Source organism: Anabrus simplex, chromosome 4, assembly GCF_040414725.1.
Source record: "Anabrus simplex isolate iqAnaSimp1 chromosome 4, ASM4041472v1, whole genome shotgun sequence".
Taxonomy (NCBI): Eukaryota; Metazoa; Arthropoda; class Insecta; order Orthoptera; family Tettigoniidae; genus Anabrus; species Anabrus simplex.
In genome coordinates, this window is record NC_090268.1 from 258,704,285 (window position 1) to 258,848,463 (window position 144,179).

Here is a 144,179-nt window from a genome sequence, read left to right on the forward strand (position 1 = left end):
TCTACAGCCAACTCCCAGTCATTGTACATCCCACTCCACTTTCTTGCACTACCAGAAGGCCTACTCTCTGGCACATCTGCTGCAGACTTCTTGGATTTACCACTACTCAATTCCTCAGACCTCCCCCTACCTTTGCAAATGCATTGTGCGGTAGTTCCTGGTCTATTTAAACTGAAGATCTTTAGATTTTTGCAATGTCTAGGAGGTGAGCAAAAAAGCTTGAGAAACCAAGTTTGAGAGGAGACAATGTGCCCCCCTACAAGGCCCCTGTTCAGCACAGCAGGTGAGGCCGCTTGGGTGATGTACTGGTCCTCTTTCCCAGTTTAATCCTCCTGACCAAATGTCTCAAGCTCCATGACACTGCCCTTGAGGCGCTGAGTCCGTGGGTAAACCCAACCCTGGAGAGTAAACAGATTATGAAAGAAAGAAAGAAAGAAAGAAGATCTACAGGTATATCAGTGAGGACTACATTAAGATAAATTGCATAATTGAAGATATAATTAGAAATAAACATAAGTGTTTATATATTTATAAATATATTTCAGTGTGATGTGGTTGAATTTGATGACGTTCTTTCAAGAAAGAAACATGCCATTCTATTTTAAGTATGGTGTTTCTTTTTCAGCTATTTTCTGTCTCCATATGTTTTTTCTTTAGATAGTTTATAAATGTATTTTATCAAAATTAGTTTCAGCAGGGTGAAGGAACCTAACAGTTATAAATGAGCCTACATCACAAGATTTTCCGTCGTTTCACTTGCTGTTCCTCTCATTACTTACTGCCAGAAACATTCTCCTCTTTCAACCTTTTATATTTTACCCCCCACCATATCCGATATCTTCTCTAAGTTACGAAGTCCAATTTGCTGAAGACATGTCAGGGATCTTTGTTTTGATTGAGTGGAATTACCGCATGTAAATAACTAGGTGTTAATATAAAGAATGATCCCTTTATTCCGGCAGTCACATTAACGAGACTGTAAGTATAGATGTCAGATCTCTTCATATGGTTTTGACGGTATTTAGGGGTTGTAGTAAGACCGTGAAAGAGAGGGCGCATAGTCACTGATAAGACCTCAATTAGAATATGGTTCCTGTGTACTGGACCCTATCCAGGATTACTTGGTTCGAGAAATGGAAATGTTCTAAAACAAAGCAGCACGATTAGTCAGCATGATTTCCGAGAAAATAGTAGTTTTACGAAAATGATGCAAACCTTGGGCTGGGAAGACTTGGGATTAAGGAGGCGAGCTGCTGGGCTAAGCGGTCCTATTTATGCCCAGTTGTCACTTTATTATATCTAATTGTGATCCTCTATGCACATTGTGCACAATAAATGATTATCTATTTATGTTGAGAAAGTTTTTTATTGAATAATTGTATAATGTTAATAGTAAGTACTTTTTAATACACATTCAGGCAGTATTATTATGTGAATGCATTTTTATTTTTGCCTTTGGTTACGGCATACTGGCCTGTTGCGAAAATAGAACATTAAGCACTCACGAGTACATCATTACTTAGAACTACATGTTGTTAAGGTAATGTATAATTTATTATTAATACTGGTATGCTATTTATTACATTGAAATACGGTACTACACAAATACTGAATACGATACATTCCAATTCTGTATGGGATACACAAACACAATCAGAAGGAAAGTCCCATAACTAACGCATTCATTTGTATTCGGTTCATCTATTATGTGATTCATTTAGTGATATGAGAGGCATAGAAACACTTTTCATGAAGGACAACACCATGTTTTGAATATGTCTTCATTGTAGTGGACTTCTACATTGCGTTTCTTGTTCTATTATTCTATATGAAGAAATATAGTTGCGCACATTATGATAACAATGGCATTTATAATAGGATACAGGGGTTGGAGGCAGGAATGATGGCTGGAATTGGTAGGATTTCTGAGGATATACTAAAGATATAGTACAGGATATAGTATGGGATATAGTGTGATATCTGAAGTGCTTATTTGGTTATTGTTTGCATGAAGGAGCTATACCAGATGAATGGAGAGTTGCTGTGGTAGCCCCTGTGTATGAAGGAAAGGGTGATGGACATAAAGCTGAAAATTTCAGGCCAGTAAGTTTGACATGCATTGCATGTAAGCTTTGGAAAGACATTCTTTCTGATTATATTAGTCGTTTGCAGAATTAATAACTGGATTGAAAGAAGGCAGTTCGGGTTTGGGAAACGTTATTCCACTGAAGTTCAGCATGTAGGATTCCGGCAAGATGTGGCAGATATCTTGGATTCAGGAGGTAAAATGGCCTGTGTCGCGATTGACCTGTCTAGGGCATTTGATAGGGTGGATTATGGGAGACTGCCGGCAAGGGTGAGTGCAGTTGGACTGGACAGAAGAGTGTCTGAGTGGGTTGCTATATTTCTGGAAGGTAGATCTCAGAGAATTACAGTAGGTGAAGCTTTGTCTGATCGTGTAATGATTAAGAGGGGAATTCCTCAAGGCTGTGTTACTGGACCTTTATGTTTTCTGATATATATATAAAGGGTCGATGACCTCGATGTTAGGCCTCTTTAAAGAACAAATGATATGAATCGGAGATGGGGCTTTTTGCAGATGATGTTATTCTGTATTGAGTAATAAATAAGTTACAAGATTGTGAGCAGCTGCAAAATGACCTTGATAATAAGGTTTTAACATTTCATAATACCTTACAGTACATTAGAATTATTCAATGTGCTTTTACTAGTCAGTCCACAATCACAGCCTATCTATAGATTGTTTATTTATTTATTTTTATTGATAAATAGGGTTCCAGAGAGCAAGAGCTCTGTCAAGAGGAACAATACATAGATAATCACAACAATGGCGGATTAACGCATAAGGTCTAAAAGTGAAAGAGTAATAATAGTGGTTTTACATATACTTTAAGTATCACAATTTATCTAATGGATAGGATTATATTAAGTGGATTATCATCAGAGTAACAATACATGAGGAACAACTTTTTGACTTTTAAGATTTGGAAATGAAAATATCAGAGAAATAACTGTTACACATTTATAGTGCCTAACAGGTACTTCTTGAGCTTATTACGAAATGGCACAGTTTTAGAGATGATTGCTATGTTGTCAGGAATGCTGTTATATTCAGATATTAGTAAGTGTTGCACTCCCTTAGTGCCAAACCTTGTTGTATAATTTTGATGAACATGTAATTTATTTTTTTGCCTTGTCTTATATGAATGGATGTCAGTGACTTTAGGAAATTCAGAGTTGGTGAACATTTTGTTATGCAAGATTTTATGAATAAGAAGTGATGCGTTTAATGAGATTAATTTCTTAAGAGGTAATATATTTGTTTCAGAGTACATTTTATTTCGAGAATATAGTTGATGAAATCCATACATAAATCTAATAACCCTGTTTTGTAAGACCTCCAAAGTATTTAAGTTATTTTGGGTTGCTTTGCCCCAAATGAAACACAAGTAAGAAAGTCGAGATTGTATCATTGTGAAATAAATTAGACGAAGAGTGTCAATTGTTAGTAGGTACTTAATCTTGCCAATGATACCAACCAAGACAGAGATTTTATTTTTTACGTTTAATATATGAGGTGTCCAGGAGAGGGCACTATCAATTATTAGTCCAAGATATTTAACTTCTTTAACCCATTTCAACTTCGTAGTGCCAAATAATATATTTGTAGTTGCATTTAGGTCATTTTGTGATTTATCGAACATCATACAGACAGTTTTTGAGTAATTGGCTGTTAGAAGATTTTTTCTCAGCCATTCATCTAAGATATAACAGTCATGCTGGATATCTGCAACTATTTCATCTTCAGAATTTGATGAATAGAACAGTGAAGTATCATCTGCCAAAAGTGATATTTTACCCTTAAAAGAACACAGGGCTATGTCATTAATATATATAAGAAACAAAATTGGACCCAATATGGAACCTTGTGGTACACCAAAGCAGATCTTTTGTAGCTCACTTTTATTCATGCCAATCTGAACATATTGTTGTCGATTTGATAAGAAATCCTTAAACCAGAGCAGCGAGGGACCTCTCACACCTGCCTTTTCCAGTTTGTATATCATAAGTTCATGGCTAACAGTATCAAAAGCCTTTTTTAAATCAATAAACAGCCCAGCAGTCTTGTAACTTTTATCAATATAATTTTGAAGCTCAATTATAATGTCCATTAAGGCAGGATTCACCCCAGCCTTTTCTCTGAAGCCATATTGAAATCTGGAAAAATAATTGCATTTTTCGAGGTAACTAATAAGCCTAACTTTGACAAACAGTTTCTAAGATTTTAGATAATTCAGGTGGTATTGAGATGGGTCGGTAGTTTCCAGGGTCGGATCTATCATTCTGTTTGTGTATAGGAACCACTCTAGAGATCTTTAATGAATCAGGGACAATGCCTTTTGCCAAAGAGCAGTTGATAAATTCAGATATTGGACCAGAGAGTGCTCGATTACAGATTTTGAGAAGTTTACTGGAAATACCATCACTAGCAACTGAGCGAGCATGTTTGAGAGAATTGATTATTGTAGACACTTCTTCTGGAGAACATGGTTCTAGGAAAAGGGAATTAGGATGATTATTGATTGTAGCAGTATGTTCAGGATGTGGAACAATATTTGAAGATAGTGTTGCAGGGACTGAGATAAAATTATTATTCAGGGCATTACAAATGTCACTTTTGTCTTCAAAACATTCATTCCCTAGCTTGATACGTGTAATATTGATTGTTGACTTTGAAGGTTTACCAAGAACTTCGTTTATGAGTTGCCAGGTGTGTTTAGTGTTGTGTAGATTGTTTTTAAATTGATTATCATAGTACGACTTCTTGAGAGTCCTTTTCAGGGTTGTAACTCTATTGCAGTAACTTTTATATTCTTCTTTAATTATACTGTTGTGTGGGTGTTTTCTCAATTTACTGTAGAGAAGTGCTTTATGCCTGCAGAGTGATGCAAGTTCTGGTGTGCACCATGCATTCAGAATGGTGTTTGCATTTTGATGATGAAATTTTCTAACTGTCGATGCATAGTCAAGACCACTTTGAATGTATCTGGTTAAAGCAGCATATGAAGCATTTATGTCCCCACCATCTACCCACTGGAATTGGTGTTGCTCAAAATATGATCTAGCCCTTTCATAATCTATATGTTTATATGAGTGTCGTTTCGGCTCACTGGGAGTAGGCCTATAATTAGATGTTTTTGAAATATCTAAACTAAAGAGCAAGAGATTATGGTCACTCATATCATCAATTATGTTATCTACAGACCAGTTATTAAGTTGTATGCTGCATAAAAAGTGGTCGATTAGTGAATTGTTCGAACTCAGTCTGGTAGGGTATATTGTGTTACAGTTTTTAAGGCCATAGCTCTGCATGAACGATTTATATTCATTAGTTAATACTGCATTTGAGAGTAAATTTATGTTAAAGTCACCAACAACAATTATATTTCTATGTTTTATTTTGTTGAGTATTATTTCTATGTCATCACATACCTGTGTCCAGTTTGAAGTGAATGGATTGTAAACAGCTATAATAATATAACTACACCCTGACTTAGAAATCTCCAGAACCAGAATATTATGATGCTTTTGGACATTATAGATGATATTACATTGCCACAATTTGTTTTTAGCGTAAATTGATACTCCCCCACCCTTAAGTGATTTTTCAGAAGGAATTCTAAAGGAATGAAATGCTTCATAACGTGGGATATTGTAAAAGTTAGACTCATCACCGTTTACAGACAACCATGTTTCGACAACAACTATAAAATCGATATTCTGAATTAACTCTATGCGATCAGCAATCATCTCTAACTTACCATTTCGTATGCTACGTGAATTGAGATACATTATTCTCAAGGTTGGAGCAATTGTTCCAAGTGAGGTAACCAAATCGCTATATTGAAAGTATGAGTTCCATTGTCTTTCTGTCATTAGTGTAGTTTAAAAGAAGAGGAAGAGAAACAAATATACATAAATATAAAACATAAGAAGGAATCTGTGAAGACTGACAGCTCATTTAGGCCTAGATGCTGCGAGCCTAATCAATTTTTCAATATCGTCTTCACATTTTATTGTAAATACTTCGACGGAGGTGGCAGAGATTTTTGCCAGAATCCTCCCTTGTCTCACAAATGCACGTTCAATTCCCTTTGTCCTAGCATCACGAGCCTTCTTGAGGAGAGATTCATTGTAGGGCGTAAGGTGTTCGTTCAAGTATATATTCACTTTTGGACCACCAAAGCCTAGGAGAGAAGAGGTTAGGATCTTCTGGCGTCTTGCTGATTGCAAAAGAGCATCCTTTTTCCAGCGTTGGACAAATCTGACTATTACGGGCTTCACACTGGTTTTGTTGAAAGAAGAAACCCTGTGAACAGTGTCGATGCTGTCCGGATGTATTGGTACATCAAGGATTTCTCCAATTTTCTGGACAATTTCGGTTAAGTTTTCTTCTGAGTGGTACGGAATCCCGGATATTTTCATATTATTAGCTCTTGAATATTGTTTTAGTTCTTCAACGTCGAGTTTCAGCTGTGTCACTTCTCCGAAAAGGGTGCGGTTATTCGATTTTAAGTCTTGTACTGTGTTGTTCAGCACTATGAGTTCTGATTGCATTTTGCCCACCTCAACACTAAAATCGTCAAATTTGTCACTGACAAATTGAACAGAAGTCTTCAGTTCTTTATACACTGACTCTAGTTCACCAAGTTTTCTTAATATTACGTTGAATTTTGTGGAAATGGAATCTTGTAAATTTGAGTCAGGTGGAACGTCAAGCTCAGGTTCGAGTGACGCCGAGTTGCAGGTCAAACATATCCATAGCCTATCCTTTTTTGGAAGACTAAGGAGGCGATCTATTTCGTGTTTGGTTGACCTCATGCATTCTTCCTTCATGTGAAACCACTTAAGGCACTTTTTACACTTTACCTTCATATTATTTTCTTTAAATTTCTCGGAGCACTTCACACATCTATCCGCCATGTTGCTAAAAAATCTAAATCTAAAAAATCCAATTTTTAAATTTACCACAACTGTTTTTAATTCTATTATATAAATTTGTAAGTATTTTTTAAGATTTTAAATGAAGTGATAGTCTCATATACAGTAAGAACAATATCAGGATCCTGATCTAACTAAGAGGTGATATGCTGGCTCATGATTCCTCAAATACAGGCAAAACATGTCCAATTGGAAATAAATGTAACAAAGTTGAAATCCTAATCACAAGGATTTTATTGTATTGAATAGGTGGATATTATAATAAATAAATAAATAAATAAATAAATAAATAAATAAATAAATAAATAAATAAATAAATAAATAAATAAATAAATAAATAAATAATTTGTAATTTTAAGAAATACATTGAATTTCAATATGGAATCTAGGGCCCAGCAAAACTCTCCTTGCCACAGGTACCTTTACAGGACAACTTTTACTTCTTGGTAGGCTGAATCTCTGGAGCATTTTAAAAGCGAAATTCCAAAAGGTCTTATGTATCAGCTTTTATTGTTCTGGTTGATCTGTCGCAGTGCCAAGCATTCTGCAGTGCTGCATCGTCATCTTCACTGTCTTTGTCTGTATCAATCATTGCGGGTATCTGGAGGAGCTATATACACATTAATACCATCTGCAGACCTAAGTACATCTGATTCATTTTCATCTAGTTCCTGAAAGCAGGCAAAAATCTGTTTAGCATCCAACCTTTCGGAGCACCTAAAAAATGTTAAGTATAAATTATCTTATATGTTCTTAGTGTTGTATTAAAGCAACCTGAAAATTTGGAAGTTTGGGAACACAGTGTAGTGATCAGTAGACATATAAATCTCTACTATATTTTAAATCAAACTATTATCGCATATTATAACAAAATATTAACATATACGAGAAAAGCAAAATAAAATTATTACCATTAATTTGACATAGTTGTATGTAGGCTATAGAGACCATCCAAGCATTGTTCAAATTCACACCTCATCGTTTATCGGTTGACATACAAAAGTGAGTCAGTTATTATAGGCTATCAAATGTTTTCTTTATGTTTTTAGTACCAGTATGACCAACAATGGTAGAAAAGTTAGTTGCTTCATTCCATTGTTTCCATTGTTCGTAAAAGGTATTAAAAGCGGAATGTTGCGAAATCGCAATACTATGCATAAATTGCTTGAACGGGATTGTAAATAAAGTTTAAAGATATCTTCATATGGTTTTGAAGGTATTGCGGGGTTGTAGTAAGGATGCGAAGGAAAGGTCGTATAAGTAATTAGTAAGACCCTCCAATTAGAGTATGGTTCCAGTGTATTGGACCTCATCCAGGATTACTTGATTCGAGAACAGGGCGATTTAATAAATAAAATAAATAATAAAAAAATTGTAGTATTAAGAAAATGTTGCAAGCCTTGGGCTGGGAAGACTTGGAAGTGAGGAGACAGGCTGTTCGGAGCTGTCAACGGAGAGATAGCGTGGGATGAAATTAGTAGAAGAATAAACTTGAATTTACTTTAAAAAAAATAGGAAAGATTAAAAAACGAAGATAAAGTTGGAATTCAAGAGGACAAATTGGGGCAAATATTCGTTTATAGGAACTGGAATAATTTCGAAGGAAGATGTTCGATAAGTTTCCAAATTCTCTGAAATCATTTAAGAAAAGACTAGATAAGCAAATTATATGGATTTTGCCACCTTGGCGATAGCACTAAATGCAGACCAGTGGTGAATGATTGGACCTTCTGGTGGTTGTTTACTTCCAGTATAGTGACGTAGACTTTTCAGCTTCCTAACACAAACATATTACTAAAGCGGGAATCGAACTCGAAACGTCTTACTTCGCACGCTGGCTCCATATCCAATATACAACAAGAGCACCCTGACGACAGTAATGAGCCCCTTGCTTATATAGCACAAAGACATTCGGAAAAAAATGAGTAGTCGATCGGTGGCATAAATTGCAGCCATGCATTTACCTGCAATTCTGAATTTTTGGTGTGTAATGTCTGTTAGGTCATCAGCCCAGAGGCTGGATGGATCCTCAAATAGCATCACTAAAGGTTATGCGGTTATAAGGAAACCCCAAAAACCAATGGCAGCACCAAAATGAGGCGTACTAGGCAAGAAAAGGAGTGAGGTAGTTTGCCATTGCTTTCCTCACTGAGTCAGAAAGTACTATTGCAGCACGACTGACCCTATGAGCAGCACCGTTCATAACACTCAGATGCACTAATTGTGCTCTGAATGTCATTACTCAGCACTACCCATACCCCAGCAGCTTCGATATTGTCACAGCCATGGATGTTGACTGGGACTTCGGTGGAAGCTACACTTTACTCTGGCCTGTGCCAAGCGATGGAAGCAAACGTACTGTGTTAGCGTGTAATATATAAAAGAAAGTAAGTACAGCCTTCCGCACAAAGTTTAGGAGAACAAGTGTTCAAGGCTTTGTAGTTTTTCGAAATATGGATGTATGAAAGGAAGCCCATGTTGGGGAAGAAGTCCCATATTTTATTCAGCTAAAAGATATAAGTTGTTTTACGTCGCACCGACACAGATAGGTCTTATGGCGACGATGGGACGGGAAAGGGCTAGGAGTGGGAAAAAAGCGGCCGTGGCCTTAATTAAGGTACAGCCCCAGCATTTTCCTGGTGTGAAAATTAGAAACCACGGAAAACCATCTTCAGGGCTGCCGACAGCGGGGTTCGAACCCACTATCTCCCGAATACTGGATACTGGCCGCACGTAAGCGACAGCAGCTATCGAGTTCAGTCAACTTAAGGATACACATACATCTCCAATGCAATTAAACATTCACCATGACTCTCAACAAAACAGATAAACTACCAAAATTAGAATAAACATTAATTTTGCAAGGTGCTAAAACCGTGCTTAACCTCACCATTTTTTCTGTGTTGAAATTCTCTAATACGGAGTGACACCTCCTCTCGCTTTAATTACAGCTGCACATCTGCGTGGCACACTGCAAATGTTCCATCGGATGGCTGCCTATGGGATGTTTTCCTATTCCTCAACCAGTGTTTGAGTGAGGTCATATAATGATTGTGGAGCAGTTTTTTGCACCCATTTGAAAAAAATTCCATATGTGCTCCAGAGAGTTGAGATCTTGACTTTTCGCTGGCTACTCCAGACATTTGCAAAACTTAGAGGTATGTTCGATCCTGCCTCAGTCCGGTGGTATTTGAAGGTGCTCAAATACGTCAGCTTCGTGTCGGTAGATTTACTGGCAAGTAAATGAAATCCTGCGGGACTAAATTCTGGCATTCGGCGTCTCCAAAAACCGTTAAAAATTTAGTCAGTGGGACGGAAAGCAAATAACATTATTATATCAAAACTTGGAGGAGGTCTGTGTTCAATCAATCAGTCACTACTGATCTGCATTTAGGGCAATCGCCCAGGTGGCAGATTTCCTACCTGTTGTTTTCCTAGCCTTTTCTTAAATGATTGCAAAGAAGTTGGAAATGTATTGAACATCTAAATAATAATTCGTTTAAAAAATGCAAGGCTAAAATATTCGCTGTTGGAAACACAGCCCTCGTGCCCGCGAAATTAACAAATGATGGATAAAATTCCCGACCTTACCGGGAATCGAACCCGGGACCCCTGTGGCCAAAGGCCAGCACGCTAACCATTTAACCATGGAGCCGGACGCTGTTGGAGGTTGTTGTAGCCAACTCGTCAAACAAATCTTCATCCTTCTCATTTATCGTTTGCTAGTAGATGTCAGACAAGCTACTCCTCCTCACAGATCATGGAAAACGAAGGGGCGATGACAAACCATTAGCCAGAAGCGATATCTCGAGAAACAAAACTGACATACTGACAGGGGTCCAGAATCACGTGTATGTATGTCTACCTATTAGTCCCGTTTCCTGATACAGCGTCGGGGATGAAGCGAGATGAAATTATTCCGTAGGTTGCTCTTCCTGACGACAACCTCAGCTGAGGAGCAAATATATCAAGTAATGGTGAATGAAATTGCATAAAGAGGTGGTAGGAATCGGATGTGACCTAAGAACTGTCCCAGCATTTGCCTGGAAGTGAAAGTGACTAACCACAGAAGACCATTCTCAGGACAGGCTAGGGTGAGGTTCTAACCCGTTCGTCTCCCGTGCGCAGAACTTGGCTCCATAGCCGCAGCGCGTAACGCACGGCCACTCCGCTTTGTAGGTTGAAAATCACAGGGATTAAATTGATATTTCATAACTTTGCATCTTTGCATCTTTGAGCGGTGCCTGCTGCTTAAAAGAAAAGAAGATCGTTAGTATCTTTGGGCAGTTCCAGCGTAAATTACAAAAATTCTCATGCCAACAAAGTTGCACGCCCGAAGACATGTTTTATGTTTTTCATCCCGCAATTTTTCGTGCTGTCGACAATACTTACTGATGTCTAAACGACTTCCGTTATCAGACCCTATTGTATATTTTATGATTTTATTTCACAACTTCTATAATCATATGTCCATACAGTAAATATTCTTATAGAGTAAACTTCAGATACAGTAATTCAAGTATTCGTTTGTGAACGCAGAAATTAATCACGATAAGAGGAAAAGATCCACCATTAACTGATCATGTGTGTGTGTGTTAAAATATTCAATAAGTGCTCGCAATGGTTTTGGAGGATTGACATTTTATCCCAAAGGATAGAATACCCCTATGATAAGTTTAAGCATCACGGAAGCCTATATCAAATATGGAGTTTCGGGATGTGATGAGGTAAGAACATGTCAATGGGTTATTATCGTTAGGGGATTGGCTAAAATCTATTGATGCACGCGTGAGCTGATGGTCGTTAGTTAACCTTCAAAGAATCAAGGGTTAGCTGAAGGTATTGGATGAGGTGGTCCACAGGATTTGGCGTATTCTCAACTGCAGCACGCTCTTCTACACACGTTATTTCCATACCAGAACATTAGGATCTGGTTATGGCTTCTGATTGGTAGACTTTAAATTATCACTGTTCCGCGTTGTTAGGAAGGTATTACTCACAGTGTATTAATAAAATTATTATATATCCTCACCACCCCTTCCATTCTTGCAATTCCCGCTCGATTCAGTGACCGGTCGCCATAGACAGAATAGTAACGGGTTGCCTCCTGTACATCTTACATAAACCTCTACATTTCTGTTCACCTCCTTCACCCCTGAGGTGACACTTCATTACGGTATTCATCGTCTAATACACACAGGGATCCTCTCTTCCAACATTGATCGTCTAGAGTACACAGTTAAGAATACTATACGGTATTTGTTACCCCATAATTTCGTAATTTCTCATCACATTCAAGCCCACTTTGTACTCTATGTTTTTTTCTTTTCTTTTTTTTTTTTTGCTAGGGGCTTTACGTCGCACCGACACAGATAGGTCTTATGGCGACGATGGGATAGGAAAGGCCTAGGCGTTGGAAGGAAGCGGCCGTGGCCTTAATTAAGGTACAGCCCCAGCATTTGCCTGGTGTGAAAATGGGAAACCACGGAAAACCATTTTCAGGGCTGCCGATAGTGGGATTCGAACCTACTATCTCCCGGATGCAAGCTCACAGTCGCGCGCCTCTACGCGCACGGCCAACTCGCCCGGTACTCTATGTTTTAAAAGGAAAGTTGTTCTTTTGTCCGCCTCTGTGGTGCAGTGGTTAGCGTGATTAGCTGCCACCCCCGGAGGTCCGGGTTCGATTCCCGGCTCTGCCACGAAATTTGAAAAGTGGTACGAGGGCTGGAACGGGGTCTACTCAGTCTCGGGAGGTCAACTGAGTAGAGGTGGGTTCGATTCCCACCTCAGCCATCCTGGAAGTGGTTTTCCGTGGTTTCCCACTTCTCCAGGCAAATGCCGGGATGGTACCTAACTTAAGGCCACGGCCGCTTCCTTCCCTTCCTTGTCTATCCCTTCCAATCTTCCCCATCCCCCGCAAGGCCCCTGTTTAGCATAGCAGGTGAGGCCGCCTGGGCGAGGTACTGGTCATTCTCCCCAGTTGTATCCCCCGACCAAGAGTCTGAAGCTCCAGGACACTGCTCTTGAGGCGGTAGAGGTGGGATCCCTCGCTAAGTCCGAGGGGAAAAAACCGAACCTGGAGGGTAAACAGATGATGATGATGATGATGATGTTGTTCTTCTAACTTGCAATTTATTTCCAGATATCCGTGCTGAAGCCTGGCATATTTAATTTCACGTAATTCCCGGCTCTGCCACGAAATTCGAAAAGTGGTACGAGGGCTGTAACGGGCTCCACTCAGCCTCGTGAGGTCAACTGAGTAGAGGGGGGCTCGATTCCCTCCACAGCCATCCTCAAAGTGGTTTTCCACTTCTCCTCCAGGCAGATGCCGGGATGGTACCTAACTTGAGGCCACGGCCGCTTCCTTCCCTCTTCCTTGTCTATCCCTTCCAATATTCCCATCCCCCACAAGGCCCCTGTTCAGCAAAACAGGTGAGACCACCTGGGCGAGGTACTGGTCCTCCTCCCCAGTTTTGTCCCCGACCCAGAGTCTCACACTCCAGGACACTGCCCTTCAGGCGGTAGAGGTGGGATCCCTCGCTGAGTCCGAGAGAAAAGCCAAAGCTGGAGGGTAAACAGAAGAAGAAGAAGAAGAAGAAGAAGAAGAAGAAGAAGAAGAAGAAGAAGAAGAAGAAGAAGAAGAAGCCACGTGCTAGTTTTATTCGGAATAAATTAAACTGAAAATATTTCTCTGATAGGCCTACCTTGTCATTTCATTTTGCAGTTCCGTGTTTTCCATTATTGTTCAAAATGCTGCCGAGTTCTTTTCGGGCATTTGTGTTTCTGCTTTATTAGAGTCGAAATTTAAAATAATCATATTTTCGCTATGTATTTTTTTTTTTTTTTTTTTTTTTTTGGCTGTCTATGTCCCATCAATAGGTACCAGTGTGAGTAAAACACTATTTGTGGCTTACCCTACTCTTCAGTTGTGATATAATATCTATCCTCTCTTTTTGTCCTTATGTACTCCGGGATAAACTAAAATTAACAAATGCTTTAAAGAAGCCAATATTTCTAATATAAATAATTATTTCAATTTTAATGTACCACGGCCCGAGTTTTTAAAAGCAAATATAGCAGGCAGTTCACGAGCGCCGTACTTTCCACTTACAATTAACCCGCATGCACTAGTGATGCATGAATGCCTAATCACTTGTTTTTGAAAAATCGCTACACCGTACTGTATTTTGGATGTTGTGGAACAAATATTAGTCATTTTCAGGGGCGGCCGTACCTTATGTGCTGAAGTGCTGCAGCACATTGACTATTGGGAAAATAAATTAGTTTAAAAATATTATCTACAATCAAATACAGTGTACTGAAAAAGACGTCAGCCAAAGAATAGGAAATTATTCAACTCCCCTCACAACCAGGTAACTACTGGTGCGCTCCACGCCGGGTGCTGTGCGATCACAGCTCGGCGAGCTTTTAGCCAGAAACCAGGAACTCTGCCTTTTGCGCATGCGTGCCGAACTTTACCGACACAAAGAAAATATGTTCCGATAGGCTGTGGAAACAACAGCTAAGACATCACTTCACAGCGATTCTTCGTTCGACCACAGAGAGGCAGCACTAGCACTAGTCACACTTGCATTACGACCGATATGAGAAGGTGGTAGCTGGCACCCTCTTGGCTCAGCGGTAGTATTTGAGAGGGGATCGCTCAAAGCAAACGGGAAAACCAAATACTACAGAGCTGTTCGCGCCAGGTCTTTTAATACCAAAGAGGATAGAATACTACCAACTTGCCTATTCCATAGCCACATTTGTAAATCGATGAACTATAAAAATTGTACTTTTTATGTTGTCAAAATAAGGACATGATATTCTGATTTTCTTTAATTAAAAATGTCTAGTTCATAAATGGCACTATAAAAACATAACATATAATTTTGCATTACGACGTTGCTGGTTTTATTTCAATGATGTTTGTAACATTGGGAAGGTCTGTTTTTGCGCGCTCACACCAAGTGTTCGAGATCGTGAATATTTTGCCACTGCAGGTGTTATTGTGTGTTTAATTATATAGTTTTATAGTTCTTTATGAGGAATGTGTATATGTGTTGGGGTTGTTTGCGTGTTTGTTCAGTGTGGAAAACTCAGTGGAGAGCCTCTTGAAAACCATATACCGGTATGTTTCTAAATATTTTTATTTTTTGGAGTGGGGATGGGTTACAGCACACAACTGATTTTCTGCACCAGCCGCCACTGGTCATTTTACTGCATACATTCCATAACAGGGTGCATTTGTAAGTACGCCAAAGATGCAGAAAGGAAAATGTAATAACTTATTAATTTATACACGTGTAGACATTCCACTCTATAAAGGAGTTGTTTGTATGAAACAAAACCTAATACTGTTCGGCGAAATACGTGTGTAGACGGTAGACGTCTGTTTGGAGCTTCGACTGCATTCCGACCAGATTCTCCATTGTGTCTGTGTATTCGTCCTTGCTGAACACACTAACCATTGCCGATATGCAGACAGCAAATGTAGTGCTGCTATGCCATATACTAGCCTAGTACTATGCGGTCGAAAACGAGGTTTAGTGATGCAAGGGGTTGCATTAGACGGGTAGCGCTGAGGAACATGCTACGAGCGACCGTCCGGTTGCTATCTCTTCATATTCTGATATAATCTGTCTGTTGGCAGAGGTGACCGTGTGAAAATCAGTCAGTAGACATCCCATTCATAATTTGTGCATGCTGGGCATTTACACTGACTGACAGAGCAAATGCAACACCAAGAAGGAGTGGTTCGAAAGGGATGAAAGTTGGGGAAAAAACAGAGACGGCACGGACGAATAATTGATGTTTATTGCAAACCGATATGCAGGTTACACAATGCGCACGGCATCGACTCAGTAGGATGTAGGACCACCGCGAGCGGCGATGCACGCAGAAACACGTCAAGGTACAGAGTCAATAAGAGTGCGGATGGTGTCCTGAGGGATGGTTCTCCATTCTCTGTCAACCATTTGCCATAGTTGGTCGTCCGTACGAGGCTGGGGCAGAGTTTGCAAACGGCGTCCAATGAGATCCCACACGTGTTCGATTGGTGAGAGATCCGGAGAGTACGCTGGCCACGGAAGCCTCTGTACACTTCGTAGAGCCTGTTGGGAGATGCGAGCAGTGTGTGGGTGGGCATTATCCTGCTGAAACAGAGCATTGGGCAGCCCCTGAAGGTACGGGAGTGCCACCGGCCGCAGCACATGCTGCACGTAGCGGTGGGCATTTAACGTGCCTTGAATACGCACTAGAGGTGACGTGGAATCATACCCAATAGCGCCCCAAACCATGATGCCGCGTTGTCTAGCGGTAGGGCGCTCCACAGTTACTGCCGGATTTGACCTTTCTCCACGCCGACGCCACACTCGTCTGCGGTGACTATCACTGACAGAACAGAAGCGTGACTCATCGGAGAACACGACGTTCCGCCATTCCCTCATCCAAGTCGCTCTAGCCCGGCACCATGCCAGGCGTGCACGTCTATGCTGTGGAGTCAATGGTAGTCTTCTGAGCGGACGCCGGGAGTGCAGGCCTCCTTCAACCAATCGACGGGAAATTGTTCTGGTCGATGTTGGAACAGCCAGGGTGTCTTGCACATGCTGAAGAATGGCGGTTGACGTGGCGTGCGGGGCTGCCACCGCTTGGCGGCGGATGTGCCGATCCTCGCGTGCTGACGTCACTCGGGCTGCGCCTGGACCCCTCGCACGTGCCACATGTCGCTGCGCCAACCATCTTCGCCACAGGCGCTGCACCGTGGACACATCCCTATGGGTATCGGCTGCGATTTGACGAAGCGACCAACCTGCCCTTCTCAGCCCGATCACCATACCCCTCGTAAAGTCGTCTGTTTGCTGGAAATGCCTCCGTTGACGGCGGCCTGGCATTCTTAGCTATACACGTGTCCTGTGGCACACGACAACACGTTCTACAATGACTGTCGGCTGAGAAATCACGGTACGAAGTGGGCCATTCGCCAACGCCGTGTCCCATTTATCGTTCGCTACGTGCGCAGCACAGCGGCGCATTTCACATCATGAGCATACCTCAGTGACGTCAGTCTACCCTGCAATTGGCATAAAGTTCTGACCACTCCTTCTTGGTGTTGCATTTGCTCTGTCAGTCAGTGTATATGTAGAAAGTACGGTGCTTGCAAACCGCCTGGTATAGTGTACATAACACTAAACCCTCATGACAGTGGCATTTTGCTATCAAAATCCTAGTATTTTGATCTACTGTTAAACGTAGGTAAGTATGTAAAGAAGGCAGCACAGAGCATAAAAATTAAATAAGAGGATTTGAATCTGAACGTAGCGGATGCACTGGGAATTTTTACCTAGGGCTAGTCTTGAGGACTATTAGGAGAGAGAAACGAAAGCATTTTAAAAGAACTTCTACAGTATCATGTTCGTATATCCACGGTCGAGTAAATACGATAAAAATTAAATAATTAAGTAAATAACTTATACGATGATAATAATATAGATTACATGAGCTACAGATTTACATTACTTCCCAATGAATAACGCCAAGTCCAAGTGTACAGTAGTGCGCATGCCTGAGTATGTGATCACTTAGAAACAATCAGTAACCAGAACCAAATCGTGGATTTCTGGCCTGTTGATAAATGTATGGCCAAAGGCGAGCTAGTGATCGGGAACACGCCGAAGGCAACGGTCGGCCGACCCCAGAGGGTAAACCGGAGCCATTACCCCAGGTGTTTAAAAGTAGGTCCTTGACCGATGCTGTGCTGGTTGCCTGCCTCATCGGCGCTACCCCCATTTTCAATTCACCTCTTAACTTCTTTTACTCATATCGTATTTCTTCTGAACCATTTCCTTGACATCGTCGTGTTTCAGAATCCCTTAGTTCATATTTTCCCATCCGCAATATTTCAGATACATACTTTCAAGTTTCTGAAGCCATCCATGTCTCCGCCATGACACCTTCTACTCAGGTATTCCTACTGGCTGCTCTGCGCCTCTCACTTCCGTGGTACTCTATCACTGAAAGTTATACTCCTTTACTATTCAGTAAAATTTCTCCGCCGTAATGGAGTTCAAACGCCAGTGTTCAGCAATCATAATGCACTGTGTTACCCCGAGACTACACACCACCGTCGACCGTTGGTATTGAGATACTTGGTAATGAACTTCAAAAGAGAAGGGAGATAAAACATCCATTCGCACTGATAAGTGAAAGTATAAGGGCGGGCTAGTTGTTCAGTTGTTGAGAACCCTTCAAAGGCATCTGTCGTCCGATCCCAGCAGTCTTATACTGGGAAGACTCTTCGCCGGCTTTTCCAAAATACGTCTTTGAATCCTACTGTGAGGATTGTGTACCTCACAGGCGCATGTGTCACTTTCAGTACATCCGTTGAAAGCAGTCCTTTACTCATATCGTATTTCTTCCTAACCACTTCCAGGACTTCCCCTGTTCAGACTTGTTTCTTCGTGTTATCGTATCCGCCATATTTTAGATAGGTGTTCCATGTTTCTCCAGTTCTGCATATCGACGGTATGATATCACCTATTCAGCCCTTGCGTCTAGCTTCCTATTGGCTGCTCTGTTTCTCTCACTACCTTGACACTTTCTTACTAAAGACTATATCCATTTAACATTCGGTAAAAATTCTCCTCCTCACTGGTATTCGAACTCAAGCATTCACAATCCGCACTCCACCGCGTTACCCCGAGACTATACATTACTGCAGCCCACTGGCATTGAGATCTTGGGTAATGAAATACAAAAGAGAATGGACCTAGTAAGAACTATTCACACAAGTACAACGAATTTGGTTTAGTAGGCACAATACTGGACCACCTCTGTGGTGTAATGGTTAGTGTGATTAGCTGCCACCCCCGGAGGCCCGGGTTCGTTTCCCGCCTCTGCCACGAAATTTGAAAAGAGGTACGAGGGCTGGAACGGGGTCCACTCACCCTCGGGAGGTCAAATGAGTAGAGGTGGGTTCGATTCCCACCGCAGCCATCCTGGAAGTAATTTTCTGTGGTTTCCCACTTCTCCTCCCGGCAAATGCCGGGATGGTACCTAACTTAAGGCCACGGCCGCTTCCTTCCCTCTTCCTTGTCTATCCCTTCCAATCACCCATCCTCCCACAAGGCCCCTGTTCAGCATAGCAGGAGAGGTACTGGTCATTCTCCCCAGTTGTATCCCCGACCTAATGTCTCACGCTCCAGGACACTGCCCTTGGTGCGGTAGAGGTGGGATCCCTCGCTGAGTCCGAGGGAAAAACCAACCTTGGAGGGTAAACAGGTTAAGAAAGGAAGAAAGAAGGCACAATACTGTACGCTAATAATATGTTGAACTGAATAAGATCGAATTATTTCCAATATAGCAAAAACAATGTTTTTTGCAAGTTCTAATTCGCTAGCAGTATTTAATAAACTGTAAGTAGGCATACTGTTCCAAAAGTAAATAGCATAAGAGAAAATTACCGGCATAATATGCAGTGCATTAGATGCTAATTAAGAAACTTTGTGTCTACAAAATGTCTGCATCTGTGGTGTAGTGGTTAGTGTGATTAGGTGCCACCCCCGGAGGCCCGGGTTCGATTCCCGGCCTTGCCACGAAATTTGAAAAGTGGTACGAAGGCTGGAACCGGGTTGCAACGGGGTCCACTCGGCCTCGGGTGGTCAGCTGAGTAGAGGGGGTTCGATTCTCACCTCAGCCATCCTCGAAGTTGTTTTCTGTGGTTTCCCACTTCTCTTCCAGGCAAATGCCGGGATGATACCTAACTTAAAAGCCACGGCCGCTTCTTCCCCTCTCCCTTGTCTATCCCCTCCAATCTCCCCATCCCCCCCAAAAGGCCCCTGTTCAGCATGGTAGGTAAGGCCGCCAGGTCGAGGTACTGGTTCTCCTCCCAGTTGTATCCCCGACCTAATAACTCACGCTCCAGGACACTGCCCTTGAGGCGGTAAAGGTGGAATCCCTCAATGAGTCCGAAGGAAAAACCAAACCTAGAGGGTAAACGGATTAAGAAAGAAAGTGTCTACAAAATACACTGACTGACAGAGCAAATGCAACACCAAGAAGGAGTGGTCAGAACTTTATGCCAATTGCAGGGTAGACTGACGTCACTGAGGTATGCTCATGATGTGAAATGCGCCGCTGTGCTGCGCACGTAGCGAACGATAAATGGGACACGGCGTTGGCGAATGGCCCACTTCGTACCGTGATTTCTCAGCCGACAGTCATTGTAGAACGTGTTGTCGTGTGCCACAGGACACGTGTATAGCTAAGAATGCCAGGCCGCCGTCAACGGAGGCATTTCCAGCAGACAGACGACTTTACGAGGGGTATGGTGATCGGGCTGAGAAGGGCAGGTTGGTCGCTTCGTCAAATCGCAGCCGATACCCATAGGGATGTGTCCACGGCGCAGCGCCTGTGGCGAAGATGGTTGGCGCAGGGACATGTGGTACGTGCGAGGGGTCCAGGCGCAGCCCGAGTGACGTCAGCACGCGAGGATCGGCGCATCCGCCGCCAAGCGGTGGCAGCCCCGCACGCCACGTCAACCGCCATTCTTCAGCATGTGCAAGACACCCTGGCTGTTCCAATATCGACCAGAACAATTTCCCGTCGATTGGTTGAAGGAGGCCTGCACTCCCGGCGTCCGCTCAGAAGACTACCATTGACTCCACAGCATAGACGTGCACGCCTGGCATGGTGCCGGGCTAGAGCGACTTGGATGAGGGAATGGCGGAACGTCGTGTTCTCCGATGAGTCACGCTTCTGTTCTGTCAGTGATAGTCACCGCAGACGAGTGTGGCGTCGGCGTGGAGAAAGGTCAAATCCGGCAGTAACTGTGGAGCGCCCTACCGCTAGACAACGCGGCATCATGGTTTGGGGCGCTATTGCGTATGATTCCACGTCACCTCTAGTGCGTATTCAAGGCACGTTAAATGCCCACCGCTGCGTGCAGCATGTGCTGCGGCCGGTGGCACTCCCGTACCTTCAGGGGCTGCCCAATGCTCTGTTTCAGCAGGATAATGCCCGCCCACACACTGCTCGCATCTCCCAACAGGCTCTACGAGGTGTACAGATGCTTCCGTGGCCAGCGTACTCTCCGGATCTCTCACCAATCGAACACGTGTGGGATCTCATTGGACGCCGTTTGCAAACTCTGCCCCAGCCTCGTACGGACGACCAACTGTGGCAAATGGTTGACAGAGAATGGAGAACCATCCCTCAGGACACCATCCGCACTCTTATTGACTCTGTACCTCGACGTGTTTCTGCGTGCATCGCCGCTCGCGGTGGTCCTACATCCTACTAAGTCGATGCCGTGCGCATTGTGTAACCTGCATATCGGTTTGAAATAAACATCAATTACTCGTCCGTGCCGTCTCTGTTTTTTCCCCAACTTTCATCCCTTTCGAACCACTCCTTCTTGGTGTTGCATTTGCTCTGTCAGTCAGTGTAATATTGTAGTACGAGGATACTACTACTACCACCACCACCACTACTACTACTACTACCAATATAATAATAATAATAATAATAATAATAATAATAATAATAATAATAATAATAATAATAATAATAATAATAATAATGGTTTTGCGTCTCTCATGTACGGTTTTCGGAGACTCCGAAATGTCGGAATTTTATCCCGCAGTAGTTCATACACGTACCAGTAAGTCTACTGACATGAGGCTGATGTATTTGAGCGCCTTCAAATACCACCGGACTGAGCCAGGATCGAATCCTCCAACTTGAGCTTAGAAGCCCTGTGCTCTACCGTCTGAGTTACCCAGCTCTGCGATCCGGGATACAAAAAATAGGAAAACTTATTCCATGATGATTACCAAATTTCTATGAGGATTCGACACGAGAAGAAGAAAAGGAATAAGAAATTAATTAGTAATACTTATTTGGCGGTCGGCTTATCTCCTCACATGACATACTGTACATTCTATGGCTTGGCATTCTTAGCAAGCAAAGTATTTGATTTTGTTTGAAATGGGGTGTGATCATCCTTCGCTAGTTCCTGCACATAATGAACCAGGACTGGGTCGTACATTAACCATAATTATTATAAGGCTCACATTCATTCATCATGCATTCGTCCACAGTAATACGCAATTATTCCTTGTTCTATTACCAACGGAAACCGACATAATGGAATTACTAGGATGCAATGTACAGTACACGCTACACAGGGAGTGGGCTCTGACTGTCAGAAGCAATCAGAGTTCTTGTTCATTTTCTAGATTAACATTAATTTAGAGAACATTAACTAAACCGGAAGAGGAAATAGTGTGTGGAAGCAAATTCTGCTAAAACGTGCTTGACTTATTCATATCAAATTAAACTCGTGAAAGACTCCAAAGAAAAGTCACATGCTCACTCTACTGGCGCTTAATTTTGCGTGAATTCTAATGATTAAAGCTGGAATGTTGTTATAGAAATTGAGGGAGCCACGATGTTGTAGTGAGAACATGTTAGTAAAGACTTTAATTATAATACCTGCGAGTTGGAACTTCGCAGGGATGTACTGTACTACTTGCCTTAGTGTAAACTCACCTATGAAGCTCACCGGCAGAGACGTGCGTGTCTCCCAGGATTCTTCCTCCCCCGATTTTTCCTTGTGTAATGATTTTCAGAAGGCTGCATGTTTCCGGGTGCTTCCTGATATGACCAAAGCAGGAAAGCTTCTTGATGTCAACAGCTCCACACAGTTCTTTTCCTTTACACATTTCGGTCAATACGTCATCAGTTTGTATTCTTTTTGCCCAGCTGATACGAAGCATGCGACGGTAGACCCACATTTCAGATGCTTCTAATCTTCTCATGGTGGCTTTCGTCATAGTCCAGGACTCAACTTCGTATACCTTGATTCTAACCCGCAGCTGTAGTGGTTGTTCTCTGCTACGCACTTGGCGGGCGCTTGTACAGTAAATGCTGCCATGGCCTTCTCAACGCCCTAGGAAAGCCTACATGATCTTCTCAACCCTTTGTATAAATACTCCGTTAACACCTACAGACCGGGATCTACGACAAAGTTCTTGCTCACAATCATTTACATGCCGGGGATTTCTAGGATGTAGTATTTCTTTTTGTTCTTGGGCACTTTCCAATTGCCTTCATGGTAATTATATTAGAAGCTCTATTTATCTATATACTAGCTGATGTGCCTGTGCTTCATTACGGAATTCTATTTTGTATAGAGAATTCTAGGTGACGTAGTGTACTCGTTGTAATATTTTATTAAATTGCATAGCCCCAGGAACACTATGGGGAAGTCGCTATACGTCGTTTCTCATGTGAAGACCGGTTTAGGAATTTTCATTGTAACGGTAGGCCCTCTTACTTACTGCCAGTCACAGTCGAGTTGGGGAGTTTTCATTATGATGGCAGGCCCCCTTTTCCTACTACCAGTCACAATCGAGCTTTCTGTTAGTGGCTTACGTCGCACCGACACAGGGAAGGGCTAGGAGTTGAAAGGAAGCGGCCGTGGCCTGGTGTGAAAATAGGAAACCACGGAAAACCATCTTCAGGGCTGCCGACAGTGGGATTCGAACCCACTATCTCCCGGATGGAAGCTCACAGCAACGTGCCCCTAACTGCACGGCCAACTCGCCCGGTCACAGTCGAGTTGGGCAGTTTTAATCATAATGGCAGACACCTGCCCTTTTCTTTACATCCTTAAAGGCTCCGCCAGTAGACAGAAAAACCAACTTGACAGCAATATTAACGCAAACAAGCGGTTTTATAATACGCGTCTGCGTAATTACAAATTCAAAGGAAAAATATATTAATGTTTTATTATTGGAATACATTTTAGATATTATAGATATCGTGTGGGATTTGTGCTGGACGAAGCGGAGGCGGGACAGGTTTTTCTCCGGGTACTCCGGTTTTCCCTGTCATCTTTCATTCTAGCAACACTCTCCACTATCATTTATCTCTCAGCCATTAATCATTGCCCTAGAGGAGTGCGACAGGCTTCGGCAGCCGGCACAATTCCTATCCTCGCCGCAAGATGGGGGTTTTATTCATTCCATCCCTGACCCGGTCACTGACTGGAAAACAGGTTGTAGGTTTTCATTCATTTTCATAGATATCGTGTAAAACGGTTCCCTAAAGAACAGTATTTTTCCAAGACATATCGTTAAAATTTTTCATAACAAATTGGAGAATGTTAAGAATCAGAAAGGCTGCGACTGAGAGAGAGGTAAAATGATCTCTGTTATATTATACGAGTGCAGTATCTTGTAGTGAACCTGTCGTGATAGCTGACCGGCTGTGTTTTCTGTTTTTGTTTCATCATTTTTTAAATCTATTCAAGTTCCTTGCCAATAAATGATATTCATATATACTATCCTCAAATTGAAACGGAGTCAGTTGTAGGGTCTATATGTTTTGTACTCGGTTACTGCGAAAAGTAAAGAAAAGTTGATAGAGTGAGTGGGCGCCCCCCTGTGTCACACACGGATATGTGTAGCAGTTCTCGAATTAAATCGAACAGATACCGCCATTTTGTGGCTTATTTTTTATTCGTTCAAAGTAAGGACATCAGACTCCAATCCTCAAAAGTATGCGCCAAAACAGAAACATTCTTTTCTATGAAGTTATTTGAGTTACGAACAAAAATTCATATAAACCTTTTTTCTGGCAAATCGAACTTCACGTACATCTGGTGCGCTTCATTGTTCAATAAGACTAACCGTTTAGGCAGTGTATTCAATTTTAAGGGTCCGAAGCGTACGTTTTCCTCTGAGTCGCTTCACATGTTCATTCGCTACATAGTCCACTTAAAAGGTAGTGTGATTATAAGTATCCTGTGAGTTAAACAAAGGTATGAGCTATAAACCTGCCAAATTTGAGCTCCATCAGTCAAGTAGTTCTTACGTGAAAAACACGGATAGGCAAAGACACAAACTTTGAGATTTATTATTGCTGCCACTCTCCCCTTAAATTGTTGTTCTCGCGAGAACCCTTCGATATTCCGGGATGATACATAGTGTATGTTATCCGGAATGATAATAACCTTCAAACGATGAAATAAATGTCAAAATCGGCCCAGTAGTTTCTGAGATTACCTGTTACATATAAACAAACTCACAGTATTTCTTTACTGTACATTTTAGTATAGATGCCGTGTAGATTATTGTTAGAGTTACGAAGAAAATTCATCTAATTAATAGAATTTCAAGTACACCTGCTCTGCTCCATTATTTAATAGAACTAACCGTTAAATTTTAAAGGTCCTTGGCATACATTTTCCTATGACTTGCTTCACCTTTTATTTTTCCTACGGGGCCCCATTAAGGTAAATTGTAATAGTAAGTATCCTATATGTCAACCATAAGATCCAGTTGTACGCTTGCCAAATTTGAGCACGATCCGTCAAGTATTTTTTATGTGAAAGAAACCAAGGCAAAGAGACCAAGGATTAAGCATGCGCCGAAACACAGCAAAGCCTGTTTTCCTCGGAAACTGTTAGAGATACGAAGACAATCCATATAAACATTTTTCTGTGAAAACGAATTTTAGGTACACTCGGGGCTCTCTATTATTCAATAGGACTAACCGTTTAGGCAGCGGATTCAATTTTAAGGGTCCCAAGCGTACGTTTTCCTCTGAATTGCTTCACATTTTCTTTGGCTACATAGGCCACTTGAAAGATTGCGTGATAGTAGGTAGCCTGAGTGTTAAGGTAAGGTATTGGCTATAAGCTGAGAAATTTGATGATCTCCCTTGATATACAGACTTTTACTCGTTCATAATTCGATCATATAGGTATAGAGCTTCAAGTAAAGCAGTTCATTGCTATAATTGGATAATTTGCATTAAATTTGGTGATTCTTACTTCATTCCATAATGGAGTAAGGATTAAGTCTTCAGTTTTATTATCTCATCATATTTCAGTATTTATACTGACATTTATTTAATGAATTTAGAACATATTGACATTTGGTACAGGAAGAACTGTTTGAAATTTTTTGGAAGCCACTTTATACAACATTAACTCCTGTTTAAAGGTATAAATTAAATAAATAAATAAATAAATAAATAAATAAATAAATAAATAAATAAATAAATAAATAAATAAATAAAATGAAGTTAAATATTTTTCTGTCGCGACAATTTTGATTATTTTAATTACCCATAAGGGCCGATGACCTCAGATGTTAGGCCCCTTTAATTACCCATAATTCTATGAAAATCACACTAATTAAAAATGCCATTCAAAATATAAGTAAGAAATTATGTTTGCTGCATCTCATTGTCATAGGCCATATTATTTAAACACATCAAAATAACTTATGTATCTGTGCCTGATGCCTTCTAGTAGTCTCTTCAATTCCTTTCTAATTTTATAGAATGAAGAACCAAGCGTTATTTCGATGTTTTCATAACCTGTGTCAACCTACTTTATTTATTCTCTCTTGTATTGTCTAAGTCTGTTGTATTTAACTACCACCCCGCACAGGTTTTCTAATGGTAGCGAGAGTACGTGTACCACGCCCTTCTCTCGTCAGAGCAGCCTGTCGCAGGTTTTTAATTGAATCTCGTGTTGCGGCACATCAAATAACACTCCGCAATACTAAATCATTGCCCGTTTAAGTGTGGACACTGCCGTATATCTGGGAAATAAATACCGATCTGTTGAAAGTAATTACGTGATTAATCAGGCCTGACTTACTGTCACCGTATTTTACTGTTTAATTTACGAGCTTACACGAGTAATTTCTAATTTCTTTATGGGGATACATAGATTGCAATGATTGGAAGCGACGTTATATGTTAGATATCAACTGTAATTCAATGCGGACATGTTTTTCGATAAGAAAGAATAAAATGTAGAATGTGTATTAGAGGTGAGTGGTAACCTTGGATGAATTATAAGAAATAATATAAAGTGAGGATTGGGAGTGAGACTGAGTTAGTTTATGCTGATCGGGGGAAATAGGAATAAAGGGTAAGCTGTCTCTTCTTCAAAGACTAAGAATGAGGAAAATTAAGAGTTCTGATGAAAAATTTCCAGTAAGGTGGCGGGAGGCGGCTAAGCGAAGGTCGATGTAACGATTTTGTACATACCAAAAGAATCTTAATACTATAATAGATCTAGGTTGGTCATCGTATGAGTAGACTTTCTGCTGTCCTGTTCTCGCAGTCTCCTGTGCACCATCATAGAGTTTGTCTGCTGACGACGTTATAAATAATCAGAGACATTTCATATCAAGAAAATGTGGAAGGCGATGTGGTAAGACGATCTCAAATCCCGCCATGACCGATTAGAAGACCCCACTCAACCTCTTCGAGGAACTTGATTGCCAGGAATAACATGGTGCCGACTGAACTGTACACGAACACGCCTTGGAAGATGTAATACGACCAGAAGAGTTGGCCGTGCGGTTAGGGACACGCAGCTGTGAGGATGCATCCGGGAGATAATGGGTTCGAACCCCACTGTTGGCAGCCCTAAAGACGGTTTTTCGTGTTTTCCCATTTTCACCACCAGACAAATGCTTAGGCTGTACCTTAATTAAGGCCACGACCGCTTCTTTCTCATTGCCCTTTCCCATCGTTGTCATAAGACCTATCTGTGTCGATGCGACGTAAAGCAGCTTGTAGAAAGATGAAACGCGCCGCTCCGTAAGTGGGGGATACTCGATTCCACAAAGTCTGATTGTAGAGCTCAAGAGTACACAATAACCCATATCATCCAAGAATGCTCAAATCGACGGTTTGAGGGTGAGTGGAACGACGTAGTGAGAGCTTCTTCTCTAGCCTTGTCCTGGTTAAATCTCCTAGATGTTCAAATGTAACATTTTTGTTTCTGTATACTCTATACACGTGTTTATGTATTTTACTTTGTACCATAGCGAGTAGAAGGTAAAAGTGTGATCTCTCTTCTAGTTCATGGGTTCCTCCGCTAGGCCGCTCTTCCAGCAGTAAGTGAGCTTCAGCTTACAAGAGGGCATACACATATAAGACAATTATTGAAAATGAAAACCTACAACCTGTTTTCCAGTCATTGACCGGGTCAGGGATGTAATGAATGAAGCAGATATAGGCTGTTAGTACGATGGGGTCGCCACTGCCAAAGTGATATATTAATGACTGATAGATGCGATGAAATGAGAATGGCGAGTGTTGCTGGAATGAAACATGACAGGGAAAACCGGAGTACCCGGAGAAAAACCTGTCCCGCCTCCGCTTTGTCCAGCACAAATCTCACATGGAGTGACCGGGATTTGAACCACGGTATCCAGCGGTGAGAGGCCGACGCGCTGCCGTCTGAGCCATTGAGGCTTCCAAGACAATTATTATTACATGCAAAATATTATGCTTTTGCTTACCATTCCAAAAGTCAGTTGTCAGATAGTTTAGATAGCTTACGGGTAGACTTTGTGGTCTTAGAAGACTTCAGTTCCTATCTCTTCTGTCTTGTTGCAAAATAAAATCGACACTTCATATAATATAATACAAGTTTAGGGATAATGTCCACAACATGGTCATTGAGCATCCTAATTCTTTCAAATTAATAGTGATACTGTGCAAACTGTCCAAACACTCGTAAAATATATCGCCCCAGAGACTTTCACATGAGAGTTTTTGTTCCACTACACTTTCAACTTGCACGAACACATTATGAACTGTTCTTGAAGGATGGGTGAGGAAAGTTTTGTCATTACTGTCTTTATTGCTATAGTCCCTAATAAATATGAGGGCTGCGGCAAGTATTTCATCTGTAGGCTTTCCATGTAACAGGATGACACATTTATGACATTTTGTGATATTGGATACATTGTGTACTATTATAGCCTCCTAGATAATAAATCAAACACTCCTTAGCAAGTCTGTGGCTATCAATATTAAGTAGGCCTAAATTATCCTCCCAGTCCGGTAAAAGGTCATCCCTGTTCTCAATGAATTCTAGTACTTGGGCCTACCTTATTTTATTTTGTGCTTTTTCTACTACTACTTTATTTGCCTTTTCTGTCTTCTTAGCCAGTGTTCTCATTTGATTGACGAATATTGTTAATGTCAGTTCAAATTTGGGCTCACAATTACTACCCAATGACGGGGCAAGTTTTGTTGATATATAAATAGACTGCAGCATGTGAAAATGCAGAAAATCTACTGTTGAAGGGTGGTCGTCACAACTTGTTTTTGCTAGTGGCTTTACGTCGCACTGGCACAGACAGGTCTTATGGCAACCATGGGATAGGAAAGGCCTAGGAGTTGGAAGGAAGTGGCCGTGGCCTTAATTAACGTACAGCCCCAGCATTTGCCTGGTGTGAAAATGGGAAACCACGGAAAACTATATTCAAGGTTGCCGACAGTGGGATTCAAACCCACTATCTCCCGGATGCAAGCCCACAGCCCAAAAGTCCCCTGTTTTTGGACCTATGTTACATTTAACGGCTAAACTTGGGTAGAAGGCACTTTCAGCATGGAAGCTTGGCAATAATTCAGCATTTATCTGGAGTATAAGTGGGAAACCACACAGGAACCACCTCTAGAATGTCCGGTGGTGGTATTTTAACCAATTTCTTTTATTCGTTGTATCCTGGGGTCTGAGTGCAGTGAGAGGCCCTTGAATCAGAATAAAATTCGTAGAAGGTCCGGGATCTAAATTCTGGATTTCCGGCTGAGAGTCAACAATACTTACCTCTAAATTACTTTAGTGGCCTGAACTGGTTTTGAGGGAAATATTCCAGGATATTGAATAAGACACTTACGTGTTATTTTTGTGTTTTTATGGTAACACTGTCGCACGATGAAAAGTGCGAGCTCATGATTATATCCATTTTCCTTAAGTTTCAAGTAAATATCACCAACGTTTCGAATATCTTGCATTACGGTATTCACTGTGAAGAGACTGAAATACACCCGGTAACCAATTTCCCAGGCAGTAAATATAGACTAGCTCTTTCGAAAGAGCTAAGGTTAAAGCTTCGTTACCTTGGAGCCTGGCAAGGAAAATCCATGGAGATATATCAAGAAAACATTCGAACAGCATAAATTTAGAAGAAGGGTACGAGATGAGCAATTCATAGCTCCATAAAATTTGGTCATTTACCTACCGTGAAACAAGAGACATAGATGGAGTCGATGTATTTTATCATGAAAGCTGCCGAATTTCAACTATATACATTCTACCTTAGTTTCAGAATAATAGTAGGTTTAACGCAATGAAGACAAAATAACACATTTCAAATAGATGTTAGAATCTCCTCTTCAGTACAGTAACATTAAAACTGGTGATTTTTTGAACATGCATCCTTTTTTTGCTAATGGTATAACGCCGTATTAACATACTGAAGGTGTTTGCCGTCGCAAGGATGGAAAAGGTAGCCTCTGTGGCGTTACTTAAGGTGCAGCCCAAGTATTTTCCTGGTGTGAAAGTGTGAAACCACGGAAAATCATCTTCAGGAATGTCGACGGTGGGATTCAAAACAACCATCTCCCAAATGCAAGCTCACAACATCCTTCTTAAGGGGTTGGACCATGTCATACTTTAACATACTTTATAGACGTTGTGGGTATGTAGCCTATAGGTTCCCGACGTTTCAGATACCTTGAACTATTCATTATCAAGGCGACTGAAATACTCCATATCGAATCTGAGGCATTGATGTTCTTGTCAGCCAAAATATAGACTCCTATTTCGAAGAAACTAAGGTTATCCCGGCTGTTGTTTTTAATCTGGGGAAGAAAGTGTAGAGCTGTTGGTAACCAAACGACCCGAGAAATATGAATTCAAAAGGAGAATACAAGATCGACACTTCATTGATACCGATACCTGTAATTCATCAATTTATTTACATCAAACAAAAGGTGGATTAAGTTGGATCGAGTAGATGAATTTCAGCCTGATAACGTACTATGCAAAATATTCGAAACGTCAGCAACCTACATAAATAATGTATGTAAATCCACAGCAATTCACAACTTGAACGGAGTGTATTGTATTCACTTAAAGAAACCTTAATATCACTTTCTACTCACTTCAAGGATTTTATCATACAGTCATTTGCAAAATAAATTGCGCTCTGTCAAGGATCCATCGCAGAGGCACGTAAGTAGGCACAGACTTTGTGGTATAAAGAAAGCTTCAAAAATAATGCGCACACCAAGCATTTATTGCTGGGTAACGAAAACTCGCAGGATGCACCTAGTGTTTGAACACGCGTAGAGTGGAGACAGGAGGCGATACCGTCGGGCATGTAGGCACTCAGACGTTGGATATTCTCCTGTGGAAGATCTTACCACAGCTGGTGCTACTGCCCTTCTAAATCTGTCGTAATTGCCGCTAGCCTAAGATGTCCTCCAATCTGGTCCAAAATATTCTAGACGGGCCAGAGGTCTGGAGACCTTACTGACCAAAGAAGAATTTCAACATCACGACCACAGGTCAGTGATACCCCTGCTGCGTGAGGCCGGGCATTGTCCTCCTGGAAAATGGAGTTGTCGAACTTCACCAGGATGGGAAGCACACACGATCGCAGAACGTTTTGGACGTATCGGCGCGTTATTAGGGTTCCTTCATTCACCACCAGTGGGAAGTGGGAATCGCAGAAAATGACACTCCACACTATTAAACCTCTTGTTGTGGCAGTATGCTGCTCTACAATGAAGCGTGGATCACTGCGATGGCCAAGACATCTCCTGGCTTGAATTCGGTGGTCGTCTTTGTCCAAACAGAACGGTGATTCATCACTGAACATCGCTCGTCATTAGTACGTTAGCTGTCATGCTGTCCGTTCTTGGTAGAAGTTCAAATATGCTCAGCAATGGTCAGCTCATAATGGTAGACATTGTAAGGGATGCCATGACGACAGATCTTGCTTCTGACTGGTAGAAACAGGCGTATCCACAACTGCCGTGACATGATGGCGCACAGTGACGACCATGGAATGCTTACAACCTGGCGCACGATGAAATCATCCTCCCTGATGGTGGTCCACGGGGGTCACTCGAGCATTCTTGGCGCGTATGTGTATCCTCTTGTTCCAATTACGTCCAACACCGACGCAGAGCGTGGTCAGAACGGTTCAAGTGGCATGCAATGCACCTCTCTTAATCCACCTCTCCGAAACTCATCTACCTGCTCGGTCTTGTTCGAATGTACCGTCGGGGCATGCTGCATGTTCACACAACTTAGCTCAGTGGCTCACACTGATTTTAAGGCCTTATTCGGCGCCTTAAATCTATGAGTGAGGGAGGGACATGTACGTACCCTACGGTAGTGGCGCTTCCGCGCAAGCAATCGACATTAAACGCTAATGGGACACATGTCAGCCTATGGCGATACTGTATGGCAACCTTGGTTGCTCTCGTGCGATTCACTCATGGTACACAGTTTATTCTTTTAAAAATGCGTGCCTATTCACTAGTGAAGAACTCATCCCCTTTTGAGGTTGGGAAACACAGTGTTGTCAATATCGTTGAAAGTATCTCACAACGTCTAGCTTGGATGCACAATAGTAGTTACTGGAAAACCTTATCCAATAAAGAACGACGGAAAGTTTACCTTAGGGTGGTGAGGACACATTTGTCACTGATTATGAGGATTATCTGTAGGATACAGCAGTAACTTTCAAAAAGTGATCAAAGCAAAGAGTCACTCCATCCAAATCGAAAGCGACTACTTTGGTGGAGTAAACCATAAAGAACTATCATGTTTGTGTAACGTGATGATTCAATGTGTCTTCTTCAAGCGCTGATGGTCCTGAATTGCTTACCATTCAAAAGGAGTTCGCTTTTGGCTTAGATTACAGTGAACCTTTATAAGTGCAGTGACTCGTTCTTCGTCCACCATTCATAGGACGAGTTAAAAGTCTGCTTTTGATAATTTGCGAACTATAACTTCGTGAAATGTGACAGATATCTTCTTGTACAGAGGCAGGTTTTATGATAATTTTGTGCAATGTGACTTCTATTTCTTATAAATCTTTTTCTTATCTTCATAAGAACTCTAACTGTGGTCACTTTGCAAACCGTGACTCCTATTTCTTGTACATCACCTTTTTGTACAGTGGGAGATTTTTTGAGCTCTAACTGCCGTCACTTTGTAAAATGTAACTCCTATTCCTTATCCATCGTCTTCTTGTACAGAGGGAGATTTTGTTCATTTTAACTGTGAACACTTTGTAAAATGTGACTCCTATTTCTTATGCATCGTCAATCAATCAATCAATCAATCAATCAATCAATCAATCAATCAATCAATCAATCAATCAATCAATCAATCAATCAATCAATCAATCAATCAATCAATCAATCAATCAATCAATCAATCAATCAATCAATCAATCAATCAATCAATCAATCAATCAATCAATCAATCAATCAATCAATCAATCAAGGAATAATCACCCCAATTTGACCTCTTTTATTCCAACTTTCCAATTTTATGATCTTTCCTATTTAAAGCTCCACACAAGCTTATTCGTCTACTAATATTCCAAGGCATCTCTCCACTGATAGCTACGAACACACCACTTACTCGAGCAGCTCGTCTCTTTACTTCCAGGTCTTCCCATAACACTACTCTTTTGTCGGAAATCACCAAGAACAAATCGTGCTGCCTTCCTTTAAAGTTTTTCCAGTTCTCTTGAAATTAATTAGAATATAACGCTTCTTTTGCCCGTATTTTAACGATGCACTGCCGCTCGTAGTTATTTGGTGACGGTGGGATGCGAAAGGGTTGGGACTTAGAAGAATGAAGGCTCACTGTACCCTTTCGGATAAGGAATGGAAGAAAAGAGTGACCATGCCCTTAAGGGTCGTATTCATGAACGAGACTTGGACTTAGACTTAGACTTAGAAGGCGGTAAGTCGCCATTTCCATTTCATAATCGCTACTTGGAGGTAAGTAAACTTAGATGGCGACTTTACTTCCAAGTCGCCGATGTTCCGTACTTAAGTAGACTCTGAGATAAGAAAAATAATAAAATGGCAGATATTGCCGATGTAGTTAATTTTGTAGACGAAGTTGAAGAGATCCAGGAAATTATTCAGTACGTTGTGCCGAATCCTCGGCGTATTATAAGAGATGCACGGAACCCAGTTCAATTTTATACAGAAAATGAGTTCAGAAAACGATATAGATTCGACAAACGTACAGTATTAGATGTACTAACGATGTTTGAAGACGAATTATAGAAACATAATAATCGAGGATCACCATTACCTCCAATGATACAGTTGTTAATTTCGTTAAGATTTTTTTTGCTTTACGTCACATCGATACAGATAAGTCTTACGGCGACGATGGGATAGGAAAGACCAAGGAATGGGTAGGAAGCGGCCGTGGCCTTAATAAAGGTACAGCCCTCCAGCAATTGCCTGGTTTGAAAATGGGAAACCACGGGAAACAATCTTCAGGGCTGCCGACAGTGGGGTTCGAACCTACTATGTCCCGAATGCAAGCTCACAGCCGCGCGCCCCTAACCGCCCGGTCGTTAAGATATTATGCTACAGGTAAGAGTAAAATTATTGTTACTTTAGCGCACAGTTTTTGCACTTTTTACTAACCATGTTATCTAGTTAGGTTAAGGGATGATCAGTAACGGTACAGATTAATGCATTCTTATGGTAAATACAATAGCCTTTCACACTTCCATGGTTTTCAGGTAAATTCCAAATTGATTCCGCTGATTTACGAGGAGTAAGCCAGCCCTCAGTATGTAGAATAATCAGAAGAATATCGATCCTGACTGCCCGAAAGAGACCACAGTTTGTTTCGTTCCCAAATGAAGCTGAATGTCGAACTAATGCGCGACGTGTGTATGAAAGATCCCGTTTCCCTGGAGTGGTTGGAGCTATTGATTGCACCCATGTACCAATAATAAGCCCAGGTGGCAACCATGCTGAGGTTTTCCGTAATAGGAAAGGGATTTTTAGTTTCAATTGTCAGGGCATAGTCAACCACGAGATGAAGTTTATTGATTTCGATTTCAGCTATAGGCTATCTTTCTTCTCTTTCACTAGTTCTAGTAACATAGTTGTTAGCCTTTCATAGTTGTTGAAGGCTGGCAATTTTTTCTTTCCATCCATCGTCGAGAAATAAAAATTAACTGTATTAACTGGATTGGATTGAGTTTAGAGTCTATAACGCAGGAAACAGCTGAATTTCTTCTTCTTCTGCCTCTTTATTAAGAAGAAACATTGAGTGATGGGAGATGCTACACTGCTCTTCCATTGTTTTCATTGCCAACTTCATATCTAATTCTTCACATGGTAACTTACCAAAGTCTACTTACGCCAGAGTCTACTTTGTAAAAGTTGCGTCTATGAAACAGACTTCCACGAAACTCAACTAAGTGAACTCACGTAAGTCGAAGTCAAAGTCTCGTTCATGAATACGGCCCTAAGATATAACCCACCGGGCGTGCTGTGTACGCAGTTTGCGTCATGTAGCTGTCAGCTTGCATTCGCGGTTTAGTGGGTTCGAACCCTTCTGTCGGCACCTGAAGATGATTTTCCATTTCCATATCAGACAAGGGGCTGTACTTTAAGTAAGATAATGGTCACTTCCTTCCTACTCCTAGCCCTTTCCTATCCCATCGTCACCATAAAACATCCCAGCGTCGGTGAGACCCTGAAAAATATAACCCAGGCAAAGTCTGTCTGGCATATAAAGCGTGGAGAACCACTTCAGGGTGATCGAACCCACCACTTCCCGAATACAAGCTTACAGCCACCCATACAACCTAATCAACTCACTTGTTATTACCTCAAGTTTAATGCACAAATATTCTACATCTTTCTTCATTAGATCAGTCCTTAAGCAATTTCTCCCCCCGCCCCCCTCCCTGAAATTTAACACATACTGTACATTACAAGTCAACATTACATTGAAATCGAGTATACACCTTTAATTTCACGCCAACGACTTTAAATGGACATTCTTTTAGTTATGCATTTACCTGTTATTAATCCAGGAGCATATATCTTTAAACTTTACTTTGAATCTTTCATAATAGCCTGTTAGGCTGATGGCATTAAATACCTTATTCACGCTTTACTTTTCAGAATTGTTCAGAAAAATTCTGCAGTGTTTTCTTGTTATAGGAACGGTTTACTGTGGCGCAAATATATTCTTTCGAAAACCTTATATTAAAACCATATAAACTAAGCTACATCACTTTTCATGAGGCTATCACATGTGAACTTCATTACACCAAACAGTGTTAGCTAGGTGGTTGCACGGGTGCTCTGCAGTCGGGCGGAGGAAACAAATGCGTCTAGCTTCGCGACTGTGTATACTAGATCGTAATTACAAGCTAGAAAGGGGTGCTATTGCAATATTTTGTCTTACACCAAGGCTTTAATGGCTTTCCTTTAAGCTATATAAATATACTGTTACGGCATTTAGTTGTGTTTACTGTTTATGACATTGTACGAGCCACTGTTTACTGTAATGTACTGAAAAGGAAGTAGAATTTATCAAACAATTGTGATATATCTTTCTAGACTGAATGTAGATGATGAGAGATGGTAATTCTGAGTGCAATTAACTAATGGTCCTTCTTTTGTTCAGTGAAATTAATGGAGAGTGGCGCGTAGTGCAACCAGCAGGCCTTTCCTCGAGAGTGCGTTGTGTTGCGTGTAGCGCGACGTAAGTCCGCTGTTTGGAATATTACTATGGCACACTGATGGGCCAAATCATTACGGCCACCTTACTCCTTGCTCATAATCACAGGCGTGTGCACCTTGGCACATACCACCTCACGAAGCAGAGGAAAGAAATGAAGAAAAAGGGATGAGAAATGTAGAGAGACTTGTTCATTATCGTATGCGATAGATGCAGACAAATTATTGACTTCTCAGTGATTTTCTCATCATCTAGGACCGATTGAATAACATTATTTATTAGACCAGGGGTGATCAACCTTGTGAAGTACCGGGTTCAATAAATAAAAGTTTTGATGGAGGGCCGCGGCGCCTTATTCACCCACTTCCTCATATAAACCATACCATGATTAATGATTGTTATGTCACATAAGGTAAGGGTGTATTCTGTCCGAAGGCAGGTCTGAACCTCCGCAGAGGTGTGCTTGAGCCGGAGTTTACGTACGGTAGGGTGGCCAGTTCCTTTCTGCTCCTCCATTCCCTTACCCCCACCAACAGTGCGTGGCAACCCATCCAAATCTTGACCACACCCAATGTTGCTTAACTTCGGAGATCTCACGGGATCCGGTGTTTCAAGACGGCTACGCCCGTTGGCTTATGTCACATAAAATTGCTTATTATTAATAATAAACAGAATGTATGTAAATTTCTTACTAACAAACGATTTGATGTTCGCATAGTATCTTGTGTGGTGCTCAACCTTGTGAAGTACCGGGTTCAATAAATAAAAGTTGTGATGGAGGGCCGCAGCGCCTTATTCACCAACTTCCCCATATACACCATACCAATATTAATGATTGCTATGTCACATAAAGTTACTTATTTTTAGTAATAACTAGAATTTACATACATTTCTTACTAACAAACGATTTAATATTCACATAATATCTTGTATGATTTTTGATATCTGAACCCATCTCTTTTCAATTTCGACTCAATTTACAGTATAACTGAGGGATGTAGAAGCAAAACTCACATTCTCCATTTTTTCAATATTGAGTTCTGTGTGGAGGTATGTTCTCTATCTTAATGGGCATCATTTCCAATTAAACACTTGCAGCGAAACTAACATTTTAATTGTATAAAATCATTCTGAAATTCAGGGTTAGTTGCAAAACTTACATTATCCACTTCCCAGCACGAAGCAAAAGTCAAACTCTCCGGTTACACCAATCATGCTGCTACACTTGTTTCTGGGTGCATTGTGGGTATCCCAGTTTACATTAGGTTACAGATTATGTCATATTGTTAGGTGAAGGCTTCATCAGTACATCCGTTGTTGAATTAAGATAAATAGTTCTCCAAAATAAGCGTTACAAATGTAAGAAATTGTGAAACCATGATCTCCACAGGAAAGAGGTCGGAAGAGGGGTAGAGATCAATCTAACTGGAAAAGAAACAAGGCTAAACAAGTGAGGTGAATTTGATGTGCACATTCTTGTTCTGGAGGTGGAGTATTAAGATAAGGTTTCACTATTCCAAGTTTTCGTATTTACATGTTTTGAATTTTTTTCCATATTTTCTGCAAAAAGGTTACCAAAGTTTCCAGAATGCAAACACAGTCAGGGAGCCTTCTTATGTCGTACAATTGGAGCTCAAAACCTTTGCAGGTTTCATGAGAGATGCTATTTTCATAACGACAAAGTTTCCCAAGACAACTATGTTTTAAAATTTACGGAGTCTGTAGGCACGAAAAGAAAGAGTCCCACAACAGGAAGATACAATATTCAGTCTTGCAGGACAAAATATTTCATTCCAAACCATAAGGGAGACAGAATTTCTTTTATAAAGGCATTGTAGATGGAAATGCAGATGTCAATGAGGATGAACAAGAGGACAATGTTCCTCATTGCCAGCCATAGGAAGAAGCTCCGCATATGTTCATTTTAGTTTAAGATCTTTCAGTGTATCTATTCCGCTAGGAAATTGAGTGATTCCGAACTGTTTTGATTTGTGGGAATGTAGGTCATTCATGTCAACATCTTGAGGTACTGTACTATAATTTCGTTTTAATAACCATCTATTATCACTATGCATTACTGTTTAATAAGCTGTATTTTTATTATTATTCTCCTCCAAGTGTCCATTTTTCTTTTATTTATTTTCTTCTGTTCACTGTTTGAATCTTGTTTCTTAGCTTCATATAGCTTACTGAACATAAGAATGTTTGTACCAAAACTTACATTATCCACAGCCTTGTGATGCATAACTCACATTATCCAAATACGTGGAGCAAAACTTACATTCTCCAAACTTAAAATGTAATTTGTCATCTTCACGTTTACTTTCCACAAGAAAAGATGCTCTCCGTCTTTTATTATCTCATTCAAGATTTGACAGTTTTTTCCGCTTTACCGAAAATCATGAAAAGTGGACAATGTGAGTTTTGCTTCTACACCCCTCAACTATTAGATTCTTCAGTCTGTCTGTCTATTTTGAATTAATAAATTTATAAACTACCTGATATGGTAACATATTTATACCTGAAAAATAAATCATTAACATAGAATGACTTGTTTCGTTCTTGAAAGAAAATCATTAAATTTTTCACTGTGATTACATACAATATAATGAAGTTATTTCAAGAACGACACATGCTATTCTATTCCATGTGTGTGTGTTGATGATCAAGAGGTGTTACGTACATGTTCCACAAAAGCAGTTTGCTTCTACTTTCGTGTTAAATATAATTTAGCATTCATTGCATCTCCTTATTCTTCCCGACCTTTCCCCAATTCATTGGGGCTGGCAATTTATGTTGATTTGGCCAAGTTCTACGACCGGATGTCTTTTCTGACGCTTGTGCGTTTCTGCGGTGGCTAGTAGTATGCTGTTTTGTGTGTATATGAAGACAAAAACAAAGATCCAGTCCCTAAATAAGAGGAGTTAACCACACAGAGATAATATCTTCTGCTCAACCGGGTTCTCTGAATCGTAGCCCAATACGCTGACTATTCAGCCAAGGAGTCGGGATATACTCTTCATTGCAGATATAGGAGTCACGTAACTTCCTTGATGCATGTGGAAGGTAATCAGTCTGATTTTAAACGCACCAAATACAAAGCAAAGCAAAGTCACCTCCGTACAGGCCATGAAGGCCCTTGGAGGAGTGGAAGGTAAAGGCTTCCACCATTGTTAACCTCGGCACGTAATGGGGTAGAGTGGTTAGCTCTACGTTCGGCCGCCTTGCCCCCCAGGAATTAACCTGGTACTCATTTTTGGTGTAGGCTAAGTGAACCTCAGGGCCATATGCACCTCCGGAAGTGGAAATCTCGTTTCATAAATTTTACGACTTCTTGACGGGGATTCGAACCCACGTCCTTTCGAGCGAACCGCACGCCTTTACCGCCTCGGCCAGGCAGCCCCTCCAAATACACTAAGGATATTTATCAACCAAAATTTAAAAAAATATATTGGCATAGACAAGAGCAAAATGCCTTTTCTTTTGTTTCTATTATGCTTGTCGGACTCAACACAGGATTAGAACGTCCACCATCATGTTCACGCATGAGGTAGTCTTAACAATGATGACTCCAACGCTACATGTTTCCTGCCTTCTTTATGGCCGTCTTCTCTTCTTTCTCTCCAGTCGTGATCGGAGCAAGAACATGTCTGTTGAGTAGAAGGCCCTTTGTTAAATACTTGTGTGAAGTCTTGCTGCCCATCCTTCACAATCTTTCGACGTTGTGCACGTTTGTAATCCTAGTAATGTGTCGTCCTTCCACATTGTAAAAGATTGTATCCGCCATCTGAAATGAAAAATATATAAATTCAAGGCAAAATGACTTAGGTTGATACAATAGTAGTAGGGCAATGGGGATTGAGAGCCACCTCGTCAGCATTTTTTGCTAAGTCAGCACCCGAGTTCATTGACCCCGGGGCCATTGACATTGATCCCTGGTCACCTGACCGTGACGTCACGACCACGTGCTATTGTTTGTAAACAAAGCCACGTGCTTAGCCACGTGTCTTTTGACAGCTGTCATCTCGACGGACCCTAACCTCACTCTTTTAAGCATGTGGGGCTGCTAACCTCACTGTTGCCATCTTGACAGGGCATAACCTCACCGCTAACACCTTTACCACGTAGGGGGGCGCGGAATTTAAAAAATCCGCGTGATTTTGACAGCTGCCATATTGACAGCTGTCATCTTGACAGGTCTTAACCACGTGGGCGCGGAATTCAAACAAGTGAACGGAGCTAACCTCACTGCTGCCATCTTGACAGACCTATCCTCACTGCTACCATCTTAACTATATAGGGGGTCGGGGAATTTAAAATCCACGTGCTTTTTGACAGCTGCCATGTTGACAGGTGCTTTGAACACGTGGGCGCTGAATTTAGACAATTGAACGCAGCTAACCTCACTGCTGCCATCTTGATAGACCCTAAACTCACCGCTATCATCTTACCTACGTAGGGGGGCACGGAATTTAAAATCCATGTGCTTTTTGACAGCTGCCATCTTGACAGCTGACATCTTGACAGATCATGTGAGCACGTGGACGCAGAATTTAAACAAGTAAACGAAGCTAATCTCACTGCTGCCACCTTAGCTATGTGTAGCGCGGAATTTAAAATCTGCATGCTTTTAACAGATGTCATTTTGACAGGTCCTAACCAGGTGGCCGCGGAATTTAAACAAGTAAACGGAGCTAACCTCAATGCTGCCATCTTGACAGGGCCTAACCTCACTGCTGCCACCTCAACTATGTGGAGCGCGGAATTTAAAATCCACGTGCTCTTGACAGCTGTCATCTTGACAGCTCCTAACAACGTGGGCGCGGAATTGAAACAAGTGAACGGAGCTAATCTCACTGCTGCCATCTTAACTACGTGGAGCGCGGAATTTAAAAATTAACAGCTGTGAAGTCCTAACCAAGTGCACTTGTTTTGACGTGGAATTTTGAACGATCCCTATAACCTTACTTGACTGGAGACTTTGCCACGTGCAGACGCGGAATTTTTGAAAAAGGAAACGATCCTAACCTTTCTGCTATTACCTTGACAGGACATTGCCAGGGGGCCTAACCACAATGGATTAAGGTAACACCATCTTAAAGGAGTGGCCTAACCTCAGTGGTTTATAGTCTTAAGGCAAGCTGCCCTTCTCGACGTAACTCTTCCCGACACTATTTTGGTAAGAGGATTATAGTTTTAAAGGTACAAGACTACAGGTTAATATCCGCGCGAGGAAAGCCATCGTAAATGTTCCATGCTGGTCCATTATTAACCGGTGTACTCGCCGGACTGTTGATTGCAAGCCGGGTGTCAGCTTGTGGGATGGAGTTCCATGCCTGTTGCACTTGGTCGGTCAATACAGGGACGGTTAATGCCGGTTGTGGATGGCGCTGGAGTTGTCGTCCAATGATGTCCTATACGTGCTGGATTGGGGACAGATTGGGGGATCGAGCAGGCCAAGGCAACATGTCGACACTCTGTAGAGCACATTGGGTTACAACAGCGGCATGGAGGCGTGTATTATCCTGTTGGAAAACACTGCCGGGAATGCTGTTCATAAATGGCAGCACAACAGGTCGAATCATCTGCAGTCAGAGTGCGTAGGATAACCAAGAGAGTGCTCCTGTTGTCATAGGAAGTTGCTCCCCAGACCAGAACTCCCAGTGTAGGTCCAGTGTGTCGACGCCGCAAACAGGTGGAATGCAGGCGCTCACCTGGCCTCCTTCTAATCAACATACGGCCATCTCTGGCACCAAGGCAGAGCCGGCTTTCATCGGAAAATACAACGGACCTCCGCTCCATCCTCCAATGAGCTCTCGCTTGACACCACTGAAGTCGCATACGGCGGTGATTTGCGGTAAGTGGAATGCACGCCGCAGGGCGTCAGGCTCGGAGCTGTCCTTCAAATAACCGATTTCGAACAGTTCGTTGCGTCACTGTGGTGCCAACTGCCTCTCAAATTGCTGCTGCACACGCAGTCCGCTGCGCCACAGCCACATGCCGAATACGGTGGTCCTCCCTTTCGGTGGTGCCACGGGGACGTCCGGAGCCCAGTCTTTTTGCGAATGTACCTTCTCATGACCATTGCTGCCAGCACCCATGCGCAGTGGAAACATTCCTGCCAAGTCGTTCTGCAATAGCGCGGAAAGAACACCCACCTTCACGTAGCCCTATTTTAAGGCCTTGTTCAACCGCAGTGAGCTGTTGATATTGGCTTTTCATCGTCGCAAAGGCATTCTTAACCCACTCAGAGTCACTACGTCCAATCTCACAGGTAGCTAACGCTCTCGCACAATAGCCCGTATTTAAAGCAAACCTATGTGCAACGTCATGAGGCTCTATTAACGTCACGCTAATGCTATTTGCGGGAAATTTGAATCAACGTCATATTTCAGACGTATAAACGCGCCTACCAACGTCGTTAATCTAGCACAACCCCTTCTTGGTGTTTGAATATTGTTTTTCGCCAGTGTATAATAATAATAATAATAATAATAATAATAATAATAATAATAATAATAATAATAATAATAATAATAATAATAATAATAATAATAATAATAATAATAATAATAATAATAATAATAATAATTTTGTTTATGTCTTTCAAATTTAGTAATGTAAGAAACGTTGGATTGTTGAAATTTTGTCTTTCATGACAATAGATCAGGCCTTAACTTATATCACTTCGCTGGTGGATAAGCCGGCTTGTTTTGTGAAAGTCGACGCACCACGCCAAACATGTTCAGTTGGTTGGCAATGAGAGTTACAGAATTGTCATAGTATAGCTTGAGACCACTCTTGTAGATAAAATTAACTATCTTATTCCTTGTGATAATAGAAGAGAGACTATATCAAACAGTGTAAGATAAATCATCAAGCAATACTTCTCAATCTCGAGGTACTAACCAGCACAATAAATGTTAAAACGTAGGAATCGCTTTACGAAAACCGGAGATTGAAACCTTAAATGCATGATTTTTTTAATTTTAATAAAATTAATTAATTGAAAGCAAATAATACGTCAGAATCAGGGAAAATAATTTAAAAATTCTAAGTTCAACAGAATAATTTTTATTTGCTAAAATGTGAATGATGTATATCTACATCACCATGCAAAGCAGACATAGCTTCAGTAACATTAGCAGACACTACAAGGAGGGCCATACTTTTCACATTCTGTGTTTACGATGTATGAAATACTTTGAAGCAGTTGTTCTTTTGGTTCAAACAAAGTGGAACATTACACTTTTCACACGACCACTGACTAGTTTCAGTACACTCTGTCATTTTACAACGCAAACGGTTGGAAAACACTGGCCAATGGGAAACATTGTCAGTCCGAATGTCTTTAGAAGGCAACGGATGTGTAGGACCCCTTCTTTTCTTTGCCCGTATTTACTTTTCAAGTGAACCATTACTTGGTCTTCCTCTTTTGACCTCTTGGTTACTACCTACATTGCACAATGAATAAGCCACTTCATTTCTAAACTGACCCAGACTTAGTTGCTGTTTTGTGGCAACATTGTTAGCATCACAATTCATTTTGTACAGATCCCAAGAATTTATCACCGCAAGATCTACTAGGTGATAAAATGAACGCAAGTACCCTTTCCGACTCTTTACAGGTAGGTGATATCGTCCCAAAAAGCTGTTCATCAGGTCTACTCCACCCATATGCATATTGTATTCCGGTACTACTTTGCGGGCACGGAATTTCTACCTTTTATTTCAACTTTTTATCGTACCGTCGAACCTTGGTAGCAGGTTCAGCTCCCACATAGGTAGATAAAAAAGTGACTATCTTATTATCTTTCCACACTGTTGCTGATAAAGTAACACCATCACAGTCAACAACCCGTGCTTCATATGTTCCTCTAGGAATATTCTTCTCCATCAAAGTGCTCCTACCAGGTAAGTCACAATTAGGCAATCTGTTTTGCTGTACCGTCCAAAAACAGTGAATTCCTTCCTTAGCTAAGTGATGAACCAAGGGTAAAGACGTGTAATTGTTATCAAAATAAATAATATGATTTAAATTTCTTGGTATTACTCTTGCTAGACGGAGGACAACATTGTTTGTTGCTCCTAAATCAGGCTCATTTACTGGATTCTCTGTCTTATTCTCCTGACCGGAATAAATTTCAAATTTATGTGCATAACCTTTCAAACTACAGAGTACAAACAGTTTGAAACCCCACTTGTGAGGCTTATTAGCCAGGTATTGTTTTAGAAAATGGGACTTTTTGGTCGCACACATCTGTTCGTCATGTGAAATCCTCTGGTCAAGAGGGATAGTAGAAAATCTTCTGTTCAGGTGCTCAATAACTGGTCTCAGTTTATGGAGTCTGTCATGGTCTGGATACTACTTACGTAGGTGGTGGTCATTATTATTGAAATGAAGTATGTTACGAATTTTTTCGAAATGGTTTACTGGCATGACCGTTTTCACTGGATCATAGCCGTATTTGGTGGACCAAAACGATCTCACACTTGGAAAGTTCTGAACTGACATAAATATCAGTATTCCCAGAAACTTCTTTATGTCTCCTGCTGTCACAACAAATGGATTTGAGGGATTCTTCTGGGTAGAATACAGATTGGCTTCATCAGTAATTCTTTGAATGAAATCATGGGTGAAAAAATGAAGTGTGGAGTATCTAGATTTATAATGTCAGGGTTCATTACAGTACTGCCTTGGAATGTAATTTCGGCGTCGCTGTAAACTAAATTCGCCTTCTTCCAAATCATCTTTTTCTTATCAAACTCTTCAGTACATACTGGTGGTTGGCAAGGTGAATTTGTGGGCTACTCTTCAACTTCCGGTGGGAAACTTTATTCATCCTAACTGCTCTGATCGTCCTGTAAATCTTCTATCAGTTAGTTATCAATCACGTAGAAATCGTCTAGTGTATCATCATCATCTGATCCATCTTCAGAAATATATCCACCTTCCAGATCAAAACTTCTTTATGTCTCCTGCTGTCACAACAAATGGATTTGAGGGATTCTTCTGGGTAGAATACAGATTGGTTTCATCAGTAATTCTTTGAATGAAATCATGGATGAAACAATTAAGTGTGGAGTATCTAGATTTATAATGTCAGGGTTCATTACAGTACTGCCTTGGAATGTAATGTCGGCGTCACTGTAAACTAAATTCGCCTTCTTCCAAATCAACTTTTTCTTATCAAACTCTTCAGTACATACTGGTAGTTGGCAAGATAAATTTGTGGGCTACTCTTCAACTTCCGGTGGGAAACTTTATTCATCCGAACTGCTCTGATCGTCCTGTAAATCTTCTATCAGTTAGTTATCAATCACGTAGATATCGTCTTGTGTATCATCATCATCATCTAACCCATATTCAGAAATATATCCACCTTCCATATCAGCAAGTAACTGCTCTATATCACTTTCTCGTAATGAACGAGCCATCCTTCAAAAATATACAAAGGATAGTACCCACAGTGCATGGCGATGTATTTCTACATCATATAAATAATTCAAATTTCAACGAGTAATTGAGCTTAAATTTCAAACATACGCATCTAGAATGAAGTACATACTTTTACTATAATGAGAATAAACATTTATGTATAGCTAACTCTCGTAAATTAATGCAAACATTCCTTCCAAAGAGCACAATACAACACATAACCGCATAGCTCGCATACAACCTCTAAATCGCCAATTTAAAATAAAAGTGCTATGAAACACGACTGGATGTTTCAGAAATCGATTACGAAAGAAACTATCGATTTTTCTAAGAGAAGACAACACAGGTACACAGTCGGCTATGAGCTATCGTGCTTTGAAATATAATGATGTAGATTTGCATCACTATGCATTTAAGGGTTAACTTATATCACTTCGCTGGTGGATAAGCTAGCTCGTTTCGTGAAAGTCGACGCACCACGGCAAACATGTTCACTTGGTTGTCAATGAGAGTTATAGAATTGTCATAGTATGGCTTGAGACCACTCTTGTAGGTAAAATTAACTATTTTATTCCTTGTGATAATAGAAGAGAGAATATATCAAACAGTGTAAGGTAAATCATCAAAAAATACTTCTCATTCTTGAGGTACTAACCAGCACAATAAATATTAAAACGTAGGAATCGCTTTACGAAAACCAGAGATTGAAGGGCCAGCGGAAAAATCTCCACTCTCAAGTATGATTGAAACCCGGGAAACCCTAATTCCTGTCCGTATGGCGTTCAAGAACTCCTTGGATAGAAATGGGTCGATCCAAGGTGAGTTTTCCTAGTGGCATTTCCCACGGAGTTTTGATACTACGGTAAACTTCAGATAAAACAACATATACGTTGCAACGTTTTGTGTCTATTAATATGTACATGTAATAAAAGACCTGGTGTTAATTATCCCAAACGGTCTTAAAGTTTGAATTTCTTGTGTTCATAGGTTCAGTTTCATGATTATTTAATTAACTGAACTTAAATTTAAATTCAAATAAAGTTGTAAACATTGTAAACCCTCTTTTCCATTTGGATGCATTCAGTAAATAATATGGTTATTTGTAATTTTTAATTATAGTTAGGTTTGTTTAAAATAATTTAATACTGTACTTCTTTCCTGGATGCACATATTCGACGAGCCGAAATCGTATGACACGTAATTGATTATGATGATTCTTCTACCTCATCTGTCATTCAGATACTATACTTTCTTACGCAATCTGAGGCACTGACCAGTTTTCATATGTACCCTCAGACAAGGGATCATAGGGTGCTACCATCCGGAGCCAGATGGATCCTGGTTTTTGAACAAATTTCATACGCTTCTGTCTTCCCATTCCTCATCAGTTGAACCTATCTTTTATTATTATTATTATTATTATTATTATTATTATTATTATTATTATTATTATTATTATTATTATTATTATTATTATTATTATTATTATTTATCGACACGGCCACCTGTGGGTCACGTTTACACAATCTTCCTTCTATTACGCAGACTGATACCCTTCTCTTTACACTCTCGCCAAAGATTCTTGAGTATTTGACTTCTTCTTGCTCGTTCTTCCACCGAGATGTTCCGTGGCTTCGCATGTTGCTCTTCAGACGCATCCCTCATTCCCGCAACCTTCTTCCTAAATGATGTCCTTCCTTTTATATCCTCCTCCTTGATACCTATTTCTGCCAAGTCTTTGTGCACCTGTGTAAGCCATCCCGGTTTTTTTTCACTTTTCCTGCAGACGAAGTATCCTGTTGGCCAATCTCTCAGGGTTCATTCTCATGATATGCCCATGAAACGTCAGTCTCCTTTTCCTCATCACAGTCGTGATTCCTTCTACTGTCTTATATAGAGCTCCAAATTCGATCTTAACCGAAATGTGTTTGAGTCACTCGTCGACTTTCTTGAGCCTAAGATTTTTCGTAAGAATCTTCTTTCTCTTTTTTCAAGGACTGGGTCAGCCATCCTCGTCAAGATTTCTGCTCCATAAAGGCACTCTGTTCTAACCACTGTGCAGTAATGTTTTATTATTATTATTATTATTATTATTATTATTATTATCACTATCTACTTTACGTCACTCCGACACAGATAGGTCTTATGGCGACGATGGTATAGGAAAGGGTTAGGAAGGAAGTGGCGGAGATGCAATAAAGACTAGGCCCAGACAACAATTTCTTTATACCTAGAACGCAGAGTATATCAAAGGAACAAAGATAAAATGATTAAGCAGTAGTCACTTTGGCCGGATACGGTCAAGAATTTGTAATTTACTGCGGTATGGTGTAATTTTTATCTTTGTAGCACTCGGCAAATAATCATCCTAAAATAAGTTGGATGGGTAAATATTTTGTTATTCCTATTTCAGGACACTGTCCCCACCGCCCATATATTCTTCTATACATTGGGAGTGACATGAGTGTGACAGGGCAACTAATGTTACCATGGGAACAAGTCCCATGCATCACCGCCCGTGATTATACAGACCCGCGCAACGATCCTGCTCATTAAGTTGCGTACAGTATGAGCTGGGGGATACGATAGTTCGGTTCAATGAAGCTATTTAGTGAAAGCGTCGATGTAACTGTGCTAATAGCCCGAGATATAAGGCTTTTCAAAGGTGTGATCCCTATCACCAACGGAGCGTGCTAGTTGAAATTTCCGAGTAACACTTTGCATCTCATTAGTCAATATGACTTGTAACGCTCATCTTAGTTTACAGAATGATCTTCAAACATTTCTAATTAATTATTGCGCATCATTGCGTCTATATCTGTACAGACACCTAAGAATGAAAACTTCGTATACCCAATTTTACTATTTTAACAGTATAAGCAAAAATAGATTTCTAAGTTTAGGTTTATTGATAACATACTAGAAAAACCCTTGTTTTGACGACTTACGGAATATTCACATTTACTGATCAGTATTCCAAAGTTCAATAATATTCCTGTTCCTGGACATACGAGCTCTTTATACTTCTGTGGTTAAGAGATTTTTATTGTATTTTCAGTCTCTAAGCTCGCCTGATGGCCTTGATAGATAAAGTGTCAAGGCCATGTGGTCTGACACAGTGGCTATTCGGTTCCAATCCCGTTGGTCGATGAACAAATCACCATCAGAATGTTGGCCGGAAGAATAGGAAAGGTGGTGGTATACAATTTCTGATCACTAGATTGCCTAGATTCAATTCCAAACTTCACATGGAGTGAGAGAGCATATGACAATGTTGATGGTAATTTGTCCGTCGGATGAGGTTGTTAAGCCTTGGACAGACCCCTTGGTGTTATTCGACAGGGATAGGCTATCTTCCGGTACCGGGTTTCACCCTCTCCCTTACTTCTGCCATATATCACGTAATTCATTTCATCTCATTAACTCCTCTTATAAGGTTGAGGTCAGGAAGGGAATTCAGTCGTAAAAACTCGCTACGAAGATTCATCTCATTTCATGCCCGACCCCGTAGAGAAACGGAACAAGCGTTGGACATCTAGGCCTATACGTATCTTCAGACTGTAGTGTAACTCACATTGCATCAAAGGTGGAAATAATATAATTTTTACTTTAAAAATACTACTTAATTTAGGTGACTGCAACAGGCAATTCGACAACTTCGATATTTCAGTTGTCTACTGTATTACATAAGGATTATTGCGGAAAACTAAATCTTTACAATTTGTTTTTACTTTGCAGTGACACAGATAGGTCTTATGGCAACGATGGGAGAGAACAGGACTAGAAGTGGAAAGGAAGCGAGCGCGGCCTTAGTAAGGTGTGAAAATAGGAAACCACGGAAAACCATATTCAAAGCTGCTTTCAGTTGGGTTTGATCACACTGTCTCCTAAATGCAAGTTGATAGCTATGTGATCCAAACCGCACAGCCACTTGCTCGGTGACAACTAAATCTAAAATGGTTAATCATTATCAACGGCCAGCGAGTATTTCACCTTTACTCCTGCTTACTCAGATATGCGAGGTTTACTAACTGGTCATTGAGCAGCTTGACATACGAGGTTTTCAACCGTTGGTTCAACAATGTCAGTTTCACAGAAAGTCCAGCTTCCGTGGTTTTCATTCTTATATTAAGTATACGCTACAAGGAAACCCATTTCCACATATATTTCTTATTTAATCTCTATAATTCTTCTTCTTATTTTTATTATTATTTGAGCTATCTGGCTGAGGCGATAAAGGTGTGCTCCGTTCATTCGGAACGACACTGAACGATTCTCTGTTGGCAGAGTGAGAAGTTTACTTCTGAAGGCTGACATGACTCTGAGATTCATTGAGACTACAATAGAAATGAGTAACAAATTATTAGCTGGGGGACAAATAAGCCGTAAATAGGACTTAGTGCCGAGGTTACGAGTGGTAGGCCTATAATCCTCTTATTTCCACTCCTCCACCGGCCTTCAAAGGCCTGAATGGAGATGACTTTGCGTATATATTCCTTCTGTTTATTTTTTAATTTTTGTTTAAAAAAATAGTTATACTAAGCCCTGTCCGACTCATTGGCTGATAGTCAGCATCGTGGCATTCAGTTCAGATGTCCCGAGTTCGATTCCCGGCCGGGTGTGGGATTTTGGGATTTCATTCGCGTGTAGTTAATTCCTCTTCCGGCCTCGTGGTGTCTTCCTCTTACCCGAAGGCCCCCGGTTCGATTCCCGGCCAGCTGACGGACTCTTACTTGGACCTGAGGGCTAGTTCGAAGTCCACTCAACTTACATGTCATGTATGCTATTTTGCTTTACGTCGCGCCGACACAGATAGGTCTTATGGCAACTTACATGTTTATAGTTGAGGATCTATCTGACGATACGATAGGGGCCCCGGTCTAGAAAGCCAAGAATAATGGCCAAGAGGATTTGTCGTGCTGACCACATGACACTTCATACCTGCAGGCCTTCGGGCTGATCAGCGGTCGCTTGGTAGACTATGGCCGTTCGGGGCTCTTGCTCCATGGGATTTGGTTTGGTTTGGTTTGATAGTTCCTCTGATTCGGTGACTGGGTGTTTGTGTTTAGCTCAATACTTATAATACAGCACACTGCGAACCGCCACAGGAACACAGAACAGGGCTAACGACACTATTTCGTTTACGGTTGAAGTAAGGAAGGGCATTCGACGGTAAAACAGAACGAAGTATATAAAATAAATACAGTGCGCACCTAGGTCCCCACCAGGATGTGGAAAAAGCAGCAAAGCCCATAGAGCAGCCTACTTATGAGAAAAATGTTAGAAATAAAATTTTCAATTTGTCTTTGAATATTGGGAAAAGTCTGAATTAAATTAGGGCACAGACGTCGAGAGTCCAGTTATAAGCAATTTTTGTCTTCAGTCATCTATGATAATAATAATACTGATTAGTGCCCCATGATGTAGAGAAAGGAGCATAAACTCTCATAATAGGCTTCAGTGTATAAGGATATTTCGCTGTAATTAGCAGAAAGTTCAGATGTGAGCTGTTTAGTTACCATATCAGAAGTTGGTCTGGTGTTCTTTCCTTATTCGCTTCCGAAAAATAAAATACCTTAGTTCAAACTCTACGGATTATATTTAAATGTATACCCAAATACATTTACAGTTACGTTTGTTAATATAGATACTACAGTAACACAGGTTATGTGTCATTCATCACAAACAAGTACTATAGCTTGAAGACTAAGCCATAAACTGGTAAATAAGTCTTTTGGAGATTGGTATTAAATCAGAACATTTCCTGTAGGTTACAGAGCAAAGAGATCCAGATTTTTATGCATTCAACGAAGCCATAAATGAGTAAAGAATTTGTGGGCTTCAACAACATAACATGTAAATTGCTCCGTTTGACCATTTTAGAAGTTAAAATAACTGATGCTTATAGATGCCTTACCTTTAAAAGCAGCGAGATATTTTTCTGAAAGAAGGAAAATGAATCTAGTAAGTTTCCGGTGTACAATTCTAACCACAAGGACAATAGTCACAGCGGCTTAATCTATTAACTACCGGGCGAGTTGGCCATGCGGTTAGGGGCGTGCAGCTGTGAGCTTGCATTCGGGAGATAGTGGGTTCGAAACCCGCTGTCGACAGTCCTGAAGGTGGTTTTTTTTCCCATTTTCACACCAGGGAAATGCTGGGCCTATGCCTTAATTAAGGTCACGACGCTTCCTTCACACTACTAGATCTTTACTATCTCATCGTCGCCATAAGACTTACCTGTGTCGGTGTGACGTAAAGCAATTTGTAAAAAAAAAAAATCTATGAATCCATACGCATGTACTGACACTCGCTCTGCGTTCTGCAGTCAAGCTGAAAACCTGCGTGCAGGAATTCAGATGAGATTTTTTCTCATTTTCGCTTGCTTTGTACATCTGATACGGGGGTGGTAGTAAAGACGATATTATCCTCATCTTTCCTTTACGCTATCATTTTACAGAATTATAAAAATCCGCATTCACACCTCATCTAACATCCAACGGTACTTCTGGAATTCAATACCGTCAATCGATTGAATGCCTCATTATTAGAGGAAACACGACTACGTTAATAAAATGGTTGGTATGCTGGCATTACCTGCATGTTATGAGGTACAGCGATAGCTGAAATGTTATTTAAGAAACTGGGAGCAATACTTCAAGAAATTCCTTTAAATCGTTATTCTCTGTGTAACGAAATGAGGTTATTGAAATTCATATATATATAAAACATATATCATTATTTTTGTCCATTTCCTTGGCTGTATGTTGTTCAAGATCGTGGACTTCGGTTTAGGTGGCCTCAGTTTCGATTTCCATCTGGGTCGGGCACTTAATCTTCGTCTAGTGAATTTATCTGATGATAATGATGATGATGTCGATGATGATGCTTGTTGTTTAAAGGGGCCTAATGTCTAGGTCATGGACCCTTAATGGTACGAAATGAGACGCAATGTAATGACAATATAAACGTCCAAAACTCATCCACTGACCAGGATTCAAAACGTGATTATGAGGAATGAATGGTTGAATATGAATTTTAAATAATCAGCGGATCTAACTCGCAACATTGAAAGTTAAAAATAATTCCAAAATAAACCCACTGACTAGAATTCAACAAAAGAGACAATGAGCAATGTCCCACCTTCCCAGAAACTATCTTAAAAGAATAGTATATACTGACCAAAGGCTGCTCCCAAAGCACAAGCCTGAATCGATAATGCTTGTTGTCTAAAGGGGTACAAACTCCAGGTCAAGAAACATGATATTTATCATGTAGCGGTACTAAACACGAGTAACGTAGACGTACGATGTCCCAAATATTGTGGTACTACTCACAGGTAATGTAATACGCACAGGTAACGCAGATCTATGGTGTTTATCACAGTACGGCGCCACTCATGGGCAACGCAAACCCATGTTGTTCCTCACACAGGTGTATTAATCACAGTGACTCGTACTATCCCGTGGTGTCACTCGCATAGTGCGTACTAATCACAGGCAACGCAAGCCCGTGATGTTCCACATGTGAAATTATCTTTCTTGGAAACTAAATGTTTATGTTTGCTCAGTACACAGGGCACACATCTTAAAAATATCCAACACATCACACAACCAGCTACCACAGAAACACGCAATTGTCAATATTTCTACACATATGGTTGGCATCAGGGAGGGCATCCCGCCTTATATCAAAGCCAAGTTCACAAGTGCGACTCATTTTACACCCTAAACCCTAGCAGGAGAGCAGCAGGGAAACCTTTCTGGACTGTAATAAAGAATCTTAGGAAGGGAGGGGAAAAGTAAATGAACAGTGTTTTGAGTAATTCAGGTGAACTCATAACAGATCCCAGGGAATCACTGGAGAGGTGGACGGAATATTTTGAAAATCTTCTCAATGTAAAAGGAAATCATCCTGGTGGTGTTGCAAACAGCCAAGCTCATGGGGAGGAGGAAAATGATGTTGGTGAAATTATGCTTGAGGAAGTGGAAAGGATGGTAAATAAACTCCATTGTCATAAAGCAGCAGGAATAGATGAAATTAGACCTGAAATGGTAAAGTATAGTGGGAAGGCAGGGATGGAATGGCTTCATAGAGTAGTAAAATTAGCGTGGAGTGTTGGTAAGGTAGCTTCAGATTGGACAAAAGCAGAAATTGCACCTATCTATAAGCAAGGGAACAGGAAGAATTGCAACAACTGTCGAGGTATCTCATTGATTAGTATACCAGGCAAAGTACTCACTGGCATCGTGGAAGGTAGGGTGCGGTCAGTCGTTAAGAGGAAGTTGGATGAAAACCAGTGTGGTTTCAGACCACAGAAAGGCTGTCAGGATCAGATTTTCAGTATGCGCCAGGTAATTGAAAAATGCTACGGGAGGAATAGGCAGTTGTGTTTATGTTTCGTAGATCTAGAGAAAGCATATGGCAGGGTACCGAGGGAGAAGATGTTCACTATACTGGGGGACTATGGAATTAAAGGGAGATTATTAAAATCAATCAAAGGCATTTATGTTGTCAGTTGGGCTTCAATGAGAATTGATGGTAGAATGAGTTCTTGGTTCAGGGTACTTACAGGGGTTAGACAAGGCTGTAATCTTTCACCTTTGCTGTTCGTAGTTTACATGGGTCATCTGCTGAAAGGTATAAAATGGCAGGGAGGGATTCAGTTAGGTGGAAATGTAGTAAGCAGTTTGGCCTATCCTGACGACTTGGTATTAATGGCAGACTGTGCCGAAAGCCTGCAGTCTAATATCTTGGAACTTGAAAATAGGTGCAATGAGTATGGTATGAAAATTAGCCTCTCGAAGACTAAATTGATGTCCGTAGGTACGAAATTCAACAGAACTGAATGTCAGATTTGTGATATAAAGCTAGAACAGGTCGATAATTTCAAGTATTTAGGTTGTGTGTTCTCCCAGGATGGTAATATAGTAAGTGAGATTGAATCAAGGTGTCGTAAAGCTAATGCAGTGAGCTCGCAGTTGCGATCAACAGTATTCTGTATGAAGGAAGTCAGCTCCCAGACAAAACTATCTTTACATCGGTCTGTTTTCAGACCAACTTTGCTTTACGGGAGCGAAAGCTGGGTGGACTCAGGATATCTTATTCATAAGTTAGAAGTAACACACATGAAAGTAGCAAGAATGATTGCTGGTACAAACAGGTGGGAACAATGGCAGGAGGGTACTCGGAATGAGGAGATAAAGGCTAATTTAGGAATGAACTCGATGGATGGAGCTGTACGCATAAACTGGCTTCGGTGGTGGGGTCATGTGAGGTGAATGGAGGAGGATAGGTTACCTAGGAGAATAATGGACTCTGTTATGGAGGGTAAGAGAAGTAGAGGTAGACCAGGAGGACGACGGTGAGACTCAGTTTCTAATGATTTAAAGATAAGAGGTATAGAACTAAATGAGGCCACAACACTAGTTGCAAATCGAGGATTGTGGCGACGTTTAGTAAATTCTCAGAGGCTTGCAGACTGAACGCTGAAAGGCATAACAGTCTATAATGATAATGTATGTATGTTATTATTATTATTATTATTATTATTATTATTATTATTATTATTATTATTATTATTATTTTCTCGTATTAAAATATTCTTAATGAGCGTCTATTGTGCTGCCTATTATACCGGTAATTTTATTTCATTTTCGCCTACTTCACCTGTTTTGGAACAGCTCATTTGAATTCATTTAGATGAATCCACCATTATAATTGTTATCGTAATCTGAGTTTTTTTTAAACTGCAGTTTTGCCTTGAAAGTTTAGGGACACACTATGATTTGAACAATTGCGACCACGTCCTTATATTGTTAGGTGGCATAACATTATATGTAACGGTTAATTAACATCCAGATGTAAGTATTTCTTGGTGCACGCGAGGCATTTCTGTGACGATGGTTACTCTTTCTAGAAAATTTTATAATTTTTAAGTACAAGAAAAATAACATTTTTGACAATGAAATGAAAATTTCATACCATTTTTAACATTCAATGATTTGCTTCTATTGCCGGTGAGTAAAATATTTCTTTTTGCTAGTGCCTTTACGTCGCACCGACACAGATAGGTCTTATGGTGACGATGGGATAGGAGAGGACTAGGAATTGGAAGGAAGCAGCCGTGGCCTTAATTAAGGTACAGCTTCGACATTTGCCTGGTGTGAAAATGGGAAAACACGGAAAACCATCTTCAGAGCTGCCGATAGTGGGATTCGAACCCACTACCTCCCGGGTGCAAGCTCACAGCCGCGCGCCACTGACCGCACAGCCAACTCGCCCGGTTTGTAAAATAATTGGGTCTGTGTTGATGTCTGTGAAGTGGTGAGAGGTGTCATATGTGTGGTCGCCGAATTCTGAGTGTCTGCTATACGTAATTCCGTGTTTGTGTTATTTTGTACCTGGTGTGGGAATTACGTTTCGTCTGTGCGATGTACGTTGCATTACAATTTGGTTCTTGACATTTAAGTTTATAAATTCTTGATTCAGAAAAAAATGTTTTTTATTCAGATTAAATTTACTGATTTGTTTCTATAATGTGTTGTTTGTCCTGAATGCTATTTTAAATCCCTTCTTTTCTGAACACGTTAGATATTTTGAACATATTTTTATTCACGGAATTAACAACCACATATTTTTCGTTTTCGGGTAGGAGTTTGTTTATGTTTTTAATAGCCGGTCTACTGTGCTGGGATGATGGTTGTTTTCTACCGAAATTTGTTTAATTATTTGTATTTTGTTGATAAAATTGGTTTTGTTCATTGGTACAGTTACTGCTCTGCTATTGTAGTTTAGTTAAAATAATTGTGTTCACTTCCACTACACGAGTGTACGAAGAAGCTTTGTGTTGCGACTATTTTTACGCGTGTAAAGTTTAGGCAGAATACATTCTGAACACAACATTGTGTTATCGTATCAGAAGAGATGTTCTGGGGAACATAGGTAAAATAAAACTGCGAATACATTTGAAAATATATGAATAGAAGAGGATTTGAACCGTGGATCCATATTTTGTTCTAAAAGGCTTTCGTAATTCATCCAAACTGACGACGCATTCCTAGCTCGCAAGAGGAACACTACTAATCCATTCCCTAATTCGACTTTTACCGTATTCTAAGATATGTGGCAAAACAAACCACACTGACACTGTTGCTCATCTTCTCTGTACGTTTCCCTAGCAACGAAGAATTGATTTATTGTTTTTATTTGATTGAATGCTTCCTCTCATGCATAGGCTGCCTTGCGATAAAGTATACTTTTACATTAATTTTTAGAAGAAAATAACAGAGTTGAGTAATTTAGATGGTAACCTAATTGTAACAATGATTTCTGAGAATTATCAATGAACTCCTTAAGGCAGTGATGGCAATTTTTCCTAACGTTGTCACTGGCAGAGACATCTTTTTTCCAAAGATTGGTGGCAAAAGCAGGAATTGTTCCCCTCGCTTTAATCATCAGACCCACTATGTCGATTTATTCAAGCCGGTATTTATCTCTGTAGTTAGGAATTGTTGGTAAGTAAATATTCCTTTTCTCGAGGTTGACGTCCGAGGGCTGCAACTTACGGCTTTCAAAAAGGACATTGGGTCGACGATATAACCTCTCTTCTTATTTTTGAAGACAATGATGTCTATCCTTCTATGACTCCAGTTGTCCGCCAAGCCATGAACCTCTTCGAACACCTGGAAACCATGGTCTTTCAGCGTTGTCGCAATTAACGTGACGTATGTTATGATCGCGCGTATTTCTTAAAAGTTCACCATGAGGACAAGAACTCAGAACATGCGCAAGGGTTTCAATCTTCTTGAGAGAGCACCTACAAAGGGAATCGTTGAGAACTTCCTGGCACCGATCCAACTACTGAATTTTTTGCTGTCATGTTAATTGCCTCACGCCATTCAGCACATGACAAGCCTTGATGGTCTCGAATACAGGAGTTAACAGGAGTATATTCATTGTATAAACATACACCTTTTCCTTTCTGCTGCAAGTTACACCAGTCACTGAATGCCCTTTCTCTGAGTACTCTTCTCACTATTCAGGCATCAGTTATATCTCAGCGAGGATGTTGCAGATTGTCAGATGGAAGGACATTGAGGAATTGTAGTGAGAGAGTTATTTCTTGTAATATTTTGAATTCAGTGTTACGTTGATTTCTTCAATTATGGTTATCACAACAGAGGAGGCGGTATTTGTCGTGGAACATAATTTTCGACCATATGGAGTGAGGCGTCAGAACGGGCCGAGTTTGCTTCAGGTTAAGGAAAAGTACGTATACAAGGAGCAATTTAATAAGGAGCACCAAATAGCAGAACAACGTCAGCCGTCGTTGACAAGTTCCACCGGACGGCATCACTCTTATGAAAACAAAAGGAGAAGACAGGGAGCCAAGGAACTATCACCATAAGCGAAAAACATGTCCTACTTATTCCCCAAAGCGTAGTCTACGGCAACATAGATGAAACTCGATTTGAGCGATAGGTCTTGCTCGGCGGATTTTCAAAGAGTCGAGTATATTTGCATATTGCATTCAAGTTGTTCAGCGTCTACCAGGAAAGAATGCTCGAGCCCGATTACAGTATTGAAGCAGAATGTTGTTCATGACGTATGAAGCTCCATATTTCTCCTGGAACGTATGGTTTGCAGATGAAAGCTATTTTCACTTTGATGGCTACTGTTGTGTGTGTCCTCCGCACCTGAAGCTCCGCGCCTACAAGCTCCGCAGCCCGCCGCATCGCCGATGTTTCCAGAGCCTACGAGGTGACTACTCTGTGCCTGGCATGCTCGTCTGTGACGTCAGCCAGCGCTATATAAGGAGCAACGTTCCTCGCCTCTCCAGGACTACCCCAGTGTCCAACGACCAGACCACACCGCAAGTCAGACACGGAGGCATCCTCTTTAAAATGTGTTTGAACAGGTGGACTGATTTCTGGTCGTGAGGTCTCACCTCTGGACATTGCCTCACTTTCCCTGATCCCCGTAGCCACGTCGAGCCCCGAGTCACATTCTGCTACTCCCTCAAGTCCTTCCAGTGCTCCGACGTCAATCTTAGCATTCTGCTAATTAAGAATATTAATGCAAGTTCCTTGCAAGTCTAAGCCTAATCCTAGCTTGCTGTTAATACGAACTCTCGCTACGAGTTACACTTGTTATTACTCAGCAGATAGTTTTCGACTATCCAAGGACATTCTCATTGGAACAGACTATCTCATCAAGATAGGATTGAGTGTGTATATAGGACTCTCACGTTATATAAATGTATATACGCCACAGACCTTCAGTTTACCTTTTAATATCGGCATTAACTACGTGCCATTAATCAAGCTTCAAGAAAAGTTTAGTTATTTCTTGTAAATACTGTATAAAACTATTGAAGCAATAAACTTTATGTTGTGTTACTGTATACTAAGTTTCTTGTATACAACAGCTACGTATATTGACAAACAACTCGTTCTTCAGGGAATGAATGAATGAACGGCCTGATGTCGTTATACAGAATTCTCAAAGTGTCCGGTCATGGAATACTGGGCCCTTATTTCGTCGAGGATCATGAACAGATTCCAAAATCAGTGGACCAGGTGGTCTACGTAGACATTATTACATCATTCGCACCAGAAACTTTCCCTCCAACCACAATTGATGCAGCAAGTTGAAGCTTCAGCCCACACCGGGGGGGGGGGGAGTCACTTACCTTTCTGCAACGAGACCCCTTAATTTCTCTTTGAATTCCATTTCCGTTCCCTTCGTGCTCCCAGGATCTCACGGTTCCATATGCCCACATGGAAGAAGCAGTTTTCAAAAATGTTTTGAACAAATACTGAACTAACTCAATTAAATAACATTTCAGTATCTTGTGATTTGGCACGTATGGTAACTAGTTTCCATCGCAAAAGATCATGTCGCACACCAATTAACTACCATACCGTATTACGCCTACTTGCATTATATCAACATGTTCTTGGAATGGTCCTTTTAGCTTGGTACGACGATTGAATATAGTCCCTTTTCCTGTGCAAGGTTGGTTCCTCTCACATTGCTGACATGCAGGTGATAGCAGAGCAATAGCGATTAGGGCTAACAGTGTTTGGTGGCTTGCGTACCTTCATGAATTTTAAGGGGATGGTGGACAATATTATCTTTCTTCACGAGACACTTGCCATTTTGCGTCATTAGACAACAATGAAAATTATGAATTCTAAACTAGTCGACGATTAAAATGCTATGTTGAGATGTTAAGACTATGTGAACCCACTAAAGTTGACAAATTTTGAATTTAAATACGAATTATAACAAACAATTCCTAGTAATATGTATGTATGTTTAGTCCTCAGCCCGAAGGCTGGTTGGATCCTCAACAGTTCCGCCATCAGCTGTCATAGATGGCCTAGGCATCACTGAAGAGGTGTACTAGGGAAATTAGGAGTGAGGTAGTTTCCCGTTGCTTTCCTCGCCTCCTAGTAATAATCTGTTCCTAAACAATGTCCATGTCTAAGAGAGTTGCTGGACATCTACACTTTCTCAAATTCAGAAAATGAATGACAGAGATTCAGAATTTTGATTTATTGTAAGATTTTGTTGGTAAGCAACAATAAGTATATTCTATTTGTCATATTATACTTATACACCCGTTAATTATAGAGATAATTGCGTGTACAATCGCTAAAAAGGAAAGAAAAATGAGTTCACTGTATTGTACAAGTCGATCGCGGGTGGAATTTTCTCAGAAACAATCGAATTTATAGATAGTCCGACTCATTGGCTGAATGGTCGGCGTTGAGGCCTTCGGTTCAGAGGGTCCCGGGTTTGATTCCCGATCGGGCCGGGGATTTTAATCTCCTCTGATTAATTGTTCTGGCCCGGGGACTACGTGTTTGTGTTTGTCCCAACACTTTCCTCTTCATATTCACACAACACACTACCCTACCGACCACCAGAGAAACACGCAATAGTGATTACATCCCTCCGTATAGGGTTGGCGTCAGGAAGGGTATACGGCCGTAAATCCACATGTGCGAAAGAGTTCGCACCCGCGACCCTACAGGTGTGGGAAAAAGCGGTAGAAAAATAAGAAGGATCGAATTTATATATAGGCTACAATGTTTGTTGTGCGTATCTGCATGGTTTGTTTCTACATAGGAGATTAATTATATTTTTATAATTAATATCAAGTATAACAAAATATAAAATGCGAGGAACATACAATGCCATACACTCATTCATTTTTTCAGTGACTATGCATAGTACTATGGTAGTTTGACGAGAATTCGCATGGATGCGGGGTAAGAGGTGCAAGGGGTAAGCATGGCTTTTGCGCATGCGTCTGTCTCAAGTCTCAAGGCCTGACAACAAACATCGGTTCCGTCCGTGGTGAATCTTGCGAATCGAGAAGCTGTGTCGAATTTTCAAAGTGGCAGTGCAATTGTGCCTTAGGTACACGTTTACTGTATGTAGTGCACAATGCATAGTTTGATAAAAAGAAATGTGCACTGATTCATAGGGCTCGCATTCTCTGTCAAGACTGATGTTTGTAGCTAAGAGTGTAGTATCTGTAACTCGTGCCGTACCTGCAAGCTGCCGCGACTTCTCGTCAGGCGCAGATAGTATTGGAGACGTACTTCGGGCTTAGTGATTAAAGACGGGAGAGTGCTTGTCTTCTGATCTCAAGTTAGCGGCTTCGATTCCGGTTCACGCCGATGAATTTGAAGGTGCGCAAATATACCGGACTCCTGTCAGCAGATTTATTGACATTAAAAAGAGAACTACCGAGCTCGATAGCTGCAGCCGCTTAAGTGCGGCCGGTATCCAGTAATCGGGAGATAGTGGGTTCAAACCCCACTGTCGGCAGCCCTGAAGATGGTTTTCCGTGGTTTCCCATTTTCACACTGTACCTTCATTAAGGCCATGGCCGCTTCCTTCCCATTCCTAGGCCTTTCCTATCGCATCGTCACCATAAGACCTATCTGTGTCGGTGCGACGTAAAGCAACTAGCAAAAAAAAAAGTCGTCTTAAAAGTTGTACGTGAATTTTATTGTTTTGGTAATAATGTACGGTACACAAAAAGTTTTTTATTTGCTATTTATAACCTGTCCTTATTTATACATACATACATACATACATACATACATACATACATACATACATACATACATACATTACCATTATAGACTGTTATGCCTTTCAGCGTTCAGTCTGCAAGCCTCTGAGAATTTACTAGTTCAAATTTAATATTAATTATATTAAATTTTTAATTTTAAGTCAATATAACATTAATGCGGTCAGAGGTTAAAATGTGGGTGGATTCATATTCGTACACGGACATCAGTACAGTACAGAAGCGGCCATGGCGTGTACATTGAAAGCAGAAACCACTCTCCTATCTTGCAGTAATCGTAACAGGCAAATGGACACGGGTATTGAAAGGGCTGTTTAAAATAATGATTTATGCAATTTTCAGAGCCTTTCTACTGTTAGTACAATTCTACGCCTCGGTGCACTCCCACGCTTGCTCTTTAATTGATATTTTAAATGAAACTCCTGGAATACGGTTCACGGAGCACGCTTTGACAATAATGTCAGCGGAGAATACATTACTTTAGAATTATATTGACAGCAGGGGTACTAAAGTAATAGCATGATTCATGACTTGTTACTACTAGTTTTAGGATCAGCCATGATTGAAAATTAAAAGTTAGAAAACATTTGACGTATCACTATGAAGTTTTCACCACTAATATTGCTATCAGTTTTTATGAGAATAGGTGGAACCTTTTACCCTTTTTAATTTATAAAATATTTTATGAAATTATTTTTTATGATAAAAATGTTCCTTGTGCAACCATATTTATGATACTGTATTGGTGCCCCACCCCCCTGCCGAAGACTTACCAGCACCGGTAAATGATTGTTATTGACGATTTGGCTTAAAACATTCAAAAACATTTCCTTTTTCTTTCACAGAAAATAACAAGATTTTATACAGTTTAAAATATATAAAGCAACTTAAACCTGGATCCATAGCAAATTATTTTGTCTGTATATTGGTTGTCATTTGCATTACACGCCTGCGTAAACTGAACCAATCAGTGAACATAATGCGAAGGCTGTACTTGGCCAAACATTTCATAGCAGATCGGTCAAGTCCCTGTGTTCACCATCAATTAAGAAACAACACCAATCAGCTAACAGAAAATAGCCAAATGTGGCAGTTCAACATCACGTAACTAATATGGGTGAATACGTACATAAATAATGCTTTTACTCTTACTTACAAATTAGTTAAGCTTTCATTACAAGAGACCAATACCATTCCTAAAACTTCTGAACCATTCATTATAAGACTTCTGGACCATTTTTAGTGCTTCCTCGCCCTTTTATCAATTTATTTGGATCGATATTTGATGTGGGTCCGCATCTATGGTGTAGTGGTTAGTGTGATTAGCTGCCAGCCCCGGAGGCCCGGGTTCGATTCCCGGCTCTGCCGCGAAATTTGAAAAGTGGTACGAGGGCTGTAACGGTGTCCACTCAGCCTTGGGAGGTGAAATGAGTAGAGGTGGGTTCGATTCCCAACTCAGCCACCCTGGAAGTGGTTTTCTGTGGTTTCCCACTTCTCCCACAGGCAAATTCCGGGGATCGTACCTAACTTAAGGCCACGGCCGGTTCCTTCCCTCTTCCCATCCTCCTACAAGGCCACTGTTCAGCATAGCAGGTGAGGCCGTCTGGGCGCGGTACTGGTCATCCTCCCCAGTTGTATCCCAACCCAGAGTCTGAAGCTCCGGGACACTGCCATTGAGGCGGTAGAGGTGGGATCCCTCGTTGAATCCGAGGAAAAAGCCGACCCTGGAGGGTAAACTGATAAAGAAGATGATATTTGATGTGGATTTAGCCCAATTTTATGGCCAGATGCCCTTCCCGACACCAATCCCATGTTGAGGGATGTACCCACTATTGTGTGTTCTTGTGGCGGTTGGTAGTGTGGTGTGTTGAATGTATATGTAGATGCATGTATTATGACGAATTGAGATATTCAGTGCTGGGTTGAGTGGCTCAGACGGTTGAGGCGCTGGCCTTCTGACCCCCGCTTGGCAGGTTCGATCCTGGCTCAGTCCGGCGGTATTTGAAGGGGCTCAAATACGTCAGCCTCGTGTTGGTAGATTTACTGACACGTAAAAGAACTCCTGCGGGACAACATTCCGGCTCCTCACCGTCTCCGAATACCGCAAAAGTAGTTAGTGGGACGTAAAGTAAATGCCATTCGTCTTCTTCTTATTGGAAGTACAGCTGGACAAGCATTCTTTCAGATGGAAAGAAAGAAGAGGTCCGACACTTCAAATAATGAAAATGTCGGCAAAATAAAGTCAATGAAGAGCGTGAAAATGGAGGACTCATCGGGGTTAGAAGAGAACAAGAGTTCACGAAAGGAGATCGTATAGGAAAGAGGAAAGTGAGGAGCCTGACACAAGTAAGCAAGTGTGGTAAACAGTTATAACTTGAAAACAATATTTTCTCACCCATAGGTAACTAATTCAAATATCGAGCTCGAATTATTATTATTTTTACGATTATTATTATTATTATTATTATTATTATTATTATTATTATTATTATTATTATTAGACTATTATTATTTACGTAATCGAATTATCACGCTGTGTGTGAGGTTATGTCATGAAACATGTGCTGTACATAGACATTTATATCAGTTCAGTTAATGTAAGAACCTGTATATAATTAATTATTACCTGTATATATAATTTTTAATCCATAATTGTGAAACACACTGTAACTTCCAGAATGGTAATAGGCACTAGAATGATTGAGAATATTCTGTACATTAAAATCTTTGTATTAGGCACTTTAGAATTTTCACGAAGGTATTGCTTGTAACGTATCTTTCTGAAAGCCTGGCCAGGATATATATAAAGAGACAATCTTGACGGTGAAGTTAGTGATTGGAAGTTACTGTTAAGTGAGTTGTTGAAAGAGAGTTATTGTGTAGCAAGGTTATGCTTGTAACCACGTGTGGACATGCCTTTAAGCAGTCATCTGTTTTATTTGTGTTCCAAGGTTGTACTCTCCATGTGCAGCGATTGGCTTTTGTCAAAATGGCGGCTTGGTGATGTGAGTGTTTTGTTGTGACAGCAGTGATCAAGGTTATGTGTGTGTTCAATTTGTAAATACATGTAAATGAAATAATTGTACCAACTGACAGCATCTCGTGTGTGTCTGTGTGGATAAGTTAAAATAAACAAGGATCATCTACAGATGCAACAGTTAGAAGATAGATAAGAATAAAAGAAAAAAGATGTCACCAGAAGAGAAAATGAAACCACCAGAAGGGCCGACATATGGCTTGGACAATTTTAAATGAAGTTTATGAAATGAACATTCTCATTTGTTTACTTATTAAAACCAGGCTGACCTCAGGAACTTTTCTGCCCCGTACGATAATTGCGAGTGCCATCTTCCACCCCTTCCCCCAACCACATACTGTCTCACGAAATTTATTACGTTATCCACAAAATCAATCCCCTTTGAGAACAGTGTGACTACTTACTCTCACACTGTTTAATCACAACGGGTTTTTTTATTCATGTGCTTACGAACGAGCTAGAGAGCTTTGCAACAGAAAGAGCAAGAATAAGAATAACAGCAGCACCACCAGCAATGGCGACGATGATTTAAACTCATTTCCATCAATACACGGAAACTGCAGCATAATGAGTGCGAAGTAATACAATTGTAAATCTTGGTATTTCATAAATATTTGTTTGTCCAGGCGTTGTTCCGTTTCTCTACGGGGCAGCGTATGAGATGAGAGGAATCTGTCGTGGCGGGTTTTTATGGCCGGATGCCCTACCTGACGTTAACCTCATCGGAGGAGTTAATGAGTTGAAATGAATAACGTGATATATGAAAGCAGGAAGGGAGAGGGTGAAACGCGGTTGCCAGGATATAGCGTACTCCTGTCGAATAGCACCAAGTTTCTGCTCAAGGTTTAACGTCCCCATCTGACGGACGAATCCCCATCAACAGCGTCTTATACCGTCACTCTATATGAGCACTGTGGAGAGGTTTGGAATTTAGTCCAGGCTTTTGGCACGCAATGTAGTGATTAGAAATTATATACCACCACCTCATCTACCCTGCCGCAGTTGCGGCGATTGGGAATTAGAAGTGGGAGAGGGGCAAAATATGCAGACAACAAAATGTACCCGGGTTTGTGGGATTTTTTCATGCTATTTGTTCGAGGTGTCGACCCATGTGGATCTTTTGCCCCTACTGGCAACATATTGTATGAACCTACGTGTGATTGGAATGGCGGTAATGTGGGATGTTGTGTGTGAGGAAAGGAAGATTAAGGACGTCACAAATACCCAGTCCCCAGGCCAGCTGGAACATACACACATAGGCTACATCCATAATCTCGGCCATTGCACGTATTTTCTTTTTCCACCCCTTTTCACGGCATCCGGAGTGTCACTATTCATTCCAGCGACCCCAAAGTGAACCCTTGAACTTACCATTTCATCGTTGGTCGGCCACGGCTGCTACAGTAGAACAATATAGAACTCTTAAATCATGGGTCGTTGCGGGAATAAATTCGGTCACGATATTAACCAAACGATGGGGTTCAGAAGAGAGAAATTGCACAACATTATTATTTTAATATAAATCCTTGAAATCAAAAAAAATATAAGTCATTTATTATTGAATGTTTCAAACGCAGTCACATTGCATAGCGTTGATTTGTTTCTCATATTATCGAAGAGTTGCTTCGGAGAAATTAATACATTAGTGGATAGCAAAACTGAAAAACTGAAAAAGGAAAGACCTGAAAACCGGGCACCTATTATTCCAAACGAGAACTGAGAATTAATCCACACGATCCGTGGAAAATCTGACTTTCAACAAGTAGAACGCCTGATTTCCTCTCAATTAAGGTTATCCACCTGTCGAATACCCTTACGGATACGGAACACCCGCCGAATGGACCCTTAATCGAACCAAATTGACTATCAGTTGCTTTGGATAGGTTGCGAAATATTATGGGAAAGCATGGTATTCACTAAGAGTTAACAGCATCATTCACATTTGAAATAAAATTCCACCATGTATTTGTCATTCATGACACCGTTAAGTGATAAGGTAATCCCGATGCTAAATGTGCATCACCCAAACAACTGTTCGGAAGGAACTAACAACAACAATTTGATCCGCGAGGATCTTACGTTACGTCGTTCTGAAGGAACAAAACTGCGAAATGCAGGAAACACTTATTCATCACGCATTTTGAAGAAATGCCAAACACTGAAGTTAATTAAAAAGTGGTAAATCACTTGAAAAGTATTTTTATTGAACCGATTTTCAGGTTAGAAATCGTTATGTTACGCATAATAAAATTACCAGTCCACATTGAAAAATACAACAACTTTAAGGAATTCTTTCCTTTTAAAACAATGACTACCATTGCAGATCCATCTACTTATTGTTTGTCCCAACACAGTACCTATAAAGTTAGCACTTAAACGAATTCAACTACGTATAAAAATGAAAGTACGACAAAGATTGAAAATAAAATAATATTACTGGCTGACGAATCGAAACCACATTCGCAGCTCAAGTCTCACACTAATACATTGAGTGTCAATATGCACACTATCAAAACGAAACGGACGTCAGAACGACAAAACAATTAAGTCTGTACAATAAAATAACACATCGAAGTCATTAAAACTCAACACGCATGGAGAATTACAGTAAAATATTTAATCACCATCAGGTCGATATCCAATATTTGGGCAACCCTTTTTCTCCGATAACGGCCCTATATCTTAAGAGCACCTTCCAGCTGTTGGAGCCGCGCACAAGTTGGCCTCATTATTGCCGATCTAACCCTCTTCATATTTCATATTTTACTGTAGATGCTACCTTCGTCCAAGTCACTTCGCAAAAAAGCCCATCTAATCTGAGATTTGAGTATGTACAGCTGACATCCCAGACCTATTGTCGGGCTCACTTAAAATCTGTACATCCTAACACTACTCTCTATGTACACGATACCTTCCAAATTCTATCGTCGGGCGTGAACTAGGACGTCTCATCATCAATATACTCCAAGGATAACATGTGACGTCCTAAATCTATGGTCGGGCGTAAAAATGGGTCGTGCTACGCATCCCCTAGCATATCAGGCGAACTAGCAATTTCAAACCAACTCTGACATTACAATTGTAAACCTGGTCAGACTAATAACACACAACGGAACAACGTCTCTTACTATTAAACAAACGCAAGTCGGAAAATGCAGTAAGTCTCTATCTCGTTACAGAACGTGAGCTCGAAAATAAATATACGTGACGAACAATCCCCCAACTCAAACGCGATCTCAGCCTGTGCAATGAAGTTTTTAGGGAAGAAATGATAATTCCCAACACACGTCTACCATTTAGTGGATGTATTCAGAAATAATAATCATCACTACCGCATTGGAAACCCTCAAATCGCCTACCGTTAATTTCCAAATATTTATATCTATGACTATCCAGTGAAACGAAATTCAAAACAACATCAACCATGTATTCTAAAGGCTCTTTTATCCTTGAGGTCACATTATCTTAATATTCATACGGACTTTACGTAACTGGTCACTTGACTTTTACTACCAAGATTTTTTAATCTTTACTAGAATCGTTTTTCACTTGGGATCTTACTAGAAATCTACGGTGCCTCACACAGTAGTCGTCTCAATTTTCGGATTGTTAGCGGAAAACACTACAACCTGCCACAATACAGCCTGTATCACAACTCCTTCCTCGGCAAACATAGCCTGTCTCAAAATTCATTCTCCTCGCCTTATCGCAGCGGTATCACTTAAAATACAGGCTCCCTTTCACCTTCAGTATTCCTATCCCTCTCATCTCCACATATATAAATTCTTCGCTCTCAATCCATTGTTCTTATATTTCCAAGACCCTTTTCATATTTCAATCCTCTGGTGAAAACAATAACCATTATAAAATACACCTCTTTATTTACTGTTACTACAACTTTCGGACCTCGAGAATACAAGAACACACCGCGATTTTCCGTATCATCGACATACACGATGTCACAAAATTTTACTTCCCATGAATAAAACATAACTCTATCGAATTTCACTGGAATTCTCTAAATGCCTGCGATCCTTGTAAAATATACCGGTTAAATGCACTTTTAACATAGGAAAATTTTATCCCGCGGTAGATATTATTATTATTATTATTATTATTATTATTATTATTATTATTATTATTATTATTATTATTATTATTATTATTGTTGTTGTTGTTGTTATCGACAAACATTTCTGAATTCAAACGATATTTGAAATTAAGACATTCGCCACGACTATTTTACCATTATCGCTTTCCTAATTTTCCTCACTTTGGACAATATCTCATAGAACATTAACACCAGATATAAACGTCGCATTTTACAGTTTCTTGACGTGAAATTTTACAAACTAAAATTTTCACACGCTGACCAAAATTATAACACTTTTCGCCTGATAATTACAAATATCAACCCGACAATCATCTTGAAAATTTGGTTGGGACAAACAATAAAATCTAACTACAACATAATACAAATATAGACAGACCTGCAAGTGACGTCATCTCCAGTATTCTGGCTACATTGTCGCCAGCTGACCTCGTGCTTTTAGCCGCACATTGGTACACATAACATCATCTTCTCCAACATATCAATCTTACAAACACTGCCTCTTCACACGTTATTAAATTACAACACAAATCACGCACTTTCCTCGTTATAATTTGTACAACAAACCTCCCTCGTTCTGCAGTCAACTGCGACTGTCTACCTTCTTCACAGAGTCACCTCTCTGTGTCATCCTAACACAACAGGTGTTCAAGAGATAACGAAATCAGAACTACTCTGACTAGCTTCCCAACTCTCTTAACACTTTCAAACACACATGAGGTGATACGATAAAATCTGCTATGCACTTTAACAGACGCCTATGCTTTCACAGTTTGTCGGCAAAAGTTCAGAAAAATTTCTATCACCTTCCCTTTCTAACAGAAGATGTGGACCTCAGCCACGAACATGTACTAAGTTATTCGTAGATCAATCTCGTACAATTTTCTGCTGACGACGGGCGTAAGCTTCCGCTGCTTCAAAAACCAGATCGACACTGAAAAATATGCAGTGGGAGGTTCCTTTTATAGTCTTACGAGTGACGCCACACACACTACTAAGCTTGATTGCGTAATCTGCTAATTTCGCGTCCAATAGACCGATTTTCATGAGACTTGTTCCAGAATTCCGGACAGACTTGTGATTTATTTGGATGTTAATATCATAATTTTACCACACTCGCAACAGGTGAAATTAATTATTTCTGCCCGGGCGTTTCGCGAGTTTTCTTCATCCATTGACCTTGGCACGTGGAGCTAGTCCTCGGATCTGACGCTGATTTGTACTTAGGCTTAACTGCATTTATATTTTACCCTGGGGGTTCTGTCTTCACGAAGGGTTTAAGAATAATTTAAATTATTTATTTCTTTATTTACTGTGTTGCCAAAATCTCTCGTTACGCAGAATTCCGTGAATTTGAAGAATTATTATGTGCTCGAAGTCCGCCGAGGTGTCACGGTATTTCACGAGCTTACCGCGGGTGAGATCGTTCCCACGCGACAGCGAGGCTCTGGGAGCGCAACATGGCTGCTCTCAAAAATAAAAGTAGCTTGTTGATTTGAAATAAATATTGAGAAAAATAAAAAATATTTTCCTCGTCGTAGAATTATGGGTTCAAAAGAGTATGGATTTGATACTAATATAGGCCGTTTTCTATTATTTTTTAATGTCACTCTCTCCCAATAACCAACCATGGGAGTGGTAGGGGTGTCTTACCCCCGCATTATTTTTCTCCGGGTAGTAAGTCATACGTGTACAAATTTGGTTCAGAGCTATCTGGAACATGCACACATACTGTACATCCATATATCGATCATTTTGGACCAGTTTTTACCCCTTTTAACACCCCCATGCCGATGGAGACAGCATTTAGAGTGTCAGTGTTCATCTCAGCCACCCCGAAAAGTATCGATCCAACAGTAATTTTGGCTATTTTCGATGATTTTTTATGTCAGTTTCCCACCAACCCCAATATGCGGGTGCTAGGGGAGGCTTACCCTAACAGTATTTTTCTACACGGTTTGTTTGGAAACTACGCCGAAATAATATACACACATACAGCTATAATTTCGATCATTTTCTATTTCACCTATTTTCACCACAATGCCTATGGGGAATTAAAGACATCCGATGTGTCACTATTCATCTCGACGACCTCAAAAAGCATGGATTTGACACTAATAATGGTCGTTTTCGATTATTTGTTCATGTCACTTCCTCGCAATAACCAACTGTAGGGGTGCTAGTGGTGTCTTATCCCCAGAACTTTTCCAGGTAGTAAGTCATACGTGTACCAAGTTTAGTTGTGAGCTATGCTGGATCACACACACACACACACACACACACACACACACACACACACACACACACACACGATCTCAATTTATTGTTGACATTTTCATTTTCACTCCTTCTCACCCCCATGCCGATGGTGGCTGAACATGGACTTACATGTCATCTGGAGTGTCACTATTCAGCATCACAGTGACCCCGGAAACTATGCAGTCAACACTGATATTATTTCGTTTTCTATTACTTCTGCATGTCACTCCCTCCTACTCCACTTCTACGGGTGTCTTACCCTCACAGTATTTCCCTCCAGATAGTATTAACTTATATGTGTACGAAGTTTGGTTGAAATTGAAGGAATGCCTATAGTCACCTGTCATTATTGGTCCTTAACTGTATGCAACCCGTTTAGTACGTTCAGAACGTATTGCGGGCTAGTGCAATTCTGCAATACTTGGAGTGGTCATTTAGAACTTGATTTTAGAATTACTCATATTTTACTGAACGTAGAGACCTATCAATGCTTAATTATTCACCGGCAGGTAATTCCTGAGAGAATAAAAGAAAAATGAAGCAAATTGCTCCAGTAGAACGGCCAGGCGAACTGGAGATAGCTGTTTCTACTATGTTTTTACGTATACAATATAAAGATCCATTCATTCGCTTACGGTTTTTATCTCACACCAACACAGTTTTTCGTCGACGTTAGGATGAGGAAGGTTGCAGTCCTGAAGATGCAGGCATGACAATTTCCATCTCCAGGGCGGAGGAGCTCAAACTCACAATCAACAGATGAAATCTACCAGCTATACGACTCATTCGACGAATAATAATAATAATAATAATAATAATAATAATAATAATAATAATAATAATAATAATAATAATACAAATTATATATTATAATTATATGATAATATATTTTTATTTTTGTTGCTGTTGAAAGGATAGTCGACTCTTTGATTTAATGGTCAACGTTGAGGCCTTCCATTCAGAGGGTCCTGGGCTCGATTTCCGCCCGGATCGGGGATTTTAATAGCCTCTGATATTTCTTCTGGCTAGGGGATTGGGTTTTCTTATTCGTTCCAACACTCTCCTCTTGATATTCAGACAAAACACATTACTACTGACCGCCACAGAAACACGCATTAGTGATTACATGCTTCCACATAAAATTGACATCAGGAAGGGCAACCGGCTGCAAAACAGGCGAATCCAAATGTGCTACACAATTTGCATTCGCAACCTCATAGGGCGACAAAAGACGGTAGAATAATAATTAGAAGTATTGAAATGATAGTTATGTGTGGCATGAGAATGTTTATGATAAAAAGATTGAAATAGATATAGCTTGATTAACACAGGATGGGGCTGGAAGCATATGAAAGAGAAAAGGAAAAAGAAAAGGAGGAGGAGTAGGAAGAAGAAGAACATTTAACACTTTATGGCATGGCTGTAAGGTCTGTTTTCTCTACATATCCCGTAATCGTGGGAGGTAATAATAATAATATCATATCGCGATACCTGGTAATAACATTACATAATCCTCCTTTCACTAGATATATAGATGTCTTTATTTTCCTCCGATCTACAGCATTGAAGACTTATTGATTTATTAAGGAGAAAAATAATAATGCCCAACCTAGGCAGCTTAAGCTGACATACACATATAATAATTCTCGTAAAATAAACATAACTAACACCAAAACAATGGAAAAATCAATATTGATGTAAATAATAATAATCAAATGGCAATGAGGCAGAATGGTCTGTTGTCCCTAGTATAAGGCAGTATGGCAGTATGGCAATGAGAAGCTAAACTGGTAACATATTACTGTGTAGAGAACAATCGTGTGTCGGATTGCATCTGCAGTTTAAACAATATATCACTTCCGGCCGGGTTCGCACTCAGCGCATTCTTTCTTGAACACTGACCTCTCTGTTTTTCAACTTAAGTTGCAAATCTGGCTTCGTATTACCTCCACTGTAGTGCCGGTGTGCAATTTTTCACCTTACGTTTCGTTACTGTTGACCACTATTTAAACTCTATTATCTCACTATATTTATTATCTTTAGAATCCAGACAACTCACCACATTAACTGAAACCAGATTCACTCACAGTTAACTTGGACCCTCAGATCATATACCACCCATCTCTACATATTAGCTTTATCCTTAACAATTATCCAATTTACAATCACTCTCTTCGTCATTCACTACACACTTTACCGCCTACTAATTTAACTATTTAATCACTCTTGTCATAGTTACGAATAACACACAAACTCCGCTATTCTCATGTGTACAGAAATTTACTTTCTACTGCAGATTGCCTTTTTTGCTTCTTATCACTATGCCATCGTCCAATTTGTTTTTCTTACCCCATATCTCTCTTAGGCTCAAACTTCTCCCTTTTGCCAGGGCACCTCTTGCTTCATCTTCCTGCCTCCCAGCCGTATTTTCACTTCCTTTGTGTACTGTTGTCACATCTTGTGTTTCCGCCCCCACAATCACTCCGTGTATCCTCCTTTCTTCTCTCACACAGGCCTCCGTCCTCAGCTCCTTAATTAATGCCCTGGTCTCCCTGGTCTCCTTCCTTATCTCCCTCCTCATCTCATTTGCTACCTCCCTGGCTCCTTCTTCGATCGATTTGAAAGTAGCATTCACGTCTTCTTCTGTCAAGTTAATTTCTTTTTGTTAGGAGCTAGGATCCAGTGCCTTATTTTCTTTGGTTCTTCCTTTATCTCCAGGTCCGTCTTCACCCCTTTTACTGTCTCTGATTTGCCTTTCTTCCACTCTCTTCCCCACTACCCCTTCGTCCTTGCTATTCTCTTCCATTTCCCGTAATTTCTTCGCTGCCCACACTCTGGTCCATAGTCCATTGGATACTACTAATTGTTGACCCTTAATGTTGGCTCTTAACCCTTGTATTTTAGCCCTAAACAAATGTTTTTTCAGAGTGTTTATATTCTTTACCCCTTCTCTTCCCATGTCTCTTTTAATCCAAATTTTTGTGTTACGGATATTGTCTGCGCCTCTTATCACTACTTCCACCATCAGGGTGGAAAATAACTTCAGTTTTATCGGCCTATCTCCCCGTTTTTACCTATCGTTTCCACATCATCAATATCAACTTCTCTAAAGTTAATTTTAATCATTTTCTGAATGACTTCCACACCTTTATAGGTTGTCAGCACTTTGTCTTCCCCTTTGTCTTCCGGCACTCGATATAAAAATAAGCATTTCTTCCTGCGTTCTCGGTTACTGTCTTCAATTTCTGCTTTCAGCTTCACCACCTCTTCCTCCAACTCCTTTATTTTTGCGTCGAGTGACATAATTTATCTCTCGCTGATTTCCACTTTGTTCAGTGTCTCGTCTGTTTTTCCCTGTATCCAACGCCTCATATGTTCAAATTCCTTCATTTGTTCCTTCATCATATTTTTAATCTGCTCAAACGGACATACTTCTTCCACCACTTCTTTCTCCACTCTTCTTATGACCTCCACGTCTTCCCAGTTCATGTTGCCACTGGAAGTCGGGCCGGGATTCACCTCCACACCTCCTATAGTTAACAGTACCATAATCACCGCTGCCACCAGAATCATCTCGCCCATCATTCTTGTTTCCACTTTACCTCCTTTATTTCTAGCCGTTTCCTTTTTCCATCTCCCCTGCCATCTTCCAATAGCTGCACGATATTGATCCACGCCTATCATCTTCCTCTTCCCTCCCGTCTTACTTTTCCACTCACCGGTCACACTCCACACCGGCTCTACCGGCACCTCAACTCAGCACGTTTGTCACCGTTCGCTGACTATGTTAGACTGTCCTCTTTTCACTCTATTAAGTTTGTAACCGTGCAGGCTTCTCCAGCCATATTAAATTAGTGTACAATCCTTTTACGCGATATCACTCGATATCAAGATTATCCGCCATCGAAAATTATTCATAATGAGATATTAATTTAAATACAATCATGTGTAAATAAGGCTTTTGGAATCATATTGTATATATTAGAACATCATTTATAATTTAAATTATTATGTTATGTAGGATAGGAATTCATTATGTACTGTATATATGGTCAATGTTGAGACAGATTTGGTGTCATTTCATCTCATACTTGTGTACACGGAAAAGTATTCTTGAAGCGGGGAAGTTGGATGACTCACGGGTTTAACTCATGAGCAAAGGTAGTATACAGCGACCCGCGCGCGAGGCTAACAAGCCAGGCATCTACTTCATCGCCGCGCCTACTGGTTACTTGTGAAGAATGAAGAGAGGGAGATGATAATGCGATCTACGAATCAGATGCTTCGTTGTATTGAGATTTGGTATTGAGCTCCTGCCAAGAGTGGGGAGAGCCCGGGGATATACTGTATTATCTAGCGCGGAGCAACCCATGTGACGACACTACCAGAACCACAACTACTTTATTGATTTTTGAGACAGTGAGTGGTCGCTTCGAGACGTAGTTATTTTTCATACAGTGTATTGTCGCTTCGACACAGTACCTAGCTGCTGTTATGTTGTCGGATCAGAGTGAGACGAAACAAGCTGACGGCTTGTGATATATTCAGTAATTATTCTGGACGAAGAACTACGTTTAGTTCAAATTCACGGAATTTAGTACAAGTCTGTATTGTATCAGGAGAATAGCTAAGTTGGATTGATATTTCTGATAACCTGGAAAAATTCATAAATCTGAATTTTCTCATCCTACGATCAACGATGATCAATTTTTACAAGTATAGGGCCAATGTCTAATTTAATGACTAGGCAATTAGGGAGTGCTAGACCAGATAGCCCAAACCATATCACAGAAGGAAGGAATGATGTCCAAGGAGCCAATTCTACAACGAGAAGAGGGGAACGAGTAACCATGGAAGATAGATGACCTCAACGGAAGCTGTAATTGGTGAGCTTGAATTAGATAAATAAAGCAAGCAACAGTTAATTTCAGTAACGTAAATTCTAAAATCCCTCCAAACTTTAAGGAACTTTTCCGATTCATCTCATTTTTATATAATAAATTCATTTTATTTTATATTGCGTTAATTTTCTTTCTCAAGGGATACTTAATGGTTAATTATTTAAAATCCTACCCTGTGATTTAAGTATAAGTCTCTATGCTAGTAAATATAAATTTTGTTTTACAACTGTAACGCTGGCGCCCGAACATTACATAGAGAAATGGGAAACCATGGAATTATAATTGATGCTATTTGCGTGGCAATTTGCGGGCAAGCCACATATAGTTTATATTTATATTCATGTGTCCCCAGGTATTAACTTTCGTCTCCTCTAATGAGAAGCTTAGGAGAGCGAACAGTTACAAGTTCAGTGTACTGACAAACTGAACTATCATATGGCGAAGTTCAGTGAATTGTTTTTCTAAGATAACCTTTTTTTCTGCAATTAGCTTAACGTCGTACCGACACAGATAAGTCTTGCGGCGACGATGAGATAGGAAAGACCTAGGAGTTGGAAGGAAGCGGCCGTGGCCTTAATTAAGGTACTATCTCCCAGATGCAAGCTCACAGCTGCGCGCTCCTAACCGCACGGCCAACTCGCCCGGTAAGATAACATTTATCGAACTTGAAGATGCTACTTCTTACCATTACTGTGCACGAAGCAACAGGTCTATAACGGCCAGACAAACTGTAAGTGGGCGAACTACCAATTCCCGAGACAGATAAAACAGAGGAGACTCTAGCTCGTGTCTGACCTTTCGCCCGCACTGTAATTATGCACGGCACTGCGCCTGTAATGCGTCACTGGTGTGTTAAGGTGAGGACATGTATTGGCAACAGCTGGCACAAGAACTTGTGATCACTCGTATTGCACGTACGTTAGCGTTCTTGCTACACACGGTACGTAATTAACACATGTTATAGCCGTACTTCGGGTAGGTGGGGTTGTAGGGAGGAAAACAAACGATGTCATATAGCCATTACGCTTTTAAAATGCTAACTATCATCTACATGTTCAGAGAACGATACGAATCAGGTGCTAATGGTGCTCATAACTGCACTCAAGCAGTACAGGTTAATGATCAATGTTAAGGGAATGACATCTTCCAGCTTCAATCGCGCAGTAGCTTAGTCTGTAGTGTCCTGTGATTAAGGTAGCAGGCTCGATTCTTGCTGATGTAAGTGGAATTTCAGGATACTTAAACAACTCCACGTCGTTAGTTTTTGGTGCGTTGAAGAACTCTCGTGGAATAGAATTTGACGTCCGGGCATCTCTTAAAATTTGTAGCAACTGAAGGATATTAACATACATACCTACATACATGCGTGTTGAGTACGCAGAACGAAAGCTGGTCGGATCCTCAACACTCCGCCATCATCAGACATATATGACCTACGCGCCACTGAAGAGGCATCCTAGGGAAATGAGGAGTGAGGTAGTTTGCCATTGCTTTCCTCAACGAGCCAGAAGTTGCTGTTACATATCATTCTGGTAAGCTCACTGAATTGAACAGGACAACCGACCCTATGAGCGATATTTTCACACAATTTATAACAGGGATTACCTTAGCTGCGTAAGAAACTGAATTAGTACTATCGCTAATACCTCAGGTGCTTCCATATTGTCAGACCCAAAGATGAGAATGAGGAAGGCGAATGAAAGTAACATATTTATTATTCTTTACATTACTGCACTGTTTTATTAGTAATCGTATCTGATTGAATGAACTCCACTTCGTGCTAATGTAAACACACATATTCAGAGAGATTATGAATCAGAGAACACCTAACTTAGCCTTGTTGAATTGTTTCTGTACCTGATCGCAGCACAGTTGTTCCGTCCCCATCTACAGCAAAATTGGCGTCTTTTTACTCACAGCACCAGTAATCTACCACCAGCACCATGTTGATTAATATATAGGTTAATCAATTTCCTACAGATAAGTATTGCATATATTACAGCATATCAAAACTTTTCACATTATGTTTATTAATCCGGGACCGGGTGACTATATTTACGACTCTGGTAGCTTAGTGGACTGTTCATTGCTTCAAATAACACTAATTTTGTTGTTTTATTACCACATAGCTGCTTGTACACACCTTTCATATCTTTATATTTTCCTTTAGTATTCTGATATATGCCTTTTATAGATCTACCTAGGTAAAAAACATTAGCACAACTATCTAGTCCCGTCGTACCGTTTTCCCTTCTATTACTTGACGAATACTGAAAATGTGGTCTCGGCAATTCATCTGTGAGCTTATTATTATTATTATTATTATTATTATTATTATTATTATTATTATTATTATTATTATTATTATTTAAGATAAAATCTCAACTGATGAGTGTAATCAGACCGGAAAATACGTCATATAAAGCTAGGAACCCCCACAACTGAACAAGTAGAACAGTCTTATTATTTGGGGAGCATTCTCCAGGATAACAACAGACATATTTAAGAGGATCTTCTTCTTCTTCTTTTCCTGCCGCTTTTCCCACACCTGTGGGGTCGCGGGTGCGAACTGCGTCGCACGTGTGGATTTGGCCCTGTTTTACGGCCGGATGCCCTTCCTGACGCCAACCCTCTATGGAGGGATGTAAGCACTATTGCGTGTTTCTGTGGTAGTTGGGAGTGTAGTATGTTGTCTGAATATGATGAGGAGAGTGTTGGGACGGACATATACACCCAGTCCCCGAGCCAGAAGAATTAATCAGAAGCGATTAAAATCCCCGACCCGGCCGGGAATCGAACCCGGGACCCTCTGAACCGAAGGCCAGTACGCTGACCATTCAGCCAACGAGTCGGACAGACATATTTAAGAGGATAATAAAACATTAAAGACTAGCTGACCCGACAGACGTCGATCTGTCACAAATAAAGGACAATGGAACGAACTCAAATTCAGTTTGTACTGCACGCAAAAAATCGGAATAATGCAAATGACTACATCATCAACATCAAATGAGTTAATTTTCTACTGCTACCATAAGTTAGTAACAAAGTACTGGAAAAACTTGTTTTCATTACCTGCAATATTAATATCTTGATTGTGAATAAGGAAATACTCAAATACACTCATGCTCATAAATTAAGGATGTTTGCATATTGTGGTGCCACACAACGTGGCACTACACAACACTGGCGCTAATAGCATAGGCACATAGTGAACACAAACGAAACTTTTACATCCTTGCTACAACCGCCAAATTCCCTCATAATCATGTGCAGAGATTTGTGTCCTTTATTACAATCCCATTTATGTGATTACCCCAATGAAGATCTTTCCTTACATTAACACCTAGGTACTTACACTGATCCTCTAAAGGAACGTTCACCCCATCAATGCAGTAATTAAAACTGAGAGGAAACCTGACTTTCAACCTCGTTTATAATCATACCATTGCCTACAGTCCACCTCACAACATTGTCGAGGTCTATTTGCAACTGCTCACAATCTTGTTCAGGAATAATTAATGAACAAGGAGAGTGTGTATGTGAGGATCTTCAAAAGGCAGAAGTATTCAGTCAGCAGTACGTAAAGATTGTTGGTTACAAGGATAATATCCAGATAGAGGAGGAGACTAAGCCCAAAGAAGTATTAAAATTTACATATGATAACAATGACATTTACAATAAGATACAAAAGTTGAAAACTAGAAAAGCGGCTGGAATTGATAAGATATATATTTTTTTTTTTTGCTAGTTGCTTTATGTCGCACGGACACAGATAGGTCTTAGGGCGACGATGGGACAGGAGAGGGCTAGGAGTGGGAAGGAAGCGGCCGTGGCCTTAATTAAGGTACAGCCCCAGCATTTGCCTGGTGTGAAAATGGGAAACCACGGAAAACCATTTTCAGGGCTGCCGATAGTGGGGTTCGAACCTACTATCTCCCGAATACTGGATACTGGCCGCACTTAAGCGACTGCAGCTATCGAGCTCGGTAATAAGATTTCTGGGGATATACTAAAGACAATGGGTTGGGATATAGTACCATATCTGAAGTACTTATTTCATTATTGTTTGGTCAGAGGAGCTATACCAGATGAATGGAGTTGCTATAGTAAGCCTGTGTATAAAGGAAAGGGTGATAGACATAAAGCTTAAAATTACAGGCCAGTCAGTTTGACGTGCATTGTATGTAAGCTTTGGGAAGGCATTCTTTCTTATTATATAGACAAGTTTGTGAAATTAATAACTGGTTCGATAGAAGGCAGTTCGGTTTTAGGAAAGGTTATTCCACTGAAGCTCAACTTGTAGGATTCCAGCAATATATAGCAGATATCTTGGATTCTGGAGGTCAAATGGACTGTATCGCGATTGACCTGTCTAAAGAATTTGATAGGCTGGATCATGGGAGACTACTGACAAAAATGAGTGCAATTGGACTAGACAAAAGAGTGACTGAATGGATTGCTATATTCCTAGAAAATAGATCTCAGAGAATTAGAGTAGGTGAAGCTTTATCTGACCCTGTAATAATTAAGAGGGGAATTCCTCAAGGCAGTATTATCGGACCTTTATGTTTTCTTATATATATAAATGATATGAGTAAAGGAGTGGAATCGGAGGTAAGGCTTTTTGCGGATGATGTTATTCTCTATAGAGTGATAAATAAGTTACAAGACTGTGAGCAACTGCAGCGTGACCTCGAAAATGTTGTGAGATGGACAGCAGGCAATGGTATGTTGATAAACGGGGTTAAAAGTCAGGTTGTGAGTTTCACAAATAGGAAAAGTCCTCTCTGTTTTAATTACTGCGTTGATGGGGTGAAAGTTCCTTTTGGGGATCATTGTAAGTATCTAGGTGTTAATATAAGGAAAGATCTTCATTGGGGTAATCACATAAATGGGATTGTAAATAAAGGGTACAGATCTCTGCACATGGTTATGAGGGTGTTTAGGGGTTGTAGTAAGGATGTAAAGGAGAGGGCATATAAGTCTCTGGTAAGACCCCAACTACAGTATGGTTCCAGTGTATGGTACCCTCACCAGGATTACCTGATTCAAGAACTCTAAAAATCCAAAGAAAACCAGCTCGATTTGTTCTGGGTGATTTCCGACAAAAGAGTAGCGTTACAAAAATGTTGCAAAGTTTGGGTTGGGAGGAATTGAGAGAAAGAGGAAGAGCTGCTCGACTAAGTGGTATGTTCCGAGCTGTCAGCGGTGAGATGGCGTGCAATGACATTAGTAGACGAATAAGTTTGAGTGGCGTTTATAAAAGCAGGAAAGATCACAATACGAAGATAAAGTTGGAATTCAAGAGGACAAACTGGGGCAAATATTCATTTATAGGAAGGGGAGTTAGAGATTGGAATAACTTACGAAGGGAGATGTTCAATAAATTTCCAATTTCTTTGAAATCATTTAGGGAAAGGCTAGGAAAACAACAGATAGGGATCTGCCACCTGGGCGACTGCCCTAAATGCAGATCAGTATTGACTGACTGAACTTATTTATTACTCTGTACAGAATAACATCATCCGCAAAAAGGCTTATCTCTGATTCCACTTCCTTACTTATATCATTTATATATATATATAAGAAAACATAAAGGTCCAATAATACTGCTTTGAGGAATTCCCCTCTTAAATTATTACAGGGTCAGATAAAGATTCGCCTACTCTAATTATCTGAGTTCTGTTTTCTAGAAATATAGCCACCCATTCAGTTACTATTTTTTTCTAGTCCAATAGCCCTAATTTTTGCCGGTAGTCTCCCATGATCTACCATATCAAATGTCTTAGATAAATCAATCGCAAAACAGTCCTTTTGACCACCTGAATCCTAGATATCTGCTATATCTTGCTGGAATCCTACAAGTTGAGCTTCAGTGGAATAACCTTTCCTAAACCCGAACTGCCTTCTATCGAACCAGTTATTCATTTCGCAAACATGCCTAATATAATCAGAAATAATGCCTTCCTAAAGCTTACATGTAACGCATGTCAAACTTACTGGCCTGTAATTTTCATCTGTATATCACCTTTTTCTTTGTACACAAGGGCACTATAGCAACTCTCCATTCATTTGGTATAGCTCCTTCCTGCAAACAATAGTCAAATAAGTACTTCAGATATGGCACTATATCCCAACCCATTGTTTTTAGTATATCCCAAGAAATATTATCAATTACTGCTGATTTTCTAGTTTTCAACTTTTGTATCTTATTGTAAAAGTCGTTGTTATCATAGGTAAATTTTAATACTTCTTTAGCATTAGTCACCTCCTCTATCTGGACAGTATCCTTGTAATCAACAATCTTTACATACTGCTGACTAAATTCTTCTGCCTTTTGAAGATCCTCGCATACACATTCCCCTTGTTCATTAATGATTCCTAGAAGGTCCGTTCTGGAACCTGTTTCTGCCTTAAAGTACCTATACATTCCCTTCCATTTTTCACTAAAATTTGTATGACTGCCAATTATGCTTGCCATCATGTTATCCTTAGCTGACTTCTTTGCTAGATTCAATTTCCGTGTACGTTCCTTCAATTTCTCCTAACTTCCACAGCCATTCCCAACTCTGTTATAATAATAATTTCGTGTGGCTATTTCTAGCCGAGTGCAGCCCTTGTAAGGCAGACACTCCGATGAGGATGGGCGGCATCTGCCATTTGTAGGTAACTGCGTGTTATTGTGGTAGAGGGTAGTGTTATGTGTGGTGTGTGAGTTGCAGGGATGTTGGGGACAGCACAAACACCCAGCCCCAGGGCCATTGGAATTAACCAATTAAGGTTAAAATCCCCGACCCGGCCGGGAATCGAAACCGGGACCCTCTGAACTGAAGGACAGTACGCTGACCATTCAGCGGACCCAACTCTGTTTAACTGAGACCAGGAAAGAGAAGGCCCCGATGATAGATGTAGTAAGGAAAATATTACAGTATAATATGTAATTTACTGAGAGACAACAGATATTCATAACTATGTTTGAAGGGGAAGTGCTAAGAAAGAAAGGAAGATCCAGAAAGTCACAGTTGAAAGATCCTACGAAAGCAATGAGATGCAAGGACTGCAAAGAGAAGAAGAAAGTAACTAGTGATAAAGAGTGATGTTAGGCCACATTTATTATACACAAATTAACTTGGCACTGACTTCTGACATAGGCTGAGCAGATCCCAGGCCAATGCGCTTCACCAGAAGTTGAAGTCGCTTTTGTAATTTTCTCGATATCCTGATAGGAAATCGAACTTTCGTCCTTCAGTGTGAATTAAGTACTCTTTTTCCAGCTAGTTCAGGCAGCACTTCCTCCCTCTTTCTCATAAGATGGCCCCCCACCAACTTCGAACGTACAGTATTTTACCTCAGAAGGTGTGTGTCTCACTCTTTTCCTTTGAGTTCCTAGTGTTAGGAACACACACACCGAGTGAGCTGATGCGTACTTTGGGTCACATAGCTGTGAGCTTGTATTCGGGAGACAGTAGGTTCGAACCCCACCGTCGGCAGGCCTGAAGATTGTTTGCCGCAATTTCCTATATTCATACCAAGCAAATGCTAATGCTGAACGGTCGCTTCCTTCCTGATTTTAACTCTTTCCTATCCCATAGTCACCATAAGACTTATCTGTACCGGTATGACGTGAAGCAAATTGTAGCCTACCTAAGAGGCAAAAACCTCACATACAGTAACAGACACTTGCCTTTAAAATTGTTCGACCTCTAGGTAGTACCTTGTGATTCTAACCGGAGTGGGCACAAAAATCGATGAGAGTCTGCGTGTCTCTAGTGTGTAACATCCATTGCTACTTAATTAGTCATATTGTCTTTACATTATAGGCAGCGTTTTACACACAAGTATCCCACTCTGAAGGTCATCACGACGAGCCAATACTTGGTTACGATCCTCTCTTTAGTACCAACTACGTTCAGTACACATCTTAATCATGATATTAAGGTTTTCGGCGATAGGAGGATGGGAAGGGGCTATGGTTGGGTAGGTAGCATCGTGCTCTTAATTGGGGTACATCTCCGGAATTTGCCTGATGTGAAAATGGTAAACCACGGAAATCCATTTTCAGGGATGCCTACCTGTCAGTTATTTACCTAGTCTTCTTTAAATTTCAAAGAAGTTGGAAGTTATTTTATTCAATATCTCCCTTACTAAATTATTCCAATCCTTAATTTCTCTTCCTATTAACGAATATTTCCCCAATTGGTCTTCTTGAATCCCAACTATATCTTCATATTATGATCTTTCCTACTTTTAGAAACACAACTCAACCTTATTCGTCTACTTATGTCTTTCCACTCCATCTCTTCACTGACAGTTTGTAACAACCTCCTGTCCTTCAGAAATTCTGCAAGCATTCGTGAAAAACAATCCCTAATCTTCTTATCTTGAAGGAATTTAACATCGGATCTAACATTTTTTCCTAGGTCCTCTCTGCTTCTCTTACTTTCTACTGTAGAGTTTGTTGATTATCCTAGGTAACCGATCCTGAAGTCACTCTGTGGATCAAAAGTAGAATGTCTGTCGCAGAATTATAAGATCGCTTGTTGAAACTCAGCGAAGATAGTCCGACATTTTAAGGGCAGAAATATGTCTGTTTAACGCCCCATTTCGTAAGATGTCGGGATGTAAAAGATCTATATTGACACATTCGATGTTTTCTCGATAAATTTATTTAAAATCTCAGCAACAGATCACTCAACAGAGTTCAAGTTCTCTGCCAACTTGAATAGTAAATCCGAACGTCGAAATTGGTATGCAAGCAACTCGAACTGGTATTAAATTATAATGAGTACACACGGTTGCTGAGGTCATATAATAATAATAATTATTATTATTATTTGCCCACTGCATGGAGGCTGGAGAGAAATTTAACATCATCTTTATAGTCCAACTGAGAATCACCGTTGTTTCTGCATTGATAGTTCTGCCATATGCCCGACATTCCACTTTCCACTCAAGAGTTAACTTGTGCAACTCTTCTCTAGAAAAATCTCCCATACAACCTGTTATATCGTCAGAGAATGACAGGTTGTGTGCATTTGTGGTGACTTCAGGCCTCTCTCATATTCCCTATCTAACTTCTTGTTCTTTTCATTTACTCAATACTTCCGCAGGAATCGGAATTGCTCTTCTATCTTCTGTTACACAGGATTTATCACGATGCTAATGCCCCTTGAATTCAGTATTCAACCAAATCATCACTATATGTTAAAAAAGCTACGCAAAGGAAGCTGACCCAGTTCCATACATTCGGTAAGTCCGTTCACCTGCTCAACCTACAGTGGATTCTTTCGGCAGAGTCGCCCCCATGTGTCCCATGCGGGTGTCTAGACAACCATTACTTCCGGCAGTCATCCAGTAAGGCCTCAACATCGAAATGCTTCTCCCTGCCTAATGTTGGTGAATAATTTTGTAATAAATCTGTGTATAGAGGCGTGTCTGCTATCAAACTGAAACCTTGCATCAATCCGGACATATGTACTTATTAGTTCTAATCTTCGTTTATTTATAAAGCTACTTGACGGACTGGGCTCTGCAATATTTATCGCGGAATAATAATAATAATAATAATAATAATAATAATAATAATAATAATAATAATAATAATAATAATAATAATAATAATAATAATAATAATAATAATAATAATAATAATAATTGCTGAGCTGAGTACTTCAGGCGATAGAGCGCTGGCTTCCTGAACTAAGTTGGTGGGTTCAATCCTGGCTCAGTCCGGTGGTATTTGAAGATGCTCAAATACGGTAGCCTCATGTCAGTAAATGTACCGACACGAAAAATAACTCCTGAGGGAAAAATTCCGGCACCTCAGAGTCTTTCAAAACCGTTAAAGTAGGTTGTGGAACGCTAAATCAATAATAATAATAATAATAACAACAATAATAATAATAATAAAATAATAATAATAATAATAATAATAATAATCATCATCATCATCATCATCATCTGTTTACCCTCCAGGTTCGGCTTTTCCCTCGGACTCAGCGAGGGATCCCACCTCTACCGCCTCAATGGCAGTGTCCTGGAGCTTCAGATCTTGGTCGGGGATACAACTGGGGAGAATGACCAGTACCTCGCCCAGGCGGCCTCACCTGCTATGCTGAGTAGGGGCCTTGCGGGGGATGGGGAAGATTGGAAGGGATAGACAAGGAAGAGGGAAGGAAGCGGCCGTGGCCTTAAGTTAGGTACCATCCCGGCATTTGCCTGGAGGAGAAGTGGGAAACCACGGAAAACCACTTCCAGGATGGCTGAGGTGGGAATCGAACCCACCTCTACTCAGTTGACCTCCCGAGGCTGAGTGGACCCCGCTCCAGCCCTCGTACCACTTTTCAAATTTCGTGGCAGAGCCGGGAATCGAACCCGGACCTCCGGGGGTGGCAGCTAATCACGCTAACCACTACACCACAGAGGCGGATAATAATAATAATAATAATAATAATAATAATAATAATAATAATAATAATAATAATAATAATAATAATAATAATAATAATAATAATAATAATAATAATAATAATACAAAATCATCTGAAAATGGCTTGGTAGTACAAGTGATTCGGTTCTTCACACCCTACCGGATGTATACGACACTCTTGATACTTATAAAGAAGTCCTGTAAACTTCACCAGAACCGAAGTATCAGCACAGACACGACTGGCCAGATATTGCCTTACTCGGTAAGATCAAGAAAATTTGCTTCATCAATGACATGGCCTCCCCAATTCAAGCAATCTGAAGTAAACAGAAATGGAGAAATATATCCACATATGAAATGAAATTAAAGCAATGGGGGAACTTCAGAAAATAATCAAAATGCCTACAGTTGTTTCGTGCATTGGAAATATCTCAAAGACGCACGTGAGATTTTAGGATACCTGCTCCTCCTTTCAACAACATAATTTCGAAAGATGGGAATTACAGATAACATAAAGGCTTGTGAGCTGCCTTTCTCGTATAGATTTTTCACATTGTATCAGTAATTCTACGCAAAAGATCCATCAGGTAGTGGTGGTGGTGATTATTGTTTTAAGAGGAAGTACAACTTGGCAACCATCCTCTATATAACACTAATCAGAGGAAAAATAGAAGGGATCCGACACTTCAAAAAATGAAGATATCGGCCAAAGGAAGACAAGGGCCACGAAGGGCATGAAAATGAAAGACTCCCTAGCCCTCGCAAACCTAATACCGTCGGGGTCGGAAAAGAACAAGAGTTGACCAAGGGAGGTCCGATAGGATAGGTGAAAGTGAGGAGCCTGGCACAAGTAAGTGGAAGCAATGCCAGGACTCAGCTAAGGGCCCCGTGGTCGCCAACCCACGCTCCAAAGTTCAGAGCCCCTGGGGCCCCTTTCAGTCGCCTCTTACGACAGGCAGGGATACCGTGGGTGTTATTCGACCGCCCCCACCCACAGGGGGTAAAAGATCCATCATTTTTCATTCTTCTGACAGAATAGGAATATGTGCCCTACCGTCTCCCCTTTTCGGTGCTCCGGCATTTCATCAGGGGTGTACGGTTCTAGAGGACAATGTAAAATTAATTAAATGAAGGGAAGGGGACAGGAAACAACAAACCACTACGAATCAGAAGCGGCAACTAAATCTGGTAAATAGGACCGTATTGCATCCCATTTTCAGATACTAAATTGGCAGTATCGACATTATATTGACACTTATTATATTTTACCCCTGAGCAATAAGTTCAAATCTCATATCATTCAAAGTTATTATTTGTGAGTTGTTTCATTTGGATTTAAGATACTCCCCTAAAGGATCGCAAGAGCGATATAGTAGGTTCGAATCCCACTATCGGCAGCCCTGAAAATGGTTTTCCGTGGTTTCCCATTTTCACACCAGGCAAATGCTGGGGCTGTACCTTAATTAAGGACACGGCCGCTTCCTTCCAACTCCTAGGCCTTTCCTGTCCCATCGTCGCCATAAGACCTATCTGTGTCGGTGCGACGTAAAGCCCCTAGCAAAAAAAAAAAGAGCTATATAAAGTATATGATATTCTATGCAGGCACTTTTACATGAAAACTCCCGGCGACACTGGGTTTAGAAAGAATGGGAAATAATATACGCCCGAATTGATTAGAAAGACCTTCCTAAATAAAAATTCCGCCACAAAATAAATCACCATGAAATGATACCAATACAACGTCAATTATCGACATCGTTGTATCGAGGGAGTCGAACACAGTACTCAAAAGAAACACAAGAAATCAATACAAAACAGCAACATATACCTGAAATACAATACACTATACAACACTCAATGAAGGTATCACACATCCACGTGGCATATGGATGCATAGCCTTAATCAGCCTATATGAGTACTAATCTTCGTTTATTGACAAGGCTACTTGACGGACACTCAGGTAAGGGATATAAGATTCTTTTATCCATGAAAAAACATCATGCATACCACCCCCAGCATTAAATCTTGAGGTGATGGCTGATTTAAAGCTCGTTAATCAGGTTCCCTAACACGAAACTCAATAAACTAGCAAGCCTGTTTGAATTATATTCTCCCTTATATGAAATACAAATATAATCAAATCCCCAAAGAAGTTATTACACAAGCATTTAAAAATCTACATGAAGGTTATTTTCTAATCAATTCGCGAAAGTACTAGCATTTAAGCTGCGCCCAGCGTATCCTAGATTTTAATATTTACTTACAAATCTACACATTTTATTTAAGTACCCATTCATAGAATACGTATTACACGTTTTCCGGTCAATTTTCCTTCTAAATTATGTAGATGCACAGTGTGGCAGTTGTTTCTCTAATTAAAATGTAGATCTAGGCGCTAATTTAATGTTTGTGTTAAGAGCCGGGCTGCCAAGCCTGGAAATCTTTGCTCGGGATGTTGATTCAAAGCAGTTACGCCCCTCGCGACAAAGTCATGTGGCCCGTCTAGGACTCTGTTATTTTCTATCGCTCTCACACACATACTCGGGCTATCTCACTTACTCATTGAGTGGAAATTTCCATCCCGTCTGGCTTCTCGCGTCCTCCTTACATAACAGCGCGCACCATTAAATTAAGTATCAATTGTATGTGCCTGGGTAAGTGGTTCGAGCCCCTGATGCGGCACAGTATCAGTAACTCTACGCTAAGATAAATAATTTTCTGTTCTTCTGGCAAAATAGGTAGAATGCCAGAGTTACATACGTAAAGACTTAAACATATCCTTTCCTTTATATACCTACTTTATAATTAAAGAAGTTGACGCAATTCGAATATAACGGCAGCTTAAACATAAAATGAATGTAAATTCTTCATTATCTGCTTCTTATTGTAGTGAGATCTGTACTACTAACGCATTATGAGTAACATCAACACCAACGTGACAGCGGGAACGTTCCAGCCGAGAACAATTAAAAATTAAACAAAGCCGCTTGTTTCCAAAAAGGAATATTGACGAAAAATATGATCATCAGTACATCGAAAAATGATTACTGTGGATACAGACCATCATCATCAGTGTCTATGCAACCGTTCTTTTTTGTTATCAGCTCCTCGTTTTATTTCATAATAAGAACCATAATGACGACTCTGTAACAAGTCTTGAAGGATTGTTTCCTTGGTCGTCCTCGCCCTTTCTTCCCCATGATTTTTACTTCCAGCAGATTGGTAAAGAAGGTATTATGTCGCAAGATGTGGCCAGTGAATTTCTCCTCTGTATCGTTAACATCAGTTCTCTCTTCCCTTGAATTTCTTGCAGGATGCTTTTGTTTGTTTGTTCTTTTTTCAATCCATTTAATCCTTAGAATTCGTCTCCATACCCACATCTCAAACGTTTCCAGTCGTTTCAAATCCCGACGTCCGATTGTCCAAGATTTACAGCCATTTAATAGCACACACTCCATACAAAAGAAATCGCAAATTCTTCCAAAATCTTAAATATGATGTGGATGCTCCGTAATTGTAGATGCGGATGTCTGTAACACCACAGATCCTACCTTCGATGATGACCTCCTCTGTATCACCCGCGACATCGCGTCCGTATTTTTAAGCACTATATAACATCTATATCTGTTCCCATTTATCTCGTAAAAAGATAAGGGATAAACAAATAAACTCTGAGAAGTCTTTAAGCGTATATTATACAGTTACTTACCGTGGATTTCCCGGCTCTGTTTATATGGAAATCGTAACGCCTCGTTCTCTTTATCACCTCGTTACCACAGCTGCTAGCTTCCGCAAGCCATCCTTGAGGTGTGTGCAGTTTAGGAAGCAGGACCAGCTCGTTTTTCAGCGACGTCACTTAACTGTAACATATGAAGCTGTGTGCAGCAATTAACTTCGCCATATTATCTCGTGTATCAGGCGAAGTGCTTACTTTATTAACACGCAATGAGAAAGTGAGATATTGAGCAGCGCGCTGGTGGCGCTCATCCGCTCCAGGAGCTTGTCGGCACGTCAGCGTGGGTTTAGTTTCACCAGATCACTCTTAGGAATTCTTATATTTCTGAAGAAATAATTCTTAAGTAAGCTTCCCTGTCGGGACATATTGGAGCAAAGGATATCGTATTTCTCCCAGCAAGTGCTAGGCAGTTTATTGTGCACTTCTCATACCATAGGATAACCAAGTGCAGAGAAAAATCGACTTGACATTCATGGGAATTTTAGAAAGGCAAGAAGAAGAGTGGGGATATTCTCGAGCCCTGGAAAGTCACACTGTTTCTGCCTGTGGAAGCATGTGGAACTTCTTGAGGAAACTCCCTCGAAAGTAACATTGTTGACATTTTATATGCAAAGCAGAATTAACGCTTAAAGAGACCCTGAAGTTCACGGTGACTAACCGATCCGAAATTTGCAGTATCCTCTCGTATTTCGTGACTTTTAAATTGTTCCTCACAGGACAACATTTGTCACACAAATATATTATAATTAATTACAATGTATTATTATCGTCATGTATCTATTTCTTACGTATAAAAGCAACTTACCTAGGTTGATTCAAGGTATTCATATAAGTTTGAAATGACGTATTTGGACGGAATTTTCACTTGTTTATTTTTATTTCATGATGAAAATTCTTCTACTTTAAGAAAATGTGGGTTTTTTACATGTTTCGCGCATAAATATGCTTAGAATATTGATTTAAAGGGATAAGTGCATCCGTGTCTCGGCCCGAGGTGGGCGTGACATCGCTACACGGAGAATTTCATGGTTCCTTTCGATGTTTTAAATTAAAGTTTGGCACTCGTTGTTGCAGAATAGTTCACCACAGATGGCTTCACGTGCGTATTTTTTATATGCAGCAGTAGTACTCTTTGATAATGGCAGCTTCCATGGTTTCCATGACCGCGTGTTTTGAGTGAAAATATTGTCACGTTGCTTGTTTATCAGTGTGCATTTGGGTGTAGATTTATTGTCATGGGCTCTAAATATCGAAACGTAAAAAGGAAACAACGTAGTTATCGTGTTAATCCGTATACAAAACTAGTAAAAACGAAAACAATTAAAATGTCGTACGTACTGCACGAAGTTGTGGGTCACAATCACTGATCTCTATACCTGGATGGCTGGTAGCTTGGGTAGCAGTAAGCCGAATAGAAGATGACTGGCGTAGTAAGATGGCAGTGAGCGCACGGTGCAGTAGACCACGAGGAGCGCGCTTGCTTTGTTTATGCTTAGTTCAGTGACGCCAGGCCTCTTGATTGTAGTTCCACGAGTGTTCTGTGCTTTCTTATTGCAAAGTAAATAGTGTATTTTACGAATTTAGGTTCGTTGCCTTGTAGTATACTTGTGGATTACAAGATTCAATTTAAATATGTATGTGTTTATCTGAGTCCGGCTCTGTGGTGTAGTGGTTAGCGTGATTAGCTGCCACCCCCGGAGGCCCGGGTTCAATTCCCGGCTCTGCCACGAAATTTGAAAAGTGGTACGAGGGCTGGAACGGGGTCCACTCAGCCTCGGGAGGTCAACTGAGTAGAGGTGGGTTCGATTCCCACCTCAGCCATCCTGGAAGTGGTTTTCCGTGGTTTCTCATTTCTCCTCCAGGCGAATGCCGGGATGGTACCTAACATAAGGCCACGGCCGCTTCCTTCCCTCTTCCTTGCTTATCCCTTCCAATCTTCCCATCCCTTCACAAGGCCCCTGTTCAGCATAGCAGGTGAGGCCGCCTGGGCGAGGTACTGGTCATTCTCCCCAGTTGTATCCCCGATCAAGAGTCTGAAGCTCCAGGACACTGCCCTTGAGGCGGTAGAGGTATGATCCCTCGCTGTGTCCGAGGGAAAAAGCCGACAGGTGATGATGATGTGTTTATCTGAAATATGAATGAAGAAACATTCTACGGGGTATTAACATACCGCAGTGTTCAGCTTATGGATGTACAAACAGAACCGATCAGTAGAAGGAGAAATCATTTCATCGGGGAGTTTTATACTGTACATAAGAATCTTCCTAGGGTAGTGTTTTGAGTTTTAGGTTTATTGTATCTTATTTCGCATATTCCTGGAGCAAAATGGCAATTAATTTTTGTAGGTTTCCTTTCTCGAGACCCGAACATCTAAGATCATCGATTAGGAGTATCAGGCTGGAGAATTGGGAGCCTTCTAAAACAGCTGTTCTCTGCTCGGATCACTTAGAGGAAACTGTTTTGATAGAAATGGACAAACTGTACACCTTAGAAGTGATGTACAGCCAACTGTTTGCAATTTTACTGAACATTAACTGCAAGTAAAAAATGTACTTATATTTTTTTATTTCTCGTAATTAAACTGACGGTTTCGATTAAATAATTGACGTGACCTTATAACAATCTTAGAAAATGAAGTCTGGGGGAATTCTAGACCTTATTTACATCAGTAATAATTATGGGTGGGAGAAGGGAAAGTGTGGTGTGTGTTTGGGGCTATCCCATTATACAATTCGTGGTATTTGGGACTCTTTTAACTGGTGTTACATATATTTTATGATGACTATCAATATCGCTTTGCTAGCTGAATTTAATTAAAGAAGTCTGTAATAGTAAATTAACCTGCAGGTAATGTGATATATTGACAAGTTTTGAATATTTGCTGGTTTTATAAATGTGTACATTTGCTTCATTGATATTTTAATTTGATAATATGCGCGTTATTTCATAGAAACAGGAATTCATTATCAAGCACCGATTATGGTATGTCGAATCTAGGCCTGTATAGTGAGCTACTTTTATAGGTACATCATTTTAAGAATGCATAATTTCGTGGCATACATGTATACAATTTACGGCAATGTTTCCAGAAACTGGTTTTCACTTGTAATGTGTTACCGATCGCTAATTGCATGTATTCAGCACCTAAGTTAATATTTGTCGGCCGTTATTATACACTCATGTTTATTGCTATCCCGGAGATTTAGTGACCTCGAAATGACGTGTCAGTGATCCCAATGTCCTTATGCTTTGAGTGAACATGTCTCTATATTTTTAATTATTCCAATGCGCCATTATTTGCGACTTAAAATTGACTATATTATCATTGCTTCCCCATAAGGAGAGCTCTAGGTTGGGTACGCCAACATGGCGAACCGCGCACTCAACTTGGCGTACTTTCTCCTGCAGCGGAGACCTGCCATCAGCGATCCATGTATAGAGATCAGTGGTCACAATCGATGATCAGACCTACAGGTGATAGTAGTGTTTCGGATTACCGTGACTTACTTGGTGATAATTTTAACATATTTATTGACATAGATTTCCTTCAGAATTTAATAAAACCTAGCTCGATAGCTGCAGTCGCTTAAGTGCGGCCAGTACCCAGTAATCGGGAGATAGTGGGTTCGAGCCCCACTGTCGGCAGCCCTGAAGATGGTTTTCCGTGGTTTCTCATTTTCACACCAGGCAAATGCCGGGGCTGTACCTTAATTAAGGCCACGGCCGTTTCCTTCCATTTCCTAGCCCTTTCCTATCCCATTGTCGCCAGGGACCTGTCCTGTGTCGGTGCGACGTAAAACAAATAGCATTCCGAATTTAATAAATATTATAACATGCCCTAGTTGCTTTCAAAGGTATTCCTTGAAGGTTAAGAACTTCGAAAGTCAAAGATCTGGATGGGCTGTAGGTCTTGGTTTGATATGTGAATTGTATGTTTATGAAAGCAAGACATTTAGTTCTTAAATAAGGCAAGAGCACATTCCGTGACATAATTAGTTTGGAACTTCTTTGCGTTCCAACTGCAGTTCCATAAAATATATGACAGATGCTATATGGGAAACATTGAATCATTTGAGTGTCAATAAAGACAGGCCTTACCATCACAGGTGCCCTATAGCAACAGACAGTTGGTGTTCATACCAATGAGATAAAGCTAGCAATCAATTTGACAGTTATTTATTTATTCGCATCAGAAGCATTAATACTATAAATACATAATATACTCTTACTGAATTATATACAAAGTCACACTTATAAGAAAAAGTCTACACTACTTTTGCCCAGAAATTGGCGACATCCAGTGCATTTTCTGTTGCCTGAAGTAGATCTTGTACTGTGCACCTACTACACCGCAACAAATGAGACGTCGTCTGGATTGCACCACACTCACACAATGATGACTCGATGTTAAAATCCCACTTCTGCAGGTTGCTTTTACATCTTGTCACGCCTGCCCGTAATCTGTTCAGTACTCCATTTCTCCATGTGACTAGGTGGTAATTCTTCACTTGGTGTCAACCATTCTTCGGAGCGAGTGCAGCTTGCGCGCCACATATCAACTCAGGATTGCTGAGGTGTCCCATTAAGAGCCTCTGTTGTTCTGAGGAGACTTTTCCTTGATTTGAATCTTGAAGTAACTGGCCTGTATCCATACAGAGGGTGAGCTTCAGATGTTTCCGCCTTCTTCCTCTTGTTTTTTGCTGCAACCTATCAGGAGGGGCAATGCCAGCAAGACTATACAATTTGTTCAACGGAGTAGGTTTTAGACAGCCGGTAATGATGCGACAGGTATCGTTTAGAGCAGGGCCTCTCAGGGTGCATGCGCGTGGTGCATGCACTGTGCACGGTGCAAGAGACGACTTGGCTTGGTTGACCAGAGTGCAGACCCCCCCACTCCTCGATTTGGAGCAATAGCGCTTACTCTCTCTTTCCTCACGCCTGTCTCGCTCGCTCCGCCTGTCTCCCTCTGCCCCACTTGCGCCGTAGCGCTCCAAATCCAAGCTGACTTGAGCCGAGCATAGGCGAGTTGAGCCGAGCTTAGCCGAGTAGCCCAGAGACGAAGCGTTGATCCGAGCCATGCCGAGCGGCAGCGATGCACAGTGCACGGAGCTCTTGCGCCTCTATCTGCACGCGTGAGATTTTGGGCGTTTGAGAGGCCCTGGTTTAGAGCAACATCTACCTTCCTGGCATGACTTGACTTGTGCCATACTGGGGATGCAAAACTGTCAAATTCTGTCCTGTCACGGAATTTGACAGTTATAAGCATAAAGCACGAATAGCACTGGACGTCCTACATGCAATGAAGCCTGTGTATGAAACATCCCAGCGGGAGAATCCTAATACTACCAGGGAGGGAAAAAAAGTCGAATCATAATGTATAACTTTGAACTTAATTTACTCAAAACTAAGAATTGTGTTTTTATTTCAGGTTCAAAGATCGATAAGTCAAGTTCAAAATCAGTTATTGTTCTTGAAATTTTGAAGTTTCGAAAGAATGTGTTACAATTCTTGGTTTAATGGTGATTTAGTAGGGGACATCAAGAACACTAATGATAATAGTTCAGTGAAGGAACCATTAAAATAAATGCATTTTAGTAGTTGTTGGATGATCTCAAAAAAAGGGGCCATTTCTTTTATAAATATTTGAGATACCCCTCAAATTATAAATTGTGCAATCTGATCGTACAACTGTCTTAATTTACCTTCCGGCTAACTACTAACAAAATTGTAAAACTTTTGGTGTAAAAGTATGGATTTTAAAAAATGTAGGACAGACATTTGTCAGATCAAAAATTAGATGTGTGGCATTTGATCTGATTTTTGATATGCTCTATTGGTGGAAAAATATCTGATTCCCTCCATGGGAACTTAGAATTTCCATACGGAATTGCTAGGCGGGCATTAATTCCATTGTGGAGTTTTATCTCCCGTATGCAGTTATCAGACTCTGCCTCTTAAATAGGCTTCTGATAAGTTCACCTGCATACACCCAGCGTCAGTGGGCAGGGTCTGACACATCGCACTCTGAAGAATCTAGTGTCACACCTAAGACAAAACGCTGGTTAATAAAGCAAACGCTTGAAAAGCCATATATCTAATTATTGATCTGATTTTTGATATGCTCTATTGGTGGAAAAATATCTAATTCCCTCCATGGGAACTTAGAATTTCCATAAAACATTTGTCACGCAAATATATTATAATTAATTACAATGTATTATTTTCGTCGTGTATCTATTTCTTGCGTATAAAAGCAGCTTAGATAAGTTGATTCAATATTCAGTTCCGCCAATGAATGCATTTTTGAACCGAACACAATGTCAGGGGGCAATAATGTATTACAGTTAGATTCCAGAAAGTCTTCATAAGGACGTACTTAAAGGGAAAGATCTAAGTGAAAATAAACTTTAATATGGCACGAAACCACGAAAAACAGAGCCTCCGTGGCTCAGGCGGCAGCGTGCCTGCCTCTCCGGTTCAAATCCAGTCACTCCGTGTGATATTTATGCTGGACAAAGCGGAGGCGGGACAGGTTTTTCTGCGGGTACTCTGGTTTTCCCCGTCATCTTTCATTCCAGCAACACTCTCCATTACCATTTCATTTCATATGTCATTCATTAATCATTGCCCCAGAGGGGTGCGCCAGGCTTCGGCAACCGGCACAGTTCATATCCTCGCCGCTAGATGGGGGCTCCATTCATTGCATTTTTGACCCGGTCGAATGACTGGAAACAGGCTGTGGATTTTCACTTTCACCACAGAAAACGTAAAATTAAGCAATTTCCTCAACTGTGCTGGGAGTTTAAGGGCTAAAGGACCAGAAAAGATTTCATATTGTGAGTCTTAAATAGCTCTATCAAAATAAAATTAAAATACACATTTTGAAAATCACTTCCGGCCTAAATGCAGTTCCGGAAAAGAAGTCTAAAATCGCTTGTTTCTTTATTGTTTTCTTTTTTATTCAAATGCTAGCCAGATTAACTTATTTACATAATTCTTTCTGTGATGTGTTCCTTGGTTCAATGCCCTCAGGCGTTTTTTGATTTTTGAAAATGTCCACACCGAGTGTAGTTATAAGGGCTTAAATGTCCAACTCGTTGGCTGAATGGTCAGCGTACTGGCCTTCGGTTCAGAGGGTCTCGGGGTCGATTCCCGGCCGGGTTGTGGATTTTAACCTTCATTGGTTAATTCCAATGGCCCGAGGGCTGGGTGTTTGTGCTGTCCCCAACATCCCTGCAACTCACACTCCATACACAACACTATCCACCACCACAATAACACGCAGTTACCTACACATAGCAGATGCTGCCCACCCTCATCGGAGGGTCTGCCTTACAAGGGCTTGCACTCGGCTAGAACTAGCCACATGAAATTATAGAAATTATAGGGCTTAAGTGAAATTCTGTATTGACTCGCATTAGCGCTCGTAGTGGTACAAAAAGTCAAACTGCTAATCTAATCGACCGGATAACAATGATTAAGAAAAGGCTTGTAATTTTTAGGAATAAATAAAGAACAGGTTATCAACTTTATTATATTTTTAATGTAAAATTCGTAGCTCATATGCCTAGGATGTTTTCAACATTGATTTGCTTGCCTGAAGGGCCACAACTGTGAAATTTTAACAGGCCTACAGTACTCAATGATAACAACATTTTGGTGGCTTTTTTTTTTAAAGTTGCTTTACGTCGCACTGACACAGATAAGTCTTATGGCGACGATGGGACAGGAAGGGGCTAGGAGTGGGAAGGAAGCGGCCTTGGCCTTAATTAAGGTACACACCGAGCTCGATAGCTGCAGTCGCTTAAGTGCGGCCAGTATCCGTATTCGGGAGATAGTAGGTTCGAACCCCACTGTCGGCAGCCCTGAAAATGGTTTTCCGTGGTTTCCCATTTTCACACCAGGCAAATGCTGGGGCTGTACCTTAATTAAGGCCACGGCCGCTTCCTTCCCACTCCTAGCCCTTTCCTGTCCCATCGTCGCCGTAAGACCTATCTGTGTCGGTGCGACGTAAAACAACTAGCAAAAAATTAAGGTACAGCCCCAGCATTTGCCGGGTGTGAAAATGGGAAACCACGGAAAACTATCTTCAGGGTTGCCGACAGTGGGGTTCGAACCCACTATCTCCCGAATACTGGATACTGGCCGCACTTAAGCGACTGCAGCTATCGAGCTCGGTCATTTTGGTGTTAGTAGCACTACTATTTTTGTCTTTCTGTAGTATACCTGTGTTTTGCAAGATTTGAAACTGTTGTCATGAAATGTTCTCTTTAGTGTTATCTAATTGAAAATGTAAAATTATATCTTTGCGATAAAACAAATTCTACAAGTAATGGAAGAAAATAAAGAGGATTGAAATACGACTCACAATATTGTATGCTGTGGTGTCTTCCTCAGAATTCTGCAATATTCCTTTCTTGACACTCTTATCCTTCATTAATAAAAATGTTATTGGTTTTATGTCCCACTAACTACATTTACGGTTTTCGGAGACGCCAAAGTGCCAGAATTTTGTACCACGGGACTTAATTTACGTACCGGTAAATCTACCGACACGAGGTTGGAGTATATGAGCACCTTCAAATACCACCGGACTGAGCCAGGATCGAACCTGCCAAATTGGGCTCAGAAGCCCAGCGTTTCATCGCCTGGGAGACCCAGCCCGGCTGACTTACACAAGATAGAGACAGATGGCGAGCTGTAGTGAGTACTGACAGAATAATCTGGCTGATCGCAGGAAGAAAGAAAGAAAGAAACAAAGAAAGAAAGAAAGAAAGAAAGAAAGAAAGAAAGAAAGAAAGAAAGAAAGAAGATAATTCAGTTTTAGGGCTCCAGTATCCATATCGTTAATTCGAATTTGGTGACAGATACTCTATCTGGCATGCATAACAGTACTGTATATTGTAACAATAACATTATTGGCTTAACGTCCCACTAACTACTTTTACGGTTTTCGGAGACGCCAAGGTGCCGGAATTTAGTGCCGCAGGAGTTCTTTTTATGCTAGTAAATCTACCGGCACGAAGCTAACGTATTTGAGCATTTTCAAACACCACCGGACTGAGCCAGGATCGAACATGCCAAGGAGGGATCAGAAGGCCAGTGACTCAACCGTCTGAACCACTCAGCCCAGCCAGTATATTTGCTAGTTTAACCTCGCATTAACGCATGGAAGATTTTCGGTGACGCAAGAATGGGAAAGGCTTGGGAAGGTAGCGGATATTGCCTTAATTAAGGTCTGGAGTAAAAATGTGAAACCACAGAAGACCGTCTTCAATCAATATCCGGATACCACATTTTCCCAACTCTCAGTAAAAACACTCGGTAAGGGGTCGACACAAGTGTGATTATACACATACGCATACGAAGTGATTTTAGCGCCAATGAGGGAGGGAGCAACAATTTCTATAAAATGAAATTATAAAACAACATTAAATAAAATAAAACAAAACAAAATAAATGTGTGCATATGTACAGATTTCATGGGAGATCAGGAGAGTCCATGTTTGGTGTTACGGACTCTTTATTCACTTGAACGTAATTCTGTATACAATTCTAATTTCTGGCTGTACCGGCGATGCAAACTGTCGTAGAGAATGTGACCTTTTACAAACCCTCGAGGGAGTCTCTTTCGGATGAAACATGCGTTATAAACCCACGTAGTACAAGATACGCACGAAGGAATTCGTCTGAAATTAATATACTTGGAACCCATAGAGTGAAATATATAGTTCAGTGATATGCTGTACATGACACGGTGCTTCCGCCTTCCGTGCGATAACGCGGAATGCATTTCCTACTATCAATGTCCCTCGCACTACATCATATAATATACCCCACCCTCGTCACACACAACCGCTGGGGGCAGTTGATACAGTACACTCAGTAATCTCGCGCTAGGTTTTATTTAACTGAATTCTCACTATAAGAAAATATGTCCTTAGACTCAATTCACGCTTAGAAGAAATATTTGCACATTAAGACAAGAAGAAGTATGTTTTGAAAGCAGGACGTGAATGAAATAAAACAAAACCATCATATATCCATGCTGTAGTGGACTATACTTCAATGTAATGTTACTAGTTTTTTTTTTTTGCTATTTTGCTTTACATGGCACCGACACAGATAGGTCTTGTGGCGACGATTGGACGGGAAAAGCCTAGGAATGCGGAGGAAGCGGCCGTGCCCTTAATTAAGGTACAGCCCCTGCATTTGCCTGGTGTGAAAATGGGAAACCACGGAAAATCATCTTCAGGGCTGCCGACAGTGGGATTCGAACCCACTATCTCCCGGATGCGAGCTCACAGCTGCGCGCTCCTAACCGCACGGCCAACTCGCCCGGTGTAATGTTATTGGTTTTATGTTCCACTAACTACTTTAACGGTTTTCGGGTAGGTGTCAGAATTTTGTCCCACAGAGGTTCTTTTACTTACTAGTAAATCTAGCGATACGAGGCTGAGGTATTTGACACCTTCAAATACCACCCAGCCGGCCCCGTAGTGTAGGTGTAGCGTGCCTGCCTCTTACCCGGAGGCCCCGGGTTCGATTACCGGCCAGGTCAGGGATTTTTACCTGGATCTGAGGGCTGGTTCGAGGTCGACTCAGCTACGTGATTAGATTTGAGGAGCTATCTGACGGTGAGATAGCGGCCGCGGTCTAGAAAGCCAAGAATAACGGCCGAGAGGATTCGTCGTGCTGACTACACGACACCTCGTAATCTGCAGGCCTTCGGGCTGAGCAGCGGTCGCTTGATAGGCCAAGGCCCTTCAACGACTGTAGTAAAGACCTGAGATCGAACCCACCAACGGGGTCAGAAGGCCAGCACACTGAGCCACTGGCCCAGGAAAATATGCCGTTACTTCATTAACCATGCTCTTACGTTAAGAAATCAATGAAAGAAAGTTCGGAGTGGCCAAATTTGTACGTAAAGAATTTCGCAGTATTACAAATTTTCTACAAAAAGGATTTTTAAAGGAAGACCGTGCTCATTTTGTACCTTGGATTGGGAAGTCGATGGCTGCCCAGCCGGATGGCCTATATCTATTGGAGTTCCACGTGGGCAGCGCAACGACATTTTCAGCTGTATTGCTTAGCTTTCGTAAACAGCTCCAGTGTCTCCGAAATCAGACAACTCCTCAGTCAGATGCCTCCATCTCTCGATAGAGCCCGAATCTGTTGAGAATTATAGCTCATCAACGCACTTAGGGTTTTGAGTAATATTGCTGAATTGTAGTATAAGATACTGCATTGATATGGGAAATGAGACCCTGGTTAACGAAATCGCAATGGTCAGGATATGATCTGCACCCGCTCTGGGTGACTTAATTTAAGATGACCTTAGATATCTTACAATTGAGACCTTTGGTGGTGAATTGCCCAGAGATGAAATAAGGGCGTTTTGTTTGGAGATTAGTCCAGAATAGAATTTCTGGCAAGTCTTCTTAATTCTGGCACTAACCTCTTCGTTCATGAAGTCAGCGTTTATTTCGCGATTTCGTTTTAAAGTTAGATGCACGAGGTTGAGTGAATACTGTTTCAAATATCAGTCCAGATTTATTATCTTTGGACTGGAAAAGAATCAAATCTGGGACCTTAGGGTTTAGAGACAAGGAGATATAAAATAATTAACAATTAAATTTTCCAGGGTTAATACAAATTTATTAGAAAAGTTAAATATAATAGTACAGTATTTTCAAATTGCTTAATAAAAGCCGCCGGGCCCGCCATCTGGAGGCAGTGAGCCTGTTTCTTACCGGAGGACCTGGCTTCCATTTCCGGTCACGGCAAGGATTTTTACCTGATTCGCTGCTCATATTACAAGTTAAACGTCTTTCATCCTTGTTTGACCTCCTGAAATGTAACTCTTATTTCCTGTAAATCCTCAAAGGCTGATGCTTTTCGCCCCCAGCCTACAATTAAATTGCAATCGTTCTCTTAAAGGGCAAGGCTTTTAATTTTCAGCTAACACTGCGCATATAAACTAGATGTTGTTTGGAGCTTTCAGTGATATTAATAACATTGTGTTCCCTTGATAAAATCTTCTAGCAAAAATAAATAAATAAATAAATAAATAAATAAATAAATAAATAAATAAATAAATAAATAAATAAATAAATAAATAAATAAATAAATAAATACCCAGAAATTCTCATTTCTTGCCCGAAATCAAACCTTACCTGACTGAGAGCATTGGTGCAGTAATAATAATAATAATAATCGTATGGCCTCAGCTACCGTGTGCAGACATTTCAATTTGACGCCATCTGGCTGTCTGCTCGTCAATTTCAACGTTCCGTTTTACTCTAGGCCCCCACTAGATGGCAGACCGAGTAAACCGAAACTCTCTTGGGCGTCTATGGCTGAGATTTAATGAATTTTGTCGGATAAACACCAAATTTGTCCCCAGAGATCTTTTACATGCCGACATCGTACGACATGGAGTGTCGTATGGACTTTTTTCCGCCCTTCAAAAATCCGACTACCTCTGCCGGGTTTGAACCCGCTACCTTGGGATCCGGAGGCCGACACTCTACCGCTGATCCACAGAGGCAGCTATTGGTGTAGTTAATGATATGGAGATGTCTGAATGAAGTACTGTTGGTCTTAAGGTCTACCACTCACTTAGACTTATTTCTTTGATTATATTAGGAAATGTTGTGTTGCGATCCTTTTCTTTGATGATTAGATCGATGGACAAACACACAAACACACACACACACAGAGAGAGAGAGAGAGAGAGAGAGAGAGAGAGAGAGAGAGAGAGATACTATGTGGAAGCATTTTAATTTGGGGCCAAGATTTGCTGCTGTGTGATCAATTTCTACGTTCTACTTTTCTCTAGGCCTACTAGGTGGCAGAGTAAGACGAATCTCTTTTGGGCGTCCATGGGTGAGTTTTAATTCATTTTGTCGGGTGAACACCAAATGTGTCACCAGGGATCTTTGGCATGGAATGTCGAATGGACTTCTTCCGCCCTTCAAACATCCGATTTCACCGGGCGAGTTGGCCGTGCGGTTAGGAGCACGCAGCTGTGAGCTCGCATCCGGGAGATAGTGGGTTCAAATCCCACTGTCGGCAGCCCTGAAGATGGTTTCCCGTGGTTTCCCATTTTCACACCAAGCAAATGCTGTGGCTGTACCTTAATTAAGGCCACGGCCGCTTCCTTCCCACTCCTAGCCCTTCCCTGTTCCATCGTCGCCATAAGACCTATCTGTGTCGGTGCGACGTAAAGCAACTAGCGAAATACAGTATAATAATAATATTATTAATTTTACGTCCCGAATTTCTGAAGATGACCGACGATGAATCCGAAGGGGGAGAAGAGTAGAATGAATTGAATGTAAATATATTGCATATAGTCTATATCTATTAATGGCAAATTATAACTTATTTTGAATAATATTTGTCATGAATGAACACGTCCCACTTCAGGAAATGTCTAATACTTATCACAGCATCTTTGTAGATTAGATGCTGTCACTCCCCCTACGCCTTCTTACCGGTTGTTACTAAGTGTGCAGGCACCTTCGAAGTTGTTTACTAGTAGGAGAGGAGAGACGCCTCTGGGAACATCATACGAGATCCTTCCTGCTTAATTACGATGCACTCACTCACATAACGAAGCTTGTTTCCTTCCTGTCTCGCGACATCCAAGAGTTCTGTTTACATCTACTAAGATACTCTCTACTCGCAAGAACTTAATCGTAATTAAACATCCGAGAAAACCTATACCTTGCTCAGTTGTAACACTCTCGACGGCTAAAATATTGAAGGAAGTGTCGATGACTAGACTACCATTGATCTTGTCATTTGTTTTATGGTTGGGTGGACTAATTAAGTACTTCTAAAACGAGAAGTCTACAGACCGCTACACTCATTTTACAACTCCTGAATGAATTAACACTGCAGTATATTTTCTTTGATCTTAGTTATCTTTCCGCCACTCATTAGTACGGCCCGGATTCTTATTACTTGCGGCCGGGCTGAGTGGCTCATTGTGCTAACTCGTATAATTTACATCAGTCCAATGACTGGTTTGATGCAGAGCTCCATGCCACCCTATCCTGTGCTATTTGAAGGTGATCAAAAATGTCAACATCGTGCCGGTAGATTTACTGGCACGTAAAAGAACTCCTGCGGGACTAAATTCCGGTACCTCGACGTCGACGAAAACCGTAAAAGGTATCAGTGGGACGTAAAGCAATACTTACAGAGAACTGAAAAATGATAAATTCGGTGAATTGTGATTCATATGTTTATACAGTGGAATTCCATTAGTTCGGCATCCAACAGTTCGGAACGCCCGATGGTCCGGCACCATTCCAGGATATTTTTATGTTATTATCTCTTAATAATGATCTCTCCTAAACAATTTGATGTATTATTTGTCGAAACCATTGGAAGAATATTTTTTATTATTTCAAAGTTAATAGTGCAAATGTATCTGATACAGTCCAGTTGTTATGCATTGATTTACTTACATATCTCTACAGTACCTCTGGAAATATTCAGTCTGGAAGGCTGTGTGCTACACTGAGTGCTGGAAAGCCAACCATATGATTAAAAAAACAGATTTCAAAAATTAAATGTATGGGCCACGTTCAAAAACGGATGGGAACATGTCTTCAAAAATTTAAGCGGACAGAAGGTAAAGAGAAGTTGTAGGTGGAAAGACTCTAAATGGTACAGGAAGACTTACAGATAAAAACATCGATGAACTCCGGCATTATTATGGAATGGCAATAAGAAACAACACGTTTGAAAAGAGGAGTGTGTTATTAAACTAATGATTCTGCTCATCAACATTTTATTGCAAAACGTCGTGTTACAGCTGTTTTCGCTGTACGCCTTAACCTATATCGTACTAAGAGGTACCGTCCGATAGTCCGGCATTTTCGGTAATCCGGCACCGGGCCGGTCCCGAACGTGCCGGACTATCGGACTTCTACTGTACCTGTGTTTCATTTTACATATTTTACATATTCTTAGTAATATTACATATTTTTGATATATTATTAAATTATTAAAAAATTAAAAAATGTGTCAGCTCGTTTAATTTACAGACTGTTGTTTTCTGAGTCATCAGTCCATAGACTGGTTTGATGCAGCCGTCCATGCCACCCTATCATGTGCTAACCTTTTCATTTTTACGTAACTACTGCACCCTACATCTGCTCTAATCTGCTTGTCATAGTCATACCTTGGTCTACCCCTACCGTTATTACCGCCTACATTTCCTTCGAAAACTGACTGAACAAGTCCTGGGTGTTTTAAGATGTGTCCTATCATTCCATCTCTTCTTCTCGTCAAATTTAGCCAAATCGATATCCTCTCATCAATTCGATTCAGTATATCTTCATTCGTGATTCGATCTGTCCATCTCACCTTCAGCATTCTTCTGTAACACCACATTTCAAAAGCGTCTATTCTTTCTCTTTCTGAGGTAGTTATCGTCCATGTTTCACTTCCATACAATGCCACGCTCCAAATGAAAGTCTTCAGAAACATCTTTCCAATTCCTATAAAAGTGTCTGAAGTGAGAAAATTTCTTTTCTTAAGTAAGCTCTTCCTTCCTTGTGCTAGTCTGCGTTTTATGTCCCCATTACTTATGCCATCGTTAGTTATTTTACTACCCAAGTAACAATATTAATCTGTTTCCTTTAAGACTTCATTTACTAATCTAATATTACCTGCATCACCTGCCTTCTTTCGACTGCATAGTAAAATAACTTGCGAATATCATCCCATATAGAAAATATTTCTATTCTTAAAGTAGGCTTTAAAATTACTTTAAAATTGCGGTTTTTCTAAACCCTTGTCTGTGAAATGCAGTAGGTCCGAGTGATTCAATTGAATACATCACCACTAATCCTTTCTCAGAATCTCGGATGGCTAGGTGCCTTTCATTGGTCAGAGTGTTCCATGGCTAAATGGTTAGCATGTTGGCCTTTGGTTACAGGGGTCCTGGGTTCGATTTCCGGCGGGTTCGGTAATTTTAACCACAATTGGTTAATTTCCCTGGCACGGGGGCTGGGTGTATGTGTCGTCTTCATCATCATTTCATCCTCATTACGACGCGCAGGTCGCCTGCAGGGGTCGAATCGAAAGACCTGCATTTGGCGAGCCGAAATTGTCCTCGGACACTCCCGTCATTAAAAGGTATACGCCATTCATTCATTCATTGGTAAGAGTTTCCAACAAACTTCATGCAGTCTTGATATCTAGGTTAATCAAGCTCTCTATCTTTTTTGAAGATCATTAGTGGCGAACAAGAAGAACCCCCAGAAGATATTTCATCCAGCTAGTTTTATCTTTTAAAATATGCACCGGTGACTTCCTGCTATGTTGAACGGTCCCTTCCAGTCTACAAGATAAATTTATCGGATCAGCGGCAAAACATCACAAACATGAAGAAATACTTGGTGAGACACTGTGCATCACTATAAGAAAAAAGTTACCGTATTATTCGTGTTACTTAACAGGGTGTAAAGACAGGTTCCATATTGACTTTATTTAGTAACTATTATTTGTTTCATTTTCAGGGCATGAGAGCAACAGGAAATTAGCTACAACAGAACATTGTGTAATATACTCCGTGATTTACAGTGCATTTTGTTATTATTAAATATTTGAAGTATTTTGATTACGCCTTTAGTTTGATTATATAGTACTGTCGAAATTTGAAAGCAGTATACTATATGCATTATCCAAAGCGACAGCGATGATTTTGTCATAAAATATGGAGGTATTTAAAACAATGTTTATTGTCACATAACCAAAAGTCATAATAAAAGGAATATACGAACTTGTTGCAAATTTAGTAAATTAATAAATATTAATGAATATTACGGTACATACTATATGTTTATTTACATATTTTATGAGTATTACGGTACATATTTTGTGAAAATTACATATTTCTTCAATATTTATTGCATGTTTATGTACATATTTTATAAGTATTACGATACATATTCTTTAAATATGATATATTTCACCAATTTTTACTAAATGTTTATGTACATACACTGACTGACAGAGCAAATGCAACACCAAGAAGGAGTGGTTCGAAAGGGATGAAAGTTGGGGAAAAACAGAGACGGCACGGACGAATAATTGATGTTTATTTCAAACCGATATGCAGGTTACACAATGCGCACGGTATCGACTCAGTAGGATGTAGGACCACCGCTAGCGGCGATGCACGCAGAAACACGTCGAGGTACAGAGTCAATAAGAGTGCGGATGGTGTCCTGAGGGATGGTACTCCATTCTCTGTCAACCATTTGCCACAGTTGGTCGTCCGTACGAGGCTGGGGCAGAGTTTGCAAACGGCGTCCAATGAGATCCCACACGTGTTCGATTGGTGAGAGATCCGGAGAGTACGCTGGCCACGGAAGCATCTGCACACCTCGTAGAGCCTGTTGGGAGATGCGAGCAGTGTGTGGGCGGGCATTATCCTGCTGAAACAGAGCATTGGGCAGCCCTTGAAGGTACGGGAGTGCACCGGCCGCAGCACATGCTGCACGTAGCGGTGGGCATTTAACGTGCCTTGAATACGCACTAGAGGTGACGTGGAATCATACGCAATAGCGCCCCAAACCATGATGCCGCGTTGTCTAGCGGTAGGGCGCTCCACAGTTACTGCCGGATTTGACCTTTCTCCACGCCGACGCCACACTCGTCTGCGGTGACTATCACTGACAGAACAGAAGCGTGACTCATCGGAGAACACGACGTTCCGCCATTCCCTCATCCAAGTCGCTCTAGCCCGGCACCATGCCAGGCGTGCACGTCTATGCTGTGGAGTCAATGGTAGTCTTCTGAGCGGACGCCGGGAGTGCAGGCCTCCTTCAACCAATCGACGGGCAATTGTTCTGGTCGATATTGGAACAGCCAGGGTGTCTTGCACATGCTGAAGAATGGCGGTTGACGTGGCGTGCGGGGCTGCCACCGCTTGGCGGCGGATGCACCGATCCTCGCGTGCTGACGTCACTCGGGCTACGCCTGGACCCCTCGCACGTGCCACATGTCCCTGCGCCAACCATTTTCGCCACAGGCGCTGCACCGTGGACACATCCCTATGGGTATCGGCTGCGATTTGACGAAGCGACCAACCTGCCCTTTTCAGCCCGATCACCATACCCCTCGTAAAGTCGTCTGTCTGCTGGAAATGCCTCCGTTGACGGCGGCCTGGCATTCTTAGCTATACACGTGTCCTGTGGCACACGACAACACGTTCTACAATGACTGTCGGCTGAGAAATCACGGTACGAAGTGGGCCATTCGCCATCGCCGTGTCCCATTTATCGTTCGCTACGTGCGCAGCACAGCGGCACATTTCACATCATGAGCATACCTCAGTGACGTCAGTCTACCCTGCAATTGGCATAAAGTTCTGACCACTCCTTCTTGGTGTTGCATTTGCTCTGTCAGTCAGTGTATTTCATGAGTATTACGGTACATATTTGGTAAATATATATTTCACCGATATTTCGTACATATATATGTACACATTTTATGAATATTACGGTACATGTTTTGTGAATATTACATATATCACCGATATTTACTACATGCTTATGTACACATTTTATGAGTATTACGGTATATATTTGGTAAATATGACATATTTCACCGATATTTCGTACATGTTTATGTACATATTTCATGAACATTACGGTACATATTTTGTGAATATTACATATGTCACCGATATTTACTGCATGCTTATGTACATATTTTATGAATATTACGGTACATATTTTGTGAATATTACATATGTCACCGACATTTACTACATGCTTATATACATATTTTATGAATATTACGGTACATATTTTGTGAATATTACATATGTCACCGATATTTACTACATGCTTATGTACATATTTTATGAATATTACGGTACATATTTTGTGAATATTACATATGTCACCGATATTTACTACATGCTTATCTACATATTTCATGAATATTACGGTACAAATTTTGTGAATATTACATATGTCACCGATATTTACTACATGCTTGTATACATATTTCATGAATATTACGGTACAAATTTTGTGAATATGACATATGTCACCGATATTTACTACATGCTTGTATACATATTTTATGAATATTACGGTACATATTTTGTGAATATTACATATGTTACCGATATTTACTACATGCTTATGTACATATTTCATGAATATTACGGTACATATTTTGTGAAGATTACATATGTCACCGATATTTACTACATGCTTATGTACATATTTTATGAATATTACGGTACATATTTTGTGAATAATACATATGTCACCGATATTTACTACATGCTTATGTACATATTTTATGAATATTACGGTACGTTCTTTGTGAATATTACCTATGTCACCGATATTTACTACATGCGTATGTACATATTTTATGAATATTGCGGTACATATTTTGTGAATATTACACATGTCACCGATATTTACTACGTGCTTATATACGTATTTTATGAATGGTACATATTTTGTGAATATGACATATGTCACCGATATTTACTACATGCTTATGTACATATTTTATGAATATTACGGTACGTATTTTGTGAATATTACATATGTCACCGATATTTACTACATGCTTATATACATATTTTATGAATATTACGGTACATATTTTGTGAATATTACACATGTCACCGATGTTTACTACATGCTTATGTACATGTTTTATGAATATTATGGTACATATTTTGTGAAGATTACATACGTCACCGATATTTACTACATGCTTATGTACATATTTTATGAATATTACGGTACATATTTTGTGAATAATACATATACCACCGATATTTACTACATGCTTATATACATATTTTATGAATATTACGGTACATATTTTGTGAATATTACGTATGTCACCGATATTTACTACATGCTTATATACGTATTTTATGAATATTACGGTACGTACTTTGTGAATATTACGCATGTCACTGATATTTTCTACATGCTTATGTACATATTTTATGAATATTACGGTACGTATTTTGTGAATATTACATATGTCACCAATATTTACTACATGATTATATACATATTTTATGAATATTACGGAACATATTTTGTGAGTATTACACGTGTCACCGATATTTTCTACATGCTTATGTACATATGTTATGTATTTTACGGTACATATTTTGTGAATATTACATATGTCACCGATATTTACTACATGCTTATGTACATGTTTTATGAATTTTACGGTACATATTTTGTGAATATTACGTATGTCACCGATATTTACTACATGCTTATATACGTATTTTATGAATATTACGGTACGTACTTTGTGAATATTACGCATGTCACCGATATTTTCTACATGCTTATGTACATATTTCATGAATATTACGGTACGTTCTTTGTGAATATTACGTATATTTACTACATGCGTATGTACATATTTTATGAATATTACGGTACGTATTTTGTTAATATTACATATGTCACCGATATTTACTACATGCTTATATACATATTTTATGAATATTACGGTACATATTTTGTGAATATTACATATGTCACCGTTATTTACTACATGCATATGTACATATTTTATGAATATTACGGTACATATTTTGTGAATATTACATATGTCACCGATATTTACTACATGCTTTTCTACATATTTTTTGAATATTACATATGTCGCCGATATTTACTACATGCTTATGTTCATATTTTATTAATATTACGGTACATATTTTGTGAATAATACATATGTCACCGATATTTACTACATGCTTATATACATATTTTATGAATATTACGGTACATATTTTGTTAAGGAGGTTTGTACGTGATCATCATAGGAAATGCTCTAATATTTGCTTATATTCATGATATTCCTGCTACTGATGTTTAGAATGCACAATATTATAATTATTATGATAATTTCATATTCATTTAGGAGTATTTTAAACCCATAAACGTAGTGATTTCCCAAAAAATCCTTTAGTTATAAATTGTTTAATGACTTTTTAAACATTCAATAAATGTTGTCACTTCTGGGATTGGTACAGGTATTTGAGAAACTAGCATCTTAACTGGAATGAAATTTTCCATAGATGTTCACAATAATCTGGTCTTTAAAGTGGACTATTATGGTATTTCTAGTGTGTGAGAATTCTACAGTGTGAATTGTTATATTTACAAACAAAAACATATTGAAAATTTTAAGTTGTTGGTCCTGACTAAATAAGGGAATTATTTCGCCTATAACCCTAAAAATGGTCTATATAAATCCAATATCTGCCTAAGAGTTCCGCAAAATATTTCAACTCTCTATCTTACAAAGATTCTGAGATACAGGCAGTAGCGGCGATTGGGTGTTAAAAGGTGGGGGGGGGGGGGTACAAAATTAAGGACAACAAAACTTACCCGCGTTAGTGTGATTTAGCGAGGGTGGGGGAGGGGGGAGGGTGGGGTATATGCATGTAAACTGGAAGAAAGGCTACAAAGTGGTACATCTTTTTCTCTGGGCGAATTTTCACAGAGCGGTAAAGGTTTTACCAATTTAAGTGCGGTAATAACAGTTTTAGAGATGTTGATTCAATACTTGACTACAGAATAAAACTTTCACCAAAGGAACCTTTTATATACACATGCATTACAATTAAATAGAAGTATGACGTGATTATACAATAAAAAATCATTTAGTATTTGACTACACACATAGAAACTAAGAGACAGTAAAGAAACTGCCAGACGGATGAATGGGCGCGACAATTGGTGAATCATACCTCAGTGTCCTTGATCTCGGCTACCCTTTTTCATAGCACATGCAACGTCTCCACTACTTAATGAGACGCTATGCAAATCGGTTAGCCGCAACGAAGAACATTTTGTGCGTATTTCCGCTAATAATTAAAGAAAATAAACTAAAGAGCTAACTGATAAGATAACGGGGCTCGTAATTTTTTAAATAATTCCAATAATTCCTAGTTTCAGCCGGCTAAAATGGAATAAAAATGTAATGTTTTGTCCAGAAAGTTTCTCCCCTCGCCCCCCTTAGTCGCCGCTACTGGATACAGGTACCAACGCATGAAGATACAAAATATATTGAATGTTAGAAAACTCATTAAAAATTATAACAAATGTATTTATTGGGAAAGCACAACTTTTATGGGCTTAACCCTAGAACTGGCCATATTAAATATTGTGGTTGCAGCCATATTTGGCAGCTTTTACTTTTTATATATCTGGGTAAAAGTAATGCATTGAGGACTGTCGTGTTGACGCGATATTGCTTCACTGTTTTTGGTAAGAAAACTGTACAGTCTGTTCAAAAAGTGTAATTCATATATTCGAAATAATAATACAACTGTTTATCATACGTACACAAAACTGAAACGTGACACAAACAAAATGAGATATAAGAATTGTCAATAATATACCTGTAATGCACTAGGAAAAGTTTTATCACTCTGAGAGGTATATTCTTGAAAAAATTAGGAAAAATTATTGGCACGCCTCGCCCAGGAGACCACGTTTGTACAATAGGTTGCGGTATGGCAGACTCGTCATCAATTTCCGATATTTCATGCAAAGAAGTAGCTAATACACATTCCGAATCCAACTCGGAATCTGCTGGTTCATTCTCCATAACCTGAAAGTCAGATCAGTCATTTTCATCTTCTGAGAAATTTCGTAATTTTCCGTTGTGAAGATGCCATATTTAGACACAAACACTATACTAAACATATATATAATCAATCAAATAACAACATATATACAGAAGTAAATAACTCGCACCGAACGGAAATCTACGAAATAAAATGAAATAGAATAACAAAGCAGATCCACTGAAGGTTTGTTTACAAACACTACAGCAATTGCGGTCAAACAGATGGTCGGAAAAATGCACTCATTTATTCCCATAAAGTTGCGACCAAAGATGTTATAAATATGAATGAAACTGAACTCATGGCTGCTGTGGACATCTAGAATGAATAAAAGTAGACTGTCATGACATTTGTTGAAGAAATGAGGAAATTACATCATGAAATACGAATATGTCGGATATTCGACAGTACCGCTACAGCAGGGACCAAACTGCTGAATATTCGACAGTGGTCAGTTCTAGGGCTAAAATAATTCTAAAGGTATAGTGAAATTATCATACTAATTATAACCTTGTGTATTATAAACTTCAGCATCAGGAGCAACATGAATATAAGCTAATATTTGAGCATTTTCTATGACTTTCACTTACAAGTCCCCTTAAGTCCAATTGTAAACGACAATAAGCACATTGGATAAGTGATGTATTTGTGCAGATAGGACGTGAACAACTCGCATCTTCAGTGTCCCAGACAACATTGTCAGGAGATCAAAGGAATCACATTCAACTGGAAATGTAGCTTTCTTCCATGCAAGCTCACAGTCATATCATTGAATGTGGGTGTTCTGAACTCATTATGGATAAGCGCGTGAAGGTCAAAGTTATCGAGCAAAACTCGCTCACAAAATCATTCGGCGAACTTCCTCCATTGACGATAAATTATTCATCGTAAGGTTGAACAAGAGAATTTGCACCAGGTGGAAAGTTTGTCAAATGTATGTGCTCATTCGTAATTACGAACACATTTTATTGAAGGAATAAAAATAAACGAGTCAGTATGGGCAACTTAAACTTGCGTTGCTGCCATCTAGCGGATCATTTCTGCCCGTTTACAAAAGATGAGATAAATACCGGCCAGGCACTTCTCGAATGTCACTTATGAGAGTTAGGAACTGCACTATATTAGTCTCCGTTAAGTGATCTTGTCAGAATTTCCCCAGTCTCCTGTAAGTCACAGCTTGTGTGAATGCGAGGTTAAGTGAGATAGTACTTAAGTATTACAATTCATTCAATTTTTTGTTACAATGCTCTCAGTCACGTAGATCATCAGGCGTCTACGTACTCCGGGACCAATAGCGCAAGTTTTGGTTGTTATTAGCGTTATCGCCTTTATTAGCCACAGCCATATAGTTACACAGTGTATTTCTATGCGATAGTGTTCTGTTTTAATGCAACGCTCGATCCACTGTAAATTGTATTAACAAGCCATCTGAATTATTTAAGGTATGTGTGAAATTGTATATGAACGTGCTGTATTCACAATGCTAACATAATAGTAATTGGATTGCTCAGTCTCCTGTAAGTCACAGTGTAAAATTTTGAAATACTTAAGGTACGTGTGAATTTGTATAAGATGATGCTGGATTTAGAATGTTAAACTAGTAGTATTTCTTACATTCTTTTGTTTCCATGGAGTTGCTTGTTGTACTCTTGATGTTTTTGTTGTTGTGCGTAATTATGTTTCTACTTTATTATCACACTACTGTAAGTGATTATTGCCACCGGGATATTTCCCAATTGTGATGTATTTGTTAATAATAATAATAATAATAATATTAATAATAATAATAATATAGATCACTAGCCTGTTATGTGTCCGTCTTTGACGGGTTAGGCTTTGCAATTGCAGTAGTGTCATATAACGTAACTGAGAGGCAGCCAAAGAGACTAAGCACACCTCAACTAACAATAATAGTCAGCCACTCACTATAATTATTATGAAGTTTCTTTAGCTTATTCCAGATATTTATGTGGGCGCTCAAGCCACCGAGACTCATTTTTGGTTTTGGCTAGGGGTTTAATATCGGATGCCCTTCTTGATGCCATGAGAATTTTGAGATGAAAATCTCAACCTGGGTTTGACCAGGGTTCGATCGTCAGCCTTCTGGGTGGAAAGCCAGCAGCTAACGCGCTTAATAATCACGCCACCTCAGTTACTATAATGATACTGTTGAAAAATTTCGGGAGGTTAGGACATAGAAATCCATCGCAATTTTTTCTTTCGGATAAGCGATATCAGGGCACCCTCAAGGCTTAGGATTTAAAGCCCACCCCTCAACCCCTGTAATGATTCCATCCCCCCCCCCTCCGCCTATTCTTCGAGTGATAGTTCCGTTACGTTTCTTTTCTCATTTGGACGTCATCATCATCATCATCATCATCATCATCATCATCATCATCATCATCAGCTACTACTGATCTGCATTTAGGACAGTCGCCTTGGTGACAGATTCCCTATCTGTTATTTTTGTAGCCTTTTCTCCTCAGTTGGTTTTCACCTTCATTAACGCCCTGATTAAAAGATGGTAATAATCACGTGCATCTGCAGCTTATAAAACGATCACCATCATCAGTTAGTACATTACCATGGTGACTGTAGGCCTACAATATTTTCACATGAATGGTGCTCACCACGAATGTTCTAAATGTGTGAATATCTCCATTATTATAGGTCCTACGGTAAAATGTATCCAATATGAATATTGAAAAATATATTTTCTATATGTTTTGTTATGTGCAACTTTTAGATATAACTAATATTTATGAGGATATTTGAAACTTCGTGAAAAATGTAATAATTTGAATGCCTGCGTCGGGTGAATTTGCGTGGAACGTAAAATTTCGGAAATTATATTTTGCTCAACTTTTATTTTACAGTGTATGTTTTCTCGATACAGCTGGTATTAGCGGAAGAATTTGACACTTCCTCTTTCGGCTCCTTTGATATTGCTACACCACTATATTTAATTACATAGTAAGTTATTTGGTCTTTGCGCCCGCGAAAACCACTATGTGATAATGTTGTGAGGAAAATACTGACCCGCAGCACATACATCATCAAGAGGGAGAATTCTTCAAAATTACTCGCACACTAAGAATCTAGGGCTTTGTTGAAAAAGAAGCAGCAATCCAGAAAGGAGTGAGGCAAGACTGCAGTTTGTACCCCTCCTTTTCAATATTTGTATAGAAAAGGCGGTAAAGGACATCAAAGAGGAATTTGGGAAGGGAATCAGAATCCAAGGAGAGGGAAGTCAAACCCTGAAATTTGTCGATGATATTGTTATTTTATCTGAGAATGCAGAAGATCTGGAGAAATTGATGAATGGCACGGACACGGTTTTGGGGAAGGAGTACAAGATGAAAAAACTAAGTCCAAATCAAAAGTAATCGAGTGCAGTCGAACGAAGTCAGGTGATGCAGGACATATTAGATTAGGAAATAATGTCTTAAAGGAAGTAGATGAATATTGTTACTTGGGTAGTAAAATAACTAACGATGGCAGAAGTAAGGAGGACATAAAATGTAGACTAGCACAAGCAAGGAAGGCATTTATTAAGAAAATAAATTGGCTCATTTCGAACAGAGATATAGAAATTAGAAGGATATTTTTGAAGACTTTCGTTGGAGCGTGGCACTGTATGGAAGTGAAACATAGACGATAACTAGCTCAGAGAGAAATGTCATGTTACGGAAGAATGCTGAAGGTAAGATGGGCATATCGAATCACGAATGAAGAGATACTGAATCTAATTGATGAGAGGAGATTGATTTGGCTAAATTTGACGAGAAGAAGAGACAGAATGACAGGGCACATCTTAAGACATGCAGGACTTTTTCAGTTGGTTTTTGAGGGAAGTGTAGGTGATAATAGCTGTAGGGTTAGGTCAAGGTATGAATATGACAAGCAGATTAGAGCAGATGTAGGATGTAATAGTTACGTAGGAATGAAGAGGTTAGCACAGGATAGGGTCGCATCAAACCTGTATACGGACTGATGACTCAAACAACAACATGCATGTCTACTTCCTAGCTCCGCTTCTTGTTACGGGGTCGGAGATAAGGTGAGATGAAATTATATGGCATGATTTTTACGGCTGAATCCACCTCTTGGCGCCAACTTCAGGTGAAGCGCTAATGAAGATGAAAGGAATGATGGTGAATTAAACTGGGTAAGGAGATGGAAGGAATCGGCTATGGCCTACGAATAGGAACTGTCCCGAAATTTGCCTGGTAGTGAAAATTGGAAAGCACAGAAAACCATTCCCAGGACAGCCGACGGTGGGGTTCGAACCCCCTCGTCTCCCGAATGGACAACTCGGCTCCATAGCCGCAGCGCGTTAAGAAACGCATCCACCCCGCTAGGTACTCGCACAATATTGAACCTTAAATGAGAGAAGCTTATTGGCCAAATTTCTGAGCTAAAATATTTCACATAGCAGTTTTCGCAGGAGCAACAACGATATGGCCTAATGCACAACGCATCATCCCACCCGCCCCAACTCCCCGGGAAAGAAGACAATAACAGAATTAACAATGACAAATGTCCACTTTTTGATGTTCTTAAATTCTGTTGAAATTGTAACTTGATTGTGATGATGTTGATGATGATGATTGGTGTTTAAAGGGGCCTAACATATAAGTCATCGGCCCCCCTGATTGCATTCCAAATCCGAATAATCACCCTCACTGAAGGACGAACGAATTCTAATTTATTTAATAAATCTCTCTCTCTCTCTCTCTCTCTCTCTCTTTGAACTTAAATATCGAGTTCAGAGAAATTCTGTAGAGCCGTTTTCCCATGAAGTCGCAACAGAGTGATGAGAAATGAACTGAACCTGTTTTCAAATCCGAGTAAATAAGGAAGTATGTCGCCAAATTGTATAGTTTATAGACAAAATTATAATTATAAACAAAGAATTAATAGTAATGATAATAGAACACAGAACAAAACCGTCATTGATGGACCGATCGTCGGAAATGTCACTGACTTCTGTTAATTTCCCATCATTATCGCGTAACTTGTGATATTTTCGTCAATGAAATTCGTACTTTAATTAACATATAAATGTACAATTTAATGGAAGATTGTCCAGAAGGAAATTTATGCGGCATTTTCTGTATAAAATTGAATTAGTACAGTACAATATGGCAGGCTTCATTTTATGCAACAGAGTTTCACTAACTGAGCTACTCGACCCAACTATTTCGATATTACATCTACGGACTTAACTCGTATTACACTTCAATTTACTAATTCTACTTCACAAAAAACTATGGAGAATCGAGAGTATCCAGCATATAAAGAGTAAAGGAAGAAGAGAGAGAAGGCGAGGCAAGACAAGCGCATTTCCTGACGTGTTCGTTTCGGATGACATCACCAGGAATGCCGTTAGCTTCTTATTTCAACTCATGAATGTCGCGACTGCAATTATCATTGGTATTTTTTGGGGACGTGGTTCTGACAATGAAATCAATAAATTGTCTCGTACCAGTCAAACTAGCAAGCACATCACAAGCGCTATTAAAAATAACCCAGGGAGACACATTAATTTTTTCTATTTTTTCAACATGTCTGTCTGTGAGGTCATCAGCCCAGAGGTTGGTTGGATCCTCAAATAGCACCACCAAAGGTTATGCGGTTATAAGGAAACACCAAAAACCAATGGCTGCACCAAAATGAGGCGTACTAGGCAAGATGAGGAGCGAGGTAGTTTGCCATTGTTTTCCTCACTGGGTCAGAAAGTACTATTATAGCACGACTGACCCTATGAGCAGCACCTTTCATAACACTCAGATGCACTAGTCGTGCTTTAAATGTCATTACTCAGCACTACCCATACACTAGCAACTTCCGTATTGTCACAGCCATGAATGTTGACTGGGACTTCGGTGGATGCTACACTTTACTCTGGCCTGTGCCAAAAGATGGATGCAAAAGTACTGTATCCATCAAGAAATGACAGCAGGCAGTACTTTTCAACATAATCGTCGCCAATATTGGTATAATAAATATCTTATTTCTTTATCAGTGCTCCAGTACTGCAACAGTGCCCCTGATCTGCGTCAGACTGCACTCTACACACACCAAAGACACGGCACAATACTCAAAGCACTCGCAGACAGATTCAACTGCAAGCTAGACAGTTTGCTGACCAACTGTGTGGCTGATATAGGGAGCTTAGTGGCTCGAGATTATTCCAGAACACACTCGGTTTAGACCCCTAGAGGTTTCTAGGCTGACATTTAGATAAAAGGACCGGCACTTCCACTTCTGGCTTGTCCACCCTGAGTGGTGGACAGTGCGAGCGGCGGGCCAATAATTTGGCTCGGTAGTGGGGCCAAATTAACTCGTCCCTCCCGCTTCAAGGACAAAATGGCGGACATTCCGCGAAACAACAGTCATCACCACCGCCATAGCTCGAAGTATTAACACAACGTAGCGATTACAGTCTCTCCTGGCTTCTTGTAACGGATTACCAGTAATCTTTGAAATGGACGAGAGAATACAGGCATGCTACTCGTCTAATTAACATATTTCCAGCATGATCAAAACTTTTAAACAAAACTGCACATGCTTGCTGCAGCTAGCGACTACCAGATGAGTAGGCCTATCATCCAGTTAGACTGTGCTGTCATATACTAATACCTGCAGCTAATGCACACTGTTATTTTCAGCTAATCTACTCCAGTTCAGCTATTTACTGACACTCTCGTAATTAATTGAGTTCATATGGAGTGAGGGCATTTGACGCTGTTGATGCTGATTCGTCCATCGGATGGAGACGTTAAGGTTTGAGCAAAGTGCTTGGTGTTATTTGACAGGGGTAAGCAAGGTGCCGACACAGCAGTGTGCACAGACTAAATCAATATCTCCGGAAACTCCATTCCATCCCTGGTATGAACCAAAACATGATTGGCATAGAGTACCTAAGGATTATGTGGGTCTATTTGACAATCACGTCGACCCCGTGGTGTAGGGGTAGCGTGCCTGCCTCTTACCCGGAGGCCCCGGGTTCGATTCCCGGCCAGGTCAGGGATTTTTACCTGGACCTGAGGGCTGGTTCGAGGTCCACTCAGCCTACGTGATTAGAATTGAGGAGCTATCTGACGGTGAGATAGCGGCCCCGGTCTAGAAAGCCAAGAATAACGGCCGAGAGGATTCGTCGTGCTGACCACACGACACCTCGTAATTTGCAGGCCTTCGGGCACTTCAAGGGCTGTAGTGCTGTGGGGTTTGGGGGTTTGGTTTAACAATCACAATTTCTTGATTTGTGTCGATTCCAAATCCAAATAGATAGAAGTACAGATTTTGAAAGATGCACAATCCACAATTTCACAGCTTCACGAAAATTTTGCTACCTATGGATTTCCAAAATTTCTTATCTCTTATAATGTGACAACTTTTCATAGGGAAGAAATTCATTCTTATTGTGCTACCAATTTATTCCTCCAAACAATCCCCCATGGCACCTAGCAATAGGCTGCCTGGCCGAACGCCATGTTCAACTACTAAGACACCGATTTGATGCTGAAGAGGATAACTCAATTAAAGAAAATATCAGGACGATTCTGTTCCGATATCGTGCCACACCATTTTATTATGAAAAATCTGAATCATAAACACAGAATTCTTCCCTACCAGGCATCAATCTTCAAGTAACAAATAATCACCCGCTGTAAAATCCTTCAAGAGGGGAAGAGAGTCCAAGTCCGTTTTTTCCCAAAAAAAAAAAAAAAAAAAAAAAAAAAAAAAAAAAAAAAAAAAAAAAAAAAAAAACTATGTCTGGAAATTTGGCGACTGAGATCGATAGCTGCAGTCGCTTAAGTGCGGCCAGTATCAAGTAATCGGGAGATAGTGGATTCGAACCCCACTGTCGGCAGCCCTGAAGATGGTTTTCCGTGTTTTCCCATTTTCACACCAGGCGAATGCCGGGGCTGTACCTTAATTAAGGCTACGGCCGCTTCCTTCGACCTCCTATATCTTTCTTATCCCATCGTCGCCATAAGACACATCTGTATCGGTGCGTCGTTAAGCAAAATAGAAAAAAAAATGGCGAAGTAGTGAGAAATTCTGGAAAGCAACACTACCTTGTGGTTTTGAAGGAATAGGGGAAATCATCACATCGACCAGCTTCGTACAATACTGGTTCATAAAATATCAGTCACCCTCAATCCAATAGTGTGACTCGAAATTCCAGGAATTACAATACGCAGCCGTCCTCTTCCTGATAGCCCTATCCTCCAGGACTCGCTAACAGAACCAGCCGTACTCCAGCATCCACCAAAGCAGCAGCCTGCGGACTGAGTGATTTCAGCATTACCACGATCAACCGCATGGCTTCGTAATTTTGTGATGGGATGAAGTCAAAAAACAATTGTCTGTCGTGTATTTTTTTTGAGTCAGTGGATTCAATATTCAAACCCCTTCATATTTACCTGTGACTCTATTAGCCTATACTTTCTCGCATTAGCTAATTCCAATGATAACTCTATTATTGTTGTTTAAGCTTTTTTTGCCTGGCGTGAAAGTGGGGAAACCAGGAAAACCCATCTTCATAGCTGCCGACAGTGGAGTTCGAACTCGTAATCTCCCGAATATAAGCTCACTGTTCCGCTCTCTTAACCCCACGGCGAACTCGCTCGGTTTTTAAAGTTATTTTTGTATTAATTTTTTGTTAACTGTTTTAAATTTAGTGGTGTTCATGATTTAAGTGGGGGAGACTTCTAAATATTTACCCTATGTATATTTACTCTATGACGGCGTGTTATTCTTTGGACAAGAAATTTACCGTATGTCAGGATTTACCAATTCAGTGTTTATGTGCATAAGAATATAGCAGATATTGACCACTACTATCGCACGTGCTGTCTAGAAATGATTTCCCTTTTAATACTTTCATGATTTTGTAACGCTCACCAGTCTAAGTACAGCCCCGAAACATTGTACGTCAGATCTATTCCACTCGAGTAGCGCCCTGCAAACTGTGGCATCCTAGACGATTGCCCAGTTCACCTACGTAGGAGCGGCATTTTTCTTCCACTCCAGGCAAATTCTAGTACAGATCTACCATATAAATGTACAATCAACGAAGATCTCAGACACCATACGCACTATGTACATAGGATCCATAACCGCTATGGTTCGAGCCCATAAGATAAACCAACAACAAGATTAACTGATCTCTTCTACCCGTAATTCCATCGTAATTTCGTGGCCATTTAGCAGCACGTTTCGTACAGGTTGGTGAAGAGCTATTTCACCAAGAGGCTATGAAATATCCACTTCAAAATACAGGCATTCAGAAGCCACTTCTATGTAAATTACTTCCATGCAATTCCAATTAAAAATGATTCAACCATAAGGTCCCCACACTTCCTTGTAAGGAATGTCTAAAATTGTAAATCGACAGTTAATGGGAGAAGAAGTAAGAAGCCCACGGCTGTACTCAGTTCTGAGTTACAGAAGTATTTAATAATTTCAAGTTTTAATTAAGTGTTTGTATAGCGGTCTCCTGTCAATTTGTCGTGTCATATAGCAATCCCTATGGTGACATTTCATATAACATCAACTCCACGGCAATATTAGGGACAATAAGGTTTCTGGTTATTAAAGAGTTTTCTGTTTCTTGGTTCTATGGAAAATGTTTTCTTTAGAGGAAAAATCTGGTAAAATGAATGTCTCATTTTTCAAGTTCTAATGATTTACATATAACTTATTTTCAGTGCAATGCTAAATAACATTGCTTCCTGGTGAATTTATAAATTAATTACAGTTTTGCTTGTAATACAGTACACCGAGTGGCCAAAAGTCATGGGAAGACACTGAATGTGATGTTAATAACGAGGTGCTCCTCCACTAGCTCTCAAAACGGCAGCAATACGACGAGGCATCGACTCTGCAAGGTGTTGGAATCGTTCTGGAGGGATCTGGACCCACGCATCTTGCACCGCTACCCACAATTGGTCTTGTGTAGTTGGTGCGGGGTTCATGGAGTCTACATCAGCATCGACAGCATCCCAAAAACGCTCGATTGGATTAAGATCGGGGATCTGGATGGCCAATCCATGGTCGTGACTTCACTGGAGTGCTCTCCCAACCACCTGCGTACCACCAGAGAGCGGTGACAAGGCGAACTGTCCTGTTGAAACATGGCATCTCCATCAGGATACTCTAGGATCAGAAAGGGATTTAACGGGCGAGTTGGCCGTGCTGTTAGGGCCAAGCAGCTTTGAGCTTGCATCCGGGAGATAGTCAGTTCGAACCCCACTGTCGGCAGCCCTGAAGATGGCTTTCCGTGGTTTCCCATTTTCACATTTTCCTTCCCACTGCTAGCCATTTCCTATCCCATCGTCGCCAGAAGACCTATCTGTCTCGGTGCGACGTAAATCAAATTCTAAAAAGAACATTAAAAATATTCTGATGGTCTGAAAGAATGTCCACATAACGTGCACCTGTCAGCGCTCCCTGAAGCAAAATAATGGGGCCTAATTGCGACCAATAGAACGCCACCCAGACCAGAACAGAGAGACTTCCCGCCTGAACACAACCTTGTCGACACGCAGGATCCATAGCTTCATGGGGCATACGCCACACTCTCACGCGCCCATCAGCTCGATACAACTAGAACTGGGATTCATCGGACCATACAACACGCCGCGACTGTTTCATGGTCCCTTGTCGATGTTTGCGGGCCCATGCACATCGTTGAGCTCTGTGTTGAGATGTCAGTAAACGGACACGAGTTGGTCGTCGACTGGTGAAGTTGCCTCCTTACAGTCCTGGCAGAAATGGGTTCCCGACTCCCAACATTTAACTGGGCGGTAATATGACTCACAGTAGCCCGTCGAGCGCCCAGTATGGTTCTGCGGAGGTGATCTGATGTCTGCTTGTTAAACACCTGTGGTCTTCCCGGGCGGCGGTTTACGCGGGTAGTAACATCCTCTCTGCGATATTGAAGATTCACCCTCGATACTGTTGGCCTAGGAAACCTGAATTCGCGTGTAATCCCCGCAATGATATGATATGGGCCGCGCGCCGATGATCGTCCCACGTTGAAAGTCAGTTAACTCGCGACGTGTTACCATCTTCACGACACTGGTGTCTGTGACAGACTGCTCAGCTACGCCGCAGCTAGCCGCAACGCTCAGGGGTCATACATGACACATTTTTTAATGGAACCCCTTCCCGTGACTATTGGCCACTCAGTGTATAATACACATTTGTTATAATATATCCACTTCTCCGCTGTTTTGAACAGGTAAAACATTTTCTGGGGACACATAATATGAAGTGTTTCCGTTTTGCAAGTCTGAAAGAACTCCAACTAACTAATTCATTTACCATCAACAGACAGCTGTGAAGTGCAATAATTCATAGCAAACCGAGCTCGATAGCTGCAGTCGCTTAAGTGCGGCCAGTATCCAGTATTCGGGAGATAGTGGGTTCGAACCCCACTGTCGGCAGCCCTGAAGATGGTTTTCCTTGGTTTCTCATTTTCACACCAGGCAATTGCTAGGACTGGACCTTAATTAAGGCCACGGCCGCTTCCTTCCCAGTTCTAGCCCTTTCCTGTTCCATCGTCGCTTGAGTGCGGCCAGTATTCAGTATTCGGGAGATAGTGGGTTCGAACCCCACTGTCGGCAGCCCCGCAGATGGTTTTCCTTGGTTGCCCATTTTCACACCAGGCAATTGCTGGGGCTGTACCTTAATTAAGGACACGGCCGCTTCCTTCCCAATTCTAGCCCTTTCCTGTCCCATCATTGCCATTAAACCTAATTATCTGTGTCGGTGTGACGTAAAACCAATAGCAAAAAAAAAAAAAAATCATAGTAATTGTTAATGTCTACGTAATATATGTGACAATAAAGAAATATATTCGAACATTCGTAATATGATACTACTAGTTGTCTAGTTTAATAAGTGGCTCTATTGCATTAAATTAAGTAGAATTATTCTGTATCTGTCACCTTGGGGATTGAAGTCGGTGAACACTTGTCTGTAATAATATCGGAGATATACCTCGTTCAATGGTGTGAATCCGGTATGTTGTTGAAAATCGACTGTTTCATGTTACCCAACAAAAATATTTCAAATTTAGCACATGCAAAGTGTAATCTAATTCACCGAATCATATGTCTGTCAATTATTCGTATCGGAGGCTGGTTCGATCCTCAAATAGCACTACCAAAGGTTACGCGGTTATACGAAAACAATAAGGATGAATGACGGTGCCATAATGAGACGCACAAGGCATGATGAGGAGTGAGATAGTTTGCCATTGCTTTCCTCATTGGGTGAGAAAGTCTTATTGCAAAAGGACTGAACCCATGAGAAGCACATTTCCCGACACCCAGACTCACTAGTCATGCTCCGAATGTAATTATTCAGCACCACCCCTGTCAGCCATAACTGAGACCGAGACTTCGGTGGAAGCTACACTTTGCTCTGGCCTGTGCCAAGAGACAAATGCAACGATACTCTATTAATAAAGAAATAGCCAGAGTCTGGAATCACCCGTATGAGCAGATAAATGAAGAAGCATAGACTATTCGAATTTTTACAAATTGTGTATTTCATGTTTTAAATTCACATGAAAAATACAAACCCACTCGGTAACAGTTATCAATGCTGTTGGCTACTTAGCGAAAGGATAATATTAACTTACAAGAACGTTCGATTTAATATCCATGGGACATTCAGTTTGAGGTGGAATCCGAAATCCAAGGACATGATTTTAAATGGCAATAGATTTATTGACCAAAATTAGAACAACGACTGCCTCAGAGGGAAGCCAAAATCACTCAACTATTACACTACCCATCGTATACATTTTAAAATAATTATAATACATTTGGTGGGTATGAAGAGAAAATTAATAAATGTACTTAAACACATTATTAAACTAATGCATAGTGTTGATTCTACGCTCACTAACTACTTTTACGGTGTTCAGAGAGCCGAAATACCGGAATTTTGTCGCACAGGGATTATTTTACGTGCCTCTAAATCTACCAACATGAGGTTGACGTAACTGAGCACCTGAAAAGAGCACCGAACTCATCTGGGATCGATTATTTTTAACCGTGAGATGAATAATAACATAGATATTCCCGATTATTATATTCTTCACAAACTTGCAAATATCTCCAGAAATATTAGTTCTTTCTAAAAATCTGTACGTAACAATAACAATAAAAATTAGAAAAATATTTCCATTAATTTACATCTGATTTATTTTTACCTTACGGGCTACAGTTACGGAGATATTCACGAACTGAAATTTTTATTACTAAGTTCATCAATGGCGAGCATAGCTACGCAAAAATATTGCTTAGTCGTCATGGTAACGATTACACTGGCGGTGGTTATTATCGTGATTGTTTTTATAAGCTGCTAACTGTGTGGTCATTATCCCCTAATCACGGGAAGATAATGAAGATGACTTTCGAAATGAAATGGAGAACGTGAAGGAAAAATTGCTCGGAGAATTAGGCAAAACAGAAATCATAAAAAGTGGAGGTAGTTGGAAGTTCTAATATGCATATAATCATCATCACAATCATCATCATCAGCCACTCTCAATTCACTGAAGGTGAAAGCCTCTTCTAACTATCCTTGGCCATCTATAACTATTTAGTTCCTGCGAATGATATAATTTTGCCATTGGCCTAGCTGTTAGACCCCTTTAAACAAACAAACAAACAAACAAACAAACAAACAAACAAACAAAAACGAAAACTTATCTGATCTCATCGACCCATCTCACGTGAAGTCTGCCACTATATTACGTGTATTATCAAATAGGGAGTGTGGACGAGCAAGAGTCAGGCCCACGAAGGTTTTTCATCTTATTTATTTTATTGTCCGCCTCTGTGGTGTAGTGGTTAGCATGATTAGCTGCCATCCCCGGAGGCACGGGTTCGATTCCCAGTTCTGCCATGAAATTTGAAAACTTGTACGAGGGCTGGAATGGGGCCCATTCAGCCTCGGGAGGTCAACTGGGTAGAGGTAGGTTCGATTCCCTCCTCAGCCATCCTCGAAGTGGTTTTCCGTAGTTTCCCACTTCTCCTACAGGCAAATACCGGGGTGATGCCTAACTTAAGGCCACGGCCGCTTCCTTCCCTGTCCCTTCCAATCTTCCCATCCATACACAAGGCCCCTGTTCAGCATATCAGGTGAGGTCGCCTGGGCGAGGTATTGGTCATCCTCTCCAGTTGTATCCCCTGACCCAAAGTCTCAAGCTCCAGGACACTGTCCTCGAGGCGGTAGAGGTGGGATGTCTCACTGAGTCCGAGGGAGAAACCAACCCTGGCGAGTAAACGGATTGACAGAAAGAAAGGAAAGAAAGAAAGAAAGAAAGAAAGAAAGAAAGAAAGAAAGAAAGAATAATTACTACGCTACCTAAAACTATCGGCTCGTGAGAACGAGTTCGGAGAATTTCTTGTTAAAAGATGAGGTATGAAGAAAATGTAATAGTAGTTACAAAACATTGATTTAATGATAAATCTGTGCCTGTTTCGTGATATCTATTAATTTACGATATTTTAAAAATATTACTATAGCACGTTATCATACTGTAGCAGAGCAACGCAATGTTGGAATGAGTTTTCTGCAATGTCTGATCTTATACCCTCCTCGTCCTCATAACATTCTTGATCATTCCATCAATCGAAATAACTTCATTATAGAAGAATTAATTCAACTTACCATGCATATAATCATCTCGTCTCAGACAACACCCATAGAAAATCCCCTTGTAATTCGGGAATTAATATATAGTTTAACAAATAAATTCAATGGGTTTAAGGTCCTTCAGTGGAATGCTAGATCTGCCATAGCTAATAAGTAAAGTTTAGAGCATGAACTTGGTCACAGAGATATCAAGGTGGCAGCAAGGTGACGTGGATCAACGAATCAAAACTTATAAGATTTAGAAATTATAATATTCTACGAGACGATCGGTTCGATGGGAAAGGAGTTGCAGCACTTTTCATACATAACGCAGTTCCTTTTAAGGAATTACCTGTCACAGTGGGGGTAGATCCTGGTCTACAAATCGCTGCAACATGTATCCAATCACCTGTGCTCGAGTTCACAGGTCTTTCAATATCTTGTAAACCATACAGAATTATAACACGCCAGTTTGGAATCAAATTTTATCTCGCTTGGTACCATCCTACGTTATAGCGCATGCGCAGACCTCAACGCACACAGTACCACCTGGGGTGTGCCTTCACCGACCGACAGGGTTGCAATATTTTAGAGACAGTCGACACTAACAATCTATCCATATTGAATGACGGCTCACCAACACTAGTTCCGTCATTATACCACCGTCCATTGACAGTTGATATAACAATATGCTCACCCGTCATTGCCACAATCACTCACTGGAATGCACTTAAAGACCCGCTCGGTTCAAATCACTATCTAACACTTACAAACATTGATATTTCTCCTACAAGTAACCCCTCGTCATATCCATCAAGCAAGTGAAATATCAATGGTGCAGACTGGACGCTTTTTACGGATAGAATACTTGAGGAAATACGCTGTTTCCCTACCCAGATATCTGTATTGGAGGTGGGTTCGATTCCCTCCTCAGCCATCCTCGAAGTGGTTTTCCGTGGTTTACCACTTCTCCTACAGGCAAATACCGGGGTGGTACCTAACTTAAGACCACAACAGCCTTCTTCCTTGTCATCCCTTCCGATCTTCACACCCTCCCACAAGGCCCCTGTTCAGCATAGCAGGTGAGTTCACCTGGGCGAGGTATTGGCCCTCCTTCCCAGTTGTACACCGACCCAAAGTCTCACTCTCCAGGACACTGTCCTTGAGGCGGTAGAGGTGGGATGCCTCACTGAGTCCGAGAGAAAAACCAACCCTGGAGGGTAAACGGATTAAGACAGAAAGAAAGAATAATTACTACGCTACCTAAAATTACCGGCTCGTAAGAAAGGGTTTCCATAATAGGAGCCAGCACAGGATATTCACGTTGATATTTTTCAATATCTCTAAACAACATGGGGACACCGGTTAGAATGGCATTAATGCCCGAAGGTATGGGCGTGGGAAGGGAAGAACTATCTTCCAATTCGGAGGTCTCGACATCCTGAGCGAACATGCGGCTTAATCCATCCGCCACAACATTTTCAGATCCTCTAATGTGTCTAACGTCAAATTGGAATGCAGAAATCCTGATGGCCCATCGGGCTATACGACCCGTAAGGCGCGGCCTAGCTAAGACCCAACTTACGGCTTGGTTATCTGTTTCCAAGTCGAACTTGACATGTTCCAGATAGAGGCGGAACTTCTCTAGTTCAAATAAGACTGCCAAACACTCAAGTTCATAGATGGAATACTTGGCTTCTTAAGCCGATAGTGTCCTAGATGCATAGGCGATGGGTCGCCTTCCGAGTTCAGTTTCTTGAAGAAGGACAGCAGCCAACGCCGACGACGAGGCGTCGGTTTGAAAGACATTTCTTCGATAAATCAGGCATAGCAAGGAAGAAATTCCTGAGGAATTTCACCATGCCTATGAATCTGGCAATACCTTTGATGTCCTTAGGAGGTTTGAAATCACGGATGGCCTGTGTTCTAGAATGATCAATGGAAACACAATCGGGCGACACAATATGCCCTAGAAATGACATGGAAGGCTTAGCAAAGGCTACCTTAGCTAACTCCACAGTTAACCCTGCCTTACGAAGGCGATTAAGGACCTATTTCAGATGATCAAGGTGTTTTTCAAAGGTCTCAGAAAATACGACGACATCATCCAGATAATGGTATAAGTATTCAAACACTATGTCAGAGAAGACCCTATCTAGCAGTCTGGTAAGCACAGCTGCTCCCGTGGGGAGCACGAAAGGCACGCGGTTGTACTCATACAAGTTCCAATCCGTAGCAAAAGCTGTTGGATGTTTTGATTCTTCGGCTAGAGGGATCTGATTATACGTCTGATTGAGGTCTAAGATTATGAAGAACTTAGCTTTACGAAACCATGAACAACAAGAGTGTAGGTCGGGGAGAGGCACAGATTGTAACACCATCTTCCGATTTAAAGCCCTATAGTCAATCACAGGCCTGAATCAACCTTGGGGTTTCGGAACCAGAAAAATGGGCGATCAATACGCTGACTTAGAGGGTCGAATGATACCATCCTCTAGCATTTGATCGATGATCTCCTTGAGGGCCTTCATTTTAGGAGGAGATAGCCTATAAGGTGGAAACCTAACTGGGATCGAATCAGTAACCTCAATCTTGTATTCAATAAGGTCAGTAACACCAAGAGTATCGGAGAAAACATCTGAAAACGACTGAAACAACTTACGAATACTCTCAGCCTGCTCCTCAGGTAGATGTCTAAGGTCTAACAACATCTCATCCTGGGTAGGCGAAACAGATGAACATGACACAGAATTACATTTTAGCAAGGGAATTTTACAATTATTAGCAAATTTTAAAGTGCACGACTTGCTCTGAATGTCAAGCACTAGGCCAGTAGATGACATGAAATCCGCTCCCGATATTACCGGGCAAGACAAGTTCTTAGCCACAAACAATTTCACTTTCCGAATTTTGACAAAGATGAAACCTAAAATTTCCAATGGAGATAAGTTTGCCGAAACGCATTGAACCGAAGACGAACAATAATCAGAAAAATTACAAACAGACTTTAATTTAGAATACCAGTCAACCGAAATAATAGAACAAACACTCCCAGAGTCTAATAAAGCCGTTATCGGTTCGTTGTTCAACTCAATTTTGAGAAAAGGTACAAGTGCGGGGGTCTCCGCCGCAATCCTAGGACATTCTTTACGGCATTCAAATGCGGGGTTGGAAGCATTTCTACCCTGTTCCGAGCTTTCGGTGGTTTTAACCGGGGCTGAGCCTTGGGAAGATGAATTTGCCGACTCAGCCGCTGCCACTAGTCACTTTCGATCATTCGAGTTGGTGGAAGTTGCACCAGAAGTTGAACAGGAGGGGGTGTTATTAGCATTAGGGCAATTCTTGGCAATATGAGAAAACGAGCCACATTTAAAACAGCCTTGGGATGACCCTGCTCCATTCTTTGTCCCACTGGATTTAATCAAAGGGCACTTATTCCGGAGATGATCTGCCGACCCACAAGCATAGCATTTACGGGTTGTGAAGGTTCGGCGGGGTGGAGGCCGAAAGTTACTCCAAGAAGGAGGGGGCTCCTTAGCGACTCTTAAGGTGTCGGCATACCTAACTCCTTCGGCTGAGACAGCCATAGCCTCTAACTCAGCAAAAGTTTGAGGGCGCGATGCAAAACACAAGTATGGCCGATAAGGCGGGGAAATGCCTTTCACAATGGCCTGCACAATTTGACCTTCTGGGAAATGAAGAGCAAATACCCTAGTGTAGAACTTACTGTCCTGGATGAAGTCGGCAATATTTTCATCCAGTCGTTGTACTCTGTAATAGTACCTTTGAATTAATGATGACATGGCTCGAGCCGGAATGAAATTCGCCAGAAGTAGTGCTTGGAAGTCTTCTATAGAGGATTGTTCAGATATGGTTCTGACTATTTTGTCTAAGAGGACACCTATGGAGTAAGGGTGAATGATTTGAAGAATTTGAGAAGGAGAAAGGGAAAACACTAGAGCGTGATCTTGAAACTCAACTAAAAATCTTAAAAATGAAATGACATCATTAGTAGAATTGATCGAAAATTTAGAAATTCCCCTAAGAAACATAGCCAAAGGATGAGGCTAACTACTAAAGCCAGGTGACATAACAGGTAACGGCCTAGGGGCGGAGAAGCCTCAGCCACAGCATTATTTAAAAAGAAAGGTGGAATGGATGTACGACGCTCAGGTTCATTTCCTAATGGGGCAGAAGTTTGTTGAGTAGCTACGGATTTACCGCTTTCTACATTCTTGGACGGGTCTTCTTCCCTTACGATGTTTACAACAGGGGTTTGGTCGGTTTTGGGAGTAGTTGTCCCAGTTAACAATTGACTAACTTTACTGTACATATTGGAAAGGTGTTCAACAAGATTACTTGCCTCCTTACCCTGAACTTCGTTTAACTTAAGAGACAATAGATCGCTAACTCTATGGTAAAAATGGAACAATCTAGCCTGCACTCTTTTAAGTTGATTTGGAGATGGATCACTTACTTCGAAAAAGCTAACTACGGATGCTAACTCAGTAGTGTTGTCAGTGATAGTGGAGAGAGCCTCATCAATGTGCTTCTCTCCCAAAGTTGGGATGCTAGTAGGTAATTCTAATGACTCTTTCAGTTTGGTGGTATCTGCTGCAACCGTGCCTCCTGATTGAACATTTCTAATAGCTAATTCATAAATCAATTCCTCCTTGCGCAAGTAGCCGGGATGGAGGACTTCGCGAGGACCGGACATGATGACAGAAATTTACAAATTTAGAAGACAGAAAAAAAAATCCAGCGACTGAGAAAATTGTTAGAGTACAAATCGAATCCAATGTTTAGCCGTCAAAAGGGGCTTAATTGAGACCCATTCAACCACGCTCTGCTACCACTTGTTACGAGGATACCCGTTGACCAGCAGAGGTGAAAGAAGGTGTCAGAGTGAATGGGTCTAACTACCATGTCAAGAAAGAATTTAAACTGAAATGGAAGGTTATATTTTCAAAAAAACAAGTTAACAAGTTCTCACTTAGTGAGATATCAATGACATACCAATTTAGAAACAAGACTTAGAAAAATCCAAGATGTCAAAAACCTTAACACACTTGGGCTACAAGCCCACAGTTTTACAATTTTTGAGCTTCCAGCTCAAATTTTACAGAAGGGCATAAATTTACAAAAGGGCAGAAATCCCCGAAATACCTGGAGCGCTTGCTCCCAACGCACAATATCAAGCCTCCCAGAGGTACTTTAACAACACTAGAAAAGAGCAGACGTGCTCTTAGTTTTTCCAAGCCTATGCAAGGCGATATAAGAACATTACAATTACTTGCCATCAAGGCACAACAAAATTTGAAACAGGGACACCTAGAACCCAACCTATTGGGCCGTAGTAGAAAAGAACAGGTTAAGTAAATGGCCCGAAACCCAAATAGAATGGAAGCGTGTATCTGCACTCCAAGATATGAAGTCTGAAAACCTAAGGGGCACTAGGCCGATGAAACAGGGGCTATTCCCAAACTATGGAGGTGACTCGTATAAGAATACTTTAAGACATTACGGAAAGGAAGAAAACCAGTTACAAAACGTAGTCACCTCAAACCAATATGAAGGGGAGCTCGAGAGAGTACATCAATCTCTATCCCCGATTTACAGTTAAAGATATTATGAAGTTTTTACATTAGCCGGCAGAACTTACATTTTAGAAAAGTTGGTTACATAGTTAAGGTTTAGGACCTTTCCCTCAGGTTAAACTGTGGCGCTAGCAAAAAGGTAAGATGTTAGATGGCCATTACCTTGCTGAAGAACTGCTGCCTGATGACAGAGGCGCCTCCCGCCTCCTGCTTGACATACACACTAAGTTAGATGACGATCAATTGGCCAAGAGACATGAAAATCCGCAGTTTATAAACCCTCGGGGAAGGTTCGGGACCTTTCATGAATAATCAAGACACACCCACAGGGTTTTATTGGTCAAATTTAAAAGTGACACTCAGAATCGAGGAAGAAGCCAATGATAGGCTGAAAATTAATTACCGAAATTCATGATTGGGTAAATTCAAAACTGCCCGAAAGAAAATATCAATATTGCCAACCCAAAAATGAATGAACATAATTTAGTAAAAAAGTAACTTATGAATACAAAACTTCCTCAAAACAGTTCTTTCAATTCGCACCAGGTTGCATGATCATAGTTTTCTAGCAGTGACATCTATGAGAGAATGTCCAAACTTCTTGATGAACGGAAAACAAAAGCAAGTTAAAATTTACACAGTACTGGAAACTTCACAATTACAATATTTCGTCCAATTACTGTAGTGACATCTTCTGAGTAATGGTTGAAGTAGGTCTAGTTTCAAGTTCACTATTTCTCCTGTAGAGGAGTTCTTTTAGGCGCACGATTTAAATGTGCGGCTTAGAGGTGTACCTCCCGGTACAATAATAATAATAATAATAATAATAATAATAATAATAATAATAATAATAATAATAATAATAATAATAATAATAAGAAGAAGAAGAAGAAGAAGAAGAAGAAGAAGAAGAAGAAGAAGAAATCCCATGATGAGAAGGGGGAGAAGAAGAAGAAGAAGAAAAATCTGCCGCACTACGAGCTCGTTTCATAGAGAGATTTTGAGCACATACTTTTAAATCTTCCGTGGTTTGATATCCCTCCGACCTCTTGCGGAAGGAAGTTCCATTCACGGCTGGCCACAACAGTGAAGGAATTGTTGTAGGTTAAGGATTTATGCCTAGGAATAGCGAGCAATGTCGAGCTCAGCGCTCTGGTGTTTTTATCATGGTGTTCAGAAAAGCTATGAAATCGTTCATACACGTAAGATGGTGATTGTAAGGTAAGGATTCGGTGGAATGAAGTCAGGGTATGCGACTTGCGTCTGTCTTCAAGGCGTAGCCATCCGAGATCGACGAAAGATTGGGTAACATGATCTGAAAATTTCAGATTACATATAAATCTAACACAGGCATTCCGTGCACGTTGTAATTTATCTCGAAATTCGGCTTTCACGTCTTTGTAAACCACGTCACAATAATCGAATATTGGAAGAACGAGGGTTTCAACTAATATTTTATATGAATGGAACATGGTGATAATTTTCTCTTAAGTTATGATATGAATATGACCTGTAATACCCTATTATTACGCATCAACAGAAATGCTTTACTTAGTATAAGGGACTTGTGGCATCGTTGTCAAGATGTCTAATTATTTCGTTCGCGTGAAATATAATAACCTGTGTGGCTGTAGTGTCTGCATTCTGGGATGGAAAGAGGAAGACTTCACCTATATGTTAGGATTCATTCCGGTATTTCACAAATATGCCTTTGCTGGTGAGATGTAGTGTTTACAGTGCACTATGTCTTCTGGTATGGGCTATATCAAATTTGTTACTTTCATTGACCTGTCTCAGTCTCATCCTTGGCTTTGACAATATGAAAGTGACTGAGGTATGAGTGATGCTAGTTATACCATTCCTTATGCAGTCAGTCCCTGTTATGAATGGTGTGAAAATATCGCTCATAGGGTCGGTTGATGCATGCATTTCAGTGGGCTTGGCAGAATGATATGTAATAGCAGCGGCTGACTCGGTGAGGAAAGCAACGGGAAACTGCCTCACTCCTCATTTCCCTAGGACGCCTCTTCAGTGACGCCTTGGCTATTTATAACAGCTGTTGGCGGAGTTGCAGAGGATCAAACCAGCCTTCGGGCTGAATACCCAACATACACAACACACAACATTTCACAAATCACGAGAAACTACCGTCAAGAGCACAAAATATATTATTATTATTATTATTATTATTATTATTATTATTATTATTTTATTAACAAATACATCGCAATTGTGAAATATCACGGTGACAGTGATCACAATTACAATAATATACTGTCTTCCCAATGTGATAAAAAATGAAATGGCTTATGGCTTTTAGTGCCGGTAGTGTCCGAGGACATGTTCGGCTTGCCAGGTGTAGGTCTTTTGATTTGGCTCACGTGGGCGACTTGCGAGTCGTGATGAGGATGAAATGATGATGAAGACAGCACATACACCAAGCCTCCGTGCCAGAGAAATTAACGAATGGTAGTTAAAATTCCCGACCCTGCCTGGAATCGAACCCAGGACCCCTGTGACCAAAGGCCAGCACGCTAACCATTTAGCCATGGAGCCGGACCCAGCGTGACAATAAAGTAAAGTTAAAACATAATTACCCAACAACAAGAACAACGACAATTATAACAACAAGTGTACAACAAGCAGTTCCATGGAAGGAAAATATTACAAGAAATACGACCAGTTTAACATTAATAATCAATACTGTTATTTGCTTTACGTCCCACTAACTACTTTTAGGCCGCGTGCACACCGAGCGCGCTTCGCATAGTGTGTCGCGTGTAGCGTGAAATGCTATGCATAGCGCAAGGCGTGCTTGCTGTTCACACCGAAAACTCTACGCCGTGCTCTCCGCTTAGGTTGGTGCGAGGCGTTTTAGGGTGGTCACAAACTAATGCCGTTATCCAAGTACACTAGAAACAGTTTACTGATGGATAACAGTTACCTAAAATTGAAAATTAGGAAAAAGAATCGAAAGTGGGTTCATGAATTTAATGAAGAACGAATTACTTTCAGAGAATTCCATCGTTTGCACAGAGATGCAAGACTTTATCGCGATAAATTTTATGATTACTTAAGAATGACAAAAAATACCTTTGACCTTCCAAACCCTGCAATTGAAATGTGGCGTCAAGTAGCAGAGAAGTATTGGGAGAAATTCAATTTTCCGAATTATCTAGGAGCACCGTGTAACAAACACGTGGAAATTAAATTTCCGACTAAATCACGCTCTTTATATAATAATTATAAATACTGTAGTATTTTGCAATATTGTTACAATTAGCATACACAATTAATCATCGTAACAAAAGTGGAGTAAATGTGTGACAAATATAATTAATAAACAGAAATATTTACTTCCAAGCCCACGACTAGCCTGCAGAGTGATATTCTTCATGTTACCACCCTCCATTGGCAAAATTATAAACCGATATGACATAGTCTGGGATATTCTATGACTTTGTCACAAAGTGTCCGGCTACATGGCTAAATGGTTACCGCACTGGCCTTTGGTCACAGGGTCCCGGGTTCGATTCCCGGCAGAGTCGGGAATTGTAATCATAATTAGTAAATTGCATTGGCACGGGGGCTGGGTGTATGTGTGTATTTATAATCATTTCATCCTCATCATAATGCAGGTCATCTACGGGCGTCAATTCAAAAGACCTGCACCTGGCAAGCCGGACTTCTCCTCGGACACTTCCGGCACTAAAATTCATACTCAGTTTCATCCTGTCACAATGTTAAGCCCAGTAAAGTGTGACAGTAGAAGTAATATTACTGTATATGTTTACTGTAGGAATGCGATACAACTGTTGTAGATACTTAAGTCCACTTATTTTGCAAAACAGTTACATTTTTATAGTTTTTGTGTCTTGGGTTCCATATTTCTTCTCTTTGAAACACTGCATGAATAATTTCTTCTTCCATAGATTCAGAACCAGCTAGGTAACGCTAAGCAATTAACCAGCACTGCGCGTTGTCTGGCGCTTCGCTTAGCTGTAAGATAGGCGTTCAGCGCAGCAGAGCGCGGGCTGTGTGAACACCTGGATTACGAACAGAGCACTGGTTATGCTTAGCGTGACGCTTAGCGTTGAGCAACACGCGACACACTATGCGAAGCGCGTTCGGTGTGCACGCGGCCTTATGGTTTTCGGGGAATTTGAACATTCTAAATCCACCATCATCATATACAAATTCACCTACAACTTAAGTATTTCCAGTGCTTAACACTACGTTTTACAATACTATACGTTGAGCTTACTACTAGGTTAATACAACACCGTCATATACAAATTCACACGTACCTTAAGTATTTCAAACTTTTACACTATGAGTTACAGTGAACTGAGCAGTCCAATTACTATTCTCTTAGCATTGTGAATACAGCACATACATATACAAATTCACATATATCTTAAAAAATTCTGATGCCTTAATATTACAAATATACTACAAAACTATAAAACCTCTTCTCTTGTCTTCCTAATTGAAATATTTGGCATTAAACCAGACAGCTCCAAATCATAAAAATTCAGTACAGAGACACATGCTTAAAAAGAAACTGAATAAAATGATTCAAGTTCGAAAACTTAGAATCGAGATTTCTACTTCTGGAGAGCTTGAGGTTCATTCAACCTACAGTAAAAAAAAAAAAAAAAAAAAAATGTATGAGGTTGATTCCAGGCGCCAAAGGCAACTGTGCATAGAGCTAACCACTCTATCCTTTCTTTATGACCAGGTTTTGAATTGTGGGGCTTTACGTTCCAATCCTCAAGGGCCCTCCATATTCTCTACGGTGGATGATTTTCATTGCTCTACTTAACTTTATCTTAAAACAACAATCACCTCCTCAATCTTTTTGTTTAATTTCGAGTGATTAGTATAGTGTGGTGCATCTGTTGTAAGGGAAATCCTTTAATAATAGAGTGCAGCGTCTGGCATGGGAAGTAAACTGCATGCCATTCGAATTAGAGAAAGGGAAGTCGCAGGAATGCTAGGACAAAATAAACACCCAGTTCAATAAGTTCAAAGACACTCCCCAGCATGACATAAGGAATCAAATGAAAGCATAACTTACCGTGGCTAATTTCATCTGAGAATTCAAATGAGGAATGAGAAACATATTTTTCACCAGAAAATTCAAAACCGGAAATCATTTTCGTTAGTTATTTGATTGATTGTAATTATTGTAATGCACCAATATTACGATACTGGCTTTGTTTAGCAAGGCTGTAAAGGAAACTACAACTTTCTACACTTTTTCTTTACAAATATGCCAACTCTGGGGCAGTAAATTAATCGATAAAAAAACAAAACAAAAAAGTTAAGAAATTGACTTGTTTCACTATACCTGAGACTGGTCAGGTCTAGAAATCGAACATAGAAGTCACCACAACAGCAGTCTATAAGGTTTCTTATTCCTTTTCTCCTACCTTCTGGCCTTTTCCCCAATTTATTGGAATCGGTACTTGATATGGCATTCATTATCATTTATTCGTTAATCAATCAATCAATCAATCAATCAATCAATCAATCAATCAATCAATCAATCAATCAATCAATCAATCAATCAATCAATCAATCAATCAATCAATCAATCAATCAATCAATCAATAAATCAACCAACCAATCAATCAATCAATCAATCAATCAATCAATCAATCAATCAATCAATCAATCAATCAAAAATTCATCCACATGGGATGTTCTCACCATATCTGCTGGAGTTCCGTAGATGTAGGCGGAAAGCATTCAACTCATTAAACCATTCATTCATTCATTCATTCATTCATTCATTCATTCATTCATTCATTCATTCATTCATTCATTCATTCATTCATTCATTCAGCATTCAAAATCCGATCAGACAAAAAATCCACTTAGTCGTTCATTAATTAATTAATACATTCATTCATTCATTCATAAGCTAAGGATGACATTGTTCAGACTAGTGACGCAAATAAATACATTTGCACTAACACGAATTAATAGGAGTATGAAACATGTTGTCCTAGACTGTATAACAATGTTACTGTAACGTCTAGGATAAAAATGAAATATAAAAATCTTAGAAACTGCAATTTAGAGATTGGATGTAATTAGTGAGTAGGCGTAATTGTAATATTTAAGGTAGTCATGGATAAATTAATTTTAACAAAACTGCACATATAAAATAATTTGGGTTGCAATAAATGATTACTCTCTCCCAAATTCCTGGCGGTTCGGAACTAGGGGATTGTAATCTATTCTCCTTTATATGTCCCAGTTTTGCATCAAACTACACTTTATGGCACCAACCCTATGTGCAAAAGATAGCAAAGTAGTTCCCGTACAGGCCATGAAGGTCCTGGAAGGGGTGAGAGGCAAAAGCTGCCACTATCCGTAACCTCTGCACTTGATTGGATAGAGTGGTTAGCTCTACGCACGGCCGCCTTTGCCCTCAGGAATTAACCTAGTAATCATTTTTAGTGCAGGCTGAGTGAACCTCAGGGCCATATGCACACAATCCTATGTAGAGGGATGTATTCACTACTGCGTGGGGGTCGATAGAGTGTTGTGTATGTAAATAAAGAGAGTGTATTAATACGAACACAAATACACAGTCCCCAAACGAGAGGCATTAACCAAACACAGTTAAAATGCCCGGTATGGACGGGAATCGAATCCATGGCCCTATGAATCGAAGGCCAGCATGCTGACCATTCAGCCCAGGAGCTGGATAGCAGTCTAATGATAAACCATCGTATTATTCGCGGTTCGTTTTTGTTAGCTGCTTCCAAACTTCAATTCTACTGGGTAAGAGCTGACTGCTCCATAATATATGTACCTAATCATTTACAACCTGAAAAAAAAAACTCCTAGAGCTGGCGGTAGATTAATTATTCATTCTCAAGCTATTTATCTTCAGTATAATTTTACAAAGTGCTTAATGGAGTGTTACCCATCGTTTTATTTTCCTGGGGTGACGATTCAGTCCAGAATAATTAAAGCCTTAAGGTCGTAGTGTTACCGGTTAGCGTAGGAGCATGCTTTCTTCCTGTGTGTGTGTGTGTGCGTCTGCGTGTGGAGGGTGTGGCGAGGGTGATAAGTCTTTGTGTAAGCACGAACAATTCAAACGCCAAATTCGCAATTCTGGGAAGGGTCGGGTTTCTCGGAAAGGAGAGCTCGATAAAGCAAGTCACACTTTGCAATGAACGAGCTCTGTTTCCACCCCCAATTCCGTTAAAATGACAAGCGAGATTTTCGATGCCAATAAAATACTCGCTCGTCGCTGCTGAATGACGTAAAGTTCTTTTAAAAATATGATGCATCTACTATTTAAAAACCTCTGAACAAAAATAGCATCCAATGTACATATTTACGTTACATAAGGACGAAGGGAAATTAAATGCGAGATTGATGAATATATGTCATTATTTTTTTAATGTTCTAGCAAATAAAATGTTGTAGTCTCTTATCAGTTTTGAAGACATCAAACGACACTGTTTCTAGGAAACAACGTTACACTTATAAATATCCATTCTTCTTCGTCTTCTCTCTATCTTTATATCACTAATGGGCTACCATCAGCCATAAAAGGGGACGTAAATCCTCTAAATCTAACAATGGTTATTGTGAAATGGGCCTGTCATTGTCTTGCTGAGATTTGGCCTGGAGGTTGAACGGGTGGCCTGAAAGAACAGAGGGCGTTCTGGGTACGTGTGACCGTGGTAAACATCAGGGGTGATTTGGCGGCATATCTCGTAGTGTACTTAGCTTAGTCGTTATTTCAAAGGACCAAACACCAAGTAATGTTATGTCGAGTGGCACGTTTGCCTGAATGTACCACCCTATAGCACTTCTAATCAAACCTCCTAGCTTATACGTACCACTTCGGTTCAAATGAAGACCATCGGAGCGCAGATCCCTATCTCCTACCCACCCATTAGAATCTACAAATACCGAGCTTGATAGCTGAAGTCGCTTAAGTGCGGCCAGTATCCAGTATTCGGGAGACAGTAGGTTTTCCGTGGTTTCCCATTTTCACACCAGGCAAATGCTGGGGCTGTATCTTAACTAAGGCCACGGTCGCTTCCTTCCCATTCCTAGGCCTTTCCTGTCCCGTCGTCGCCATAAGACATAACTGTCGGTGCGACGTAAAGAAACAAGTAGCAAAAAAAAAAAAGAATCTACAAATACCGGGCGAGTTGGCCGCGCGGTCAAGGGCGCACAGCCGTGAGCTTGCATCCGTGATATAGTGGGTTCGAACCCCACTGTCGGCGTCCGACTCGTTGGTTGAATGGTCAGCGTACTGGCCTTCTGTTCAGAGGGTCCCGGGTTTGATTCCCTGCCGGGTCGGGGATTTTAACCTTCATTGGTTTATTCCAATGGCTCTGGAGCTGGGTGTTTGTGCTGTCCCCAACATCCATGCATCTCACACACTACACATAACACTATCCTCCACCACAATAACACGCAGTTACCTACAAATGGCAGATGCCGCCCACCCTCATCGGAGGGTCTGCCTTACAAGGACTGCACCAGGCTAGAGATAGCCACACGAAATTATTATTACCCCATTGTCGGCAGCCCTGAAGATAGTTTTCTGTAGTTTCCCATTTTCACACCAGGCACAGCCGCTTCCTTCCCACTCCTAGGCCTTTCCTGTCCCATCGTCACCATAAGACCTATCTGTGTCCGTGCGACATAAAGCAAATTCTAAAAAAAAAGAATCCCACATGGATCAGAATCAGTTCGATTTCCGAAATGCGTTGGTACACGTGAGGCACTCTTTTCTTTAAATGTGTTGTTACAGAGGTACAGAGATATGAATGTTGATGTCTATGCATGTTTTATAGACTATAAGAAAGCTATTGATTGTGTCAGGCACAATACGCTGATAGAGATTCTGAGATCAACAGGTATTGACTCCGGTTACTTACGTATAATCAGTAACCTGTACTGGAATCAGTTTGCAAATGTCAAAACTGATCAAGGAACTTCAGAAACTGCTTCGATCTAAAAGGGCGTCCGCCAGGGTTGTGTACTATCACCTCTGTTGTTTAACATTTACTCAGAGGCAAACTTTAAAGAAATATTGGCAAACTATGGTGGGATCAAAATTAACGGGAAAATCATCAACATCAGATATGCAGATGATACTGTTGTCATAGCTGATGACATGCCTGCCCTTCAGTGCATGATAAACTCCTTAGTTCAGCACAGTGAAGAGTTTGGATTATATGTTAACCCCTCAAAGACGAAACTGATGGTGTTCTCTAAGAAGACAATTCGGACAAATTTCACAATAAAAGATAAAATAGTTAAGCAAGTGTCTTCTCTCAAATATCTGGGTACCATCTTGGATGACCAATGTAACTCCAAACGGGAGATAATATCTAGAATTGAGCAGGCCAGGAAACAATTTATTACCATGAAGAAATTCTTTGTGAGGTCAGATCTCAGTCTCCAACTACGAATTCGTATGATTCGCTGCTATATGTTTTCTGTTCTCCTATATCTATGTGAAAGCTGGACTCTGGATCCAATTATAGAAAAACGTATTGATGCCTTCGAAATGTTCCTGTATCGCCGTCTTTTGCGGATATCCTGGGTAATGAAAATCTCAAATGCCGAGGTCCTTCGTCGGATCAAAAAGCAAAAAGAACTACTGCTCACCATAAAATAGAGGAAAACACAATACCTAGGACATATCATGAGAGGGGAGAGGTATCAGTTATTACAGCTTATTATCGAAGGCAAGATACAGGGGAAGAGATCTGTTGGGAGAAGAAGAAATTCATGGCTGAAAGACCTTCGAAGATGGCACTGCTGTATTTCAGGAGTGGCATTCCATTCTGCGCTGTCAAGATCAGAGGTAGTTACATGGTTTGCCGACCTCCACTCGGAGACGACCTGTTAAGAAGAAGAAGAATAAAAAGGAATCTATTAATCTCAATCCCAAGTTTCTCACATACATAATTCTAGTGTCATTTAAATACCCGATCACACTCAGTCAGTATCCCTCCTACATAGCATTCCACTGATAACAATTTCCACTTCCTTGAACTTCGTTCGTGCTGCATTAACCAGATCCCACGCATCCCCAATTATGTTGGTATCTACACCTGTTTGTCCTACATTGTTGGTACCATCGTACCCTTACATTCCTCCTCATGTTCTGCTTTCCTCAAAATCTGCATTAACCTAGTACCTAGAGAACATTGGACCATGAGTCTCTTTCCTCCACACACTTTTCCTACATGCCTAACAATGGAGTCCACCATGACCAGAGTCTCAACACCACACACCCTCATTTAATGCCCTCTCCGCCCTATCTCCTCTATCTTTCCTGACGGCTGCAGAAACTACTTCCTCCACTTCCTCCTCCTCCCTTTTCTCTCTAACATGACCCCGTTCCACCTTCCTTTTACTGTCCTTTACTTTACATTTCCTAACTTTTCCTTTCATCCTACTTCTCTCGTCTGCAACAATTTCCTATTCCTCACCTTCCCTCTGCTGTTCTGACTGCAATTACTTATACCAATTTCTCACAGATTTTCCTGAATTATGCCCCTGAACAGCTGTCCTTGCGCTCACTTTCCTCCCCTTAAAGCATTAA